The 115,974-nt window shown below is 39.7% G+C and overlaps 22 protein-coding genes across 29 annotated transcripts; 14 read left to right on the top strand and 8 right to left on the bottom strand.

Moving 5' to 3' along the window:
* Window positions 1–16,393: 16,393 nt before the first annotated feature.
* LOC132257478 (pyridoxal phosphate homeostasis protein) lies at window positions 16,394–18,686 on the top strand. The gene is made up of 3 exons (XM_059754393.1): window positions 16,394–16,636; window positions 16,741–17,343; window positions 17,402–18,686. The coding sequence occupies exons 1-3, from the start codon at window positions 16,544–16,546 to the stop codon at window positions 17,477–17,479; spliced, it is 774 nt and encodes a 257-aa protein (XP_059610376.1). The 5' UTR covers window positions 16,394–16,543; the 3' UTR covers window positions 17,480–18,686.
* A 740-nt stretch (window positions 18,687–19,426) lies between these two features.
* LOC132257479 (myosin regulatory light chain 2) lies at window positions 19,427–21,296 on the top strand. Its single transcript, XM_059754394.1, has 2 exons — window positions 19,427–19,524; window positions 20,189–21,296. The coding sequence occupies exons 1-2, from the start codon at window positions 19,522–19,524 to the stop codon at window positions 20,831–20,833; spliced, it is 648 nt and encodes a 215-aa protein (XP_059610377.1). The 5' UTR covers window positions 19,427–19,521; the 3' UTR covers window positions 20,834–21,296.
* Window positions 21,297–22,060: 764 nt separating this feature from the next.
* Window positions 22,061–26,607, top strand: LOC132258114 (uncharacterized). Its single transcript, XM_059755230.1, has 6 exons — window positions 22,061–22,265; window positions 22,896–24,586; window positions 24,646–24,902; window positions 24,964–25,135; window positions 25,198–26,359; window positions 26,426–26,607. Exons 1-6 carry the CDS (start codon window positions 22,220–22,222, stop codon window positions 26,530–26,532), a joined length of 3,435 nt encoding a protein of 1,144 aa, XP_059611213.1. The 5' UTR covers window positions 22,061–22,219; the 3' UTR covers window positions 26,533–26,607.
* A 110-nt stretch (window positions 26,608–26,717) lies between these two features.
* LOC132257496 (uncharacterized) lies at window positions 26,718–28,488 on the top strand. The gene is made up of 2 exons (XM_059754428.1): window positions 26,718–27,707; window positions 28,236–28,488. Exons 1-2 carry the CDS (start codon window positions 26,781–26,783, stop codon window positions 28,443–28,445), a joined length of 1,137 nt encoding a protein of 378 aa, XP_059610411.1. The 5' UTR covers window positions 26,718–26,780; the 3' UTR covers window positions 28,446–28,488.
* Window positions 28,489–30,616: 2,128 nt separating this feature from the next.
* LOC132257816 (uncharacterized) lies at window positions 30,617–32,675 on the top strand. Its single transcript, XM_059754854.1, has 4 exons — window positions 30,617–31,596; window positions 31,915–32,047; window positions 32,143–32,482; window positions 32,542–32,675. The coding sequence occupies exons 1-4, from the start codon at window positions 30,617–30,619 to the stop codon at window positions 32,673–32,675; spliced, it is 1,587 nt and encodes a 528-aa protein (XP_059610837.1).
* Window positions 32,666–33,362, bottom strand: LOC132257818 (uncharacterized). The gene is made up of 2 exons (XM_059754855.1): window positions 33,020–33,362; window positions 32,666–32,961 (listed from the first exon to the last, which is right to left on the bottom strand). The coding sequence occupies exons 1-2, from the start codon at window positions 33,227–33,229 to the stop codon at window positions 32,737–32,739; spliced, it is 435 nt and encodes a 144-aa protein (XP_059610838.1). The 5' UTR covers window positions 33,230–33,362; the 3' UTR covers window positions 32,666–32,736.
* Window positions 33,363–33,668: 306 nt separating this feature from the next.
* On the top strand, window positions 33,669–39,855 carry LOC132257456 (large neutral amino acids transporter small subunit 1). Of its 3 annotated transcripts, XM_059754361.1 has the most exons (8): window positions 35,870–36,138; window positions 36,714–36,989; window positions 37,547–37,793; window positions 38,265–38,390; window positions 38,457–38,995; window positions 39,053–39,305; window positions 39,398–39,459; window positions 39,674–39,855. In XM_059754361.1, the coding sequence occupies exons 2-8, from the start codon at window positions 36,744–36,746 to the stop codon at window positions 39,674–39,676; spliced, it is 1,476 nt and encodes a 491-aa protein (XP_059610344.1). In that variant the 5' UTR covers window positions 35,870–36,138; window positions 36,714–36,743; the 3' UTR covers window positions 39,677–39,855. The 3 variants fall into 3 exon arrangements, with proteins under 3 accessions (XP_059610343.1, XP_059610342.1, XP_059610344.1); XM_059754360.1 differs by lacking the exons at window positions 35,870–36,138; window positions 39,398–39,459 and adding an exon at window positions 33,669–33,788; XM_059754359.1 differs by lacking the exon at window positions 39,398–39,459 and having other exon boundaries at window positions 35,796–36,138.
* A 476-nt stretch (window positions 39,856–40,331) lies between these two features.
* Window positions 40,332–41,896, top strand: LOC132257459 (ATPase H(+)-transporting accessory protein 2). The gene is made up of 5 exons (XM_059754366.1): window positions 40,332–40,465; window positions 40,587–40,930; window positions 40,990–41,127; window positions 41,181–41,432; window positions 41,494–41,896. The coding sequence occupies exons 1-5, from the start codon at window positions 40,423–40,425 to the stop codon at window positions 41,680–41,682; spliced, it is 966 nt and encodes a 321-aa protein (XP_059610349.1). The 5' UTR covers window positions 40,332–40,422; the 3' UTR covers window positions 41,683–41,896.
* Window positions 41,897–41,975: 79 nt separating this feature from the next.
* On the top strand, window positions 41,976–45,002 carry LOC132257457 (LIM and senescent cell antigen-like-containing domain protein 1). Of its 4 annotated transcripts, XM_059754363.1 has the most exons (5): window positions 41,985–42,057; window positions 42,195–42,273; window positions 43,444–43,560; window positions 43,623–43,928; window positions 43,994–45,002. In XM_059754363.1, exons 2-5 carry the CDS (start codon window positions 42,257–42,259, stop codon window positions 44,589–44,591), a joined length of 1,038 nt encoding a protein of 345 aa, XP_059610346.1. In that variant the 5' UTR covers window positions 41,985–42,057; window positions 42,195–42,256; the 3' UTR covers window positions 44,592–45,002. The 4 variants fall into 4 exon arrangements, with proteins under 4 accessions (XP_059610348.1, XP_059610346.1, XP_059610347.1 ...); XM_059754365.1 differs by lacking the exon at window positions 42,195–42,273 and having other exon boundaries at window positions 41,976–42,057; XM_059754364.1 differs by lacking the exons at window positions 41,985–42,057; window positions 42,195–42,273 and adding an exon at window positions 42,337–42,356.
* A 569-nt stretch (window positions 45,003–45,571) lies between these two features.
* LOC132258609 (procollagen-lysine,2-oxoglutarate 5-dioxygenase) lies at window positions 45,572–51,816 on the top strand. Its single transcript, XM_059755988.1, has 6 exons — window positions 45,572–45,701; window positions 46,559–47,570; window positions 47,632–47,733; window positions 47,794–47,919; window positions 50,908–51,469; window positions 51,529–51,816. Exons 1-6 carry the CDS (start codon window positions 45,626–45,628, stop codon window positions 51,811–51,813), a joined length of 2,163 nt encoding a protein of 720 aa, XP_059611971.1. The 5' UTR covers window positions 45,572–45,625; the 3' UTR covers window positions 51,814–51,816.
* LOC132258614 (immunoglobulin domain-containing protein oig-4) lies at window positions 48,212–49,086 on the bottom strand. The gene is made up of 3 exons (XM_059755993.1): window positions 48,877–49,086; window positions 48,559–48,780; window positions 48,212–48,486 (listed from the first exon to the last, which is right to left on the bottom strand). The coding sequence occupies exons 1-3, from the start codon at window positions 48,973–48,975 to the stop codon at window positions 48,328–48,330; spliced, it is 480 nt and encodes a 159-aa protein (XP_059611976.1). The 5' UTR covers window positions 48,976–49,086; the 3' UTR covers window positions 48,212–48,327.
* Window positions 49,440–50,864, bottom strand: LOC132258613 (immunoglobulin domain-containing protein oig-4). Its single transcript, XM_059755992.1, has 3 exons — window positions 49,996–50,864; window positions 49,830–49,922; window positions 49,440–49,762 (listed from the first exon to the last, which is right to left on the bottom strand). The coding sequence occupies exons 1-3, from the start codon at window positions 50,233–50,235 to the stop codon at window positions 49,604–49,606; spliced, it is 492 nt and encodes a 163-aa protein (XP_059611975.1). The 5' UTR covers window positions 50,236–50,864; the 3' UTR covers window positions 49,440–49,603.
* An 89-nt stretch (window positions 51,817–51,905) lies between the features above and the next one.
* Window positions 51,906–52,970, bottom strand: LOC132258618 (10 kDa heat shock protein, mitochondrial). The gene is made up of 4 exons (XM_059755996.1): window positions 52,853–52,970; window positions 52,387–52,548; window positions 52,254–52,325; window positions 51,906–52,190 (listed from the first exon to the last, which is right to left on the bottom strand). The coding sequence occupies exons 1-4, from the start codon at window positions 52,853–52,855 to the stop codon at window positions 52,125–52,127; spliced, it is 303 nt and encodes a 100-aa protein (XP_059611979.1). The 5' UTR covers window positions 52,856–52,970; the 3' UTR covers window positions 51,906–52,124.
* On the top strand, window positions 52,965–53,608 carry LOC132258616 (large ribosomal subunit protein bL20m). Its single transcript, XM_059755994.1, has 2 exons — window positions 52,965–53,146; window positions 53,204–53,608. The coding sequence occupies exons 1-2, from the start codon at window positions 53,060–53,062 to the stop codon at window positions 53,561–53,563; spliced, it is 447 nt and encodes a 148-aa protein (XP_059611977.1). The 5' UTR covers window positions 52,965–53,059; the 3' UTR covers window positions 53,564–53,608.
* On the bottom strand, window positions 53,599–54,166 carry LOC132258617 (proteasome maturation protein). The gene is made up of 2 exons (XM_059755995.1): window positions 54,061–54,166; window positions 53,599–54,002 (listed from the first exon to the last, which is right to left on the bottom strand). Exon 2 carries the CDS (start codon window positions 53,995–53,997, stop codon window positions 53,599–53,601), a length of 399 nt encoding a protein of 132 aa, XP_059611978.1. The 5' UTR covers window positions 53,998–54,002; window positions 54,061–54,166.
* On the top strand, window positions 54,143–54,723 carry LOC132258619 (uncharacterized). Its single transcript, XM_059755998.1, has 3 exons — window positions 54,143–54,300; window positions 54,368–54,547; window positions 54,608–54,723. Exons 1-3 carry the CDS (start codon window positions 54,266–54,268, stop codon window positions 54,663–54,665), a joined length of 273 nt encoding a protein of 90 aa, XP_059611981.1. The 5' UTR covers window positions 54,143–54,265; the 3' UTR covers window positions 54,666–54,723.
* LOC132258610 (uncharacterized) lies at window positions 54,672–57,421 on the bottom strand. The gene is made up of 5 exons (XM_059755989.1): window positions 57,239–57,421; window positions 57,066–57,175; window positions 56,904–57,003; window positions 56,678–56,840; window positions 54,672–55,355 (listed from the first exon to the last, which is right to left on the bottom strand). Exons 1-5 carry the CDS (start codon window positions 57,262–57,264, stop codon window positions 54,672–54,674), a joined length of 1,083 nt encoding a protein of 360 aa, XP_059611972.1. The 5' UTR covers window positions 57,265–57,421.
* LOC132258611 (phosphomannomutase-like) lies at window positions 55,646–56,652 on the bottom strand. Its single transcript, XM_059755990.1, has one exon. It carries the CDS (start codon window positions 56,542–56,544, stop codon window positions 55,780–55,782), a length of 765 nt encoding a protein of 254 aa, XP_059611973.1. The 5' UTR covers window positions 56,545–56,652; the 3' UTR covers window positions 55,646–55,779.
* Window positions 57,422–57,702: 281 nt separating the features above from the next.
* Window positions 57,703–58,659, top strand: LOC132258612 (NADH-ubiquinone oxidoreductase subunit 8). The gene is made up of 2 exons (XM_059755991.1): window positions 57,703–57,870; window positions 57,974–58,659. The coding sequence occupies exons 1-2, from the start codon at window positions 57,834–57,836 to the stop codon at window positions 58,591–58,593; spliced, it is 657 nt and encodes a 218-aa protein (XP_059611974.1). The 5' UTR covers window positions 57,703–57,833; the 3' UTR covers window positions 58,594–58,659.
* Window positions 58,660–58,835: 176 nt separating this feature from the next.
* LOC132258608 (zinc finger protein 436-like) lies at window positions 58,836–61,429 on the bottom strand. The gene is made up of 6 exons (XM_059755987.1): window positions 61,100–61,429; window positions 60,484–61,018; window positions 60,168–60,422; window positions 59,936–60,104; window positions 59,328–59,875; window positions 58,836–59,256 (listed from the first exon to the last, which is right to left on the bottom strand). Exons 1-6 carry the CDS (start codon window positions 61,424–61,426, stop codon window positions 58,844–58,846), a joined length of 2,247 nt encoding a protein of 748 aa, XP_059611970.1. The 5' UTR covers window positions 61,427–61,429; the 3' UTR covers window positions 58,836–58,843.
* Window positions 61,430–61,467: 38 nt separating this feature from the next.
* On the top strand, window positions 61,468–81,390 carry LOC132257952 (RNA/RNP complex-1-interacting phosphatase). Of its 3 annotated transcripts, none has more exons than XM_059755026.1 (9): window positions 61,468–61,672; window positions 62,523–62,598; window positions 68,727–68,758; window positions 68,826–68,916; window positions 68,971–69,047; window positions 69,117–69,163; window positions 69,832–69,939; window positions 70,007–70,452; window positions 80,414–81,390. In XM_059755026.1, exons 1-8 carry the CDS (start codon window positions 61,644–61,646, stop codon window positions 70,417–70,419), a joined length of 873 nt encoding a protein of 290 aa, XP_059611009.1. In that variant the 5' UTR covers window positions 61,468–61,643; the 3' UTR covers window positions 70,420–70,452; window positions 80,414–81,390. The 3 variants fall into 3 exon arrangements, with proteins under 3 accessions (XP_059611009.1, XP_059611010.1, XP_059611008.1); XM_059755027.1 differs by having other exon boundaries at window positions 81,246–81,390; XM_059755025.1 differs by lacking the exon at window positions 80,414–81,390 and having other exon boundaries at window positions 70,007–70,825.
* Window positions 81,391–92,535: 11,145 nt separating this feature from the next.
* On the top strand, window positions 92,536–112,890 carry LOC132257951 (uncharacterized). Its single transcript, XM_059755023.1, has 5 exons — window positions 92,536–93,429; window positions 97,763–97,808; window positions 100,177–100,288; window positions 109,949–110,076; window positions 111,893–112,890. Coding segments are annotated over exons 1-5 (897 nt in total). The 5' UTR covers window positions 92,536–93,427; the 3' UTR covers window positions 112,502–112,890.
* Window positions 112,891–115,974: the final 3,084 nt, after the last annotated feature.

Raw genomic sequence — 115,974 nt, forward strand, 5'->3', positions numbered from 1 at the left:
GTACCTCTTTTATTCCCCGAAAGACCTCGTATCAATCTCAAGAATTTCTTTATTTCCTCTCAATTGTACATTCCCGGATTTTATTATCCTTCCGCCAGATTCACTTTCAGGCCACAGCTTGAGTCTGGCTGTAAAAATAAACAGTTATTATGTACAGTAAAATGAATGCGGTGGTTTTATTTTCCAACGATATACAACTTAATCCAGAAGGTGCCAGAAAGAAAAGCGCAAATTCAGGAGGAAGATGATCCTCGCTGTAAAATATAATCGACCACGAGGAGAATATTGTGTTTCTCAAATTTCAAAATTAACGACAAACTCTTAAGTACAATTATTCAATTTTTATGTTACTTCGAAAACTGTCTCATTTCATGTAAATTCAACCCCACAACTTTTCGGCTCAATCAAAGAACTTCTTCAGCACAATCTCAACAGTGTTAATTAAATTTGCACAAAGTAACCCTCAAATCTTGGGCACTATCTTAAATCAGCTGCTGCTCCTGATTCCCGATTCTATTGTAGTCTGCGTGGAGAGACCTCTTGGCGCGCCTCGCTGGATACTCGGATACAGGAGGTGCGTGTTTCATGCTCCGCGAAGAGTTTATACTTCGCGCTCAAAACTCGGCTGTCAACTATAATTTTTTCGTGGGGAGTTTTTGATTGAATTGATGCGATTTGGATGCGATCTTGATCGTGAGGGAGCACCACAACATGGTGTTTTTAATGTGCCACTGTTTGTACATCGGCAGTGTTGAGGATGTTGAGCCGGGTGAATATAATGCATTTAGTAGTGGAATATAAATTGACCGAAAAAATCTTGACGATTTATGGGCTACGCATTGAGGTGGATTTTCATGAGACGAGTTATGCGCGGGGATGAGTACAATGGGTATCGTTTTGTATTGTTTTTGCCTATCAATAAACAAATCTTTCAGATTTCACAAGGCATTATTCACCATTCAAATATTAATGACACAATCACATTCTCAGGGAGTGAAATAAGAGACTCGCCTCTCATATCTCCTATGCCTCCTATGCCATTTTTCTGCCCTTTTTTCCACACATCACGCTCGCAGACATGCCAGAAAGCATCAAAATATCTTGTAAGTTGCTCACATTTATGATAATGCCATACAGAAGAGGATAGGGTCAGAGATACGAGAAATATGTAGCAAGTTGGCCGAAAAAAGATGAGGAGCTATTCAACATTTTTGCCACTTTTAATCGGCGTTTTCAGAATGGTGCAATCTGGCCATGCCATTAAATATTGCCGTTGACTTTTTGTTGTTTGACGGACCGAATGGACTTTTCATGCGGAATTTCACGAATTGGCGGTTCATCATTGTAACATTTAGCCATTGTTGGTGTGCTTTAATAGCTTCTTTCATCACAGTTTTTATGCCATTTAAATCTGGAGTGGATGTATTTTAATAAACTGCGCACGTGCTCCCGGTATCACCCAGAATACGGCTTCCAGCCCATGGCCTGCCACATTGTCTTTAATTCCTCGAAGTGGACTCCAAGAGCTTGTCATTATGTAATTTAATTCGCACCGAGTGTCATTGCTTTTTATGTCAATCTCCCTCTTTTCATTCGTTATCTCTATTGCATCTGGACAGACACAAACATTCGCCCATAATGACCAATAAAATGTGTAACGAAAGCGTCAAAAGTGTGGAATATCAATTCGGATTCTCCATACGTGTGCGACATTTATTCTCTCTCGAAAGTCAAAGAGCCATTCAGGTAAAGTGCTAAGCCTCAAATAGCTACTGATTGGCCTTTTCCACACAAAACACTCCACGCGCTCATTCATTCACCGACCAAAATGACCACAATATTGTTGAATCTCTTTGTGGCATTATGATAATGAAAACATCTGTCCGAAAGTGTTGGACAACAATTACGTGACGGCACATGCTCGTAATTTTCCCATTCCAATGAAGAACCACAGCGATTGAACTGCTTAAACTAAAAGATTTGTGATTGTGTTGAATTCGTCATTTTCTGTCAATCAATTAAATCCTCTGCCTTCAACGAAAATCTCTCCTTCTGCGTGGATGATTTTATTCATCTCATTAAAATCCATACTTCAAAGAGAGGTGCGATCATTTGGGATTTTTTACTATCATTATTTATTGGATGTTCTGAAAAACACGTGTTAATTTGTAAAAATAATTAGCACCTCTTCCTTCGCTCTCCGTGAAATGATCTCTCTGATGTGATCTTTTTCCCAAAAACGACTCTCTAATTTGAGGTGTAAATTGCACGTTGATATAAAATTCGATCCGGAGGAAGAAACATTCGATACGCAGTATAATTATTGAGATATCCTTTACATCAAATGGTGAGAAGAAGTGGCAACAGTTGCCAATTATGCATCTGTATTCACGGTGAAAATCACTGCGAACACGCCAAAATGGGCATAAGAAGTGCCAAAGAACAATCAAATGAAAAAAAATTTACATCAATATCTGTGCTCGCCTTGCATTAAAATCCCACTTTCTATACATACATAAGGTGCTAAATAAGAGGTATCATTTATTTGGAATTCTGTTCTCGTTTGACTTTAATTCGGAGGTGAAAATTGAGATTTTGACTCCACTTGACACCATCACCGACAGTGTTTTGTGGTCGGAATGTGGCGGTAAGATTTGCGCTAAAGATTTCGTTATTCAGGATCCATCCATTTAGTTATTTATTCGCTGGGACACAATTTTGACTTCGGCCGAGGGGGGCTTTTACACAAATTTACACCAAATTCTACAGCATCATCAAGAATGTTTGATTGTCTTCGAGATTTGTTGTGGAGCATTCCTCGAAGGAGTGCATGAATGGTGGAAAAAATGCCACTTTGAGACCCTTTTTGCCGCCTCTCGATGGACACACCGATTTTGATTTTATGAAGAGAACCTCGCTGGTTGATGGATGTAAAAAAGAGGCGCGCATGCCACTGTGTATATTCAAAATACCTTGAATAATGCGCATTTGGGATTTTGTCACATATCTCCGCTTCTCACCTCAATTTACTGGAACAATGGGCAAAATTCTTAATGACCACTATGCTCCTATGCTTGGTAATTCGCCATTTCGGCGAGGCGGCCAGAAAAGGTGATGAAATTCTAAGCTTCAGGAAGGGTACTAAAGAGGAGAACGAGAGCGCGGTGACAAAAAGAGCATAACTTTTGACAACAATCCACTGCGTCCGTGGCATTTAAAAATGAATTTAATAATAAGTCATCTTAATAGAAGTTTTCCATGTCAGTGTGGAATTTTAATAAAGACTCGCCGGTGCGGACTGTGTGCTTTATTAGCCAGATGTTTGCGCAAAAATGAGTCGTTGTCAGGAATGTTATCGCACATTTGGATGGTGTAGAATCTGCCGGGCTCTCAGGCACGCCAAGAGATCACCATTTATTTGTATGCGATTTTGTCACACAAAATTCTGAACATGACCTCAGGCTGGCATAAGAAATGCTTGTCTTTATTTCATTCATCTTCATTTTCTTACCCTTTTTCCACTCGCCAGCAATAATGATATCATGCTGAGAAATTATTGTGCGCGCACACATATCTTATGTTATATGAAATTCTCAGATGTGTCCACCTCAAATTAAAGAATAACGAAATGGTGTTTAAGGCGAAATTCTAGAGAATTTTATGCGAAAAAGATTTGTCAGCATAAATTTACACCAGTATAAATCACACAAATTGACGACTAATTTATGCAGCTTACAATAGCACTAATCGCATTAGCATTTAAACTGTGTGAAAAAGATAAACCACTCCATCCTCCTTAAACGTGTCATTTGATGATCATCGCACGAATTAGGTGACAAATCACAATCAATTTGTGTTGGATTCCGGCGTGCCAAGTGATTTTTTCGCCTAATCAGTGGTGCGCCCAGTGAAATTGATAAATGGTGACAGAGTGAAAATAATAATCATAAATGGTACGATAACCAACACCAAATGAGTGAACGCCATGGGAAGCGAGAGCAACAGATAATTAGATGTGAATCGTGAAAAGAGATCACACATTCACCCAACTGGGCTGCGCGATTATTGAATGTGAGCGCGGCAATTTATGAATATTCTCATATCAAGACTGGAAGTATCGGGAGAAGCGGGATAGAAGTGAAGGCAGGACAATGATGATAATAGAGGTAAGATTAAAGGTAGAAAAAGGCGAACAAACCACCACCATCGACAATCGTTTAGTGGGACTCCCTTTGTGTTTCACGGCTACGACAAAATATATACAAAACGGCGCGCGAAATATGAAAAGGATTTGCCGAAAATATGGCACAGGGCACAAAAAACCATGGCGATCAGCGAACAAACGCGCTATCGCGAGAGAATAAAAATAAGATCAAGTCGCGAAATCACTTGCAAAGACGACGATTCGCGACCATAATGTGGCAGAAACAGCAGCTCACCTTACAATTCCCGCGCGCGCGTTAACAAATGCATTCGCCAAGAAGACGCAGAAGGAGCAAAAAGGCAAGCCCAGGCTAAAGTGCACACAGCTCGGATCCGAGAACCGAAGAATACGACGCTATTTGTAGTCGATGCGAGAAATGTCATGTTCTATGTCGATTCCTAATCGTTGATTCAATCAAGTCGCGCGCGGCGCAATTTAAATAAGGGGAATTTAAATTAGCCCCGAAGCTTCTCTCGCCAGGCTCTTCTCTCGTTTGGATACTAAACAGTCATTGGGCAACAGTGCCTAGTGGAAATATTTCGTTGCGATCGATGAAAAAGAGATTTCCGCCATTGAGAAAAAATTGAAAATTCCAAATAACTTTCATCTCATCAGTGTTTATTTGTATATTTGTCTGTTTTGCCAATTCACTTATATGTAAGAAGTAATAAAGCAAAATTTCTAAATTGAAGCAAAATTGGCTGACCTTCATCTCCTTGCCATTTTCTCAGAGATCCTCCAGTATTGCATAACTTAGCTAACGAGTCGCATTTGGCAAATTGAAATCCTTGCCAAAAGCACTTGGCTTTCATGTTTGTCATAAATTACATATGAAATGAGAGAATTTCCATAGTGATTGCAATGTTTTTGGCATGGACTGTCCCTCCCCAATGCTGGCGCGAGAAGGGAAGAAGCGTGGAAAGACAGTTGGAACTCCGCAATCTCAGCCAACATTCATAAATATGTTGGGTGTATTTGTGGTGGATTTTCGAGAACTGAATAATTGGTTTTGTTCTGATTTGATTTATGTTAAATTGATTGATTCTCTTTACGCCGATTATATTTTGTTGTGGCTGCTAAGGAAAATTAAACAGAAATTAATTTCTCAATTTAGATAAGAAAACACTCTTTAGTCTTCTTTGTGTCTCCTTCTCTTACTTTCGTGTTCTTTATTTCTTTCGGTGTTTTTATTTCTCTCCTCCTTTCTGGATTCTGCTGAGTTTATTCATTTGGAAACGTGTGAAGCTCGTTAAGCTTCTAAAATGATGGAATTTTAAGTAAGTGGAGAGGCGAAGGCAGAAGAAAAGATGTTGATATTGCCATGCTTAGCGCACAATTCATTAATTACTTCTGGTAAAATGATTCTATATATCGTCTCAACGTGTTATTGTTAGGCATTTGGACAAGTGCTCCTCAAATTGTTGACTTTATAAATTGATTCTGAATTGAGATAGACTGAGTTTGATCGTGAAAAGGGTTTCTCATCATTTTCACCGGTAATTATTTCGGTCCAGAGCGACAAAATCGTATCAATTTCAGAACTTTTTCATCACGTATGAAGAAATAAAAGGATTTTTTTTAAAGTGATGACAAAAAAAACCTTTCGATGCATTTGTGTGGCTCTGGATGTAAACCACAGAGAAAGAGAGAAAAGAAAATGTGTCAAAATGACTAAACAACATGTTTACGATAAAATACCACAAAGGCGATTGAGAACGATTTACAATATAAAGGCAATTTGGAATCAAATTTCACTCGTTTCCGTCTCGATATCACCTCAATATTTTGGGCGTTGAAAATTTACTTTTATTCCTTAGGGAAACATTTTCCTTTTTCTACTCTCATGTGTCTTCAATCCCATCCACACACTTTCATACAATCCTCGAGACAACATTCGATTTTATCCCATTTTGCCCCTCACCCCAACCCCACACACATAAATATCCAATTTCACTTCACACTACATAATGATTCCTACACTGATAGAGATACCATTTTCATAAATTAATTTTTAACAAGATTTTCTCATGAGATGCCTCTGCGATTGAAAGATATTACTTTTATGTCCCTCTACTGATAACTGTCTATTTTTCCCCTTTTTCCGTGACACTTCAAATTTAGATGTTAGACGAACAGGAGGTAAAAAGGAGAAAAAGATGAAAATCACAACAGTGTCCCAAAGACACGTGGAACCTTCCTTTTGTACATAAGACACTTCCCCGCAGTCTTCGTTGGGATACATTTTGAAGTAGATTTGGTGAAAAAGCGATAGGAAACAATTGAAAATAATTGACGAAGGGATCAATTGATCCCAAGTGAGTGATTTTCAGTGATTTCCCATTCAGTTTATGGCCCTCCGTCACAGACAAAACTTACGATTTCACCGCAATTTTCAACTATGGTGAATTTGCAATTAATTTAATTGCATCTCTTCACTGCTTGTATCGACAATCTTATTGATTTTTTCCTCACAAATGTTTTCAATTGACGAAAAAAGGCCGCAATATTGAAGTGTAATTTGAAAAGCCATTGAATTTGATCGTCACGCGTTTGACGCCATGAAAAAAAAGACGCACGGCTCAAGACGAAAGCTCCACATGTTAAGTGTGTGAAGAATGCGAGAGACCGCAAGAGAGTAGAGATGCCAATGATTTGTTCAATGAATACTGACTGGAATTGGCTTATATAAATTATCACAAATAAATGATTACCTGACTGGTCTATTCATCTTGCCATGGGCGAGCGAGACGGAGATGAAGAGGAGGAAAAAAGGCTTCAGATGTGTGTTGGAATTGTGTTTTCTCGAGAATTAGTTGCTTTTACGAGGCTCTATCAACATTAATTAGGCGACTTCTTTGGTTTCGCCTCGCAGTCCAGCGCTGACCAAGGCGAAGTCACATTCGGTAACCTGTACACCTTCAATCTTTATGCAAATCTTCACACAGACTTTTGAGCAATGATGCCGTTGAAAGAAGAGCTGATTCGAGATGTAACTCTGTAAATCCAGTTTTTTCAAGACTTTCAGCAATACAACATATTTATGCCAGTTGAAAATCTACATAAATAAGAGTAAAAAAACGCTCTCAAGTAACACTATCTATCATTACGCTCATGCTAATTTTTACTCACAATCCAGTTGTTTTGTACATTAATCCTCATAAAATATTCACCTTAGTTTCCTAGTTTTTCTGTTTTTTTCTTTCTTTTATCTAGAGACCCCTTCTCTTCACGCTTTCGCTCGCCATAAGCGTCGAATCGGACAAATTAATTAATATTAAATTAATATTCCAATGTCGTGAGTTTGCAATTAAAAGATCGTGTGTATGGGAAGATCTTCTCTTCATTATCGAAATATTTCTGTGTTCCTTTAATGAGTATAAGCACTATAAATCAATTTTATTTAGCATAAAACAAGGAAAACCGCCGTCAATGGCGTGAACTGACCAAAGTTTCTCTACCCCATCTCGTTCTCTCTCTCTCATTCTGATGGGAGATGTTCAACAAACAAGCTCAATATATCAAGACGAAGTGTGTATGTTTCTCTTTTTTACACGCCGAATATATTTTTTCTCGAATATTTTCCACTAAATACCAATATCACATTAAAATATCAAATATCAACCTGTTGGATATTGGCCTCTCAACAGGGAAGGAATGAAAGCGAGTCCATCTTTTACGATCCGAGACAATGATCAGCTCTTTTATTCCGTCTATTCCTTATGTGATGTAACAAATAATAAAAATTTTTATGACTCTATTAATAGTGTTCAGCATTGTATGTTCATCTCTTAATTGGTTCGTGTCATTCAATTTTTTCCCCTAATGCAGCGTGAAAAAAAACAACAACTCGACGGAGATAAAAAGGATTCCATTCCTTTACATACATTTCCCCTGGTCATGCCTATCGTTTTCATAGGTTGATGGCTATTGTTGTCCAAAGATCACAGAATTTTATTTTACGATATCGACCATCAGTGCATTCTTCGCTGCCTAATATAGCCATTTTATTTAATTAATTGCGTTGAAATGTAAATTAATCTGCTCTTTTATGTAGCTGATATATTATCGAACACAGGAATTAACATAACAGCTTTAACAGACAATTTTGAATCATTTTTTATTCTCACACATTTTTTTCTCTCCACTCCTCATCCTCATGCGAAAGCAAGGTGTTGAAAAAAAAAAACAAGAAAAAGAAGGCAAATTCAATGTACCAGAACGATGAAAAAAAACCGGCAGATGAAGAACTTTATACTGTCGTCAAAGGAATTCCAGAACGCGGCTTTTCGGCAAACATTTTCTTTCTTTTCAATTTTCCAGCTAATCATAATGATTCATCACACTTTAAGCACATAATTGAGTGTCTCTGTTAAAACCGACAAATGCGGCTGGATCGCCAGAAAACGAGAGAACACATTTCAATCTTCGCCCCCTTTTTGCCTTTAACTGATATGTTGAAAATTAACAAGCACCAAAGCTAATAATAAGAACAGAAAACCCAATCTTAACATCATCCACCCATAAAATTAAGCGTATCTAAATGCATCATCAACAAATAGTCCCGCACATGGTTGAGATTGACGTAGAATCGTCGACCAGAAGGAGGAGAAAAGAACAAAAGTGGAGAATTTCTATTGCACTCTGAGGCCTCTTGCCCGCACTTATCCACTTTTGGTGAAATATTAAAATTGGTGAGAGAGGAGACTATTAGTTCCGTATGTGGTGTCTGGTGATTGGGTTGTTGGTGTCTCTTTATGGGTAACTTACTAATCGTACGCTCGACTTAAGACAAATGTCAGCATTTTAATCCGCCCACCTCTTAGCTTTCTCCGCTTCTCTCCCAAGAGGACGGATATTTTACATCAACGCTCTGCAGGACCTCCAACAAATTGACTTATATTCTCACCGACAAAAAAAAGCCATGCCACCCTCGTCGTCACAAGAGCCGTGCGACAAAATCATGGGAAACTTAATCATTTTTTCCACATGGGGTGAAAGGACATTTATTTCTTTGGGAGAAAAACCAAACACCTTTTCAACTTCATTATATTCACTTCAGGCCAATAAAATAAATGTCTCTCCAGAATGTGTGATAGAATGATGCACACACGCTTTCGAGCCTCTTTTCACAGTTTTCTAATGAAGATCCACTATTTAATGTAATACACCCAAAAGAGTGAATTTGATCAACGATCATAAAAGCCAGACACGAAGTGTAGAGTGAGAGAAAAATAACACTTTGGGCAAAAGATTTATGTTTATTCTCTCTTTAGTGGCAACAACAAGAAAAAATTCTATCATAATTGGCTTAAAAGTTTATAAGACTACTTAAATGGTTAGACATCTTGACCATGTATAATATTTCAAAGTGTCATTAAATTAACTATAAAGATGTCCCTTGAATTATTCCTCTCTTATATATTATTGTGATTTAACAAATTTTTATCATTTAGCTTCAGCCCAAAAATTTCCACGTGTGATGTTACAAAGATCACCTATGAACACATTCCAAAAAAAATTCAGAAAAGACTATTTTTTTCATATAAAAAAAAATATTTCAAAATTTTCTTTGGATTTATGCGTCTAAATTACTTAAGCAGGTAAAGTAATTACTTTAGAAGATTGGCAATTCTTAGACACCGGTGAAAATGATTAAATTACAGTGTTATATAGCATTTAAACTCTATAAATTTGATAAAGTCTCACTTGATTCAGATTGTCTCTGTCTCATCATCAATTTGACTAAGTAATGCGTTTGTCCTACAGCGTTCTCCTTCTCGATCTCCTTTGAAATTTTCTGAGAAATAGCAAATCAAGAAGTTGAATCTGAGAAGTAACGAAAACTGAGATGAAACTTGTGACTGATGAACTTCTCGATAAGCCACTGTCACTGCCTGTGAGCGATATTTAAATAGTTGATCTCTCATTCCGTATCACGTAACATTGTGGGCCAGAGACGTTTTAACGTGGATGTGAGAAAAATTTCAAACAGATTAAAAGTGTTACTTAAGAAATGTGAGTGTTTCACCCCAAGAAATTTTTTTTATGGCAGTTCAATCAACGGCACAGCGTCATAATTTTCCAGTGTAAACCAAGTGATAGAGTGTTGATGGAGGCATTTAACGAGGCCGATCTGTCGAGGGAAGTGATCAATGGGTGGATTGATGGGTAAAAATAGATGAAAGGCTGGGGGATGAATTAATTTGCTGATGAAATCACTGTTGACGTGCGCTGAGACATTCGCAGCGGCAGAGTAGAGCCATTACACTTCAAAATGGCGCCTAAATTGTGTGAAAATTGAACGATTGCGCTGGTGCTGAGACGCGGTGTGGAAGTGGCTCTCGGTGGATCGCTCCGGGGAAAACAAATAGCAGTCGAGCATCTCGCTATTAAATTGTGTTGGAGTTGAGCGTCCGACAATTGGGCGGGGAAACTATAAATTTATTTTGTTAAATAGAAGTTAAATACTCCGTGGCCACGAACAGATCGCATTACACTCTTGCACTTAGAGCTGCCAGGGCCCGGATGGGACGGTCGTGGCGCTTTTTTCTCCACACGTTCGCATCCTCTGCTGGCATAGTGTATTCGAGCATTTGAGCGCAAAGGGAGTACCTCAAAATGCCTACATTATGTGCTTGCGCGCGGTTTAATTACACGTGTGTGCATCGGCGGAATAAAAATGGAATAAATTTATTGAGGCCGTCTGTATTTATTTAAAGACAAATACAATCCAGCAGAAATGCAATAAAATGGTGCTGTTAGCAACAATCCAATGAGATAGGCGGAGTTTGCTAAGTGGTGTATATTATTTTTGTGCTGGCCTCTTGCGAGTTTGGCAGCGCACATTTCGCCTCAATCCGAAAATTCTCAGCATTACAACCCACTCGCGTACGTTTGCAATCAACACTCTCGTTACGGGCTCATTTTATTTATTGCGCCGCACTCACAGGGCTGGCACCGACCATGGCGGCTCTCGTGGCTCCTCCGGCCGGCGAACGGGGCCACTTCCCACCCAGTTCCACCCTGACTCATCCGCCAGTCTCCACCGTGGAAGACATCTCAATTAAAATATGCGCCAACCCCGTCATCAAGTGGGGGGAATCTCGTCGCGCTCTTGAGATATGGGCAAAGGCGTCTAACGCTGGCTGGTATTGCTCAGCAGCTCTCGGCTGGGAGAATAAGCAACTTAGGGTGAATTTATTTAATCGACGTCATCTACATTGCTAAGCAGCAGAGAGGAGGGAACATGAGAAATTGGTGGAATGTTAAGCACAGTCACACAATTTGGTGGAAATTCTCTCCGCATTTCGCTGTGATTTATCACGGGAAAAATTGTCACAATTGCATGGAACAGAAATAGCATTTTCACCACCCAAGGATGAGTAGCATTTTTGAGAGGATTTTTCTTTACAACGTGAGAATGTAAAACATACAGAGAGAATCTCAAAATATTACAACTGTGACCTAGAAAGTTAATAACTTTGCCAGGCTTGGTTTATCAAACTGAGTTTAGGAAAAATGTAGGAAAATTAAAATATATGAGTTTAAAAATTACTTCATCGCTTAGTTTGATCTTAGGAAAACTTCAGTACAATCCTAACGGGTTGAGATCGTTTAAATTATAATATGTAAATTGTAGACATTCATTTGCGTAAGTCAAGTTCCTTTCTTCTGTAAGAATAAAATCGCCATATCAATTACCAAAGCGGTAACACTTAAGCAGCCTGAATTTATAATTGGTTCATTGAGTGAAAATGAAAGGAAAACACAACCGAAGGGGATGAAGTTCGTTTTGATGTAATCTTCGGTGAATTATACGCTCGTTGCCACAAAGTCTTTTACCGTCTAATGTGGGAAGGGGATGGTATCGTTTTAATCAAATTATATTGTTCACACACATGGATGTAACCGAATACAATAGAGAGGCGAAGTATATTTTATGAGCCGTGCATTATGGATGGAATGAGAGAAATTTGTTCTGTTTGCAAGAGCAACCCCTTAGAAAAATATTTGACGAAAAACGAGATTTCATCCCCTCACATTTTCGCCCGATATATTGACTCAAATTCACGGGTATCATCCCTAGAGGTGGCCAAATATTGCATAGGACAGCCATCTCCTTCCCTCCGAATGGCAATATTTTTTCTTGAGAGTGAGTCCGCGCATAAAATGCAACCACCCTTCCTTAGCTGCACCCCAGTCGGCATTTTGATGGCGAGGAGCGTTCACTTTTTGATTGGATTAACACCCTGTAAAGTAAACAGCGAAGGGCGACTCAAATTATAGCGAATCTGATGATGATCATCGAGTGCTGGGCTTTTGGTGAAATTTTAGGAGGGAGGCCGTTTATACCGCTTTCACCATTAATTCGAGGGGTTGTCCTCTATCGCCATTTAATTGGCAGGATGAGCATGGCACAGGAATATGAAATTAAAAGGCAATCCAAATCGGATGAGTGTGTAATTTGCTGCAGTTGACTGCTGTGGTGGATGAATTATGGCTTTCGTGTTGCCAGCAATCACGAAGGACTTTCTTCCAGATGGTCACTTCTTTTTGTCACCATTCTCGCAACAACAAAGTCACGACAAGGGCAGGCAAAAGTCTCTGCAAAGAGTGCGAAGGAACTTTAGACATTACAGGAAATTTAGATTCATTGCCAAGGAAAAGTGAAGGCTAATCATTACAATTTTCCCACAACCCCTAAATACAATTCCACGTGAGTGTGATGTAATCGATAGCTCTCGCCGACGGCATTCTGAATTTATGTAAAATCATAAGAAGGCAAATTCACGTACCTACCAATTCCCAGAAAGTCTCAACAACAATACAATATAAATTTATTTAGAGCTGATTGGCCCTTGAGAGACCACTGCAGAGTACATCAAGATGAGCCGAGGAGTTAAAATAGCAATTTGAGAAAGAGTGTCATCATAAAAGGTAACCACATTGACCTATTGTGAAGATATTGCCTCTGTTTTCTTAACAGAAGAGACGAACAAGAGCGAATTGTATTCATTTCAAGTGGTGTGTTATTTGTAACAATGACCATAAAATTGCTGAACGAATGTGCCCAATTTTTCAACAATGCGACCGAATTTCAAGACAGAAAGAGAAGTCATTTTCTTGCATTGTATCATATAAATAGGTCCAACAAAAACATATTCTCGTTTATTAATCTAATATTATATGGCTGTGCCATATTTCTCTTGCCGATCTGCACTGGATCTTGTTAATAAACAATATATGAGTGGCTCGTCCTCTATTGTTGGCCAGCACTCTCTCGCTGAGCCACACAAAATGCCAAAAGAGAAAGAAGTCATTTTTTCGTTGACAAATTTCAAGCGAAATGTTGTTTCATATCATTTATCACTCTTTCTCCTTCGCCCAAGGAGGCTGCATCAGCAGCATCACATTTTTCCTCCTTTTATATTGACGATAGCAATAATTTTGGCATTTTGCAAAGGAATCCATAAAAGTCACCAATTCCTGCCGAACAATAACTACAATACCTACAACAGAGTTATTGTCCATCCCTCGTTCGAATGACTTTATTTGATCTGACGTTGTGGCTCCTCGTCCAAATCAATTTGCCATCCGGGTGTTGGAATTGAGAGAGGAACAGAGGAGTTTTAGCATCCACCTCAAAACACGCATAACATGTCAGTGTCGAGAGAAACCGAATAGATATTTAGTCTAATTTAACTTTATACACGTTTTTATGGTCAAGTAAATGAGCTCAAAACGATGTTCAATAAAACAAGATGAAGATGTCTAAATTATAACCCACATACGCTTCCAAACATTGTCAGTTCTCAGATGGACAGACGGAAAAAGTTTAAATAAATTATCATGCCTCACCATCAAACCAATTTGGCTGGGCAAGGAATCTCCGAGAGCGAGAAATCACAGAGATCCATGTTGATTGTTTTAACGACACCCGCCAGTATTATGCATATAAGAAATGTCTCTCTTCCTTCTTATTGTCATTGTCCTCCTCTCATCAATGACAATGACCCAAAATTAGGCAGAAAAAAAAATTTCGAGAGATCCCAGAAAAAGACGCCCCGGGACGAGAAGAATGCTCACAAAACATGGAATTAAAGGTGTAAAAAAAATTTAAGAGTGAAACAAAATAATCAATCGTTTTCTGTCACTCCAAACCAATTAATTTTCTCGTTTGTCTGTTTTGTTAATTGACACATTTCCGAAAATAACAGCTAATTTAAAAATTAATTACAACAATAAATTTTTCACTCATGTGTGCACAGGATAATTTTATTGCTGGAACTCGCTTAGGTGTGCGCGAGATGACTAACACTCTAATTAATCGACTTCTTGCATGCGCAAACAGTTCTTTGCTTTTGGGCTTCACTCTCTGGTGCTCCAGAGGAATTGCAGCTTTCCGCATATACATATATTTTATGTCTGCTTTTGAAGAGTAGAATTTTACAATTAAACATTCAGAGTGATCATAGAATCATGGCTGCTTTATTCCTTACTTCCCTATTGAAAAGAAGAAAAAAACCAAATTGAGAGCAGTCAGCAAAGTCTCTCGCACACTTTCCTACACTTTTCCAACTCCAACCGAATTCCCCGGGCGATGAGACGCTGTTGGAAACATGGCTCAAGAAAGTGTGATCTTTAGCTCGCAGTAATTATCGGGGATCGTGGAAAGGTCACCAAATCATCTTCTCGAGAGAGCAGCCAATCAGCAATCTTCACGTGAAATTTCTGGTATGTGGCTGAAAATGCCCACGAAGTGTTGGGGAAAAGAAGAACAAACTCTTTTTTTTTCGTCCAATTTTTTCTGCATCATGTCAGTCGTAAATTAACACAATTAAATTAATTTTAATGTTTCCTGACATAACACTCATGTCACCTCAGCCGAGAATTACATTCGGACATAGCAATTAAAGTATATTTTCGCATAATTAAGCACGTAAGGAAGTGTGCAAAATCGCTACATCAAGGGAATAATAGCGGTTGATGAGAGACTGCCGAAAAAATTGCGAGGCGCCAAAAAATTCCTTATAAGTTCATCGGAGTGTGTAACAAAATGAACAAGCAATAAAGTCCTATATTTGCTTTTTCATTCGCCCTGGCGCGCAGAATATGAGAAAAGACTTGTAGCAATTTCTATACAAAATAGAAGCCAAACACGCACATTTTTTGCACTCAATTTAAACTCAACAATAAGGGACACCCATAAAATAATAATAATCACAAATCATAACATATTTCACGAGTGAATGTGCAGAAGCTGCAGAGTCTCTCTCTTCCCTCTGATGTCGCCTTGATCCCGCCAGATTGGCTCTCATTCAACTTTTCCCATCTCGCACACACTATCAATATCATTTTCGCCAAATTCGAACGATCCCCAGTGCCCGAGCGAGCGAAGTCACTTCCTCCTGGGAACACAATAATTTTCCAGTTAACACAGTCACTCGATAATAATGCCCGAGGATAATAGAGTCCTTATGCGGCAGACAGGAGTGAATTTGTCCTCCCTTGCTATTGAATTATCTCCCTTCCCGGCAATTTAACTGCAATCACTATCCCTCAACTCAGGGACCGCATCAATCATTCCTCGGCTGCAAATGGCGCTGAGGATCGTTCCCGCGTGAATGGCGCTGCTAATTTTGAATGCCGTAATAGGAGTTGACAATTATAGTAATTCACCAGAATATATAATGCTATTCATTACAGCATATTGCATCCAATTTAGCCGAAAGTCTGGATAGTGATTTCAAAGTTAGAGGATAAATGGAATGCATTTACTGGCAATTATTTCTTCTTTGAACTTTATAGTCAAAAAATATACAATAGACTGAAGATTTCACGTGAAGTTATTGTTTTTACAATTTTGAGGAAATTCGATTAGGCATAAAAAACTAAAACTACTATTAATTAATAGTTACTAAACAATATAATTAAAAAAAAAAACAGTAAGCAAAAAATGCCAAAATCTGAATTTTTTGCAATAATGATTATTATAAAAAAATTTATTCATTGAACGAAGTGTAATTTAACTTCTGTGTATAGATTATCAAGTCTGAAGATTGGTCAACAATGAAATTCGTCATCAATGGCGCAACTGTTACTTTTCAAAATATTTTACATCGAGGAATTCATCGAATTAGCTCAGACACATCGCCTTAGCCTAGATTCCCAACACCAATCGCCTCGTGGAATCCGTGAAATTCTCCAATGGAAACCATTGACAATCAGCTGTTTCCGTGTGTTTTTTTTTGTTAGTAACCGGGATTGTGAATCTTCCCAACAAAAGTGTGCACTTTTCCCCTCTAAGTACACTTGTTAATTTGTCGCTTCTCTTAGCATATGTATCGTAGGATCATGTCGGAAGTGGACATCAAGCAAAATCTCAAACTAGTCGTCGAGAGGATTGAGGAGGCCTTCAAGAAGCGCCCGCCAGTAAGATTTCCCATCTTATCAGATAGAAATGGCAATAAACAATAGAATAGCCAGAAGGTCAGACAGATAAGGATTGAAGATTAATCAGAATTTACTGCTTCCAGGCTCTTCAGACGGAGAAACCTTTCCTCGTGGCTGTTGCCAAGACGAAGCCCGCTGACGTGATCGCGGAAGCGTATGCTGCTGGGCAGAAACACTTCGGGGAGAACTACGTCCAGGAGCTGTCAGAGAAAGGTCTGAGTGTGCAGATTCTGGATAAGTGCAAGGAGATCAAGTGGCACTTCATCGGACATCTGCAGAGCAACAAGGTGAACAAGGTGCTGGCCGTGCCCGGACTGTATATGATTGAGACTGTGGACTCGGAGAATTTGGCGACGGTGATCAACAAAGCCTGGGAGAAGGTACAGAAGGAGGACAAAGAGAGACTCAGGGTCCTTGTGCAGGTGAACACGAGTGGGGAGGAGGCAAAAAGTGGCGTTCAGCCAAAAGACGCTGCCAGTCTGTACAAATTCATCAAGGAGAAGTGCCCCAATTTAAGCGTGGAAGGCGTCATGACGATTGGGAAGTATGTTGAAGACTACACTGGCGGTCCCAATGAAGACTTCATCGCGCTCATGCAGTGTCACGAAAATATCGTGAAAGAGTTCAATCTTAATCCCCGGGATGTGCACGTTTCAATGGGAATGTCTCATGATTTTGAAGATGCTGTAAGAATTCTACACAGATTCACTTATACCAGAGCACTAAACAATCTGTTCCTTTCAGGTAATCGCCGGAGCCTCAATTGTCCGTGTAGGAACTTCAATTTTCGGCGCTAGGACACCAAAGCCTCAGGCTAAATGAATCCACAAACTGAATGATCTCTATGTGTAAATGGGAAATTCTCAGTCTTCCAATATATAGACAGAGTTTAGCTATAAAAATCAAGTGTTGAATCTATTTTTGACACAGCGCGAAGTTATTTCAATGTAAATTTTACGATACAATTCACGGAGGAGTTCTTTACATAACTCACAGCCATTCCAATGAGCTTAATCATTCAAGTATTGAGAGATGTTCACCAGTTCTGGTGCACAAAGTGCTGCTAATATGCAAAATTTTGCTTTTCGTGTCGTTGCAGTTGAGATTCATGCATCCTCAATAAAATTCATTGATGACAGAGTGCAGAATTTATAGCTTTAATTTTGCAAAGAGATTCTTTCGATGCTTCATGACTCGGAAAATTCAATTTCTAGTGATCCTTCAATTAAAGCTCTTCTATCGCCACACTCCGATTTGCTTTTCCAACAGATTTAATATGTATGGCATGTGAGAAACTGCTTCAAAGGCTGCCTGAAGATGCCCAAGAAAAATAACACAGCACCTCAAGACCACGCAAAATACGCAAATGAATATATTGTAGGTGATCTTCTGCCGCGCAGCCAGAAAAATAGACGTCTCAAAATCTATTTTTGATTTGATTATAGAGAAATTATTAGCTTACTTTTATATTACAAGAATAACCCTCGAGATTCAACGTCAAATCCGCATTTTAAAACAATGGATCCTGAGGAGAAATTTAATATCGCGCAATCCAACTGTAGATTTTCATATGAATGGCTAGAAGTAATTAATACATCTCATTAATCTCTTACCTGAACAAGTATTGGTGTAAGAATTCCTTTGGCAACTGAAACTTTCCGTCTCTGTAAGCGAAAGCGAATTCCTGTGCCATGGTTATTGATCTAAAATTATAAAATTCATCCTTTCTGAGCGTTGTAAAGAAAAACCTGACCTAAATACGGTATATGATTATGTATAATTCAGAATATGGAGAGGATAAAGCCATGATCATCTTTCAATCATTTTTCAGTCGGTTTGGCTCAAGAAGAAAATTCTCGCATTATGATCTTTAAATTTTCTACATAAGTACAGAAACTATTTTTAATCTGACCCCTAAAATTTGAGTTTTTTTGGCGTACTCAATCAGAAACCATCGACCAAATTTTCCATCAGTCTCCCATTTCTTTTAATCTCTAAATTCTGAATTTCTAATAAGATTTTCTTTACACCATATTTAAAGCAAATTCTTCTCCATCATTATTTTCCTGAACACTCATGTCAGTAAAACATTCAATATTGCTTTCTCTGCTCCCGTCATGATCTTGTTTTAAAACAAAAATGTCTCATAACTCATAATTTTTTAACTATCGTCTCATGATGGGTAGATGAAGAGTCCTTTCTTGACTTGGTGTAATAAAATCTTCGCATACAGCTTAAATTTATGGCTGTTTCCATATCCATAGACACGCTTGCGAAAATCAGCTGAAGATTTGAATTAATTCACTAGAATTCCTGGCATTTTGGAAAACATCGCAATGGCAGCCTCAGGCGCTTTTCTCAAATAATCTGTGTCAATGGCTCTCTTTCGGTGCAAATTGGGTGAGCGATGACCTTATCAAAAGCGAAGGGAGGGGATATAAAATTCCTCGGCTTTGGCTGTAGTGGATTTTCCCTGCGCGCAAATCCGCTGATGAGGAAGAGAGATTGGATGATTGGCGGGGAGGGCGGGGGTGCGCCCCAGAGAGTGACTACATTTCCCTTTGTCGACATGCCAGCCACCGCGAAAAGCGAAGGAATACAATTCAGCGAGCAATCTTGTGTTATTTCGACTCTCGTGCCGCTGTCTTGGTTTTGTGTTGTAAGTTGAAAAGTTTAATTATAGATTTGGTCCAACGAATGAGAATACACTGCTCGGCTACTAAATAAGGAGTGTAAGTATAAGTGAATATGATAGAACTCCTCTTCGGCGGACTAAAGCACTGCTCATAGTTCGGGCGTCGCCTTTCTTTCAGTTGCTGTAGGCCTCTTGTGAATACTAGTCGTTACTCAGATCAACCAGCAAAATGGTAAGTCTCCCACAAGTGGAGAGCCTTCGACCAGATATCCTGAGTGGAATAAGAGGATTGATGAGGATTTCGGGATTGAGTTTGAGTGAAAGTGATTTGGGATTTCCTGCCAGGAATTCCTCCTCGAGTGGATTAAACTGTGATGATCGATTTTCCTCAAGGAAATGCGGATTCCAATCAGGATTACACAAACTTATCAATGGAGCCAAGTGGAATTTGCAAATCAGTGGATTTTTTTTTTCTAATTGTGTGCATCCTCATTGAAAGCAAAAAGGATCAGTGCTAAGGGGGAATATAATGTGATCTCTAATGCGACTCCTAAGGCTTTCAAATGGGGAAATTGTGTGGAAAATCCATTTGGCACATTTCTCAGGCATTCTATTTTCAACTTCGTGCACGTAACACGCTCTCGTCCGTTGAATTGTTATTGCTGTGATTCTATTTTTGGTCCCAGCCTCTGCCGTAACAAGGTCCCTGACCACCATGCCGCGATTCCCCAACCGAATCACCCAAGTGATATCTGATACTGCCCGTTTCGGCGGTGTGCGCTCTCACTGGTGGTCAGGAATTCCCGATCATGTGACTCGCAATGGAATGTGCGACTGAGACTTTAGCGCGTAAGGATGCGGCGGATGACTGAACGGTGTCCTTGTCTTTCTTGCAGGCGGACAAGGAGAAGAAGGTGAAGAAGAAGAAGAAGGAGGGAGAGGCTTCCGCGTCCGAGACGCCCACTGAGGCCCCAACCCCCGAGCCAGCCGCTACACCAGCCAAGTCCGAGTCCACCCGCCAGTCGTCGCGCGCTTCCGGCGGCTCGAAGCGCCAGGCCAAGCGCACGGGCTCCAATGTCTTCTCCATGTTCTCCCAGAAGCAGGTGGCTGAGTTCAAAGAGGCCTTCCAGCTCATGGATGCTGACAAGGACGGCACCATCGGCAAGAATGACCTGCGCGCCACCTTCGACTCTGTTGGCAAGCTGGTGTCTGAGAAGGAGCTGGACGAGATGCTGGGCGAGGCTTCCGGACCCATCAACTTCACACAGCTCCTCACGCTCTTCGCGAGCCGCATGGCCTCCGCTGGTGCCTCCGATGACGATGATGTCGTCATCAATGCATTCAAGTCATTCGATGTCGATGGCAAGATCGACGGCGACCGCTTGCGCCAAGCACTCATGACCTGGGGCGATAAGTTCACCGCCAACGAGGTGGATGACGCCTACGATCAGATGGTGATTGACGACAAAGGATTCATCGACACCGCCGCCCTCATCGCCATGCTCACCGGCAAGGACGAGGAGGAGGAGGAGGCCGCCTAACTTTCACAATAAGACATTGACAGTATCATTGTTCATCAATTCCATTTCATCTGATCAAGTCAAACAGCAATCGACAACACCATCTGTCGCGTGAACAACATCAAAATCAACCACACCAAAAAAAATCTTTGAGGATGTACATCAAGAATGAAAAATTAAGAAGGATCTAATGGCGTTAATTATTTTGAATAAAAACGGAAAAAATAAAGAGACCACGCATGTAGATTTTTACCATCAGTGAGGGCATTCTTAAACACCTGCCCCCTCCCGATCATTGATAGAACAAGAACACGAATGTAAAGACAGCAAATGAGGATTTGTAGAAGATTGACACGACAAGCTTCTTTAGGGGTAAACGTGTGTATGGGACTCGAAAATCACCATCGAAGAGTCACCACCGGATTAATGTGTAATTTGCAAAAAAAAATCTTGTGTATAATTACATAAAACCAATTACATGATACACCGAAATGCGTTATTTCTTCTTCCCACCCAATTCAATTGGAGATCGGAGTGTTGCTGAGCTGATCATTGATCGAGAATGACCTTGAGGTCACCTTGTCCTACATTTAATTGATCTACTCTAATTTTGCACATGACAAACTGCCAATGTTTGAAGTTAAATTTATAGATTCAAAACGCCAAATAATCAGCCAAAGCTAGTTGATTAATTAGATGTATAGCTTTTGAGTTTTCCTAATTCCATTTAGGACGTTTGTAACGCACTCTAAAATTTTCCTGTTTGTTCAATGGTCTATCATGAAATCTAAAAATATACTAGACATACACGTAGTTGATTTAACAGATTTGTAAAAGAATACACAAATTAAATTGTACCGTATAAGTCTTAATAACTATAGGTATGATCCGCACAAACAGTTAAACGCTTTTCCCCAATGAACTAAAGTTTGCAAGTTCCTAGAGATGCTAATAATTTCGCGGAACTCCATAAACATTAAACCAAGTTCAATCATTTGCAAAACGATGAATGGAAACCTCTAATTTCACCCACAAAAGCACCTCTTGATGTCTTTTGCACAACTCTTTCTTCCTACAGAGTGTGTCTTTCGGCGGGCTCCGTGTCTGTGTGCCCAACAAACTCATTCACTCTCCAGACACGCCGAATACCAATGAATCACATGGAGAGAGAGAGCTGAAAAGTGAGTGGGGCTCGAGCGGGGAATATTCTCAGGTGAGACTCGCTCTACCTGTTCCCACCAGTTAGTCATTTCGTGTTCACTGCCAAAGATGGTAGCAATTGTTGTGTGAATATACAGTTAAGAGGTGCAGTTCAGTGAGCCGAAGAAGAGAGACCAAATCAGTGTACATTTCAAGTGCAATCTGTAACTTTTCCACTTGATCCATATTGCGGAAAATGCACTGAGAATGTGGAGATTTATCGTAATTGCTGTGACACTCTTCATCCAACACGGTAAGAATCGATTAGTGCCAAGATACTCGAGACTTTCTCGATTTCAGTGGCGTGGTACAAGGCAACCAATTGAACCGGAATGACGTTGAAGAAATTTATGCGTGGCAATGCCGTCGTTCAGCGTTAGAAAGTCCCTCTTTCGAGACCACTTTTGATAATTGCTTCAAGAATCTCGATGGACGAGTTCTCGAGACAGTGATAAATTTCGCTAGCATTTTAATGCAAATAATCTGGATTTTCTTTTCAAAATAACTTTGTTTTTGACCCACTCCTCTTGGCTTTTCTTTTTCACTCTGTTCACTGCATCTCTATGAAAAAAAATTGTATTTTGTAGTTCAATTAAGACACAAAAAGCAGAACAGTAGTAGTAAATCGTGGGAAAGAATCAGAGATTTATCTCATTTGTATTCATAGAGAAAAAATAGCTATTGCAAGCAATTTGCCAAGTGAAGAGGTGCGAAGAAAATGCCCCACGGAAATGCGAAATGCTCTTGATTGAGAAAATATTATTTTCCATTTTATGCACCAGACTTCTGAATGTAATTAAGGTGGAATTAATAATTTTCCCCTATTGTTAGTCTCTCCATTGTTTCGCGATATTGACGGCATATTCATCTCTCTTCTCTCTAGTTCACGGGGTCAATTTGGTGGCCTACATCTCACAATTCGGTCTCCACGGTGAGATACACTTCTCCCTGTCCAGTGACTACAAGAGGATTCAAATTGAGACGCGACTGGAGACAACTCTTCAGTATCCAGACCAAATATGGAGTTGGAGTATTCATTTGCTGCCCGTGGACTACAGTGATCCCAATCCAAGGCGTCGTTGCGAAGCCAAGAAGCTCGGAACGCAGATCCTCTTCTTCGACGACGCTCTCGGATACTTGACTCTACCCGGAAATGAGACATCCAAGTGGCAGACAGAGTTCCTGCTCACGGGAGATCGAGGATTGTGGGGAAAATCCCTGCTTCTGAGCAATCCCAACACCGGCTTCCGAATCTGCGCCACGATCACAACAAGAGATCCAAGTCTTGAGCACATTGCCGAAGCCAGATTTATCTCACCAATTGCGGGATCCGTCTACTTCCGATGGTTGGCGGCCAAGGAGACAGATCACGCAGATACTCTCATCTACTCCAATCTCTATCACATCCAGGAACTGTCGAGAAAGACCGGAAACGCTCCGTTCACTCAGCATATCTGGAAGATCTATGTCACAGACATTCTAAATTCCGACAATGAGCGCCTGGAGGAAAATTGCAACATTCTTCAGTTGGTTTTTGATCCTGAAAATCGCGGAAATGGCAAAGGCATTGGAGATATTGACTCACGATTGGGCAAACTCAAGATCGCCACAAATCCTCATGTCCAGGAACTGAGAGTGCTCTTCCGGGATGACTCTTTGGTGCTTTTGCCTAGTGATATTGCTGGACCGCAAAGGCAACTCTACCTGGTTCTTTTCGACTCCAACAATCCGGAAAATTTCCTGGCTTGCGCAAAAATTCGTCACGTGAAACCAAAGAAATTAAAAACTTTCATCAATGGCGGTGGAATCAAAGGAGAAATCACGATTAGTCAGAGATCTCTATTTGATCCCACGTGGCTCAACTTCTCAATGTCATCATCTAGCAATGACTTGGAGTCGAATCTCCTGTACGCGAGAAACGTCGCCAGCTTCAAGATAACCACACTTCCGCCCACGCCAATTGGAACTAATCAATCGACCTTCTGTCCAAGCGCTGGTCCTGTCTACAATCCCCTAAATTTGGACTTGAGTATTCTGCCTCCGCCTGGCTTTGGAACCCAGGAACAGTACCCAGTCGGTGACTTGACAGGAAAACTGCAGAACCGTAGTCGCCTGGAAGAACACACATTCTACATCCCGGGCGCCAGTTCGGAACTCAGTGGAATTTATTGGGACGTGTTCCTGCCACTCGATGGGCCATACAGTATTGCTCATCGCGGAATCAGTGTGCAGAAGTTCAACCGAACACAACCCAGCAATATCACAGAAGATGTCTGGACTTGTGGCTTCCTGACTTACTACCATCCGATGATGGATAAGGTTCCTCTTCCCATGACAACGGCCCAGATTCTCTTCAACTACCCAATTGTCGGGAGGATTCTGCTGAGACAACCTCAGGACGAACCTCTCGAGGACACAATCATCATATTTGAATATCTCGTCCATGCCGATGGAGCGGCACTCAATAGTACCGTTGGTCACCGATGGGCCATTCATGAGCAAGCTCCTGGAAAGGATTTCTACAATTGGACAGGAAGATGCCTCAGCACTGGAGATGTTTACAATCCATACAAAGTAATTGACTTGTGTTACAACGTAAGAGATTTTCTACATTTCATTGGCGATTCTTGCAGGTAAACTTCAATGAAAAATCACCAGAGCTGACATGCACTGGAAGACCAGGAAGTGTATGTCGTCTTGGTGACTTGTGGAACCGCTTGGGCACACTCAATATAGCCGGAAGTATCGCGGAAGCACAAACTTTCAGTCGGAAGCTGTTCATTGATCGAAACCTTCCTCTTACGGGCCACAACAACATCATGGGAAAGAGCCTTGTTATCTACGACGATTTTGGCCCAAAAGCCAGAGGAGATAGACTTGCGTGCTCTAAGTATAGCATATATTCATATAAATGTGAAGATATTTCCAATTAACACACCTTTTCTCCCCAGAATTGGAAGTCAATTTCGACGGAAGGCTGTTGCACGCGATTGGTATTCAAATGGCGAATTATTATCTGTTGCTGGGAAATTGGAGATGATACAACAATCGGAGTACGATGTTACTGGACTCATAGTAGAGCTCAAAGGTTTGAGTGAGAATAGCGGATATCATGTTCATATGGTAATGATCTGTTGTTGTCTGTGCGGTATTTCCTAGACTAATAACACGATTGCTGTTTTCAGACTCCTGTGGAGAGTGACTTGGAGTTCCCTTGTGAGGATTCGACCCTCTATGGACATTGGAATCCTAGGCAAGTGGATCCCAAAATGTCTCCGCCACCCGCCAAAGGAAGTACAGATCAGTATGAAATGGGAGATTTCAGTGGGAAGTTTGGAACTCTTGACGATCTCTATCAGAAGAGCAGCTATTACAATGACACATTGCTTCCCTTATTTGGCTATGAAAGCGTTGTGGGACGATCCATAGTCATCCACAAGAAGGAGAAGAATCTCAGGTGGGCTTGCAGCACAATTGAGAGAGGATACAGTCCATCGGAGGCCAGAGAAATCCGCGCCATCGCATCTTTCCACCATCCAGCTGGCTATGCGTACGGATACATTCGTTTCACGCAACTCATCAGTACGGATGGAAGTCAGAGTGACACAATCATCGAGACGAATCTTCAATATCCTGGGAAAAATGATAGGAATGTTTCATACAATCACAACTGGAAAGTTTACGTTAATCCTGTGGGTGTTGATGCTGCTGTCCAGCAAGTTGCCACGAGATGTGTCGCCGGAGGATATGTTTGGAATCCTTACTACACCCAACTTGCAGATCCTTTGAATGAGGAACTCTATCAGCAAGAGTGTGGACCCAACAATCCTCTTCGGTGCTACGTTGGCGATTTATCAGCGCGTCTCGGACCGATAGACGTTGGAAACCGTCGACAAGTCTTCACAGATCCTAATCTACCCCTCGAAGGTACAGAAACGGCAGTCGGACGATCTGTTGTGATTTTCGGACCGGATCTGAGCAAAGATAGATTCGCTTGCGCGAATATTGAGGCGGATCATGACATTGTCAAGTACATAAATATTCAGAAACCACCGAGATTTGTAGTGGCACAGTTCCTAGAAGATGTTCGTCACGTGATGGGTGTCCCTAAGTGGATGCTGAGCATCGATTCTCGCAAAACAAAGGCACTCCACAGTGGTGCTTGTGTCCAAATGATCATTCACTTCAAGGGTCCTGAAGCTCATAAACTTGAACAGGATTTCTCCAGATTAATTGGCTCAGGAAGACTCGATGCACCTTCAATATACATTCCTGGCTATGTCAACACCCGACGAAAGAAGACTCTTTCGTACAAAGTGTGCGGAGTTCGAGATCCAAATGAGAGAAGTAAGGAGATTTTATAATACATCTTTGTGACTATTCATTTATCTGTGACTTTTGCTTCTTATACAGATGTTCGACCAGGAAAACTGCCTGAAAGCAGCCAGGGAAGGAATTCGGGAGCAGCTCTCCTTTTGCTATTATGTGCAATCATTACAAGTATCCACAGTATTAGTTAGAGGTCAATTAGTTGGTTTAGCAAGTTGATGTGATAGAAAGAATTTATGAATAAACGAGAGGTTTGATTTTATGAATATTTGTTTCCTCCTCAATTTGTATACAACATGTGAGTGCTCTTCCCTAAATAACATCAGACGTGATGAATGAGCGCAGGCGTTGGCTTTCGATGTGCCACACTCAACAAGAGCGATATCGATTACTTAGTTACATCTGAGGATATCGTGTGAAAAAGGCGAAGGTGTACAGAATGGATAGTTTAGCGATAAAACTCATACTTATTTGTGCCATTGGTGCTGCTCAAGCCAGTCTCGGAGGCCCCTACATTCTGTGGGGCCTCGACAGACTGAGAGACATGGATGTGTCAGCTCTGCGGGGAATCAATGACAAGACTCTCAAGGATATCTATGGTGGGGCCAACTATGTGATTATCTTCTTGCAAAATAGCACCGCCAGGCCCACTCAGGAGCTCTATCCGCGTTTCATGGAGGTGATTAACAACACCAGCTGGATTTACCTGCCGCAGAATTGGATCTTCTCCGATTCAATGGAGTACAATCCCAACACCGAGGTCAATCACTTGGTGGGACCACCCTCGCAGTGCGACTCAGAGCTGGCCACGCTCTTCCGGAATGCCGAGCTCACGTACGGCGAAGGCAAGGTTCTCGGGATTCTGGCGAGCAATGTAGAAGACAATCACGAGATAAGGAAGAGGGAAGCCACGGAATCCACATCCACTCCCATGCCCAATCCAACAGACGAGCCTATGGAGGATGGCTTTGTCTACTACCTCAAGGATAAGGCAATAATGTACACGACAATCGCTCCCGTCTTGAAGATCTACGAGAACAACTCCAATGATGAGGAGGTGGCCAAGTACGAACTGAAGTCCCACGGGCAATTGATGGTGGACGAGAGAGAGAACTACATTCGCCTCATGATCCAGTTCAAGACGGAGGAGGGCAGCAAGATCTTCCTGCGCTTCAAATTCCCCACCCGATCGGGCTACTGGTACCTTACAGAAGTCGAAGTTGAGGACTACAATCGCAGTCCGCCGCGAACCACGCTACAGGTGCAAGGAGAGCCACCATACGCACCCATGAAGTTCTCCTGGCATTGCTCTCAGGGATTAGTTTTCCGCAGCAACACTTCCACTCTCGTTCTGGACAATGTACAGGTGAGTGAAGATTAATTGGTCGATTATTGCGCAATTTCGGGGGAAAGAAGAAGAAAACGAAAGTGATGATTTCATTTTACACTGGTAAAATGGATTGGTTGAATCGGTTGAATTATCAAACAATCATGAGAGAATTAAACCCTCGTTCAGACGTAATTGTATTCCATTTAGGAAATCATTTGCATTTTCGAAAACACACAAAAAGAGTCTTCATTTGCTTTTAGTATCTCCACTCCAAAGTGTTTTTTCCCATGATAAATTTCGCTTATATTTCACATTGCTCATGAGATCTTCAATGGGCACATTCGCATTAATGTGAAAAATGGTACATTTGAGCTGCAATATGTCAGTTTAGTCTATCATGAGCGGTATAATTCCGTCAAAGAAGACACTTTTGTGTGTTTTAGGGCGTTTTTCTCGCAATAAAATTATGCACGAGACACTTTTTATTGGACGAAATAATATTAATAGCTTCCTGCTAACACTTTATATCACGATGATCACAGTTATGATAATACTCTCTTTCAGATTCAACCATCTCTCAATGGAGGAAAAGTCTTCTATGACGCCTACGACTGCGTTGGCTTCATGTCGGCGCCCATTTGGTCAGGAATCGCCGTGAGCTTCCTGGTTCTGTTCGGCGTGGCCATAGCAATAAATGCCATTCTGGAAATCAAGCCTCCAAATCGCTTCGAAAGCAACCGCAACAAGCAACTTACTTTCACTGTTCAAGAATAAAATAACAGATGACATTCATTTATAGAATATTAGAACACAACAAGTGAAAAGATCGACAGAGAAAATGTGGAATTTGTGTTGACATCGTTAAATAAAAACAAAGTGAGAGGAGAGAAATACATTAAATTTGAAATTCAATGTCTCATTCCACCACATCATTCCAACATGTCCATATACATATCACTAATCAATTTTCAATTTGTTCATCTGCGCCTCTCTTTTCTCTATAATCCCATTTTGGGTGTTGCGGAAAAAGTTGTTGTGTGTAGCTTTCTTCGCGGTATCATCAACATGAGGTTTAAATTAAAACTGCATTCACTTAATACTGTGTCGCTTCTCCTATATTCGATAGAAAGTTACCGGGCAGAGTTGAAAATTGTTAAGATAATGGTCCTTTCCTCAATTTAATCGCCGGACACTTTGTTGAGGAAAAAGCCACAAAAAATCTATTAGGCCTTCTAGATTGGTTTGCAATTATGATAAAAAGTATGTTATTGTTAGAGTTTCGAGGAAGTCAACCAATGAGAAAGAGTGAAACTGAATAAAAGAAGTAACAAGAGAACCTTCTGCATCTTTTATTTTTTCATAAACCGATCAACTCTGGATGGATGATGCGTGAGTGACAAATTATACGCATGAATTCGCTCGATCAGTATTCTTAAGGCGGCGTGGAAACCGATCATCTCTTTGAGTGAGAATATACTACAGAGACTGCTCTTGTAGGAGCAGCCTAAGTCCATCAAGAGTGTATGCAAAAGTGGGTGGCCTAGACCCTGAGGCTTTCGAATTTCATGTGTATATCGAGAGGGCAATTCTGCCGCCTTGTCGCAGTTCAGCATTCTCCACATACCGCATGAATGGCATGAATGCTGCATGCATACGATTAAGTCGAAGGTGCGTCTCCAATATGGACCACAAATATAAAGAACTCTCACCACAAATTCTTCTCACCAGCGAAATTTATATAACGGCACGAGGCATCAATGTCCGATTTTTAGGCAAAAGAAAGAGAAATAGTTGCTGTATTTTCGGAAAAAAACATGTTCTGATGTGAAATTCAACAAGATTTACTATCAGATGCGAAGTAAATCGGATTTACATAAACAGCGAGCGGTAAAGTGTGTGTGCCCGAGTAAACTTGAAAGTTGCGAATGAAAGCTTGTTGATGCCGACAATGTTGTCATCTAAAATTCATTTCCCATTTACCATATGTGATATATTGGCCAACCTCTTTCGATAACACCAAAAAATCTGCCATGTGAAATGGACATCAATCAGATATTTTGATGGCAAGTTGAATTCTACTTTTCGCATTTCTTCGTGTGGGCAAAAAGCACGAGCCACGCATGAAACTCTTACGTTTGGCGAGTAATCAACTGTTGCAGGTTGTTGTCTTTCCACTTAATCACGCATTTGCGCGCCACAGCATTTATGAGACGCACAACATAAAGAAATTGACCATCATCGAGACGCGCAATGTGATGGACAATGACCCACTAACCTTCATTCTCCTCTTTCAACTTCATCACACACGGCAAATATGAGATGTAAAACAAGGAGGAAAAGAACTGAATTACATTCGTCTACAAGAAATATGCAGGCATACACAAAATGCGAAACATATTTTAATTTTCCCTCCATGCCTGAGATTCTTCTCAACGCTCAAGCTCTCTTCCCTCGCGTCTCGTTCGCCTCATCATTTGAATATGATGGTTCTTAATTAGAAAAAGTCCCAGGACGGTACATATAAATTGTGGAGGCTAATCCATCTGCTCTTTAATTACCTCTCGTGGGATCATGTCACGATTCTCTGGGATAGCGCAATGCCGTTCGCCAAGGCAGTGTTGCTCTCCCGAGAATAAAGACGCATAATTGCTATGGAAGGTATGCTCAAATTGTTCTTTAACTGTTGATATTGCTGTTTGCCGTGAAAACATCTCTGCCGTACAAGTTGATGTGAAAGTAAAATCTTCACGCGATAGAGAGAGAGAAATGAAGTCGCTCTTGCTGGCACGGAAGTTTACGCCCTCCCCAGAAGAGATGCAGCACGGGCACATACCTCAGAGTCTTCACGGCGATCGTCTCGTCAGTCGCGTCTTACTTCCTCAGCCGTTCGGACGGATGCTCTCGGAGTGCCGGTAGAAAGTGATCAAGAGTGAACAGTGGCACTGATGGTGGATAATCGTGAAAGAATAAGAGGCCCGTCTAGAGATGGTCGCGAAGGCCTCACCAGTCCTCGACACGTCCTCAGACGCCTTATGCTCCTGTCTGAAGGGAGACAGTATCGGGAGGCTGCAGGAGTTGTGGGACGCCTTGGGCCGTCCCTCCTTCGCTCCGTTGTGTCAGAGCTCCCGATGGATTTACTAATCGAAGCACTTCCGCACAGTGCTTATCTCCTAGAGTCATTCTACAGTCGGCTCAATGTCGTTCTCTCCACCCCCAAGCCAGATATATCCGTGGACTCAGTCGTGTGGCACTTAGTGAAGCTCTTTGGCAATCCACACGAGTCTGGTCTCCGCCAGCGCTGTTCAAAACTCATAGAAGCCATCGCAGCCTGGAATCCCTCGGTCAGAGATACACTCAGAGATCGTCGACGGGCCCTAGATCAGGCCATCCAGGGTCTCGGGATGCACGGCCTGACAGCTGACCAAACCGGCAATTTAACCGCCCTTCACACTGCCCTCAAAACAGAACTTCAGCGCCATGTGGACACATATAAAGCCGCCATACACAAGCTCGACGAACTGAGTCCAGTGACCATTCATCAGGATCCTGCCCAGTCGTCGCATCAGCGTCTCCTTGCCATCAACCATGACGACTTGCAACAAAGACTGATCGACAACAAGACCGTTCTCACCCTCCTGGATAAACCAGCCCTGAAGCAATTGGGGCAACTCGTGGACGTTCTCTCGCAGAGGGTGCAGTGCGATAAGGAAGCACTCTTTTGCATAGGAGAAATTCGGCGATCAGACCCGCTCCTCAACTGTGACTTCCGTCCTGTGGCGGGAATTATGATGAACTTCGCGAGAGGGTGTGACTCTGTGCTCAAGCTCATGGGTCCTGTGGTAGTGCCTTCTAGTCCGGGAGGATACAGTTGCTGCAGCGATGGATACCATTCCGACTCTGCAGACTCGCTTCCAGACGAATCCAAGTATTTATAATTATCATATAAATCTTCTGCGCTAAGATGGAGATTAAGTGTTGCTGAATTTTAACCGATTGATTAAAGATGTTGGCTTTTCATTCACTAATGAGTTTCAGAGCACACTTTATACTATTGAAATATAACCACAGCACACAAAAGAAACTAACAAAAGATCTTTTCTCAATCGTGATCATCCATCGCATAATCAATCAATCAATGAATCAATTTAGAAATATTTTTTGAAATCTCTCGAATGCCATTACAGAACATTATCAATACTTTCTCCTTTTTTCCCTAATCTTACATTTAAATTCTCTTTCATAGTTGCGAGCTCATTCGTGCCTTTTCACTGCTCTACTCGAAGAATCGCGTGGAAATTGTAGATTATCTGGACAGTATCCCTCAGCTGAAGAGTGCTTTCTATCTCAAGACGAAGATTCTCTTCTCTATCATTGTGGTGAGGAAATATTCTGATCGAAAATTGTGACTCGCACTGCGTGTGATCACGGAATGTCCGGAAGTCTCACCATTGAATATATCATTATGTTTCAGCTGGCATTCAGATCTTGCCAGGGACTCCGTGAGAGAAAAGTGGCCGAGGTGCGCCGTGTTCTGGGTCCAACTGGTTGCGATGGGGAAAGTAGTGGCAACAAGGTGTCTGTACTGAATTTGGAGAAAGCTGTTCGGCAGTATCTGCAAGACACCGCCGATTCACTGCCTCTGGGTGACATCGAGAAGCAAATATCCAATCAAATACTATCGACACTCTATGAGTACCCCTGCCTCGAGAGCTGCCCCCAATTGCAGCGCTACACTTCCAATTGCGTTCGCCTGGCATGGAAGATGGTCAACCAGCCAAACCCCTACTACCTGGACAATGACTTCACCCACGGTGAGTAAGTGACACAAGTCTCGCAATTGTTATCTCACGGATATCAACATCTCTTGCAGGTCTTCTTCAGCCGGAGAAGCAGGAGCGCCACTCATCTTATTCAGATCGAAACTCTAACATAATTCGTGCATTCGTATGGCCAGCCCTCATTCAGGAGTACAGATGCATTCTCAAAGCCGTTGTAATCACATAATTATATTTATTATCCCACTAACACAATGGAATTGCCTATCTGTAAATAAATGCATCGCCTTTCATTCAGATATGGGTTTCAATGTTACCACAACATTGCCCGAACTGTTGATGCAGCGCAGATTGTGGTGTCTATAGTAATCCACACAGTGGATGGGTGATGGGAACTCCTTCTCTATGGCCTTCTCTAGACCCACCACGAATCCGCCGTCCGGCGTCTGGCGGAGGTGCAGATGGAAGAACTTCTCCTGTGCATACACGGAGAGCACGTACTTAATGGACTCGTCCTGCGAGTGCAACACAATGTTTAATCAATGCTCGATGCTGAGGAAAAATTCTCCTAACCTTCTCCTTGAAGGGGCGCACCAGACAGGCTCCATCGGGGCCCCCTTTCAGCAAATCCTCAGCACTCTCTCGGTCCACGAGGCGGAAGTAGGGTTTCGCCTCCACCACGGGCATCAATTCAAAGACCACCGATTCCGCTGATGATCTCTCGCGGCGTGTAATTAAATTAATGATGAGTGTCCACGCAATTTTGGTGTAGAAGCAACACATCTCACTTCACAGTGCACAGGCTTATTAACTGGATGTCACTGACTCGGCAGATGATCATTCCGCCACAGATGTCTTTCCTGCCAGCTCGCGTTTTTTGTCCACCGTTTTCTGCACATCCATTTCTTGTGCACTGGTGCATCGATGACGTCGCACACTGACGTCATACGCATTTTCGACCGAAGCGAAAAATCGCTATCAGATGCCGAGGTGATGCGCTGCTTCTGCGAACACGAGGCGCCCAATTAGACACGCGAATTGGGTATCATTGGTACATCGTGGTAATTTATTCAAGATGCTGCCTTTGCCGAGTGATATGATTAATTCCATATCGTCTGCTGTTGCGGGATGGAATGCAAAAATCAATGTGATCGGCGCGGCGGAGGGATGCTGCTTGGGGGTGTCGTGGACTTCGCAGATTATGCGCACTCTGGCTCTGAATCCATGTTTTACCCTAAAACGTGCCTTTTGCGTTTCACCACGGAATGTCACCCTAGCAGTCGAGTTCCATCCTTCAGGCGTGGTGCCACTGTTCTTCCATTCACACCCACGAGTGATAAGAGTAAGTGATGAGATGTGAGATATCTGTTCATTGAGACTATCCACACCGATAGCATTGTCTGCCAATTTGCCATCTTGCGCGAGATAATGGCATTTCACTCTCCAGTAAGATGCCGCCATAAAATCGTTTAGTGTCAGGATGTAATCAATTGGTGACGATTATTAGATGATTCCCAAGTGGAGTATAATTCGTTAATCGCTGCCTTAATAACCCAGTCTTATGTTGTGGCACTTTAACTTAATACGCTCACGCGACACGCGCAACTCTCTCGCGTGAAAATCCATAACTTTCGCACTAATGATGAAGAGACCACCTCATCGCCACGAGCTTCTGTGAAGTTCAAGCACCTACGGTCAGTGACGTCACGTGGGGTAAAATCAAGGATATCCTCTATCAATCACAGGCCCCATTACTTGTCCACAATCGCCACTAATCACTCCCCCGAGCGCGCTCCTTCGCAGACACGCCAACAATGGGAAAGCACAAGGACGGAAAATTTCCCTTGATTTCGCACTCACCACTCATTATAATGGAATTTGCGATGACAAGGACAGGACAGAGGGAATCTACTTACGCCAACGTCCCAAGCAATAATGTGAAGCTGACAAATCCTAGTCTATGGCAAAAGAACCCCTGATTTGCCCTCCGCCGAGTTCACGACAATAAAAACTGCTCAATCAACGAAAGCTTTCAGAGGGATTCCAATAAAATGCAAATTCCAGCCGTCCGCATGACTCCCAACGGCCACTTCCTCACACGTCACGCGGGCTATTTTTAAAGAAACAATAAACATTACATTAGTCGCAATGTTTTTATTACGATCTCCTCCATGCCATTCGATCTCGTGGGGAGTCAATGCAACACACAACTGATGACGACTGGGACCTTTAACCCTAGCCGTAACAACATCATTCCCCAAAAGATATACCCGGTTCCATCCAAAGAAAGTCCGATCATTTCAACACGCACACACTTTGTCTCTTATCAGCCGGACGAATATTTAATGTTGAGTGTGTGTGATTTTTTATGGAAAATACCCCTGCACTCGCATCATTAATTACCACAATGTGTCCAGAGTTGGGCCGAATTTTCTACGCAACACTTTTATGATGTTCTATGTTTAGGGTGATAGTAATGTTAGATAGAAGGTTAGGTGGCACGAGCAACAGTGTACACTGTCTAAATAAGAATTTCGAGATTAGACTCTTATCAGAAGCTATAAATATCATTGTTAAAAATTTCAGTAACAAAATATATATGTTTATTGCTTTCTGTTTACTGGAAATGTGATGGAAAAATCTTAACATCTGAATCATAACGAAAGCTACACATGATGACCTCTTAATCATGCAAAAGCTCCCATTTTTTGTTTTTTATCATTCACAATTTGCTGAGAATTTTTGGAAATCATTCTTTCTTCAGCAAGTAAAATAAATCGTACAATTTCTGGCTTTCAGCTTCTCCATTCCAATTGTTGACCATGTAAAGAATCCAATTGATGTCTATTGAGTGAGTAATTATGTAATCATTATGTAAACAATTATGCGATCTATGCGAAATTAGATTGTTTTTCTATTTTGATTCTCTAAATTAGAGATTTTTCCTACGGAAAACCAATTAAAGCCAATCGCCTTGGAATCAATTGGGCCCAATTGATTTGCTTAGCAACTTGCCAAATGTTCAAATTTCTCTCAACGAGGTTTATAGTTAATATTTTTGCGAAAAATTACATGTACTCAGTGCTGCACATCCCTTATGTTCACAAGTAGATGCACTTCTCAACGCACAGTCAAGTGAAAGACTTCTGTTTGAATTGGTGTCGCAGAGTGGAAAATGTGTCTAGGTGTGCATAAAAAGGGTGCTCTTAACAGAAAACCACTTCAGTACACGAGAAATTTGAGAAATTTCCCATATTTTCATCTCATATGACCGAAAAACACTTTTCACAGTTGAAATTTCAACTTGCTGCCTCTCGAATTGTTGTTGAATCCAAAATTGCAAATGTGTGAGAGCAAATTGTTTGGGATGCCGGCATAGAATACTTGTGTGATTCTATGGATTATATTAGGGAGACACAATATTGTGTGAACTTGAATGGAGTCGTACGAGTTTAATGCGAAATAAAATTTAGACTCACCAGTTTTGTGCGGACAACCGTTAAGGAAGGATACCAGAGGCGGGTTGTTGGAACTCTACGGCAAATCGCCTCTCACATTTCAGTGAAGCCACACAAGACGATGATAGTGACGTGTTATTAATATTCTGTGCAGTAGATTTTAATTGTGTTTATGTGGATTTTTCTGTAGCTCTTAGTGGATATTTTTATTGATTTTCTGACCTCAGTCTCGTGGTAAGTGCTGATGCAAAGATTGCACTGTATTGAGTCATCTTTTGCGTTCTCCCGAACGCATTTTCCAACCCCTCAGCATCATTGGGTGAAGTTCAGTGACGCACAAGAGAGGCGCGCAAAAGACCCTTATACTTTGCACATCACTTGTGAGGCACGTGCAAAAAATTCAAGGACGCGCATTCACGACCCAGACATTTGTAGTGTGTCCCGTGAGTAGTGCGTGAGATTTGAAGAATCGACTATTTGCTCCAAAATGTGTGTACACAATTGATAAACGCATCGTGTCTCCGGCTGTTTACATTCTTGTCGACCGATTGATTACATTGACGACTGTTTTGCGGTCTTGCTGATGTGAATTGGTCGGTAAAGAGTGTGTGGATCAATTTCTCATTACTTTGCGGAAAGTTATCACGAGTAACCTTGCTGCGATGCATCGAAGTTTAATGTCACGAGTTTTTCCACTCCTGATGTGTATTATTGTTAAAATAGCCAAGTGAAAACTCACGAGATTACACCCAGCAATTGATGCTCTTTTCTAATTGCGGGACGAATTAATCTTGCGCTTCTGTACGTAGGTGTCCAATTAGGTCAACTCCAGCCAACTGATGGATAGCAAAGCATCACGGAAGGCATCCACTCACAGCAATGAGGACACGGAGAATGCGAAGAGCGTCTCTGGGGGCGAGGAGGTGGCCCTCAAGGCCAAGATGAGCCTCCTGAACGGCGTCACTGTGATTGTGGGCTCGATCATCGGCTCGGGCATTTTTGTGTCTCCCACAGGAGTCCTCAAGTACACAGGCAGTGTCAACATGGCTCTCATCGTCTGGACTATCTCCGGTGTATTTTCCATGGTAAGATATGAGTAATCACCTAATCCCACACTGACTCGACAGTCAGAGGTCTCCGTGATGCTCTCTGCCAACTCCTCAGAGATAGTGTGTAGTAATTTGTAAAAAGCTCCATTATCAACTTTAAGCTGAAAGATTTAACTGACAAAATATATGGAGCGGTGAATCTTAGGGGAGAGCTGAGCAATTTCGGGCAAAAAATCTTCTGTGCTCTTGCAAATTGAATTAGTTTTTCATCTGACCAAAAAATTAATTTTCACATTAATATTTCTTTTTCACTATTTTTTGCCTAAACTTACAAATTAATTTTTTGATGTGAATTCAAAACTACCCCACTCCTCCTCTATAAATTATCTGCGATCTCGTAGCTGTTTAAATATCATCACCAAGGCATTTTTTCAGTTTCTAAAATAAGCTTCTTTTACACGTGTTTGTATGTTTTCTTAATTGCATAACTAGTGGTAATAAAATTATTATGATAAGCTTAATGTGCTAAATGGTTATCAGATGAAAAATTCTTTTTCACCACTATCTCTCTTCAACTTTTCTTTGCACACAAGGTTGGTGCGTACTGCTATGCAGAGTTGGGAACAATGATAACAAAGTCTGGCGCGGACTATGCGTACATCATGGAGACTTTTGGGCCCTTCATGGCCTTCATCAGGCTCTGGATAGAGTGCATGATTGTGCGACCCTGCTCGCAAGCCATCGTGGCGCTCACTTTCAGTGTCTACGTCATGAAGCCCTTCTTCCCGGACTGCCAGCCTCCGGAGGAGTCAGCCCGGATGCTGGCCGTGTGCTGCATTGGTGAGTACCGTGGCGCGTGTCTCACGAGATAATCCGCATCAACTCTCGGCGACAAGATGCAGTAGCATTGAATAAACCATCCAGAGCACATGACCATGATTTATTGTATCCTGACACGCCTGACACGGAGTCATCTGGCTAATGGGGATCATTGATATTAAGACACTTTTTAAATGTAAATGTTTATCAGAGCTGAACTCCTATTATTCTATCACTTGTCACAATTACGAAGTTACATAACATAAAGTGATATTTTAGTAAATCATTCAAGCTCATTTATGAAGATCCATATGTAAATAAATAACAAGTCATGTTTGGGTTTTCTCATGTGCTTTTAGAGAGAAATTATCACGAGAGGAAGTCAATGCGGAGATATTCTGGGACAGAGTGCGCTAAACTCCTTCAGTGAATTCAAATTTAAACTGATTAGATTAATAATAATAATACATACACCTTTATATTTTCTTTCAGTTGTATTGACTTTCGTAAACTGCTGGGATGTTAAATGGGCTACAAAAGTTCAGGATGTCTTCACATTTGCCAAATTATTGGCTCTGTTTGTCATCATATTTGTGGGTGCCTACTTGCTGTTTACAGGTACAGTATAAATAACATCTGACAGGAATTCTTAATATATGAGAAGTCATTCTGAATTCCTTGCAGGACATGTTGAATATTTTACCTTCGAGAACACACAAGGCGACGTGGCTTCTATAGCCCTATCTTTTTACTCGGGCCTATTCGCCTACAATGGATGGAACTATCTGAATTTTATCATTGAAGAACTCAAGGATCCCATCAAGAATCTCCCGCGTGCCATTGCAATCTCATGCACTCTCGTGACCGTGGTCTATGTCCTGGCCAATGCTTCCTTCTACACCATCCTCTCACCTGAAGAGGTGTTGGGATCTGAAGCCGTGGCTGTGACTTTTGCCGACAGAATCTTCGGAAGCATGGCCTGGACGATCCCTGTATTTGTCGCCCTGTCCACCTTTGGAGCTGTCAACGGTATCCTTCTGACGTCCTCGCGACTGTTTTACGCAGGGGCTTGTGAAGGACAGATGCCCGAAATACTCACAATGATCCAGATTCACCGAATGACGCCCACGCCGGCAGTCCTCATCATGGCTCTTCTCTCAATGCTCTACCTGATGTCTTCGGACATCTTTGCTCTTATCAACTACGTCGGCTTCGCCACATGGGTAAAGATCCGCGAAAGGAGAGACATGAGATCCAGTCTAACGCTCTGTTTCTTACAGTTGAGCATAGGAGTGTCTGTCCTCTGCTTGCCATGGCTCCGATGGGCACAGCCTAATCTTCCGAGACCAATTAAAGTGAACCTCATCTTCCCCGTTGTCTACCTATTGGCCACGATCTTCGTCACCGTTGTTCCTATGTACGCCAGTCCAGTTGAGACCGGCTACGGCGTCCTTATGATCTCATCAGGTATTCCAGTCTATTTAGTCTTCGTGTCATGGAAGAACAAGCCAAAGTGGTTCCGAAAGCTAATGGGTGAGTGTTCTTATCATTGGAAAAAATGTATCAAATTTAAACACAAGAAACACTTGTTGCTATTGTTAATCACACGAATGTATACATTTTAGGAGGATTCACAATAGCTCTTCAGAAAACAATGATTGTTACAAGGCCAAAGTCGAGTTTAAAGGTTTTCTTTTATTATTATGATTGTTTTCATGCATTTCTTGCTCATAAACATATTTTTAATTTCGAAAATATTACGCATTTATGTTCCTTAACTATTTTTCAAAAGCACACTGCACACTAAAAAATAGAATGGCTGCACCATTGCACAGATTTTTCATCTCTTCACAATTATATGTCATAATGAACTAAAATCATGATTCTTTTATCTATTTCAGTGAGTATTACTGGATTCCTACAGAAAATCTTGCTGGTCGTGGGTAAAAGGAGGCCAACTAAAATTTAATTGCCAAACGAAACTCAGATGGTAGATTTTAGTTTTTTCAATTGACCATTTTAAATGATTTTAAGTGATATTACAACTTGTTTTCTACAATAAACATTCCCATGAAAATAACCAGAGTGAAGCTGTTTTAGTTTTTAAAATGCTCAACGAGACTTTGAGAGTTTACATATCAGAAAAAAGATCACTGAAAACATGTTAAATCAATTTATCAAATTGTGAAATGATTTATCTTCAGAACTATACAAATTATTAGAAACCCGTACATTTGGAGTGGAAAAAAACACTGCTTATTGTAAGAATAAAAGACTCCTCGTAGTGCTTGTTATCATGTTCTATGTATATTTTATATGTGCATTTCATGTTGAATCGTATACAGAGGACAATAATATTGCAGAAAAATTTTGAGATTTCATTGTTTAATAAACATTGTAGATGATTGGAAGTGTTGGTTTTTAGTATTTTCTTGATTTCCTTGTTTCTTTGCAGAAATGCAGGGAAATCTGAAAAATATGTATTATATTTGCCGTTATAATTTGAATTCTTCGAAGCACCCTGTGGCGCCAAAACTGAGCAACTGTGTTGTGGCGAACTTCGCACTTGTCCAATCGGCCATTCACGTGATCACTCGGGAGGCTGTCATATGATTTGGTGTGAAAAGAAGTGTGCAGAAGGTCGTGAAAAATGTTGAAATTCGCACTTATCTCCCTTTTCTCCATTGTGGCTGGTAAGTAAATCCTTTGCAAATAGACCTGAACATGTCCTTTTTGCTGTCTGCTGATGGGAGAAGTTGTGGAAAATGCCTTTTCCAATCATCTATTTGACTATCGATTTTCGTCCATTTGCAGTCAATGCCTCAGGATTCTTATCAGTGCATCACTATCCGGACTCGATAGAATTCAAGGGGAACGATGAGCTGAGCACTGATCTCATTCCCGACGTTTTCCTCGCCTCCTTGGGCTACACAATCGACGGCCAGGGCGACTTCGATGGCCTTCGCATCCGGAATCCCTTCAGCATGCCCAAGTCTGCCCTCATCGTGCAGGTGGATGGCATTGAGAAGCTCAACTTCGTGTCCAGCAAGGTTCAGCAATTCCCCTTGTTCGGTGCTTCCGCGGCCAATGGTCTGGATTTGCTCAATTCCAGAGTGTCGAATCACGTGAATGTCGACTTGGAGGATCACAGTGAATCGGTAAGCGGCAATCTGTTTATCTGTGGAATTTTCCTATGCAACTCCGTCTTGTGTTGCAGCTCTCATCGATTGCGGAAGCTTATGGTAGCATCAAACCTGTACCTGGAAAGACTACCTCTTCTCTGAAGCCTTCGGTCTATTCGGAGGACAAGGATTTCCTGTACAATGTGGCTATCATCAATGAATTGACCGAGAAGGTGAGTAATCTTGGAGATGTGAAGAATCTCCTCTGATATTTGATGTTTTCCAGATCAAGGCTAAATCTTCTGCCGTACCACACTTGGTCACTGTTCGCATTTCCCTCAGCGAATTGGCATCTGCTCACGATGGACAGTCTTCTGCCGCCTTCACAGACGCCAAGAAACTCGTGACGAGGGCCATTGAGGACCTGATCGAAGCTGCTGAGAATTGCAACGATGGAAACATACTCGTGGCCACAATCACCAGCAAGGATGATTTGTCCCGTGCCAAGCGAGCAACTCCTGAACTCAGACAGGAAATTGTAAGACTCTCACTGAACCTGCTCATGACATTGTCTAATGATTTGCTTTCCTCCTTTGCAGCCTACTGACCTCAATCTCGCCAAGTCATACTCGTCAAACTACCCCGTGATTTTCAACATCATCCTCTGGTTCGGAGTCGTGCTGTTCTTCACACTGCTCGCCATTTGCTACGCCATCGCCGACATGGATCCTGGCCGAGACTCCATCATCTACCGAATGACCTCCACGCGCATGAAGAAGGACAACTAAGCAGTCTGTGGAGCAGACCAGACACGAGGGGGATTCGGGAGAATGTGTAAAAAGTATTACAATTTGTTCCAGAAATGTAGTCACGCCAGCGAGAAGACGGATTAGCTAAATCATCTTGGAGTTAATTTAAGCGTAGATTTTTCTTGGCTGTATATTTGTGAGAAATTGTCATCAGGATGCGTGTACAGTGAAATAAAATTAAATTTTAGTTGAAGATTGAGCGGATTTCTCTGAGCAAGTGGATTCGTGGGCTTCTCGCGATGACGTCATGTGGGGCGTGAGTGGTGGTGTGCGTCTCGGGTAGTGTGAATTGGGTATAAAATTATATTCAGTGGGAGCTGTCACTTCTTATCAATTTTCCCCTTTTTTGATAAGGTATGTACCACATAGCGTGTAAATAGTACAACCACCGGACTCCACAAGGCACAGAGGAGGCCCACGTTGTGCATGATACGTCGGAGAAGTGGTGGAAATGTGGTTAAAATGTGATTTTCTCTTGCTTGTCCTTGCAGCTGCCAAGCTGTGAAGAAATTTCACACATTTTCACTCTTTTGAGAAGTTTCTGACCACTGAAATGCCCCCAATTACAGGGTAAGCATGCAAGGGGTGTCTCTGAGTGTGTCCGACCCCCGAAATAGCGCCAGATGTCCAGCTAAACGCTTCCCACTAACAATGTAGGTTGACTGCCCGCCGAAGGCCATATATGGTAGCTGAAATGTTGCCCCAGATGAGTTCCCGGAAAAAGAGATTTTGCCCTAACACGGGCTCCTGCATCCAATCCGCCTTCTCATTGGCTCGTGGGAAAGACCTCTTTTTGTGTCATGCATCTGGGCAATGTTCTTGAGTCGCTCCGTGTGTGATAAGATTGCCCCGGGCTTTGTCCGTGCGTCGCATTTTATCCCTCGTCTATTCGCTGTCCAGCAGTCGCGCAGTGATCACAGGCACTCCGCGAAGAACAGGCCTGATTGAGGAGAAATGCGGTGCGCTTCGAAGCCCAAAACATTCCTCTTGCAGCCCGTGGAGAGGTCTAAGTTGTACAAACGGCGCACGTTATCAGGCGATAGATTACTCAAGAGTGACGTGTTATCAGCGCCGGAAAAGCCCACAAAGTCAGTTCAATCCGAGTTACATGTGAAAAAGTTGGTGTGCCATCGAAATCCCTGCGGAATTGAGCTCAATCCCAAAAATCCTGCCGCCACAGCCATGCAATCTGACCAGAGTGAGCCAAAGGGACAAGGCGTGATGACCATTGTTCGGTCAGTTAATCCCAATTCGCGTGAATGTCACGAATTCAGGCACTTAGTAGGCAATGAGAATCCGCTGACTCTGTGTAAAGATTCCGTACGCCGCGGAATTTGTGGCGACTTATTGAGCAATCGCGTTCAGTGAAGACGAACATCGCGCAATACCTGAATTTTAAAACATTACTAAATTGCTAAGGCGGAGTTTTGTAGCTAAACACACCGTCTATTTAACAAGCTTAACATCTTCCGGGGATTACTAGAGGATTATCCAGGGAATTCTTTACAATATGGATGAGTCACTGTGAAGATCGCACTAATCCAGATCTAAATTCGCCAATATTAATAATTATTCTGCGAATTAACTTCATGTTTTGAGCCTGTTTATCAATTTCACGGTTTTATGAAATTTTCTTAATGTTGCGCTTCTTGATTAATCCATTCTAATGCACTAAAAAACGTGACTAAAACTAACTTCCTAAGTCAATCAACATACTCAATGATTTCTCCGATCTTTTAGGATTCCCGTTGACATGTCCCTCGGCAGCATGTACTGCTCCCGATGCGAGGAGGGATTTGAGCCGCACGAGAAGATCGTGAACTCCAACGGCGAACTCTGGCACACTCAATGTTTTGTGTAAGTGCATCAACAGGTATATGAGCGCAGTGCATGAAATGACATTCAACTCTCAATCTCAGCTGCGCCCAGTGCTTCAGGACGTTCCAGGATGGCATCTTTTACGAGTTCGAGGGCAGGAAGTACTGCGAGCGTGACTTCCACGTCCTCTTCGCGCCGTGCTGCAACAAGTGCGGTGAATTCGTGATCGGACGCGTGATCAAGGCAATGGCAGCTAATTGGCATCCGCAGTGCTTCCGATGCGAGATGTGCGCCAAGGAGTTGGCCGATTGTGGCTTCATCCGCAATCAGAATCGTGCTCTCTGTCACGAGTGCAATGCCAAAGTGAAGGCAGTGGGACTCGGAAAGTACATGTGCAACAAGTGCCAGTAAGTTTATCACGTCTTTATCAGGTTTTGTGGAATTTAATTTGGGTTTTTCTGGTTTCTTTCAGTGGTGTCATTGACGATCAGCCGCTACGCTTCCGTGGTGAAGTCTATCACGGCTATCACTTCAACTGCACGGCGTGCAATGTGGAATTGGACTCAACTGCGCGTGAGGTGAAGAGTCGCCCGGGCTTTGCGGCCAACGACATGAATGAGCTCTACTGCTTGCGTTGCCACGACAAGATGGGTATTCCCATCTGTGGCGCCTGTCGTCGCCCCATTGAGGAGCGCGTGGTCACGGCTCTGGGGAAGCACTGGCACGTGGAGCACTTCGTCTGCGCCAAGTGCGAGAAGCCCTTCTTAGGCCACCGTCACTACGAGAAGCGCGGTCTGGCGTACTGCGAGATGCACTACCATCAGCTCTTCGGGAATCTGTGCTTCGTGTGCAATCAAGTGATTGCCGGAGACGTCTTCACGGCACTCAATAAGGCGTGGTGCGTCCATCACTTCTCCTGTTCCGTCTGTGACGTGAAGATGACGCAGAAGTCAAAGTTCTACGAGTACGACGAGAAGCCCGTGTGCAAGAAGTGCTATGAGAAGTTCCCCACTGAGTTGAGACGTCGTCTCAGAATCTCCCATGAGAATACCATGAAGAAGGGTGACTAAGTGGGAAAATTTGTGGTAATAATGCGTGGTAAAGTGTCCTTAATCATATTAACATTGCGCCTTTTTAGACGGTAAACAACGATTTTTAACAACTAGTCTCGCGATTAAGAGAGAAAATAAACGAATAAAGCCAAAATTTGACCATTGCTTTGTGCCACAGAAAAACAAAATACATATTTTATAAACATATTCAATGATATTTTCTCACATTTTTAACACAACGGTATTTTTAAAATGTTTAACAAGATTTTGTCAAGATTTATTTTTTAATTTATTAAGAAGAGAAATAATTTTGTAGTGTAGGATTAATTTTTAATCAATTTCACTGTCCAAACAGAACATCTAAAATGAGAGTTTTGTAAATTCTAATAATTTTTATTGTACCTAAATAAAGCATAAAGTAACTGACAAGGTCTATTGAAATCCTAGAAATAAAACTAGAGAAAAATCACTTCTGGAAGTGAATAGATTTCTCATTACCATTAATTCGGTGAAAGTGTGACTTTTCACGCACAATTGATCAATGTTTTTGTATCAATCTTATTGATTTCGCTTCCTCTTACTCTTTATCATGTCATGTCCAATCCAACTTGTGGCTCTCATATTCAAGTGGATCGATTCGATGCTGTACTCAGAAAGTCAGTATCAATCTAGTTTTCACTCGAATCACATCTAACTCTGCAAATGATTGCCGCTGGTGTGAAAATATTGCTTTTAGGCATTTTCCTAAGTGTTTCTCGCTCTCAACTGGAAAGTGGATCCTGCACAAAGGATGATAAGACGGTTAAATGTGACAAAACTACCAAATCCATTTACTTGAAGGACTGTCCTCTTGCAGGTAATTAGATAATTAACACTGTACTGTTAAGAGTTTTCCCAGCCATGCTTTGGCGTCTGTTATTCAGTTTGAAACTGAGCAAATCCATATTCCACGACATTTGCTCAACACAGGCGCGTCATTCATGTTGACATTTCCATTCTTGCGCGAGAGTAAAAGTCCGGAGATGTGTTCTTAGTGCCATAAAGTAATAATAATGCATTTTAAAATGTTAATTTTCGCATTAGTCTTATCGTTTCTCAGTGTAAATTGCGCCACTGATAAAGGCAAAGGTGAGTAATTATCGGAAAATGTGGTATTCATCGCCAAAAGGCTCATGCAGCGGCTTCAGTGCTAGAAAGAAGTTTCTGGAGAGATCACTTCCTCGAACTCTCTCAGGCGGAACGATAAGTGTATCAAGCCAAATGCTTAATTAATGAATAAATAGAAAAGGCAGTCCTTGAAAATCTCTGATGATCTACCAAAAAATCTGCAAGTCTAAACTTTTTGTGTTGACCGAATTAGAGAAATGATTAAAATTTCTCATGGACCAATTATCTTCAGACTTTATCTCATGTTCCAGGCTTGGACAAAAAGCGTGAGTTCACAGAGTCAAATTAATCTTAATCACGAATTGTTTCCACACAGAGAAAGATTCTAACGAATTGCAGGAACAAATAAATTGTGTGAGAAGAATACCAGATATTCAGGGTAAATTTTAACAGCGGCTTTTGAGTTTGTCTGCTTCTCACATTATTTCGTGAAGCGAAATCACTTCTCCAGATGATTCAGTGTTTATTCTACTTCCTCAGCTAAAAATAACGCTGAAACTATAATCATTTGATCGTCACGCGCGCGAAATGAGAGCAAAGAGCGTGTAATTTGAAATTAGATATTACACGTCGTCTGTATTTCAATTTAAATTAAAATCTTAATTATCCAATAGAATGTTATGAGGATAGAAGAAAGCTGGGAAATGAGCGCATTTATCGTTAGACCCACGCGATAAGCACAAGACACATTTATTCCAATCTTTTCCAAAAGGAAATACAACAGATAGAATGTCGTGTGAATGGACAAAACGCACTCAACATGCAGAGTGGGTTTATTCAGTTCAAATACTAATTGTAATTTTGGTTTTGTTTCACAGAAAATGTCCTTGTCTTCACGGTTGCATCCGATCCTGTTGAGGGCTATTTGCGCTACATCCGCTCTGCCAGTTTCTACGGAATTGACGTCCAGACTCTGGGCATGGGAGAGAAGTGGCGAGGCGGCGACATGAGCTCCGTTGGCGGTGGCTACAAAGTCAACCTCCTGCGGAAGGCATTGGAGCCCTACAAGAACGAAAAGGACAAGGTTGTCCTCTTCACGGACAGTTACGATGTGATTTTCTCCGCACCGACGAAAGTCATCGTGGACAAATTCAAGAAGATGGACGCAAGAATTGTCTTTGGCGCCGAACACTCAGTCTGGCCAGATGTCTCGCTCAGAGAATCATACCCGAAAGTGGCTCACGGTGCGAGATTCCTCAACTCTGGCCTCTTTATGGGCTACGCAGCGGATCTATATGAGATGCTGCGCACTCCACTGGACGACAAGGACGATGATCAGCTGTACTACACAAAGATATATCTCACGGAGGAATTCAGGGAGAAGCATAAGATGAAATTGGACCACAAGGCCGAGATTTTTCAGAATCTCTACGGCGCTGAAAAGGACGTGGAATTGCACTTTGACGACGACTCCGGCGAGGCCTTTGTCGTGAATGTGGACACCGCCACAGTGCCGTCTGTGATTCATGGAAATGGCCTAAGCAAGGCGCGCATCAACAGTCTGGGTAATTACTTGGCGGGCGCCTTTATAAAGGGCGAATGTCAAGACTGCTCGGAGAACTTGATGGAGCTCAAGGAGGGAGATCTGCCTGTGGTCTCAATGGCGGTGTTCATTGAGAAGGCGATGCCCTTCTTCAAGGAGTTTCTTGAGCATCTAGAAGCAATAGACTATCCAAAGAGTAATATTAATTTGTTCCTGCACAGCAATGTAAAGTACCATGAGGATGCGATTGCCGAGTTTCTCACAAAACACACCAGTGATTTTAAAAGCATTAAGAAAGTTCTAGTCGAAGATAGCATTAACGAGGGAACAGCAAGAGATTTGGCAGTGTAAGTGCACAATATTTTATGTCCTCCAAGATCCAATTCATTTCTATTACTCCTCGTCCAGGCAACAAGCTATCTCAAAGGGAAGTGACTACCTATTCGTCGTGGACTCTGAAGCACACCTAGACAATCCCAAAGTCCTGAAGACTTTAATGATTCAGAATCGGTTTGTATGATTGCCTTGAATTTCTCCCTTCAATTGGCTAATGGGACTTTCATGCTTCAGAGACGTGATCGCCCCACTGCTGCCGAGACCAAACGATGCTTGGAGTAATTTTTGGGGAGCTCTCAGCGATCAAGGCTATTACGCAAGATCCCACGACTATTTAGACATCGTGAACAACAACAAAAGGTAAGAAGTTTTTTCATATTCTCAATCACTTTCACTGCGAAAGCATGCGAAATTTATCTATATCACTTTGATATAAATGGAACGAATTGGAATTGATCAAAAACTCTATTTTTCTTGTACAAAAAGGTACCTGAAAACTGCCCAATGGCGAACTTTCATCGAGTAGGAAATTTATCTCTAAATAACCGACATTTTAACTAATTTTTCGCTCCTCATTCTCTGATTTCTTAGATTTGCCGATGAATAGTTGAAAAATAGTCAATGTGACCAATCAATTCTTAGAGACTATGAATTTGGTTTAAATCCAACATTTTATTGATCTCCTTTTTAAGTGTTGATACAAAACGGATTCAAGTGGTTCTAAACTTTGAGGATTATACTGCATAGCACGATCTCTCCTGCAGATCTTCAATCGAAAGCGATGGAGAAGTCAGTCTTGAAACTTCTCCGGTCAATCGCGTACATATTATCAGCTGTGCACTCGTAAACGCCCGCGTCCATTTGCGTCGCAGGATCAATTTCAATCTTGGACTTTACTTTGTCTTTCCCAATGCGCCACTCGTGTACCTTCGAACGGATGAAATGGTTACTTTCATTAGATTCTGTTGTTGCCATGCGATCATCATTTCCTTAACTCACGTGCATGTAAATGTGACTGAAGATCTCCACGCCGTCCTTGAACCACGTTATGTGCGGACGAGGATTTCCTTTGGCCACGCAAAGGAAGGCTATTTTGTGCCCCAGAACGTATTCATAGTCAAAGTGTGAGGCGAGAGTGATCTTGGCTCCGTTGTTATTGTTGTAGTACTGATCGGACTCAGGATCGCGATATTTGCCTGTGATCGGCAGTCCAATTTGCACCTTGAGAATTGAAGATCGGTTGCAATGATTGAGACAAGCTCTGGAGCTAGGAGCGCCAGAGAGCGATCTCTCGCGCAGATAATTGATCTACATTACCCTTGATTTTGTTCTTCCTCTTGCACGACCACGACGCGCTTCTGAATACTGGGCCAAGAGGCAGACGCAGATGAGGACAGCAAGCAGTGCTACCTTCATATTTGGAGGAAATGTGCGCACTTTGTCGGAAAAAGACTACTTCTTTCACTTTGGCGATGCCTTGCTGGTGAAATTGCGTAAAAAAGTCACAATGATGTTGCAAATCACAGAGGCTGAAAGTGATTCAGTCGATGATTTCGAAACGACTGCATCCCAAATGCTCCCTTCAGTTTATTTGTAATAATAATTCCGGTCGGTTGCCAACACGTACATATATTGTTATAATTGTACAGAGTCGAATTTGCCTCACCGCGAGCGTTGGCGGAGAGAAAGATGATCACGGGCGCAGACCAGTGAAAATTTGCAATGGTGCTTTTATATATTTTAATCCAGCTCTCATGCTGGAACATGAAGCTTGGGGAACAGAAATTGCGCTATTTCATTTGTCCAAATTAAAAGTATTTGTCGGCATCAAACAAAATATTTCGTGGCTATTGAGTGGGAATAATTCCAAACGGCGATCATTATTGTAAAAATTTCCACCATTTATTCAATGAGTGCATAAATTAGTATCAATCTTTGGGGAAATACACTAGATTTTTTTTTACTTCTTCATAAATAGCATTTAAATTTGATGTTGTGCAAAAGGGGGAATAATTTAGTTGTGCGTTTCCTCGAGTCCAGTCGATCAGTAGTTGATCATCACGTAGTCCGTGCGGAAGCCCCTCCGATCGATGGCATACTGATTGTCCGCCTGACACTCATAATAACCGGCATCTTTTTGCGTCGTTGGGTCAATCTCCATTTTAGACTTCACCGTATCATTGCCAATTGTCCACTCGTGTACCTATTAAGCGAGCAAAACGATCATGGAGAGATCAAAGAGTCCGTGCAATTTCGTGCTTTTCCTGTACCTGAAAGAATCTGTGCTGATACAGCTCAGCCCCATCCTTGAACCAAGTGATTTCTGGCCGCGGGATTCCAATGGCCATGCAGAAGAATGTGATCTGTTTGGGAAGTGCAACAGTTTCTTTTAAATGCGTGAACATCACTTCCTCATGTTGAGATAACCAAGTGTACCTTTCTGCCCAGCATGTAGTCAAATTCAAAGTGCGACGACTTGACGATCTTCGCACCGTCCTTGTTGTCATAATATGTGACTGCCGATGGTGATCGATGCTGAATATTTGTGGGAATTCTTCCGCTGTTCCAATTAAGTCTTCCACGCCCACGACCGCCCCTCAATCCTCCCATTCTCTGGCCATGAATCACCGCTCCTGCCACCAGCAGGAATATCACAATAATGAGTAAACACTTCATGATCGCCACTCCACACAAAGAACACTTTTTTTCACGGGGAAAACGATGCGTGATCCTCTCGAAAATTCAATAAGCAAATAAAAATATTCACATCAACGCCACGCCGAAGACTGATTTAGTTGTAAATCAACTAAAGTGATCCTCTGGCAGAGCAAGCTCATTAATCTCACTCCGCTCTGCTAACTGACACTGACGGATCAGTTTATTCTATTAAGAGGGTTTCACCCAGTGAGATCTCCACACCACGAGACTGTTCCTCAATGTCTGTCTCCTCGGAGCGCTTCGTGGAGCAAGAACACCGCCATTCAGAGAGTGGCTCGAATTTTCCCCATGACACTCACTTTATCAATTTGTTTTGGTGACATCTCTCCCTCTAACATGTGACTTCCTTACGAGCACACCAAATGAGGAGCACTCCAAGGAGTTCCATTGACAAACATTGTGGAAAGAGAGTAATTTCCTTAACATGAAAATTGCAGGCGTCATTGAAAAGTTGTGCCAATGGTGCGATATAATCCAATCTTAGCTGTCTAATGCAATTTTCCGCAATGTGATTGATCATCTGAATCTAGAACACGTGGAGTCAAGTGTCGATTTAGGATTGTTGATTAGCCACGCGCCGCTCTTGAGTTTGAATCTATTTTCTCATTTTTTCCTTGAGTCTCTTTCCAGAGGAATTTGGAATGTGCCTTACATCTCATCCTGCTACTTGATGAAGAAGAGCGTGCTGAGCAAAATCTCCCATGTGCACGAGGCTTTCGATCCTGACATGGCAATGTGCCACCATCTGAGATCCCACAATATCTTCATGCACGTGGACAACATGGAAGACTTTGGTCATCTCATCAACGGCGATCAGTTCAATACGCGCCTCACGAGGCCCGATTTTTACATGCTTCTCACAAATCAGCAAGACTGGGAACGCCGATACATCCATCCTGAGTATGCTAAGCAACTGGAAGCCAATGCCACTCGCATTCAACCCTGTCCGGACGTTTACTGGTTCGCAATCGGCACTGAAGCCTTCTGTGAGGACATGATTGCGATCATGGAGAACTTTGGCAGGTGGTCCGATGGAAGCAATTCGGACAAGAGACTCGAGGGTGGCTATGAGGCGGTTCCAACGCGTGATATTCACATGAATCAAGTGGGACTGGAGAAACTGTGGCTCAAATTCCTCCAACTCTACGTGCGGCCTCTTCAGGAAGCTGTCTTTGTTGGCTACTTCCATGACGTGAGTGTATTGCTGTGTAAGTTTTTCTGTTTATATAAAATATTCTATTTCTGCTGCAGCCTCCAAAGTCCCTAATGAACTTTGTGGTACGCTACCGACCTGACGAACAGCCCTACCTTCGTCCTCATCACGACTCCTCGACGTACACCATCAACATTGCCCTGAATCGCGTTGGGATTGATTACACTGGCGGAGGATGTCGCTTCCTGCGCTACAACTGCTCCGTGGAAGCCACCAAGATGGGCTGGATGTTGATGCATCCCGGAAGATTAACTCACTTCCACGAAGGACTCCACACGACTTCAGGCACGCGCTACATCATGGTTTCCTTTGTGGATCCGTGAAATGCCTGGCTCTCTTTGTTTTTAATTTTAGTCAATCTGAGACGTGCTCGAAACACTTTTTTCTACCTTAAATACTTAAAGATGCTTAAGTATCCCCTTTTTGTAATTAGTTTTATTATAAACGACTTCTACGTACAAATACGATGGTTTCTCATTCATGTTCACTATGGGCTGGCTAAGAGAGTAACAATTTGCCACCCAAAGCGCCGATGCCAGGGAAAACATAAATGCAGCTTCTATCCCTACTTTTAAACTTAGTGATTCCGGATGAAAACGCAAGAGATTGGAAAGAGAATTCAGCAATGTGGCAATTATTCCATTTTGGCCAGGATGTCCGACTCCCGGAACAAGTGATACTCCTTGTTCTCCAGTTCGACCTATTGAGATTGAGATAAGTGAGTTCTGGCCCCTGATAAGTCCCTGACCTATTTCACACTGACCTTTGTGCCACCGTACTCCGGCAGCAAGACGTTGTCTCCAACCTTCACGGCTAGTGGAATGTGATCGCCGTTCTAGGGAATCATAAGCCATGAGATTGAGGACTAATGGGACATGAAATCATGAAAATTCTACCTTGTTCCTGGCACCTGGACCAACTGCAACAACTGTGGCTTGGAGCACCTTGACTTGCGCCTTCTCAGGAATCACAATTCCTCCTTTGGTCTTCGTGATGGCTTCGGCGCGCTGCACAAGGACGCGGTCCAGCAGAGGGAGGAGTCTTTTCGCCGCCAGAGACTGCAAATCCAATAAGAAATCCATTAGAATCACATTGCCACACATAACCTCAGACTTTCATCATCTAATGCACACAATCTGCGACAGGAAATAAGAGTACTCTTCCCAAATACCAGAAAGCTCTAACCAAGACAGTTTGAAGGGAATATTTCGGTCAATCAGATTACATAACAGCCTGCCGGAAGAAAGTCCCGGCATGGAAAGTTCTGGAAGGGCTTCTCAAGGAAATGCAAGAAAACCAAATGTATCCTGCATGTCTGCCTTGAGATCGGAATTGACAAGCATTTCTGTAGCTACAACTCACCATTTTGTTCAAGAATATTCGCTAATTTGCCGGGAAATCACAATAACTTTCGGCTTTTCACGCGAGAACGTGCACTCTGAACCGCCTGATAAAAACTCTCGAAGATGACAATTACTGGTCTAAAAAGCGCTCAGATTTGCTCAGTTTAGTACTGCCGGCCATTCGCTTAGCAAAGAAGCCTGAAACTCGTGAAAATCTGTTTTCCTCATGGTTTTCACTTCAATTGTAAACTTTGTTCGCAGCCGAGGGCCAGATGAGTTTTGGCGGAAGCGGAAGATCTTCAAACTCGCGGCTGTAAGTTGAAGTAAAAGCTGCCATGAATTATAACCTAAACGATTGTTTTTCTTGTAGCATTTCCGAGGTCGTAGGAGGAATTGCTACTCCATAGCCATCCGTAATGTTCACCGAGCGCTGCAGTATGCCACAAAGGGGCGCGATCTGAAGAAACGTGACATGATTGACCTGTGGTCAGCCAGAGTATCTGCCGGAACAGAGCAGCATGGAATTTGCTTGTACACATTCATGGAATGCCTGCAGAGGAGCAATATTCTTCTGAACAAGAAGGTTCTGTCTGAGTTGGCCACTTGGGAGCCTCGGACCTTTGAGGCTATCGCTCGTGTTGCAAGAGAAAAAGCCCAGATTGACGGCCTGCCGAATGTAAAGAATCAGCACGTTCCCACGGGAGTCTTCACGAGAGGCATGCTCAAATGATTGTTTCTCGAATTTATTATGTAGTAATATAGAAATTACAAAATACCCAGAGATTTCTCGGTGACCGCGTGAGGCTGACGGATGTGTTCACAGAACTCTGGTGCACTGAGGAAGTCAGAGAAGTCGATGTTCAGATCTCGCCCGGTTAGGGAATCCAGAGAGGCGTTGCTAGACTGCAAGAAAGGCAGTCGTCCTGTTTTCTTCACCGCCTGCACTTCCATAGTCATCTTCAGGGGCGCATGGAGTCCCTCGCGATTCCTCAGCATGTTCATATTCAGCGTGTTGCGATGGGCCTCGAAGTTCTCTTCGGAGAGTTTCAGTGGATGCACAAAACTGATCTGCCCGGAACAAGTCTTGTCCAGCGGCGCCAAATGGCCCTTCGTCACGTCGAAGGCCTCAGACATACCCGGCATCACTTTCACTGATGGCTCCATGATTTCTGGAAGATATATTTCTGAGTAAATCAGTGAATTTTCACGGGAAATGCACAAAATTACAAATTATTTTTCTTGATGACCAGCAAAATCGCAACAAACTTTGACAATGAACTACAGAGCCACTCGCTATGGGTGACGGGGATTGGAACTTTGCCATCTTTGCAATGGCAGCGCCTCTACTGGGAAACGAGAAAGAGTGGAGTCTTTGTGAAAAATGTAAACATTTGGTATTTTTGCTGAAAATCATAGAAATATAGGCTTTTCAATGGATTCCAACTTAGATACGCTTTGCAAGGAGATGTGAGTATATCGAGGAAGTTGAGATTTCAGAGAAATGCCCTGACAATGACGCGTCATTGGTTTGCAGTTTGGAAACTCCCAACACTGAGGGCTGTCTGCTGGCGAATGGTCAGGGATTGTGCATCCAGGCTGGAGGAAAGGTGGCATCTCCGGAGTCTTCAGGGATTCTAGTGGCTCTGTCGGAGCAGGCAGCGAAGCTGGAGCCGAACAGCAACCCTCCCACAGTCATTCTGCACTACAGCGACATGTAAGATCTTGAGCGATAATTGTCCGGGAATTCCATAGTTTTAACTTGTTGCCACTTTAGGTCGTGCTTTATTCAAAAACATGGCATCACCACTGCAGTCTATCGGAAGAACAAGTGAAGGACGTCACACTTTTGTATAAGTAATTCTGAGCCGCTGCAATTTCTTCGTGGCAAAGATGGAGCATGTAAAAATGAGCTTCATGGTGAGGAGAATAAAACACACGAGGAGGTATATGAGGTATAGGAAAAGCTGCGAAAAGCGGTCCACAGACCAGAGCACCGTGTACAGGAGATCGTCGCCATCCACCACGGCGTACCCGAACCCAATGTTTCGCTCGCCCATGCGGTAACTGCACGTTGGCACCATGATCTCCAGGAAGGTGTCGTGTACTTCCCGGAGATCGAACGAGTTCACGATGCGGCGCTCCGCGTTGGCGTTGAGCGGGTGCGCGCGCGTGAACTCGCTGAACTTGAGGGACTTCCGGATGAAGAGTGACCTGTGCAGGTGGCCCGTGAAGATCACGTGGGGCTGCACGTAGCGCAGGACACGCTCCTGGAAGGCGTCGTTGTAGAACAGCAGCGACATGTGGCTCACCACGAATCTCTTCTGGGCACTGTACGGGGGCGCCGGCGACGTGGCCGGCCGCGGGATCTCTCGCGTAATCCGGTTGGCCTCGAAGAAGACCAGGTTGTGCCGAGAGTAGGTGTGCTGCGTGTGAAAGGTGCTCCGGAAGCGGTTCAGCTTCGTTGGGGTCACGATTTCGCCGTTTTCACCGCCAATATCATTGTCTCCAGGTACGTAGATTTTCTGCAATCGCAAAGAGACCAATATTTAGGCTATCTATTCTCATGGATTCCTTGACTACTTTTCAATTCAAGAGTATAAATTTCATTTACCCCTTTCCCTTGTTTCTTTACATTTATTCTCTGATCTACAAGACTCAAGAGCATCTCTTGGTAAAGTTGTGTGTTCAGCTTTTTTTTTTTCAAACAGAAAAGTCAATAATAGTTTTCATTCACTGATGATAGCACAATTTTGGGTTTCTGGCAAGTTTCTGGAGCACTAGAAAAAAATTCAATAGACTCAGCGCTGAAAAAAATCTGGTACATTTCCAAAGACCTTTGTGCAGCAGTAAAATGCATTTCAGACTCATTTTTACATATTGAGGTAATCGTCAAATCAAGAATTGCCACTTAACCCTTTGGAATGTAGATAAAGCACAGAAAAGGAATCACTGGTCCTGGTGAAGTCTCTCTTCCAGGGCTTCCAGGAGGAGTCTCGTTTCGTCCGGTGACTGCACTTTGTGTCCAATCACGCGAGAATCCGAGTAGATCTCATGATCATTGCCGCCTGGGTCGGTTTTGTCTCCAAAGAAGTGGATCTCCTTGAAATCTCCGTCCGCGGAGACAAAGTCCAGGCAGTACGTCTTGTCCCATCCACGTGGAAAGACGTCGAAGCTTATTTGCCCACCAATGCTGTACGTTAAGTCAACGTCCGCAAACTCTCTGCGCAGGTCTTGGATCATTTTCTCACGGACGCCGTGCTTCCGGTCGTACTCGGCAAAAAGCTGTCTCTCACTCCAGCTGCACTGTCGGCCAACGGGGCAGACATTCATCATGCCGTTGCGAAACTCGAGGAATGTGCCACGCTTGATGGGAACTTGCAGGTCGGCGAGGTAGCGCAGCACGAAGTTGATGAACCTCTGGATCGTGGCCTCGCCCAGGTGATTCAGAAGTGACTGCTTGCCCACTTCCACACCCTGCTTTATCTGCACGAGTCCGTTCTCGGGGAAAATGTAGTCGAACTCCTTCAGGATCTTCTCGCCGTTGAGCTGCTCGAACATCTTCTCCAGATCGGCGCCGCCGACAATTCCAATTGTCGCCTTGGGTTTCAGGCGGTCGTAGAGGAATGCCTCGAAGGAGGGCTCTATCACAGATCGCGGGAGGGTCAGAGTTCCATCGACGTCGAAAAGCAGCAGAATCTCCTCACGCTTCATAGCCCGGGCAGTTAATTTTGAGGGAATTATTCAACGCACACCCGCACTTCACTTCGGCCAATTGTCAAGTCAATTGACATCTAAATTACTAACGCTTTCCCGCCCAATTGCCTGGAAGTGTGTGAATGCTCACCATAATACTGCGGTCTGTGTGAAAAATGTGATGGAATCGCCTTAAGTAGGTTGAGTATTCGTCATTCGTGGCCACACTGCCCTCATCGAAGAGGTCACCCAGGAACAGGATGATGTTGGGCTCGGTGTGCTCCAGGACTTCCCTGAATGTCTTTTTTAAGTACCTGCAATCACACATTTCCTTAGAAATCCGCTCTGCACCTGCCTTCCCAGGCTGTCTTTCTCACCTGTCGGAGTCGTAAATTGCAATAGGATTGTAGAAGGACGTGTCGAAGGTCTCGCCAATGAGCTGCGGATCGGCCACGAGCAGAATCCTCGTGCAATTGCCTGAAAGTAGAGGAAAAGCATGAGCAAGAGAAGCCTCAATAGTGCATACAAAAAACAATTACCGCTTTGGCACGGGATGGATTTCCATGTGAAAGATTGAAATTTGTACACGAGCAATTCGTTGTAAAAGACAATGGCCAATGCGAGAATGCCCAAAAATTTTCTGCCAGACCTACGAAGAGGGTTGGGTTTAATTGCGAAAGGTTTGCTTGGGCGAAAGTTTTTATTGACTCACCTGGAGGAGATACCTCTAAACGCCATTGCGTTGGATATACTGATTATTTTTGCTTGATTTCTACATCATCGAATCTCCTTATCTCTCCACACAGGACGGAATTTGGGGAAAAACTCACGGACCTATCAATGTTTATCGAGCTCCATAAATAGTAAACAAAAAGAGAATGACGAATGCAAACACGTTTCTTCTACTCGGGATTCCAAAAGATGCCAATCGACAAAGTCCATTTTTTTACAAAATTCTTTTATAAAACTCAACGTACTAATGGATATATGACATATATACATTTCCTTTTTTTACATTTAACTATATCCGATATCCTTTATGATGAATACTTAAACTTTTTCTCCCATTTAATGCAATCATTACAATATTTGTGATTTCCTGAACTCCCCAAAATCCAATCACACTTTTCCACCTCCTTACTGGTTTGTGGCGCCCTCTTGCGGATTTTCTAGACACTAATGCGGTCGCCGTCAAAAATTGTCAAAACAAAGTGGAGATTTTTGTTGCTGGCCAATTTTTGCAATTTACAGTGAAATCTCTTGATTTGGTTCTGTAAGCTGTGCTGAAACCACTAGTGATAATCCCAATGTCTGCGATGAAGCTGTACAATCTGGCAAGAAGTGGTAAGTAATCCAGTGATTCTCAAGAAAAACATATTACAGGTTATGTGTTGTTATGTCATCACAGAGAGATCAAAATATTTCACTTTTTCGGAAATGTTCTCAGGCCAGCGCTTCTTGGGAGTAGCGAATCAATTGCGCTATTGCTCCTCATCATCTGTGCCGGCTCCGTCGGCAAATGGCAAGGGCGGCGGAAACTACACGTACGTAAACGATAAGCCCGTAAGCATGTCCTGGGAAGACCTCACGGAAAGGGGAGCTGCCGTAATGTTCTGGACAGAGCTGACGCGCGGATTTGGTGTCACGCTGGCGCACATATTCAAGGAACCGGCCACAATTAATTATCCGTTCGAGAAGGGCCCCCTGAGTCCCAGATTTCGTGGCGAGCACGCCCTGAGGCGCTACCCAAGTGGCGAGGAGCGCTGCATTGCGTGCAAACTGTGCGAGGCCATCTGTCCTGCGCAGGCCATCACCATCGAGGCGGAGGAGCGAGCTGATGGGAGCAGACGAACCACGCGATACGACATTGACATGACGAAGTGCATCTACTGCGGCTTCTGCCAGGAGGCTTGTCCGGTGGATGCGATCGTGGAGGGGCCCAACTTCGAGTTCTCCACAGAGACCCACGAGGAGTTGCTGTACAACAAGGAGAAGCTGCTGCTCAACGGAGACAAGTGGGAGTCAGAGATCGCCGTGAACATTCAAGCTGACCACTTGTATCGCTAAAGACAGCCCAAAGGACTCGCGGTATGTAGTTTGGAGTGTTATTTAAATAAATATGTAAAAATTTAACTACCATTTTCAATTTATTTAATGTAGAAAAATACTTTACGTTGAAATTCATTAAATTTTGCGTAGACGAAATATCTACATGAAAAGAAACTGAAAGATTTCATCTTATTAGACTATACTGGTGAATTATTAAATACTAATTGTGTACTTCGTGATGGGATTTCCTTCCCTGATTTGCTGAAAACTACATAATTTCATCTATAGTTTCCACGTTACTGCACTCGGAAGCACTGATGAAGATTGGTACCTGAATTACATTACTCACAATGTACTTTGACGTGTCAGAACTGGCTGAGAGCTGACTGTTGGACAGTTGATTGTCTGCAATATCTTGCAAATTGAATCCTTCAATATTTCCTCCATCGCTATTCTCTGGATTTTCTTCACGCTCCAGATGAATCTGCTGCACAATTAGAGGATTTATGTCGTCCTTTGTGTAGAGAATTACATCCTCTGTTTCCTTTATCACTTCGGTCGTCAGTGGATCACAGAATGTTGTTGTGACGCTCTCGTTGTCATGAGATTTCATGTGGTTCTTCAGATTTCCCACAGAATAGCAACGTTTCTGGCAGACTTGGCAAATCAGCGGTTTCTCCTCTGCGGAAAACAAGAGAACAGACATTCAGGAATACTACTCAATTGGCGCGCAATTCCTTTACACTATATACCTCTGTGGACTCTCATGTGCTGGTTCAATTGGCCTTTCGTTGTGAATTTCTTGAGGCAAGAATTGCACTTGAAGGGCTTCTCGCCGGTGTGCGTCCGGATGTGTGCTGAGAGATCAATCCTGGCAAAAGCCTTTCCGCATATTCCGCACTTGTACGGCTTCTCTCCTGTATGAACCCTATTGTGAGTAATGAGAGTGGACGAACTGGCGAAGGAGCGACCGCAGGTCTCGCACTTGTATGGCTTGGCGCCGCTGTGAGTTCGCATGTGGAGCGACAAGTTGGACGATTGAATGAAGGCCTTTCCGCACACAGAACAAACGTAGGGCTTTTCGCCAGTGTGGGTCCTTCGGTGGGACGTTAGTGTACTTTGGTGGGTAAAACTTCGATGGCAAATGCCACACTTGTACGGTTTCTCACTGCTGTGGCTCTTCAGGTGGGAATTCAGAAGGCGCGAATCTATGAAGGTCTTCCCGCAGACGCTACAAATGCAAGGGCGCTCTCCCGTGTGGGTCCTCGTGTGGACGGAGAGGGAGTAAAAGTCGTAGTACCTAAAAATTGATAGAAATAGTTTAGAAAATGCAAGGAAAAGTATTTGCATTGATGCTCACCCTTTCCCACAGACTGTGCACAAATGCTTCTTCACTCTCTGTTCGCCACTGTGAGTGCGGATATGTCTGGTCAAGCTTCCCATTTCCGGGAATCCTTTCTTGCATATTTTGCACTTGTGCGGTTTATCCGTGAAATGGATCTTGATATGTCTCTTCAGCTGGGCGATCGCTGCAAAGTAAAATATGTAAATCAATAAGAAAGCAAAGGATACATTATGCGAAATTGTCTTACTGGTGAATTCCTTCTTGCAGAATGAACACTGATTCTTGCCATCCTTCACGTGAATGGACTTGTGAATGTACAAATCACTTTCCATCTTAAATGAAACACTGCAACCATTTTCCGGGCACTTGAACTGAAGTTCCTCCTCGTCATTTTCACCGTCACTCTTTTCCTCTTCCGAAGAATCCTTCTCTTCACTTTTCACTTGGTTCTCGATACATGAAACTTGGTGGTCATTCAAGTGCATTTGCAATTGCTTTTCATCTGAAATTGGCAATATTGTATAAATAAATAAAGAAACGGTTAATCATGTTTGCAAACTCACTCGTGTACTCCTTATTGCACAGTGGACACGTGCACTCTTCTCTGCTTTCTATCACTTCCTCTTCCATGTCTTCCTCAGTCATTTCAGTCTTATCAACTGGGTAGTCTTGAAATATGACCTCGTTCTCTGTCACATCCCGTGAAGGCTTGGGCTGATTCTCCTCATCTTTCAGATCTTGCTTGATTCTTTTGGAAATCTTAATGACCTCCACTTCCTGGCGCAGTTGTATTTCTTGTATGGGACACCGCAGAACAGTCTCTCCCGGACTTATTGGACAATCACTTCCACAGTTCGACTCCTCACTCGACTGACCGTCCACGGTCTGCAGGATTTCCTGTGTCTTCTCGCTGAACGGAATTTCAGTCAAACTGTCCTCAGAATGGGTCAGTTTTACTGCCTGGTGAGAATTTACACTCACGAAGTGCCTCAAAGTGGCTTCAGCCATTTCAATCTGGTCCTTGAACTCAAAAATCCGACCTATTTGCATGGTGCAGTTCAAGCAAATTAATGTCGGGAGAACATCGTCAAGGCGGATCTGAAATACAGAGAATAAATAGTCAAAACCACATCAACGCTCACTGAGTTCTCTCTCTCTCTCTTTCTGAGAAACTCGTACATCAATATGAGCAAAATTCATCAGCATTTCCACGATATTTTCCCCTTCTTCGAAGATATCCCGTAGCTTATCATCCTCAAGCAAGCAGCATCGACAAATCCTCTGCAGCTTCCTCGACATTTCCTCAGCCTCCAGGTTCACACCTTCGCCTTCGCTTAGCACCGCTTCTGCACTTTGTATCACATTGTTTCCACTGGCTATCGCGGAAGACTTAATTTCTTCCATCGAGTATGCTTTTTGTGCCACATTTTCATTGGTATTGGCGATGATATGGATAAAATTATTGCAATTGTTTACGAGATCCATTGCACTGTGACTGCTCGCCATCCATGACGTCACCAAACTGAGCAACTGTCAGAAATCTGCCATGTGGGATTTTTGGTTGTTGTGAAAATGAAGTGCAAACCATCAGTGAAGACTTTCGTTGAAAATACACCAAATTTACTATTGTATCGTCATTTTTACGAATAAGCAATAAGCGGAAAGGACTAAAGTACCTATATAGTGTGTAAACCGTGCATGAAAAGGAATATTACGTGGAAAAATGGGAAAAGGTAGCAAAATACCAGACAGGTAAATATGATCGAAATCACTGCATTTAGTGTATAAAGGAGGTTTTTTAGAATATCGTCATATCCTACAAGAACAGCTTCTTATCTTTAGTTATCTTTTTGTTACCTTAATAGAGGAAATAGAAGCAATTTGGTGGTTCCCAAGATTGTCAAGAATCAAACACAAATATTTTCCCCATCCCAATAAAAGTCTAGAGATTTCGGTAGACATACTAGGACAAGTCGCACAATAATCTGCTTACTATAATAAATGTTAATAATACTTATGATGAAATCTTGCGAAAGTCTGTTCTGTACATTCTGTATTACTGAGAATCTTTGTTTTGATCAATGAAAATTAAAAGAAAGTAAAGGAATTATCTATATGGAATTTTTTTTATATTTAAGCAATGATTCTATTAACAATATGAACTGATAGTTCATTTTTCGCAAGACACCCAGACTCGTGACAAAATGAAATTTAAATTTATTCATATTGGGAATTTTCGTATGGACACCTCTAGAACAATCCACACCATTGTCTTGGGAACAGAAGAGATCTCAATTGGTGCTTAAGCCTTTGTAGATGGCGCTAGACTTCACAAAGAATCCAGAATTTAAATTCAACAATTTGAAGAATTTAATTTTCAGTAGAAAAAAAAACAATTATTTAGAATTGGGATTGTTCTGTTGCCTTTTCATGAAACTCTCTTTTCTGGAGATTTCCTTTCAATGCCAATGTTTATTTTGTACAATTCAACTGAAATGCATTGTCAGAGTTCAGCGACCGCACTTTGTTTTACATAAGAAAATATAGTATGGCAGGCGAAACTTGTGTATAGTGTTGGAGATTTATTTTTTTGTCTTTTCAGGTGGTTGGATTATTCCAACGTGGGTCGCCCAATTGAAGGAACACAGTTGATAGCTTTCAAAACACCTCTGATGCAGGTGAGTTCTTAAAACAGAAATTACTCGAGTTTGCATTGTGGATTGAAGGTCTGACACGTGAGAGAGAATATACCTTGTAAATACCAATGGCGAGACGTAACTGAAATGGGGGAACTCCCTTCGCTTCTCCCATATATATGAGAATTTTATAATCTAAGAGAGTAACGTGTGATTGTTACAGGAATTAATTACTGACACTGAACCTTGTAAACATAAATTTTGTTAGAGCCTTATCTAAATTGATGTCGTAAGTGGAGGAATAAATTGTCCACACAGTGCTCTATATGGTTGTGGGTGAGGTAGGCGCTCTGTTGAGAAAAGCACAAAATTTGTATTCTTCCGAAATAATAACATAAGACGAAATTAGGATTTTTTTTTTATCTTTTGCGTCATTTTCCGAGAATTGTATCTCATACGATTATGGTTCTTGAGGAGACAACATCAACTAAATGGCATAAATGTCTCTTTTCTCAAACCGAGAGAGAGATGAACAATTTTAGTAAATGAAATGCACGAGTTTTTCATGGTTGTTCTTGCTCTTGTTAGTGCGCACTGTCCTTCCTCGCATATCAATTTGTGGGATCTTAATTAATCAGTAGATTATAATGATCCAATAAAGTCTAGTCTATTTGTCTGAGCCGCCAGAATGGCTTCAACATTCCCAAATCGTCCAAATCATAAGGATTTCTGTAGCTGCTTAGAATTCATAATGCAATAGACAGAGAGAGAGAGAGAGAAAATGACGGAATAGAAATATGTTTCTGTCCTCGAAATTAAATAAATCATTGGCGCAGAGAAATGTGTCAAATATTCGTGTTGATTTGACAAGTACAGCATTATTTGAGGAAGAGATTTTGCACTCTATCATCTCTTGCGAAATCTCAAAAGAATTTTGCGAGTTATCGCATTGAGATGGTGAGGAATTGCAGCAAAAGTCGTCGAGTAAAATGGTGTTTATTTCACAGTTCAATTGTTATATCTTCATTATGTACGCATAGAAATAACAAACACTCTATTGAGACGTGCCTCAGCATTAATGGGCAGTCTTCAAAAGGGATGCATGCGAGCTGACTCAGGCATCATTGCAGTTTGAAGAGACAAAAATGCAAAATGATAATCATAAATTTCTTTAATAACAATAGCGAGTATTAGGTTTTAACTGACAAAAGCATAAATTAAGGCACATTTGAGCATTTATCTTCACGATTTCGATACACATAGTTTATTTTCTTTAATTTAAAGAATATTAATTTTTATTATTATTCGCCGCTGTGTGATGGAGAAAATGTCGAAATTATGACTCTCAATGGACCGCATCGTCGGTGATTTCTGAAAGGCTTCCTCAGCTGATTGAAATGCAAGAGTTGCCCATTATCGCTGTCATCATTGGGATTTTAGAGTAATGCGTTGTGTTTTTAGTCCGAACGTATGTGGAAGCGAAATTTAGAAAAACGTAGAAATTACAGTTAGGTGCTAGCTATTAACGGAAATATCTTACAAATATTTATTTTGCCCATTAAATGTCTCCAATGGCTGCAGTTCTTTCTCTCTCAAACAACATCTCACTGGGAGAGAATCTTTCGATGGGTAAAAACTATTGAATTCATCACATTCTTTTCATCCCACTCGTGGCTCTTTCTTCTCCCCATCTTACTCTCTTTCTCTTCCCGATTGTGATGATTGTGAAAATTAGAAGCAACAGAGCTGATGACCGCACGGCGTTTAGCTTTTCGTATAGATGAAGATGTACTTGAGAGTTCTTTGAGTGCATTTGGAAGGTGACTTAGAGTTTGACTGTGAAATGTTTTCAATAGAATCTCTCCATTGATTCTACATCTACAAATGTAGCAACTCTACGTGGGAATGTTCGATAAATTCATGCATTTATTGAGAGAGTAGGTAAAAGATGTTTTGTATTGGAATTCGTACAAGATATTTACATATTTTAAACTTTCTCACATTGAGTGATGCTTATGATTAATTATAAAATGAGAATTATGCATTTTTCTGGAGTGCACATATCTTTTTCACCTGAAATATTCGTGTGGGCTCCCAAAGTGTGCTTTCGGGGTATAACAGAAATTTATTATATAATTATTTAAATATTTACAGAAATATCGGTAAATTGGGAGATATTTTTTGAGCTCATACGTCCAGAGTCTATGAAATATGAACAATATTTTCTTTTCTAATATTGCAAATGACCTGGAATTTAACTGGAATTTTATTCCGTGACTAATAAATATATATATTTTTTCTAATATTGCGAAAAGAGGAAATTTTGTGGGAGAAATCCACAGTGTGGCCTCAGATCGTCATATTTCTTCCCTTGGCTGGCCACCAGAAAGATATTCACTTAGTCAAATAGTGTTGGGAAAAAAGACACCATAAATTTCATCTAGTTTTTTAATGATTTATTATCCGGGCTTACTTCAAAGTTGATTTAACGAAAATGCCGAAATTTGTCATAGAATGTAGAGAGAATGGGAGAAATGGAGAAAAGGGAAAGTATATTTTGTGGGTAAATAAAGTGGAGAAATTCCATCATGAAGGTCTCAAAATTCTCTCTTAGACAATAACATAAATAACAATTAAAAATATGTCTTTACCAAATATATATACATATAAATTTATGTTGAAAGTTTCACATCTCAGCGCTTTATTGCCATCAATGTCTGTGGAGAAGAAATGTGGTTCCCGCATGTACATTTTTCAGATATTAGGCTTTATCTGGTGTTCAGTTCGTAGTAAGTCAGCAGAAAAAATCAGCATGGTGTGTTTTGGGGGCGTAAAAACTATAATTAAAATAGAATGCCTATATAAATAAATAAATCACTCCCATCCCCGATACACTTTGTCCAATATCCAATTTGGCACCATAAAGAAAATTCACAATGAAGTGGAAATAAATGAATGGCCATGTGAGAGAATATATGGGGAAGGAATTCAGCGAAATGAAGAGCAGCAACATAAATTGGGAGGCCTTTTGCCGGTTCCTTTGGCGTGAGACAAAGCTTTGATGGAGCGTGTGTGAAATGCGTATCACTTCGTCTTTCATAATAATCACTCTACAGATATTGTTATTTGTTTTTCCCATTGAGCTTCAAATACAAATAACACGGCAAATATGCAATTAAAATTTAGATATTTTTGACTGATAAAAAACCGAGCTGAAGAACATGTGCGAGAATCATCACGAGCCCGAGCAGACTGTGTGCAGAAAAGGCGTTAACCGCGTATCATTTCTATCAAGATTTCAGATGAAGAAGGAACATTTTTACACTTTTGCTCACAAGTGCCGATGCTAAGAATTATGGATGTGGTTTCCTCCTTGTACCCGCGATTTCTTTTATGTCTACACACAAAAATGTATAAATGGCAACGGAATGCGCGCCTTCTCATGCGGATGCCTTCTTTTCCATGCATTTGAAGGATAGTTTTATTGATATTTTGTGGGCAAAGTAAATTAATTTGAGGGTTAGTTTTGAGAGATACACTAGATATTTTTTCTTATTGTTTACAACATTGTTTGTATGGCGCCTTAGTATTTTAATTCAAAGCTAAGACGTTTGATTTTCTGTTCTTTGTGGTAATAATTTCCCTGGTAATTGAAAATTAAAGTGATAAATTGAATTGTCATAGTGTATTTGATCAATTTTACTCTCGGATTTGCCATGTAATGAATATATTGACTTCTAACGTACAACTCTTATTATTTAATGATTTATGCTGTATTGATACTCCCATGATTAAGTATAAATTTTCTGAATGACGTCCATAACAATGAATCACATTAATCATTGTGTATTTCTGTGGGTCAGGATTAAGGGCTAGACAGAAATAAATCTCGATTGACTTATCGCGCATAAGATGTCTGAGAGATAGTGAGAGTCCTTTTCTATGCCTTTCGCAATATATTTTTAATATTGATTGTATTGCTGATCAAGATTGAAATAGATGATGTAGATTTTGAGATCCGTGTATTTGCGCATCATCAAAGGCTCTATTTGTATTGTTAGACTTCCTTTTCTTGATAAATTCGACAAATTGGATGATTGGGAAAACGTTACCGCCACAGTTGGATAGGGTAGACAGATAGTCATCGATATTATTCATCAGGATAAACGATATGATGGAAATATTTGCCATCAACTCGGCAGACACAGAGAATTTCTCTCATTTTTTCCATCAATAAATGAAGAAAAGATATGAGAAGGAGTGAAATATGACTTTATGCGCGACGGGAAATCATCCCTGCAGGCAACATCTTTGTGGGCCACATTTATTATTATCCATTCGATCAATAATAACAATGATAATGGGCATTTATGTGAGTGAGAGTCACACCATTGTGGTCCTTTGATGCGACAAATTTAAGATCCTTTGCGTCCATAATGCACCGATACAATGTGTATGTGTCGAATATGGAGTGAAAGGAGAAAGAGATGCGAGTGGGAATAAAGGGCACGTGAAAGGTGAAATGATTCAAGATTGTTGGTGCGGGAAAGAAAAGGAAACGTGAACGTTGCGGGCTGTAGATTCCTGTTGAGTGAATTGAGCCTCCAAAAGGAGGGAAGCAATCTTCTTTTATTGTATATATCATTTATATTCTCCCCGAGAGGAAGCACATTTGCAAGCTGCCTCAGGACACTATGGGTTTTATTGATATAATGTACGGGCATGTCTGTGGCAGAGAGTCATTTAATGTGTCGCTCAAGGAGAAAGAGTGAAAGATTTCTCCTCACATCCAGGAGAAATGTGTGCATTGGAGAAGAGAAAGAGTGTCATTCACAAAGTGTCCTCTTTGTGGCTTTTGCTCTTTGGTGAGTGCATGATCGAAATTATCGCATATGGCTAGAGAAGAAGCCACAACATAGTGAGTTATGAATGTAAAGTCTTGGAACCTGGTGGCTATTTGTTCTGGCTAAATTGCCTCTGTGATGACTGCTGTGCATAAATTTTCATTGATTTTCACCAAATGGTATATTTATTATTTTAATTTTTCTAATATTGATTCTCACAGATTCTGTATTAGATGTTCTTTTTCACGTGTAAATTCGAAACTATTCTAAAATTAACTTTTAAAAGAATTTCATAAAAATAATAGTGAATAAATGCTAAATATGCCAAGTGCGATGTTTGCACTCGTGGCTGTTATTTTCAGTCTTGTGTCCTTTTGCAAATAAAATGTGGTTATTCTTTGTCTTAAGCTTATGATTCATTGCATTCTTTTGCGCGCTATCACATCCAATTGTTACAGTAATTTCTCACATATGATCATTTATCCTGTTGGCACTGATTCTTTTCTGCAATTCTTCACTGAATAATGGGGTATTTGTGTTAAGAAGTGAACTCTTGATTTAGCCACATATGACTCTATTCCGCCTTAAGGATTAATTTATCAACACCATCGCCCGTTTCAATTTGTTCATTCTCGCATTTATTTAATATTAACACTGACTGGCTGATGGGGCTCTAGGCTGGGCGATGATGAAATTAATTTCCTCTCAATGTGCTGCTAAATCACACTGAATTGAATTCTTGGTGAGAAAAGTACATAGACACAAAGTGCTAAAATTGAATAAAATTTGAAATGAAAATGGAGAAGGAGACGAATTTTCGTCACAGTATTTTCCATGCTTGTATAAAGAATAAACTGCGAAGAAATATGGTGGTAGCGAGAGTTATTATGATGTATTGCTAAAAGAGTGCCTCTAATTGTACGTAAATTATATTACAGTACAAACATCATAGACATACATCCATATTTTGTATAATATAGATAAGAAAATTATACATTTTAACGAATCCATTACTCAGGCACCCATCCATCTATCTCTCTCAAATGTGATGAGTTTCCCGGTAAATCTGGGATGAGGAGCGATTCTTAAGCGTTCTTCGTTTCGCTTTCTGATGATGTGCAACGCTTTTAGTGTATTCGTCAAGACAGGTTGCAATATAGCAATTAAAAATGATTAATAAAGAGAGTTGTATGCTCAAAAGTAGACCACCAACAAAGTCTCTCGTATTGCCAAAGATGTTCTCTCTTATTTTTCATCCAATTTGCCATTATTACTAATTTGCTTTTATCTCATATGTTGTTCTTTTCTCTCTTTTCTCCTATATAGACCTATAACGCCAAATTAACAGAATCAACCATGTAATTATTTGAATATCTATTTGCTTGCAATGCAAAAAAAAGTCATGATTTTGCTTATTTTATACAGATTTACTCCCGATAATCTTGTGGAATTGATCCCAAATCTTGGTTTAATCATTGATCTGACTGCCAGTTATAGATACTACGATCCAAAAAAGGTGAGACAATTGTAGACTTTGCTAGTATTTTCTGAAAAATTGTGCGCTTTTTAGGACCTCACTGCAGATGTTGAACATGTTAAGCTGATAACTCAGGGACATGTTGTTCCAGAAGAGCGCAACGTGAGCAAGTAATAAATAACATTTGACATTAATTAATGTAGCAATAATTGATAAATTTACTCTCCCCAAAATTGTAGGTTCAAGAAAATTATATCAGATTTTGTGGCGGACGATAAAAATGCATGTGAGTAATTGAATACGTACCAATACGCACAATACACATTTCTCAATATAAATTGACGAATTGGGGTTGAGTGTGGCGAAGAATATGAACACATTTGTCGGGTGGAATTTTTAATTTAAATTTTTATGCAACTGCTCGTATTGCTCCTTTCCTGGCAGTAATTATGTGAATTCCCATGGTCAAACTTGAATGTTAAACGCCCAGCAACATTTTTTCTGATTTTCTTTTTCCATCACACAGTACGGTAACACAATGCATGACTCGTGGATACAGATACATATGCCAAATTGCAAATGCGTAAATCAAAAGAAGCACCTTTTTCTTCAGCTTGTGCTGTAAATTTTGGCGAAATTGTTTTATAGGGTGCATCATCACTGAGGGTGGCATTTTGAAAGCTTATTTTCCCTTTTCTGGTGTCTCAACTTGTGATTTTGACGATGTGCAGTGTGTTCCACCCTGTTCTTGAATCATATGATAAAAGGAATTTACTCTGAATTGTATGTTGCTGCTCGTGTGTTACAATTTTGACGGAGCGTATTTACCTCTTATCTGAAAGAAGCAAAGAGATTTTGAGCGAAAAAGTGGGACAGTCGCCAGATATTGTAAACAATAAGAATGGACATGGTTTTTAGTGCAAGACTAACAAAAGCCGTGATTGAAAATTTTAGCTCTGTTGGTGGGCGTTCATTGTACGCACGGAGTTAATCGGACGGGGTATATGATATGCAGATACCTAATGGATTGCCTGAACTTGCAAGCAGAAGATGCCATAAAGAGTTAGTATGAGGCAAACTAATGATTTTTGTGTGATTGTAATTATTATTTTCCCTGTCGTTTCAACAGGAGTTGAAGAGGCTCGTGGTCATTCAATTGAAAGGAAAAATTATACGGCGCGATTGCGTTCTTTGAATTCTCAGGATGCACAGGAAATTGACTATGCAAGGAATTCATGGAGGAATCGCGATTCTTCGCTCTCGACGAGATATTCCGACTGGAGAACTCCATCAAGCGGTGCTGTGTCTAGATCCTATCGTGAACGTGAGTACATCACGCGCAGAGATTACGATAGAATCAGTGTCATCAGGAGCACTTCATGGAATCAACCAAACATGTCTTGGAGAAATCCTAATGTCTATGGTTTCAGAGATCAAAGCTCACGGTATTCAACTGAGAGGCCGTCTTATAGCAGTAGTTCAAGGTACAATGATTATTTGCTGCGCAATGATCATCCTGACTATTCGAGGAATAGAAGATAGTGACTACTAGATAATGCTTATAGTGCAAATGAGGTAATTATTTAAAATCTTTGATACTCTGAAATTGAAATTTTAGCAATGAATGGTCGATATGAAGTGATTTCGGAGGCAATGCGGAGTGTATAATCAAGAGATGTGCAAAAAAAATGGGTAAATGCGCAGATATAAAAAGTAATGGTGCACTGACGTGTTGCTCTCGAGGGGTGAAGTGGATAAAAAGTTAATATTGTTTACTCGAAGTCTGGGTTATATTTTCATTCGTAACATATATTTAAAGGGACTAATAAACGGTATTACATGATGAAGGCAATTGCCCACCACGTTGAAGTGCCTTAATGGTGGTCTCAAACAATTTATTTAAAAAGCGAAAAATAATAAAAAATTAAGTGTATGCGTGTGTATCCAATTCAGCAGACTCAATTTATTTATCTTTCCCTCGTCTTCCAGTGAGAAATGGTCATTATTAGTGTTTTCTTTGACGCCTTTTAATGTTTTTAGTATAAACATTTATTCTATAATATTGTTATTAGCAAAGTATAACTCTTCTCTGGGAAGATGTGAAATGCCATCACGGTGTTTGTAAAGAAGTCATCTCGGCGGTGGGGCTCGCAGAAAAAACACGTCTGCAGTGAAAAATTGCATTTCTTGCGGATTTTAAGGACTCTGGCTTCCTTCTTTATTGACCTGTCAGTCATTCGGCTCGTCTCGCTTTTTTGCATCCACTTTGGCCAAATTTATCTCAGCGGTAAATTACTCAATTTATCACGATTCTCAAGTAAGTGGTAAGATTTTATATCTTTCTTCCAATACTCAAGAAATATCATTGGGTAAACAATAAAAAAAATACCATATTTTAATTGATGACGCAAAATCACGATGTTTAAGGCTTTACCAAGTGGCGCCAGGGAAAATCAATCACGCTCTCGAGTATTAATTTTCAATTGAATGACTCGGTGTTGAGTTAATTATTTCACATCACTCATTTATTTTATTACAAACTCAGATTGCACGCAATGGAAGTTTCGTGAATCGATATGATGATATATGCTTCGTTATATTTCGAGAATTTTATCTCCCATGCTGACAGCCTGAGTTTTGTTGACTCTGTAGTTGCAATCAATTAATATTGGATATCGTTGTGACTTCACAAGAAGCGCATTTCCTCCGATGACCGTAAAATGAGGTCGCTGGAAATGTGAACATTGATTGATAAAGAAGAAATTGAAGTTTCAATGCATTTCTCGAGGGTCCTAAGAGACCCGAAAATGGCGCTATGAAGGAAGAAAGAATTCACTGTAAATAGATTTCTTGTGGTGATAAAGTATACCGATATTTTGTCGTCAAAGTCATTATTTGGGGTGAGGAATTCTTCAGGTAGCATTTAATATAGACTTCATTGTGTTGAACTTAATAATTTTTTTTCTGTAGAAGAGCTATACCAAAAAAACTGAGAGAATTGTCTGAAAATATTTGATCCTTGCTGTGGATGTACATAAATGTCCACTGACTCTCGAGATAATAGGGAGGAAAATTTATGGCTACAATTATGCTAGGACATTCCAAGAAAGTTTGTCTCCCAAGCTATTGGCATCAGATTTTGTGTTGTAAATATTTTTCTTATATCTCGCCAAGGATCAATAACATTTAGGAAGTGTTCTTGTATTGTCACATCAATGGATGCGTGGAATTTTTATGTGCCTCTCTTCATCTCATCCAAGGAGCAGAGCAGGACTGTGATTTCTGCTTTCAGTCTCAAAGTTATCTGTCTGCTTGTCTGAATGGCGCTGGAATGAGGGGGGAAAAACGATGGTAACCTCACGCTATTTTCCCTCCTTACTACCAATATCGCCATAATACTCGAGTCATCGTCATTCTGTAGAAACCGCAAATTTAAAATGCAGGATTAGCCCTGCCTTTTCCATGCCGAGGGCATAAAAACATTCTCAATCTGTACCTTCGTCGACGAGATTCCCTATTTTGGGAACTATGGCAGTCATATTGAAATGTAATCCATCATCGTACGAAAAGACTTTGATTGAATATACATATACATTGGTATATATTTAAGTGTACTTTAGGGCATATTTAAGAGTGAATGGAAAGGCGGTCATGAGCTTTAATGCTTCCTTTCTAAACTTTTGGTTATGAAATCGATTTCAGGGAAGCCAGAAATATTCTGACTGATCAGTCTACTTGAGTGTACATTGTACGTTATCCCAATTTGCTCAGTCGTCACCCCATCTTTAGTGAATGTTAAAATTCACAAGCGTTTTGTGGGAGTGAAATGCGAGATGGAAACATCATATTATTTCATTTATCCTGTAATCATCCATCATGTTCTTTATTACGGCCGTCGAGCATTTCGTTGCTCTTTTTCGCCCCTTTTTCTGGTTCCTTCGTTGCCATTCATTCAGGCCCCAAAAATTGAATAAGATCAAACAGAACATCACATTTACCACATCCATCGACGCATCAATTTGATTCAAGACGAATTTAATTATTATACTGCTGGTGGCAAAAAATGGAGAGTGGAAGCCACGAGAGTGGATACAATAATAAACAGTGAGCTCACTCGAAGAAAGAAAGGAGGAGAGACCTCAGCTTCCACATCTTTGTCTCGCTTGTGAGGTCCTGATCTAGATATTATGCAAATTGAAACTAATAAATTTATTGATGAGTGCATAATCTGCTTATTCATCGATGAATAATTGATTTAGAAGACGGTCCCGTGTGCCTCATGAGGCACAATTTATGTAATAACGTCTCATAAGTATGATAACAAATTGACCAATTATTTAAATTAGACACTAAAAAAATCCCAGTCTTAATTAAAATTTGAATACACTTCTCGGAAATTCGCGTGGAAATAAAAATAGTCAGCCGTATGACTCTCTCGTGTTGGAGATTAGTTTTGTGATCTTTTGTCTCTACGGCTTTTGCAAAATCGCACATGATTGTCAGAAAGGTTGTGGGCGAGGTAGGAATTTCTGGCAAGGAAAGATTTACAAGAAACAATGATGATATTAAGGGAAAACCTCAAACCACAGACGACATGGTCTTGGACAAAGCGTGGCACGTCATACAGAAAAAAAGTAATCGCTTTTTGAAGTGATGCATGCTTGCGGATTTGGCGAGTGATTCTAGGAAAAAAAAATGGAGAAAATAACTATGTATTTTTGATGAATTTGTATTACCGCAAGAGGTATTAATTACAAAGAGAGGTCACATTTAATTGAAATACCGAATAGCGTGCAATTTGTGTCTTATTTCACTAAATTTCCATTTAATTTTAATTAACCCACGAGGAAAAGTAGCTACAACTGAAAATTTAGGAAACTTCAGCAAAATCAATTGGAAAACAAGACAATTCCTAGGAATAACAATTATAATGCAAAAGAGGGAAAATTCCATGAAATTGTCGCTAAGCAAATTTTACGAATGATTAGCTTCTTTGACGATAAACTGCGAAATATGTTCACATTCAATTATCAATGCTTAATTGAAATTGAAATGAAGTCTTGTCTTCGTAATTCTGAGAAAATGTAAGTATAATGTAATTAACACTACATAAAGTGAAAAAGGAGGGAAAACATCGACTTTATCTGGTAATTATCTCTCATAGATCCAGTTCTCATTAAGCAATTAATTATCGTTATTTTAGTACATATGCTTTAGAAAGTGATCTGCAGTTTTTTTGCGCGTGGCATTGCATAAACCCTCGCCTCCGGTATATTTATGGGAAGAATGTGCGAGAAGAGAACAGAAATCAATGAGCAGAGCAACTTTCTGGGGTACTTAGAAGCCTCAATTGAGCTTTTGACTTCTGACTTGGGGCTAATTCACACGGTTTGTTGTGTCGCTATTAGCATAAGTATTCAGTTTAAGCGAAATTTCTCTGAATTCCCTCTGGTGGATGCATTTATTTGAACACCAATTTGATGATTTATCTCGCCGTACGTTCATTGAAGCGGAGAAATGTTAATTGTAGTGTCGTTAAGATGTATGAATGCTACTTGGAAAATTAGGCCACATTCTTAGTAAATAATCTTTGTTTGCTATTAATTGACAAATTTGTCGGAAAAATTAGCCTCATACTTCGGAACAACTCAGTAGAATTAATATTTAAAATTAGAATATGAGTCTCTATTTAAACGATTTCTGTAGCTTCTCATTTTCGGATTTTAATTTTTTTTTTTTTAATTAATTTTTGCGGATCATCAAGACATTCGCGATCTCCTTGATCTGCATTGTTATCCAAGACCCTTTATTGGTGTTGAACTGACTAACAAGATATATTTTTGGAAGTGTTGGCGAGGCGTACACAATAAGACAGAATGAAGGCATGCAGATTATTGCATTTTGAATAATTCCTTGAGCAACTCACTTTTTTGGCGTGTCAATTCCACTTAATGATATTATGTATGTTTGAAGTGGTTTGTCCTCGGGGCGTTATGTAGCAATGCTGGAAATTGTATCCAATCTCTTTATAAGCTCTTTTACGAGTCCTCCCTGCCGTATTGTTCGCTTCACGACAAAGGAGCACGACGAAATGGATGGAGATGATCATATTGTTTACAAAATGATTCCTCACATCTCCGTACGGTAGTTGTAAAAATAATTTGGCGCGAATTTCACAAATGAAATATAATTTAAAGAAATTGTCTACTCTTGATGTTTTACCGCGCTTTTTTCTGATGTGCTTTTATTACTTATTTTGGATGCCAAGCACGGAATTTACCGAGTGATATGTTTATAATCATGCTGTTGGGTTCCGTTGTGGAGATATAATGCTGGCGGTTTCTTTTTCTTGGTCATTTTCTTCTCCATCCATTAAGATTTTATTTTACTTTATTTCTTACTTTTGTCGTTTACTCTTTTAACTTTTCAGTCATGCCTGAAATATTTTCATCATCTAAAAATAATCTGCTAAATGCAGGCCTCCACTGGCTAAAGCATCTTTCGCAATTTTGTTAGCATATGTCATATCACCTGACCGAGATGCAATGGGGAGGATGAATTGGCTTCCCCATCGCATCAAAATATTTAATTACACGTACCTTAAGTGTTAGTCAATTTGATGTATATTTTTTCTTGTTTGCTCTTCTGCCACTTTTTTTCTTAACCATTTTCACCCCATGCAGTTTCACACATTTATGATAAACGCTTGTCAAAGTGCATTTATCGCCCTTTTGCTTTCTTATGATGCGATGAAGAGTGCTTATGAGCAGCAGTCACTCATATTGAATCGTGACTTGAACCTCGACAATTGAACAGGTAAAATGATTTGGCGCCCAACACCCGTTGTCCAATAATGAAAAGTTGTGCATTCTTAGTCGTTCGAGACTTTGCTTTTATCATGGGGCATGCCAGGGGAATGCTCTTTGATTAAGGTTAAATTAAAATTTTTGAGATTACTGCTCAAAACAGTTTTCTGGACATGTTCACATACAAGTCTCAGCACGCTTTCGCCTCAATAAATTCGCCAAACTTGGCCTGTTGTGCGTAGTGACGCCAAAGAACAAACTGATATTTATAAATAGGATGGCGCTTAGGTAAAATTTGCTGTTTGGTGTCATGTTTGAAGTGAATTATTCTTACGCAATTACAAGTTTTTTCCAGCATCACTCTTTAAGGCAAAGTCTAGGAAAAATATGTATGAGATATTTAGTGAATTTACCTGAGAAATTCAACACATTGAGTGCCATCAAATAGCATGGCGATGAATGTATTTGTTCAATCCCAGTGAAGTGGGATGGTTGGAAGAGCGCGTGGAGATGGACAAGAATTGAGAAGGTGCGCGCGCGATGGGAAAAAATGGCACGGGCTAAATTGGTAAGAATTAATGAGAGGAGTCCTCGCCAAGGTGAGCAAAAAGTATTTTATCTCATAGAATAGGAGACAAGCAAAAATATTTGCAATTAATTAAGTCCGTAAATATTTAAGTGTGTGGCCAAACAATGACGAGGAACACTGTCGGACTGAGTTAGAGCTGATGAAGTGTCGCTAGAGATTACAAATTACACCATGTCAGATTATGTTGCCGCTGACCGGACATGGCGGTGACAAATTGGCGGCAAGACAGACGACTTGTGGCGCGAAAATTTATTGAGTGAGACACCAAGAATCGCTCTTGTGCAGTGTTTTCTCCTCCGATTTCGCTTGCAGTACCATCTGAGCCTCAACGGCATTTAGGGGAGTGCAATAAAAAGCGTGAAGAGTCATGTCAATCGCCTCCAATTAATGTGAAAGGAGATGAGACCTGAAAACGGGCGGCAAATTTGACCATTGCGTCATGTTGCGCTGACCCCATCCAATTTAACAAATGCGATATTCACAACCCATAAAATTAATCATAAAACAAAACCTAATTTGTTGCTGGCTGCGGCCGTTTTCATGCTTCTCAACTGCCCCTCGCGCCCCTGAGTTGCTCCTGAAAAATTCTCACAATTTGCAAGTGTGCGAAAATGGTGCCACTCTCCGGCGAACCCAATGGCCACAGAAGGTTGTTTGTTGAATTTGCCATAGCATTCACAGTCTCATCATCCATTCATTAATATGCTGAGCAGCATCGCTGTTCGGACGGCCAGCAAATTCACTGATTAACCGTGTGTGCCGTTTGAGCAATGCAATTCTCTTGTGCTCTTCTCTTCTGCAACACATTTATACATTTTGAACGCTTCATTCGCTGTGATGGCTTGTGTCGTCGCCACACAGCAAAATGCATATTGGAGTATATGCAAGAAAATCCCAGTCATAAATTGTCAATTTGTTAAGCGTATTAATAATAAAATTGCCTACAAACTTATTAGCCTCACTATGGTCCATTAACCAGCTGCATTCTTCACACGGTGTCGAAACCTTTAGCATACAAAATGCACAATATAATGCATTACTCTGTATTTTTGGTTAATTTATCATAGGTAAATTATACTCTGGCAAAGGCACATCTTTTGACTCTATTTGCACTCTTGCAGAGACAATTTATAATCACTGTTCGCCAACATCAAGTGCCAAGTGGACAACAATGAAAGATAATTAAAATCAAGAGACACCTTATTGGATAATTTATACATATTTATAAGGTGAAGTGGTAAAGATTTCAATTTTAACCTTATGAAGCTATTTTCTTCTTGTTTCTCCTTTCAACCTGCCTTTTGATGTGTCTGCGACTGGTGTGAAGGTATAACTGGCAAAATATTAATATTTCTGCACATACTGTGCATTTCGCTTAACCCATCGAATCACTACTATCGAGTTAGAGCGAAAATGAATTCGATGCTCTTGTGTTCTCTGAACTTGCCACACAAATATTTTCTTGACTTCTCTCAGAAACGGGAACTTATACACGAATATTTGTCTACTTTATTCCTAATAGAATGCAAGGGTTAAGCCACATAACCTACAAATGCAAGACACCGAATGTGCGTGTATGAGGCAGGGTAATTATATTGTATTTTGAGTGGATAAATAATTGGAGGTCATATAGCACAGTCAGAAAGGAGCGAAAGAGATGAATTGGTGGGTGAGAAAGGGAGATGTAAGTGGTTATATTTTATTTTATGGATGTTGGAATGCATAAATGATAAGTGTAATATGTGCACGTTAATTAAGAATATTGTTAAGCACGCGTGTATGACGCTCTACAAGGAGCTCACATGGTGGGTTTTAAATTAATAAGGGTACCAAACTTCAAGTCCTACACATCATTATTGTTATTATTTATGTATAACAATGTCTCACATACAATTTGTGTATGCCCATTGCAATAGGAGCGTTGAAAAAGACGGAATTTCTCGTGATAAATGAAAGTTTATCCGGCTGCTCGTGTGGCGGGTGAGCATCATGAGTGCAAGTGCATTCCTTAGATGTTAATCGCCGTTCTTAATTTTACTGGCATCTCTGCGTATTAGGTATCGCCTGGCGAGTGAAAAGGAGGGGTAGAAGTGGTGGAAATAGGAAAAAGACATATAGCGTGATGGTGTAAGACGAAAAGGAAAACAGTAAGCATTACATTATTAAATATTACTTATTGGCCGTAGATAAATAATGTTTGCAAATAGGAATTGACACCGCCCAGTCTGTTGAGTTTTTAACGCTATACGATAATTAGAAATAAACGGACAACGCCAGTGCGAGTTCCATAATTGTAGATATTAAAGTGTATCGAGTCCTCGTCGAGTGCATGTAGAAGGTAAATTACATTTGAGCCAAGATAGAAGTCGATCGCTTCTGACCAATTTATAATATTTTATAAAATAATAAATATATAAAGCTAGGAGTTATGATGGTTCAACTCTGTTCAGACACACAACAAATAAGATATAGGCAATATTAACTGGTCACGGCATTGATTATCACCAACAAATCGTAAAACATGTATTTAATATCTAATTGCAACATTATCTCCCGTCGCAATCACAATTACTTTTAAAGTATTTAGGTGAGCGTTTTGACTGATTTCGCTTCACATCGGAATTTCCTTAGATGAATATCCTAATAATGATAATTTACGCGAGCGGCTCGCATAATGCAAAATATTACTCCTAGTCTTCGCACAACAGTAAACTCACGAGGAAACCATCATTAAAGGTGAGAATGGCTGCTCCGTGCAATTTTTTCCTCGGTTGCGACCAAATTACATACAATTACACTATAGCCGAAAAATTGCGATATAGTTATTATTTAATGGCCGGCTCGCTGATGGTGGAAGTTGCAGAGATAAAATAACACGCGCTCCGGTCTGTGTTAAAAAAGCACACCGCGAGTGCCTCCCAAAATTGCATGGTGAGTTGTGTTTAAACTTAATGCGCTCTACATAATTTCTAACATAACCTCTGAGAGATGATGGTTTTGATTTTGTGATATAAGATCCTCTTTTCTATTGTCTGTAAATGCAAAACAAAGATTTAAAAATATTTTATTAGATCAATTCATAGCATTTTCAGTTGATTTTCGATTTCGTGGTTCAAGCTGAAAATCTACTTTAAAATCTTGATTTTATGGCTTCATCACACTAGCTGTGATTTCTCGATGGTGAATCTGAGTTAAACGGTCAACGCTGAAGTGCGGCAAGAATGGATTTCCATGCAGCGAATACGCCGCTATTTTCTGGTTGGGCGGTAAGAAAAAATCGACATTTTATAGATGAGAATACCCTCAACACTTTCAAAAGTGTAATGAAGATATTTCGGTACACCTTTAACGCCGCGCAACATGCCAATTTTTCAGACAATTTTAAATAATGATCTTATTAAAGTGCTAAGAATACGTGTGAAAAGGCAATTTGTATAATTTCTTACCTATACGGATAAAATCAGAAGTCATCTTTTTATTTTAGAGGACAGCGAAATCGCATTCACGATGGCTTTGATCAAATAAATCATATCTTCGGTTCCTTAACAAGTTTCTAATTTATTCAATTACAACGGACGCCAAAAATAAAATTCAATTTCTTGTTATAAACTGTTGCTGGCTGTGGCTAAAAAGTGAGATGAATCGATAAGGACTGCAGATGTGTATTTTCATATTTTTCGCCCACACTTTCGTATGAAAACTCTTTCACACACTTTTTTGATACACAGAGACCACCAGCATTTTATTGAAATTTATGACTCAACATGATTGTAGATAAAGCAATAGAGAGAAAGAAGAATTTGGCAATTTATAATCATATTTCAGTTGTTAATATTTGCCTTATCAATTTTAAATCTTCAAACCACATTCACATATGGCTGTCATATAAACGACAAACTATGAAAATATGTATTTCTGCGGGCAGTTTTAATGTGTGATTGATTTCGAGCGCGCTCACTCCGGCCTGGGAGGATTAATTTCACATGAATTACCAACAATTTACCAATTAATAATCCAATCTACCAAATTTGGAACGGTATGTTTGCGCCTGGAATTTCTAAGAGGCATCGAGCTCTAGTCTTATCTCTTTTGATTGAGATCTTCTTTTCTTCCACTTAATTATAGGTATTATCCTTTATAGATGGTGTCTCGTATAATGCGAGTGAAATAGGGCAGCGCAGCAGAAGAAAGCCCTGTCTCGATATCGCCCATGTCTAAGTATCAAAACACGAGAAAACAAAAAGGCATTAGATCGGAACTTTGTGATAAAGATCATGAGATTTTCAATAAATTAGATGGGCATATGCCCAAGTTGTTGAATACATGAGACTCGAGCCACCTGTTTCCCACGAAAATATTTTAAGGATCCCCAAAGCCATTTGTGCTGATTTATGATCAAATTATTTCATATTTGGAGCTCTCGCCGGGCCTTCGTTTCACGACGAAGTGGAATGTTTTTAAATAAAGTGGACAGCAATTATAGTTGAGTAATTCATCAAAAGATATTTAAGTAGACATTTTTTTATAATACATATTTATTTCGAGCCATGAGCTGTGATGTTTTCTACAGAAAGGTTTATTCATTGCTAATGATCTGTTTCTAATTAGGTATTGCTAATACTGTATTGATAAGCTAAGAGATGACAAACTAATCACTAATTTCACACACTTTCTAAGAAACTCTAATTAGCCAACAATCTGATGATTTACCCTCTCATTAAGTGATATGAGTAATACCGAAATCACACAGAAATTTTCTTTATCAATATAGATCAATATATATTGGCCTGATTTGTGACGTATTGCAAATATTTTCTATATCATAATTTATCGCGAAAAATTGCGTTCTTGACATCGGAAGTTCATTGAACTTTGTTGATAGAAGTTTAACATTCTAAATATGCTAAGCAGTTTGCCTTTAATAGTGTTATCTTCCCGCATGCCATTGAGCGACATTTACCTTATGTTTCCAGTTGCATGAATTCTCAGAATTGCCTCTGGTATTCGCCGACGTGATAAATAGCGACCCTATATGTTATGTTTTAATTTAATAAGGCAGAAGACTTCACAAAGGGATGTTTCACCAAATTCACGCCAAGCATAAAATAAGTGAAGGAATGCAGCAATAAAAGTGTATGCTTACAATTGAGACATCGTTTTATTTTAAAAGAAGATGTTTAACTTTTGTTATGCTAGAAGAAATCCACGTATAAGCTGAAAAATTTTTGTTGTTTGCCAATCTTGGCCTCATTTTCACAGGTATTTTCACGTAATTGTTATCAAAAGTATTTATATTAGCAGATCATTCGTATCGATAATTTCACAGATTGTATAACTTTGTGTCATATTCGGAGGAACTGAGGAAATGTTCAAGTGGAATAGTTCACGTGATTTAGTAGTACGCATGGCAAAAATATGTTTTGATTTGATTGGTATCAGTGATTGAAGAATCAGGCGGACATTGGTGTGTCTCAAAAGCTGAAAGTCATGTGAATGGAATTATTTCCGCTAATGTATCGCGAATGGAATTGGAAAAATGCGAATTTTCGATAATCAACACAGCGTAATAGCAGGAAATATACAAATCCCTTGGATGATAAACTTGGAAAATCATTCGTGAGATTTCATGTGGGTTTTCAGGAATCTCCAGATAAAGCTATTGACTGTCCATTACGATAAAGGCCGTGCATTCACGGGGTATAAGTCATAATTTTATTTCGAAACTTTCATTATCGCTCGGAAGGTGAGTTTGATGAGAAAATGTTGAAGAATGTAGCACAAAAAGTGATATCTTTTGTATTCATCTGGGCGGAGGAAATATTACGTCTCGTGCTTCCAGCCGCGGCCTGGAATTCCTCATTGTATGTTATGATTGAAATGACTATTTACACACAACTCAAATGTGTGGCGCTTAGAAATCAATTGAAGGGATTAATTTAACTATCACTACTGTTATCACCACGAGTAATCGGTCTTCGATATCTGACAACGAAATTGATGCGCAGATTATTTGAACAGGCTGCCGCCACCAAAACTCTGCTTGTGTTTTCCTATCCTCTCCTCGCGGGGTCTCGAGACATGAAAAGCGGTGTCTTTCACCTTCACACTCCATGCAAAAGAAAGTCAAATATTTAGGTTGAATGACATGTCAGCTAAATGTAAAGTGCATCAATAAAACATAAGTAATTGTATAACTTTACACTCCCTCTGGCCCGCAATGCGTCTCGCGCTGCTTTTTTGGGGAGAAACAAAAAAAAATTTGAGACATTTATCTTATCAGTAGGAGAGAGAATAAAGAAGGAGGGGACATGCGAAGGTGGAAGAGTGAGAATTTGGGAAACTTTCGGCATCGGCAACAAGTTATTTCTTCCTTCGTTTCGGAGAAAAATTCATGTGTGCAAATAGAAAAGAGTGAACAAATACATGTGATTTGAAAATTATTAATTCAAACATTACTAATAGCATAATGAAACAAAGCCCTCATTTGACGTATGGGATCTCAATTGTTTGCAATGGGCGCAAATTCATGAGAGTGTTGGTGCCGCGGCAACACCACGAAAATAGTGGGGAAGGAAGATCAAGAGACTTTCCAGAATATCATAGAATGTAAATTCAGCATTTAAATCTAGTTGACGTGCAAGAGAAAAATAATGGAATAAAAAGGGGAATTGTTCATATGAATTTTAAAGTAATTTTGTATGTATTCTAAATTGTCACCTTAGGGTCCGAAATTAAGGAGAAATAAAATCCTAATAGAACAGCCAAAGCGCACGCTTAGACTTTAAGTTGCAGAGTTGAGATCGAGCGACAATACACGGAGGGTTTTGTGGCGGGAGAAGGAATTAAATAAAAGTTGTGTATGCAAAACAACTCCGCCTTATTTTATGGGTACTCACTCACACTCGCGTGCATTTTTATTAATAATCCAGCAAATAAAAAGCCCGCCTGACGAGGTGAAAGTCTCGGCCGTGATTTCAATTCTTATTGTATCTGATTGGTGGCCGCTGCAAATGGCCACATTGGTGCAATTAGCGAATTAAAATCACGCACATATGGACGGGGCGAAACACCCGGGTATTAATTTCCACTTTGGAAAAACAACAGGAGGAATAATATCGCGCTTTATTAGATTTATCCGTCTTGTGTGTGAATTACTCATGACATAAACAATCATTTAGAGGCGGGGAATAAAACGAGAGAGACACGGACTTTAATTAAAAATGATTGGGTTTAGAGAGTGAGAATGTGGTGGATGTTATAGATAGCAATGAATTCTCTTTGTTCAGTCACACTGGCTCACGTGAGATGAAAAGAGGGGTCCATGAAAATTTCACGAAGGATGTCTTGCTCCTTTGATGATGAGCTGTACCAACAGTAAATCCCCAAATTGGTTCAATTGAATAGAAAAATAATGCGCGCAGAGAAACAAAACCCGGCGCCATTCTCTTTGTCTCGTAATTGACGAATATTTCCATTTGTACGCCCTCTCAGTCCACAGAAAGGAAATAATATTTAACGACAATAAAAGTGCACCAAACACCCTCTGAGAGATTAGTGAAATTCATTTATTTGACTGGCATTATAAAGTGTAAATGCAAGTCAAACAAAGATCCACACCGCGCCCTGACTAGCCCTATTGTGTTTGCGCACATCTGACTCTATAGTGTTAATTAATTTTGCGTAATTAAAATCAGTGTGTTTTCATCAAATTGAATATTTTCCACATGACCTATCTCTGACGCAAGTTCATGTATCGACGACGGAGAAATGCGGCGGATGGAATTTGTGGACACGGAAAAAAGTGCCGAAATTTCCCACAATATCCATCTCCCTAATGATCATCATTCGGCACAAGGATAAAAGTGATGATTAGACGTTGCTGGTGGAGTTGTGATAATTTAATTAAACTTGCACGCGTAACTGATATGAAGTAGTGAATCAATCATTTGCTAAGAATTCAATGAAAATCACCATGTCTGTTCATTAATCTTTAGGTGCCGCGTTTCTGTTTAGGGTGAAAACTGATGCTAATTTGCAGTGACGATTTGCGAGATTAAGAGAGGAATTGTAAGTGGGGTACATCTGTTCTTAACTTTTGACGTGGTGTTTTTAATAAATTTCAATGTGTGCTCCGGCACAGCTTGAAAATGTGCACTCGAAATCCCAAGCATGACCTTTCTCGTCAAGCAAATATAGTGGCATGTCAGGCTGTAAAAATGCAGCAATATGAAATGAATGATCATGAAACTTCGTGACTTTAGTAGCACGTGATTAAGGATATCCCGAGTTCTCATGTGAATTGAATTTTTTGCAATGTTTTCTCTGTTGTTTTCCCAAAGATTAATGATCCACTGAACTACCTCTACATTAACTTTGTTATTTCAAATGTTCCTTGAATTTCTACCGTCTCTTGTGTTTTCCGGAGGACGCCCTGGCTGACCATAAATCTCAAAAGCATAGAATTCAAGTTTGGAATCTTGTGTGTTAACTCTCAATGTCTAAATGAAAGTGATCGTAAAATAGCGTAGCAGGTTGCAAAGAGAAGTAATTAAGTTCAGATAATCTCTTGAGAATGACTCGTCTCGTGATTTAAAACAACAATGAAATTTTGAGAAAAACTCTGTCAACAGTGTTAGGGCAGAAATTCTTGCGAGTGTCACAATAAACAAATTTCACGTGAGTTCCCGAATTACCCATACAATTTACGTCGTTCTGTTACCCGAATTCTCAAGTTTTTCCACCAAATCTGCTGTCAACAATTCCTCCATGGGTTATTTTTATCGTCCAGAGTCATCCAAAATCAATAAGAAAATCGCTGAGCTGAGCGTCTGGTCAGCTAGTCAATGTATAATTCTTATTATTAGAAAATTCTGTCAACAGTGAGATATGCGTCTAGTTAGATCGCTGGGGACCGGCTTTGGGAGATTGTGTACACTATCGTCGCGGGGACATGCGAAAATTCCTCAAGCCGTGCCTCTAGGATTACTTTGCATGGCTCTAGAGTCGTCTCCCGGCGCGGTGTATGGTCGCAATTAAGATTACAAAAATGAAAACAAGAATGCAGGTGAATTCGTCATTAGCTCGGGATAATGTGGGAACGAAAAGTGACCAGGCTAGATTGAATTGGAACAGTTTCAATTAAAAGAGCTGATTACATGGGAGGTTCTCCCAGTGCAAATTGCTCTCATATCTTGTAATCTGATCAGAGATCACTTCTGGCAGCGGCAGCAGCCGCATTAAAGCAACATCCTCTGCTTCTTCGGTGCATATGTTACCTGACGGCTAATATCCTGGAATATATACGTATGTGAAATGAAGAGAGAAGACATCAAAGACCGACCTGCGGAGCCACACAAAACGCACCGTCCACTGTTGAATATGTGTGTCAAGCAATCAATATGCATATTTAGCATGGAGCGCATATTCACCAGCGCTGCACAGTAGTTTCTTCACAATTTGAGAGACACCTAATCACTTGCCCATAAGAATTCGCGCCTGAGAGCAGCATTTCTGCACCTCCTTCGATATTGCACAGCAGAGCGTGCAGATTTGACCAATTAGACGGATGGAACAATTCAGAGAAATTCATCTTTTACACATTAACATTCTGTGGAAGTTGGGTGAAGACGATCAGAACCGGAGTGAAAATACAATATAATCACCCGTGAAATATTCCTCTCGATGGAGGAGAATTTACGATGCGTTCGTGTATATCATTACTAATGCGCCGATAATTGAATTCGAATTGTGAAGTGTGTGCTTCATCACACCTGTTATTGAATTTCATTGGGGCCCCAAATGGAAAATCATGGAATCATAAATACCTGGCCTCAAGTGGTTCACTGGCTGATGAGAAAATCCATGCTCGCGCTGCAGAAGACAATCGCAATTCGCACTCCCGCCAATTGCATTCCCGAAGCTACTCATGAGTCGGGAGAATCTCTCGCATAGCGCAGTGGCTCCGAAAGACTAAATCCGTCAGAATAATTGATAACAATACGTGATGTGCAAATTGGTATTTTGCGCAAAAAAGCGTGCAATTTTGCAATTGAGAGTCAAATTTATTTCATCTTTTATGAGAAACGCCGATTGCTGAGAAATATCCTTTTATTTTTGATTTGTGCGAAATTACAGGGATAGTTTTATTGGTGAAACCTATTAATTATAAATCCGAAAGACGCGCCAAAGAGCTTTCAGAGAGCATAATCTCTTAGCGAGTGATTAATGTCATGATAATTAATATCATTTTCACTACAAATTATATACCGCCAAGAGTTGTAAAAAAATCCCCGAAATTTACGCAAAATTAATTGAATTAACACAACTGGAGGCTTTCACGGATTGAACGTGGAGTCAAGAGGAAGGTTGTTGATACGGATGAAAACAATGTAATTAAATTTGGTGGAAGATGTGCTTTTATGCCAATAGTCTTAAAATAGAAATATTATTTCGTCATTTAGCATGATTTCATCTGAATCAATTAATCATGACGGTAATGAATTTTTACTTACCTACTGAGTGATGAAGGCAAAAGAAATTCTACTTTTGTATACATTTATCAAAAATTGATTGAATAAGTTTTAACTTAGCACTGCTGAATAGCCTTATTGTCACATTGTGAGTGGATAAATAGGCATCATGGATTTGTACTTCAATTGGTATTGTGTTAGATTTTTGAATGTCAAACGCGGTATCAACAGAACACTGTAGAATCAGAGTCAAAATACATCACTTATTGAGTTTCCATGAATTGTTTATTCACACTTTACCCAGCTCTAGAGGTTCCAATTTCAGTAACCTCCTCCTTTGTTGTGTTAAAGCTGAACAACCCTCTTAAATTTGCATAAATCACACACAACAAATGGCATCGATAGTCACCGCGATTATGTCTCTTCCTACATGTCAGTGTTGAGCCTTCACTGCCAAGTGCAGAGAGTATGTCGCGCGAGGTGAGAGAAATTTCCTGAGGTGGTGACAGGAAAGTGGTATAGAAAGCAATTTTACTTCCAATTTCAGTGATTGATTTTTCCTCATACGCGCCATGGCAAGTATCATTTTGACGAGAGACTTGAGAGAGAAAAGGAGGTGAAAAAGAGGTAAAGACACTATGAGAAAAGTATGGAAAAGCAATAGAAATTTTTTGTATTTAATATTCGTTGCGCTGCGTCAAACAAATATTGACCACCGACCATCGCAACAAGCTGATCCAAAGCAAATAGTACAAAAACGAAATCAAAATACAAAACGGGGCCCTGATGGTGGTAAAAATATTGTCAATATTTATTGAGAAAAAATTATGTACATAAAAAGTAAACTTGCATTCAATATGCAGACGTCTTTGAATTCCTTTTTAGTTTTAACTGAAGTTCAACGATTTTTCCTCAAAGTCTTTCGTAGAATTTCTCTCTGTCGCCACTTGAGATTGAAGGGAGTTTGACAAATTTCACTTGGTGGCCGAGATTTCCAGAGACATCAAAAGGCAACACACTCTTTGAGCTTATTGAAGTTTGAGAGATAATGAGTGGCAATAAAGATACTACAGCGTAAGAACAAATGTTGTGCAAAACATGTGCGTATCGCTTGGAAACTTTGTTTGTCAATCATGATCCATCAATACGTGTGAAATGTCGATAAATTAAATAAAATACCATAAATTAATTAATATGGAGTCATAAATTAATTAAATATAATAAATCTCACGACTTGTCGGTCCCAAACACCGCATTCTGTTCACACTTCAAATTGTCTGCGTCTGAACAGCCAAAGGCGCCTTGCTTTATTTATTCTTATTAATCCCAAAGGTTATTTAAATACTCAACGAACCACTGCATGAGATATTCAACGCTCTGAGCTGTTGGGAAATTTCAATAATTTCGCTACTATTCATCTCAACTAAATGGCCTTTTAATAGTTACACGACGATTTATGTATTGCTCACTTTTCAACAGGTAGAATGAAGTAATTAATAAAATATCTGAGAGGCTACTTAAAAATCTCTTTCACCGGCAAAAAGTATAGACGTCATAGGCGATGAGTGTTTATATTTCTACTAAATGGTGAAAAAAAAAAAAATGCGAAGTATGGTAATTAAACAATTTTCTAATCTTTCAGCAAATTTATAGAAAAGATTAAGATCAGAATGTCATCAAACTTTGATGCAAATATTTACACACACACTCCATGCGACTATTACTTGTATTACGCGAGAAATCACAAAAAGTGTACATCATATGGAAAATCCACACTTTATTATATTAGTTCTAATGTGACATCAATGGTGTGTAATGCACAGTATTTGATCAGTTATTTTGGAAGATGAGAAATTCGAACCAATATAAGTTTGGTGGCTATGGCTTTATTTTTTCTCGTGTTAATTGAATATTCTGCGTTCTTCAGGAATTTCCACATTCTTGAACTTTGTGTTTTGATTGTGTTCACATATGTAGAAGCGGATCTGTGTGCTTGATTGAGAATGGAATATCTTTGACATTTTTTCAGCTGCTCAGCTGACGTATTTCGGTATAATGAGATTTACCATTGAGCAACCCTAATTATATTTTAAGAGGTTAATTGCCTCTTTGCTGATAGATACAGAGCCGGTGGGAAATTTGCGTAGAGTGTTCATAAAGATAAAATTGTTAAGAATAGATTTTTAGGTGAAACCTAAAGTACTAAATCCGGAAGTCGCGATGCTTTTGTTACAGATTTTTAGGCCTTTTACAATATCATCAAGGTTGCGGCAACTCTATTCCGACATACACATCAAAGAAGCGTGTGTTGGAGCAGGAATTCCGTGAAGGGATTACAGATCTCGTGTAATGGATTTCTTTTTCTATCTCAGATCCTCTGTCACAGCTGATAACATCTCGATAGAAATCCAAACACCGATAATTGAAGGTCAATACGCGAAGCCTACTTAAGCCAGTGAAAAGTATCTATCGTTATGTTTTTCTCTTCACACTGAAGATTAATATCTTAAAGATTCCACTAATCTCTAGTTATTGTACTTAACCATGGCATAATTCTTCAGTTAAAGGAGTTACAGTTGCTCTAATTTGATCAGGGAATCCCCAATAATAAATTATAACAATAAAAGAAAGTCTCATAAGCCCAAGCTTAGATTTCAGTAACGATTGACCTTCTTGCGTTTCAGGGACCTTCGGAGCCATCGATAATGCATTACAGTGCATTTTCCTCCTTTTGTACACATTATTACATAGATAAATGTTGAATGTGATGCTGGAATGTGATCACTCAATATACCTGTTGTGTACATTACATAATAATAGTGATCAATTGATTCTAAAATTATTAGTGTCCACAAAGGTATTGAAAATACTCAAGTCATACACGTCAATGCTTCTGGCATCTTAAATCAAATAAATATGTCTATGGTTTTTTGCTCCTATCGCTACACAATTAACATTACAATGATTTGATGACGCTTCTCTTTCAATCACCTATCAAAATAAATTCTACCATGGCTCTTTTATACATTGAATTCCATTTTATGTACTCAAATACTTGGGCTTTTCTTCCTCTTCTCGCGCAAAGCCGAAAAAGCACGGCAGAGAGCCTTTAGGTATGTAAATTACTATTTGGCTTTACTCTATTATCTACATTAGAAAATAATTTAACGCGGATTTAGATAATGTTGCTGTGAGTGATTGCATCACAATCACGAAATTCTTGACGACATTTCTGGCCGCATTTATTAGTATCATTTTAGACGCTTTTCGTAAAGCATACATGGAAATTTTCCTCCTATACCTACAATTTACACGCAGACAGCGAATATATATTTAAAAAATGCCATAAAAAAATACGAAGAACGTTTGCGAAGAGAGGAAAGTGGTGTGAAATGTGCCTCTTTTTGTGGTGTGTTTTGTTTTTATTGATTCTGTAACTATATTGAACAATAAAACACGCGATAACACATGGTTTTTCAGTGTGCTTGTACCTCATTATCTCGCCTTTTTTCCAGGCTTTCTTGGGAATGATAAGGAATATTTTGTACACACACAGCTTAGCGCGACTTCGTATATCGGACCACGTGTAAATGAGTACATAAAATAACACCATGCGTGTTTCTTTGCGCGAAGTGCCACAATAAATTGATCTTGTGCATAAAAATGTAAATGAAAGAGGTACGACGAGATTTACTCGTATTTCATAAGCAATAAAAGAGAATTTGTGTAATTTTTGGGAAGGGTATTGACGCAAGATTTGATATAATATTTCGTGAAAATATATACACATTGCCTCATAGCAAGGAAAATAATTATTTATCTATCTTGAATTATATTTTGGGAGCAAATAATGGCGATATCGTAAAGACTGGAGAGCTAAGAAAAATCGCATGATATCTTTTTTCTTTGCTTCCATACTTAGAAGTGATTCATGAGACATTATACCGTTCTCAAGAGATTATTGACGGAATTTGGAGCAAATAGAAGAGTATGACTAATACTTGAACAAGAGCGATGAATTTTAAGTGCTGCTTGATTATTGTGACATTGCATCGTCTATGAGACATTATGGTTTTATTTTCTTTGTTGGTCTATCTCGAGCCTAAGATTTATTTCAAAATTTGACATCGTGGCTTACGATTAATTTTATTACGGAGCTCAATATGGGTGTATTCAACGTAAATTGACTTTTTCGTCTTTTGAAATTACTTGGCGCCTTTCAGAAGACTGTCCCTTTCGATCAATTGTTTATCAGAACACTCCATATGACTAATGCCGCTGACCTCGTCTGTGTCTGAATGAGTTCCTCACCTCTTTTGTGATAAACTAAATAGTACAGAAGAGTCATTTTTTAGTATTAGAGAGAGAGAGAGAGAGTGGCAATTTGTTTAGGTTTTCCATGAGAACAAAATGCTTCAACCCGTATCTTATGGCTCAATTTCAAATAAACATCCCCTTCATACTTTCTCACAGCATCCCATTGTGGGGTGATGCTGTGCAAAGGGGTGAAATTTTGTTACAGTTTCTCGGTGAGCAATTTGTAACATTGAAAAAAAAGAGACGCTGCGAAGAAAGGTGAGGGAAGAGGAGAAACAGGTTGTAATGTGTGAATTCTTGGGAAGTCCTGCCAACGGACAATTGACGTGCAGAAGAAAAGCAAATTGTGTATGGTGTGCGTACGCAGAAAAAACCTTTGCAAATTCCACGAATTTGAAGAATTTCACATTCGCCGTATATTTATCTAATTGAGCAAATGCTGTTGATGTGTGATTCCGCAAAAAAGAGGCTGCGCTGAAGGAGATGATGCGATTTGCTCAAGTATGAATCGCGTCAGAGTGACTCCCGAGACAGTTAAGTGCATTCCATCCATGATTTGGTAAAGTGGCTGAAGTGTTGATTGTTTGTGTGGTAAAGTTCATGGGGGTAAGTCGTCGCCTTTTTTCTCCCGAATGAGATGGCCTCCCAGATAGAATAGTGACCATTGTCACCATGAATCCTCCGCTGCCACCCAATGGCACTTAGTTGGTGAAGTATTGGAGAAATGGGCCGCCAGAGATGGAGAGAAATATAGGAGGCAAAGTGAGCGCGAATACAATACACAAGGCACCAACGTAAAGTAGCTATCGGTATGTGTTAAAGCACAATTTTTCATAATCTTCCCTTCCCTCTAATGTTCATTCCCCAATATATAAAATATCTACACACAGTACGTTCGCATTCGCTGCACTTGGGACTAGCTCTGAGAGTCTCTCAGCACTGGCACGCTCATGGACAGGCAGAAATCGGAGATATGTTTAGTATCACATCACTGTTCGTAGTGTTCACATCGTGTCTAGAAAACGTGGGACTCTTGTACTACATGGTTGGTGGTAGAGATTTACCGAAAGAGAAAGGATTGCACTGTGGAAATGTGCCCGTGATGACAGTCTCTTTTCTCCGGATTTTCACACCGATTTTCATATCCGTGAGCGGGAGAGGCCGTGAAGGGGTGATGAAATAAAAGGATCACGCTTCGGCGAGTGGTTATGCAAGAAGACTGTCTTGCTTCACATCATAAAGACTCTTTCCATGGAATTTCCTCCAGACGCCGTTTATCCCAGAGACAATTAAGTGAAAGGTGGCTGGAAAAGGCGGTCGAGAACATTGGTGAATTTCAATTAAGTGGCAGAATTAGTGGAAGACAAGGAATGTGATTGGGGCTTCCTATGCAGTTGCCCAACAGCGCGCCGTGGAGCTGAGAATATCCAATTCCTTGTTTTAAACAGAAATAATTCCAGACATCGTCAGTTAGTGGTTTTAGATGAAACTTAACACTCGGAACGTGTGATTTCCTCACTCAAGTGTTGTAACTTGGCAAATAGACATTATTTCGTTTCTTCTCTCCTGTTCTACACTGTGGTCCCCTTTGCATTTTCTTTTCACGTGCTGCAAAAAGAGACAATTTGTCTTTAAGTATTTTTAGTGTTACGTACAAAATTTTGCCTCTCTGTGCGCCCTTTAGCCAATATTTGCGCCCCGAAGTGCATGAGAATTTTCACGTTTTAGTGAAAAGTGTCTCACGAAATGTGTGCGGAGTTGTTGCACAGTTGAATTTGGAGCAAAGCAGCAATTAAGAGATTCTCCAAGAACCCACATCTGAATAGTTCTGTGGAATGTGTTGGATTTTCTCGGCAAAGTGAAAAAAAAATCGGAACAAGTGGTAATGCTGATAAATGGATTTGTACGTGGTGGTGAAACACAGAGTCTGGTGTTGTTGAACTTTATTCAAGTGATTTAATGAAAAATTAATTTTCCGACAATACCGTCTATCGTATCACTGAGTATTGATTAAATTTCCACCACTTGTGCTACTTTTGAAGAATTTTCTGCTATCTAATACCAACAGTGGGAAAAAGGCAGAAGAGAGAAAGAGGATTTTCCACTGAGAATTTGCACAAAACTAGGGATTTAAAGTGTTACCGGGTGGTGAACTGTGAAAGCGTAGGAAAGGACACGAGCTCAGTGAAGCGTCTCTAGTGGCATATTAAGGAGTATAAATTCAACTATTTAATCAAATATAATATATGGTGTGTTATTTTATGTTGTTGGAAAAAATTGTTCCCGCAAACTGGATTGGTTTACACTGCATCGTAACCGAATGTGACATTATAAAAAATAAATGGGTACAATGAGGCCAAATAAATACGATGTAAGTTTTCCATACTCAATCACTCCTCCATAGAGTGCGGCATATCAAGTGCTAAAATACAGCCTTTATCAATTGCAAGTGCTAAGAGAATTTGAAGTGAAACTATGCTGTAGAAATATTTGGAAATGGCACACTTTATATGGCGCAGTCTGTGGTTATCAATTTTTTACTAACTTTTCTGTGTTTTGTGTTGATATTTTACTAGCGCAAAAAAAAAAGATATTTGTGACTGTGTTTTTGCCTCACAAGCGAGATCTCTCGCTCTATCGCATATTATTCAATATTAATTCAGCAATTACCCGCCAATCAAATCAATGTGATTCGCATGGGGAGCAAAAAAGAAGTGCTCTGGCGAAGAGATATCAGTGTGGGACAAAAAGTAGTGTAAAGAGTGCATATTATGCCAATTATAGCAAGTAAATTGTAACAATTAACTAGATTACTCGTTAACACGCGACACAACATTAATTAATTATGACATCACGAAATTACCTTGTAAATAATTAGTCTCGGAGTGGCTTTAAGTGCTGGCTGGGGTGAAGCACCCCCTGTCACTGAAATTTAATTGCATTAGCACCTCCATCAGTTGTATTGAGTGGCCGAAAAGTAAGTTGATCACTGCGAGGAACGCGTTCCGGTTTGTTCGCGCGCCCCCAATATGAGAGGGCACGATAGCGGCGGCATTTCTCAAATGGTTTCGATGATGACGATAAAAGTAACATTCTCGCGGATTATTCAACTCATGATGTCCAATGGCGAAATACTAAGCTCGTTCTATATGGCACCCTATTAGGTGGCCAGTGAGGAACCATCGAACACTTATGATCACTTTTATGGCGATCACCATCTTTTTCTCAGAATTGTCGTCAATGGAATGTTTTACGTGTAATTAATCAAAGATATCGCACACAGTGAATACACTGTCTGCTATCTGTGCCCAGTGAAATAATAAGAAATCGAATCTCTCCACCGAGTTCCTTCCCACTTGCCTTGCAGGCAGTCTAATCAGTCAAAATACTGTTAACATGAACAGAGGTGGGGAAAATTGGAGGCAGAAACTGAACATTGCGAGACATTGCGAAGAAGAATCGCATTGCTATCTCAATATCACGAAATTTTTGCGACGGAGTTCAATTTGACGCGATAATTTACAGATTCTCTCAATATGCTTAGCATTTGTATTGGATGTCTATGCGATCCTATTTCTACACAGGTACACACTAATTTCGCATATAGTACGCGAAACGAGACTGATAATAAGTAAATAATTCACTTCTATCGCAATGTGCCCAGTGTATAAATACAATGTACAATACTTTTTTATTGCTGTGTCTGTCTTGTTTATTTGCCGAGCACTTTTCCTATATAAAATGTCAATAGGGTACTTTTCGTCTCGCGTGTGTGCAAATATTTTTAAGACTCATTTTAATGCATTACATGGTGGTTCAACGCTGCGAAATCACTTCAAATTCTTCAATATTTGCAAAATGTTTGTAAACTACGAAGGGGACCAAGATAGTTTAATCCGCCTATTAGATTTGAATTATAACCACTATAGTTGTTAGTCATCAATTGAGCGCATATATGATCAACACCTAAAATTGAAATGAAAATATTATTATGTCTGCTGACTTTAAAATTAACTCGTCGACTCTGAATTCGTGATGGAATTATGTAACAGTCGCTAGAATTATCAGAAATTCTCTAATGATACCAACTCGTTTCTATTGGAATGCAGTATCTGAGAGATTATGAAAGTCTGGTCTGTGTTTGAGGAAAGTTAAAAGTGAGGGTTGGGAATCTAGGTCATTGTGAGTCAATCAGTGCCGGCATTGCAAAACTCCTTGAAGATCTACCAACGATATCCCTATCTGCGGTTAAATTCTTGATATGGCCCGACAGACGCTGTTAAGCATTGAGGAGTGAAAGATGATTTCAAGGCTGGCGAAATGTATTCTTGTGTTCAATCAATTGGCCAAAAGTGACGAATCTAAACAATTACACGATGCTCTTGACACATTGCCTGCCGAAAGATAGTTGAAACATGCTAAATATTTTACCATGGTATCGCATGTTGACTTTAATTTCTCTTGGGTGGAATATTGTTTGAAATATTTGCAAGTTTTGCTTTATCGATGTGTGCTGGACGGTGACTTGATAAGCCGCAGAGAACAAGGGATAAAATTCGCAGCGGGAATTGCAAATAAGCAATTATACCTTACTAGTACATTGACTATTCTGCTGTATTACACGCGATGAATAGCTCTAGATTAGGCAGTATACACAATAATAGTCCCGCTGGAATGTTGAACAAGAAGCATTTAAGTAGCTAATCCCTGGTATTCATTAAGTGAATTTGATATTCTGAAGGGGTAGTATTACTTTTGATTTTCTTCAAGCACCTCCATTCAGACTTAGATGTTCTTAAGCCACGAAGAATGTTTACATTGAAAAATGTCAGATACGGAAACTAATTTCAACAGCCACTATACAGAGTTGTTTTATAACAATGTTGTAGAGAGTGAAACATTTACCAACAGTTGCTGGAAAGGGAAAATATTTGCTTGGAGGTTTGCGGAAAAAATCACTTCAATATTGTCATTTCACACTAGCACAATGCATTGCAAATAATAACTTACATTTTCTGCACTACTTGCTGGCAACAACTACAAAAAAATCCTCACTTCTCATAAGGATAGGGTTATCAATTTTCTCAAGAAACGGCCGAGTAATAAAACTAAAGCATCTCGTCGTTATAAGAGAGATGTGCCTACGACAAAAACCAGTTATTTGATCTGAATGCTAAATGCTCTTAAAGTCAAGAACTGCGAAATTCCAGTATTTATTTAATTTGCATAAGAGCTAGGCTTTTATGTCTTTTTAAATGATTACCCAGATTTACAAATTCCCCGTCAATTCATCTTCTCCTACGAATATAAAATGTTTCATTTGGAGACATTTTGCGCTGAAAAAAACGTGGATTTGGGAAAAACTACACTTGAAATTCCCAGGTGAGCCTCGAATTGATTGGAATTATATTGAATCTCCGAGGCACGCGTGCTATTTGAGAGATTTCCGGTCAAATGAGGTGACGCCTCTTAAAAAATTTGAATAGACGTGATATGCGGTGAGAATATAACGAAATGCTGTGAGGTCGAATGTCGGGACACACTCTGAGTCGATGTGAGACCTTCGGAGTTATTGAAATTCGTGGATTTGTCATTTTATATTGAAGCCTTTCCAGTTGAGCCGGGAAATGTTATCAATAATGACTATTGATGACTTACTCATATCATAAAATCACGAAGCTCTCTCGCATATGAAGTGGCACAGAAGGACTCTATCTCTCGAGGAGAGGAGTTAAGGGTGGAATAAGTCATAGCTTATCTCTGGGCGTTAATCGCTGACGAAGAGATTCTTATCCGTCACAGTGAGTGTATTCTCCAGTGTGAGATGAAACACACCCAGAGAGTATGGTTGCTGTAAATAAATAAATACTATTTCTAAGCGGACAATTGTCAATAAAACACAAGGCAAAATATGTATATATTTATTCATATTTTACTTAGTGTGAGATGCATGAACAAGAGATTTAATATGGTGGTATATCGATTTCCTAGATTTTAATCATCATTCATTCACAGTGTGAGTTCGTCTCTCCTGGAACAGTCTGTTGTCGAGATCGTATTAAGATAAGGCTGGAAGCCCCCGGAGAATTACAAAGGCAAATAGTTCGGATGGTGGTGGACGAAATAAAAGACCAAACCGAAAAAAAGTAACTCCGTGTTTAATCGCAATTACAGCTGCCTCTGGTGCCTTACACCGAGCTTATCGCCTCTTCGTATCATCACAGATCTTGAATAAAAGAGTCAATTGCACCTTTAATTCCTCCCAGACGCACATGATTTATGCTCGATGATAGGAGATGTACAACATATTTATGGGCATGTGAGCAAATCTCACTGTAATCTGCTCTAAGTAATGCTTTTTATTGCTCATACCTAGTAGGCGATGCCCCGTGATGAATATGCAAAAACAATGGATCAAGTTATAAAAGCTCCGTGGCGCTTTTCAAGAGTAAACCCGAGAGTAAGATGGGCGAATGAGACAAGGAGGAATTTGCTCCTGCTTCTGTTCCCTATTCGATAATTTGTACGTCTGTCATGATCAACACCGTGCACATTGGTGTGCCTCAAATACAATATTCGTGATCAACTTGTTATGCTACTTAGATAACGATAGTATACAGTGTAGATGTGGCGGTTTAATAGATGTTAGGGCGATCAGCAGTCACCAGGATGAATAGTAAAATGTCTTGTCTTCTCTTCCTCAGGTTACCACAGTTTACCGTCTATGCGAAGATTTTGTGCCTCCTGATGGTAAGTTGAAAATCAGACGAAACATATAAACAACAATTTAGCATCTCCTCTGACCAAGATCTTCATTCATCATTCAAGATGAAATAATTAACATAAATTATCTGCAATAGCACTTGGACGTGCACCAAGACTTTTAATACATTTTATAGCTGACTTGATGAACTTTATGACACATATAATGTGGAATGTCAATTAATTTAACACTTCACTCAATCATTGCCTCTATTTCTTTATTATGCATTTTACCTCTGTTTATCGACTTTGACGATACGCAATGTCTCTGGAATTTATATTGTTTATTATATCAATAACATTATCATTAAAAAGTCTTTAGAGCCATTTGATTTCACCCAAATGCTAGCGTGTGCGTGTGTGATAATCATATTAACGAGAAAGAGGGACTATCAATTAATTGATAATGTGGAACATTAAATTACAAAATGTGTACACATCTTGATTCTTTATGTTGATTCTCAGTAAATACGAAAACAGTGGAAACTTACGCATGGAATTTCGTTCAAGGCTAGAATGTGCGCATTCGTGTGGTCTTCACCCTCAATTATCATTCGAGGATCGAAACGGATTTCCACAGAACACTTTTATTCCAAATTGCTCTGGATTTAACCAAACACTGGCATAGATTCTTTAGAAATATCTCGTATTTTCTTGTGATATTATCAGTGGAATATACGAAGACACTCTCATATGCCTGGCTAATTCAGTGATTTCTGTTGCTGGTAATTGTGAAGACAAACAACAAGAGCCTGAAAAATTGATTGTCATTGTACAAGAGTCTCCAGTTTGATGAAATATAATTACCATATTTAAAATATTAATTTGATTATGTGAAATGACAAATACTTTGAAAGTAAAGGTTAAACACTGGAGATTTACGCAATAACAGTGGCGCCATTTGATGTCATATGAATATACGGAATCCATACAGTTTAATTTATTACTTAACATCCAAACATTAATATGGACGTGTGTACAGGTTAAACCTTTTCCTCCACGAAATGTGTCTTGTGAAAACATGTGCGTTTTTTTGTTATTACACGCGATATTAAAATAAAATCCTTATTACATTTTATTGGTGTAACGTAAAATGAACATAAAATTACTATAATATAAATTGATTGAATTCTTGTATTACTTTTGTTTATCAGGTTGAACTTTATTGCAGATATTAGCGGCAATATAATAATCCAAAACGTGTGCAATTGGATTTTCAGTGATAAAACTGATATAACCTATTAAAAACATTGAAAGAAATTTTTACTGCTCCACAACGTCTCGTGAAAATGCAAATTATACGTATATATTTCATCGATTTCAATTGCATGCTATTGAGCACCTTGACTATGGATGGAGTAATTATATTTTCGCGCCATTATATCAGTTTTTGCAAGAATGATTTTTATTATCGGTTCAATTAGCACACCACTAATGTTTATTGCTCTATTTTTTATCGCTTTTTCACAAAGATGAGAATTTCGCCTTGCTACATCAATAAAACGACAACGCGTTGTTTCCTAACGCCGGGTTCTCTGCTCTCCGTAGTAAACGTAAACCCGTGGGAGATTGGCGAGTCTTGATAAAGCCTATTTCTGTTCACGGTTACGGTTATTAAAGATAAAGAGAGCAGAGTAAGAACTTCGATAAGATGTCAAAATATGCTCAAATCGCGCATACAAAAAAAACAAACTCTTTTCCCTCCCCAGAAATGGTAGAATCGTGCAAGTTTGTTTGACCTTTATTTGTGAAATGTTGAAGTAATTTTATTTAGACTTTATTGCCATGTTTTTTGCGGTTATAAGTCGAATGTATAACTTAAGAATGATATGGACTTCCCACTGTGATTTCTATTCATATTTTCACACCTTGTCGTATTTTTTTCTTAATTCAAAAGTGGTGGTTTTGCAATGAACATAAATCAAATTCAATATTTGCTGAAAAGAGGATTTTTAGCGAAAGAAATTATTTAAGTATTCTGACAGTTATTCCAATATTCACTGTGCTTACGTTATCTTCAATACTGGGTCAACCTAATAAATAAATTCAATGGAGACCTCAAGAAATGCAGTTTAATTTTATAGGCTTTGTAAGAATATAAAATAAAAATGCAGTTTCTTTTTATTGAAACACTATAAAGAGTATTATGTATAAATTAAATAAAAACAAATTACGCAATGATGTCCAATTAATAAAATTTCTGTGAATCTCACAATTTTCCACACAGGGAGAGAGAGAGAGAAAAATTAATTGTAAATTGTTGCGATTGGCATTTGCCAATTCGCAGAAACGACACAAAATAATGTTGCAATAAAAAGCATTGGGAGTTCTTTTTCACGCAAAATCTCTTTTGCAGGTGGTGATGGGAGCATTAAGTACAACTTTAGACACAACCTTGATATCGGGATGCTCAGGCAAAGCCGTACAAATGGACAGTGCCGGACGTGTTTTTGCTTCCGACCAGCATCGTAAGTGTATTAATTGCCAATCAATTTGCCATTTGTACCCATAATAATGTTTATTCGCGAAGCTCAAGGCGACCGCTTAACACTGTCATTAATCCTTCCACAATGTAAAGATATCTCTCTTTGCCATGGCGATGGACAAGGAGAAGCGCCCAATGGAATATTTTCAAGGAGGAATTTCACCTTTTTTCTCACATGAGAGCCTTTCCTAAATAATTGTGTTTAAAAATCATTATTTTGTGTAGTTCGGAGTGTAGTTTGATTTTGAGCAAACACAACTAGTTCGTTGGTCAGAACTACATAGACTGGCATGTTTGAACAGTGAGACAAACCGTGACAGATTTGTGTACTTAGTACCAAAAATAATATTGGAGATATGTAAAATTCCAATGGGTGTTAGAAAAATTTGTAATTCCATACGCTATAGACTTTTTCATCCAATCAACTTCGGCTCTTTCGGTCCTTTTGATAGAGTTTACTTTCTCGGAATTTCCCAAATTTTCACTAATTTCCTCTATCCATTTTCGTGCTGCCATCATTTGCTGAGCAATTAAATTTGTTCACTCTCAATTAAAAACACTTGCGCATTCACACTTGTTAGCTTTTAGCGAATTCGGAGAGAATAATGCATCAGGAGCATTTAACATCAAAGAGCTCAGATTCACATGATTGCTATTTTTCCATACCAAAAACAATAGTTTGAAATTTCACGTTTGAAGAAATTTATCCTCAAAAATTCTACCTGTCGATACTAGTTTGGTGCTGAATATCACCATTCCGATGGGTTATAGCCACTTGACGTGACTCCGGGCGTAGTTTAGGGTCATCTAGATTCAATTTTATCTATTGGGGATTGAATAGATTTCAGCACTACTGGAGTATCTCCGGTGTTGAGGGTCTGTCATTCTCGAGTTGCATTCCATTTCAGTATTTGTAAACATTAAGTGGAACATAAGATTAAAAGTATTTTCGTATCATTTAATGTAATTCTTTCCACGAACTGCAATATTTCATTCTCACAAGACTCCATCAATTCGAGGAAGAGGAGGATGAAGAGGATTTATAATCAATTATAGGGTTAAATGAGGGTGGTCCTTTTTGTGCGCTATAACAACGGCAAATTGGAAAAGAAATTTTGACGAGATATGATTATTTCGATGGCGGGCAAATCCTCCAGAAAATTGGCAAAGCATCACTTTTTGCCGTTCCTTTTGCAAATTCTTTTGGCCAAATGTTGTCACGTTTGATTCTTTCTTGTCTATTTGGGGCCAAATTGACTTGTTGCACTTTCCATGTGAGGCCTCCCGGATTTTTCAGAGCGAAGATTTCGTGCGAAGCGAGAGAATGGGTGAAAAAAGACAATCTCGATGATTCTTGCTAATATTTGTGCCGCCTTCTAATTAAAATGTTCATAAAGACGTTAACAGACATCCCAAGGAGAAAAAAAATCGCCAAATAAGATTTTTCTTCACAAAATCAGACAAATTAGAACATTTTAAAGTATTTTTTTCCTCCGCCAGAAGTCTCCACAAAATGCCTTAATGCCGATCATCAAGCGTAATCTGTGAGAAATACACACAAAAGCAATCAAAGAACAACGTGGAGGCTCTCCTGCGATTTCATTCAATATTTAAAAATGGGGATACGATAAAAAAGAGAAGAATGAATTACTCTTAAACAAGTTCAATGTAGTGTAGAGATAAGGGAAATGTGTTCAATCGCTCCTCATTTGCGTCACCCTTTAAAACGTTGAATTGATTTTATTTTGTGTTGAAGGGGAGACAGGAAATATCGCTTCTCTTCATCCATGACTGCATGTAATAAATGTCTTTTAGTCGTACTAAAAATCCAGATTGAAGGGCTGACAACTTGGCTGAGTGGTCGATGCAAGAAGAGGGGATTTTATGATGGAAAAATTACACGTCTAGCTTCAAAATATAATTGAAATGTTCGATTAAAAAATCATATTACACTAAAGGCATAGGCAAGACCATACACGCACCAGCTCTGCCTCCATTCGCTGAGAGATATTGAATAAACCAATAAAATTTTCGCACCTGTACCCCATTTGGTCTAAATTGCTTGCAAGTTTATGGATTTAGTGCAGTGTGAGTTTGTGCTAATGGCAATAAAAACCTAAAAGCAAAAGGTTGAATGAAGAAAAAATGCTTTCGATTTTTTTCTCAGCACGCGAGAGAGGATAAAGATAGTGAAATAGTTTGATCAGTAACGTGTAAAAGGAGCAAATAAAGTGACGAAGAAAAAAAAGGTGAATGAAAAGGTGTGAATCTCCATAAGTGTGAAAATATGACTTTTCAGAAAGTCTTCATTCAAACACACATTTGCTACAAAGCTGCAACATTATGGAGTTCAACACTTATGCACACGCTTTGTGGAAAAAACATGTATGTAAATGGATATTATTGAGACGGAAAGTTGAAGTGATAAACGAAATGCACACTCTAGCAGAAAAGACGATCTCATATCAAATTATAAAATTCATTCGTGAGTTAATGCACTACCAAAGTTGGGACTTCGACGCAGTATCAGTTGATTGAATTTCTTAGTAATTCAAGGTGTTGGATTCGGTTCCACGTGGACGGAAAGGGAGTGAAACTTCCCACCATAGTCACTCTATATGGCATCTTATCTTACTTTTGAACTCTGCAAAATTATCTGCCTCGGGCGCATTTCCTCAAAAAATAAAACATGGAGTGTGCGGAGGGTCAAAAAATATTTCAGCTTTCACAAAAATGGACAGAGAACTAACATTAGTGGAGGTGAAGGTAGAAAAATGGCGACACGTAAATCAAATAACAATTCAGAACGAAAAGAAAACAATTCAAAATCGCCATGGGATATCATAAAGCGTTGTTCATTTTAGGTACAGACTAAATTGAATTGTAGGTAGGTATATTATATGGAGTCTGCTTGTCACTCTCTCACAAAAATCGCATGTATCCAACACACGGCATAATTTATGTACATGTGTGGAGACATTAACGTGCGTTTAAATGTGTAAAAAGGCAATCTTTCATGCGAAATCGCATTTTTTGTCACCATATCTTTATTCTTCAAATCATGTGTAACTAAGTGAATGCAACTCTCAGACATTTGCCAAATGGAGATGAATTGATGTGGAAGAGAAAAATGGGAAGCGGAAAAAATAACTCTTATTCGTGCAATAAATTTGAATTTGCAATTGATGAAGGGCTGCGAAATTCAATGAATGCCAATGTGAAAAGGATTATAGCGCATTATGTTTCGGCTGGGAAAAAAGGTGGATTAAGGGAATACCTTCACTTCCTGAGTTTCACAAGGGCACGAAACATTCTCTGAATCTAAACACTGCAGTTTATTATTAAATCTGACAGTGTGTCCCATTAGTTCAGCAAGCATTTTATGCACACGGAATCCTTTACTTTGTGCTATAAATTATTTAATAAAATCTTAATTGAAATCGTCAGGCTATTTATCTCTCTCATAAATTTTCAACAAATTCACCATAAAATTGAGGAGCGAATAAATATTTTCTGCCCGCGCTCGGTTTAATCTTCAAATTTATGTATGATCGGACATTGTTAATAGTTGACAGTAAACTTAGCGCCACTGTTATTCAGATCTTACATATTCATACTGAAAACTGAATGATTGTAAAGAAATTCCCACTAATTCTCCATTCATTCTGGTTGGGTGGATTAACAAAAAGTATAACATAAATTATCTCATGACATGTTACTGGAGTTCTTGGAAGTATTGGAGATATTTCTCTCTTTGTGAAATTATTTTTTCCGATATTGTTTTTAAAAACTCCTCTCGTTCAAAGAATTCCTCAAGTTCGACACTTCCGAAGTTGATGGAGGGAAAAGTGAACAAAATTGGGAGTCTTATGGTGAATATGGAAAATTTATAATACTTCTCCGACTAACATCTTGTTATAAATTTAAGTGATGATCCTCTTTGAGTATCTCCAACTTAATACCATATTGACGCCTATATATCTTGTCGAGGTGTGGCAGGTTGTATGATTCTTCAACACACTTTCGAGCATATGCTAAGGCTGAGGGAAAGAGGTGTATTTTATATTTTTATAGTTGCTATAATTTTTATTAATGCCGAATAGTAATTCTCTGTTCACACTGCTTCAGTGGAACATGAAAAAATTTGTAATTAAGATGTTAAGGGGAAAAAGGGTCGAAAAAGAGATGTTCGGCTGGCAACCGAATCGGTGGTGATCACTTACAAAACAGCGTACAATATTTCCCCCCGAGTAAATATGTGCATGGGTGAGATATTGAGAAAGATACACGAATCATCTTCCGTCAATAGTCCATAAATGACTCGACAATATAAAATCCATTAGAAATTGCATTGGCCAGTGAACATTTATACCTGGGGCTCGTTGTAGGTGTAGCAAACGCATCATTTTACTCATGGCTCTCGCAACCACTTAAACCATATTCATATGATATTGGCCAGGAGGTGTAGCGGAGATAATTTACAGTATTATCTTTTGGGGGAGAAAAAATCGCATAATCTCTCTATTATGGACGGACCAAGAACGTGTTGAATATCTATTACGGCATCAAATGTGTGCGGTTGTGAGAGAAAGCCGCCTAATTCATGATCATATTGCCCAATAATGTCTCTATTTAATTAAATTTCTATTTTTAAGTGCTATGTATATATATTTATGTGTGACACTCGCGCTGTATTTCTGTACAATCCGGTGGTTTTCCCGCATGTGACAAAGAGGTGACGAAGTTGCAATAGATGCTCGAGCGGAATATCTTCGTTGCATGTGAATATAAACGCATTAAATACAATAATGAGCCCGGCGACCTTTTGGCACATAAATGATACCTCTCCCACCTTGCTCAGGCGGCAAGAAACTGGTTTGATCGTATCTCGCAAAAAACTCCGATGTATCTTGTATAAATTTCGCTATGCTCAACTCAAAATTGGACCAATGATTATGAAAGATAGAATTGGCATTGGAATCGAATGGACGGATTAAGATGAAATTTATTAGTGTGATGTTGTGTAAAATATTTTGAATTTCAGAACTTTCAATCATTGTCAACGGACTCTCTTTTAAAATTTGAAAAACTGTGGATGAGCGGAGGTTTTTTTTTTTTTTAAATAAGCTTTGATCACAAATTCCACATCATGAGATCAAATTGATTCTGATGCGGTATATAGAATGTGGTGTTCCTCCTTTCACTCAGAGTATTTCATCCGAAGTTGACCAATAAGGCATAAAAAGGTAGGGAAAATCAATAAAACGACCAAAGAACAGAGATGACATCTTCAAAGTCATCAACAGATGCCCAGTGGCAAAGACTGAAATGAAAGGGTTTTGCCCGGCTGCTGTGTTTCTCTTTAAGAGTATTTGCATATTTGAAAGGTAAAGTGTTGCCAAAAGGATTTTCCCGCATTAAGCAATTTAGCTTTCCCCACCCATTGGCTTCACCTCAGAGCACTGCGTGGCGGTTCACGGAGTTCAATTGGTGCAATTGTTGAAATTTATCCTGTGGTAAAATTGTTTATACACCCACGAGGTGGAAAAACAAAAGATCTCTATCGCTGAATATGACAGGTTGTCTCATGTCACTTCAAAGCACGCTGTGTTCACTTAAAATTACTAAGATGATCGGTATCTACAAAAGAAGGTGCATATCTATGAGTACATAATATAAAACAATGTTTTCTCAGCATATCTGCCTCAATGGCAGTGGAAGAATATTATAGTGCGATGCACAATAAGTGATTGACTTCCCTTCTTCGGTACACACCGAAGAAAGAGTCGATTAAACGGATTGAATTTTTAGTGCTTCGCTCTTTATTTACATTATAATATTTCTTCTCAAAGATTTTGTTTAGTCTCCACCGTGGCATAATGGAAAAAGCAGAACGAAAACAAAAAGTGGAATGTCGTCTGGCCTAGTTTAAAGTTTATTGACACCCGGCATAATATATAGGAATAGCTTCGAAAATTTTAATCCCAGATATCTTTATAACAATATATGTATATATAGAATAAAAATATAGTGTCGGGCGATTGCTTCTCTCTCACACTATAAAGGTATTCCATCATCAATTTGAAACAGAAATTTCCGCGTTTAATACATTCTATCATTCCTTTTGTTGCTTCTACAATTGTTCAAGGTTTACTCCTACCCTTCACTGGATTTTTTGAAACGATGGAAAAAAGAGTCATGTGCCTATCAATTATCATTTTCCATCCTCGACTCGTATGGTGATGATGAGTATATAATGCTAGTGAGTCCTTTCACAATACCCAAGTGAGAACAGTTTTTCTTTCTCTCTCTTTCGAAAAAATTTCTCAGACGATATATCAAAATGTTGTTGTAATCCTGTCAGTAAATCTGTCTTAGCTGTCGGTTCGACTCACTTTTTCTAGCGCCTTTCTTCGGGTCACAGTCAACAAAAGTGAAGCAAACAATTAATCACTTTTAATCCGTCGTAAGCTATAAGTTAAAGTGTCATAAGTTGGGGTACCATTTCATTAATTGTTAATTCCATCGTATATATTCCCTCGAATATTTTATGTCACAAAATGTTTATTAATTTTAATCTACTTTAATTCAGCCCTGATATCTCACCATTGCATTCATTTATATTTGATCTGCATTCATTAAACCATTCAATGATCATATGTACGTCTAAGTGCTCTGACTAGGTTAGGTCAAGGCTCTCTGTGTTTGGCAAGTTTGGATATTTTCAAAATGCTCTTTCCAAGCGATTGTTGAGAGGCAAAATTTTTCAACCGTTTTAAGGAAACAAATGTCGAGTATACCCGTAATTCCATCAAACTGATCCCACAATGGAAAATCGGATTTACTTCCTAAGACCCCACAATTTGACAAATATCGCAACAACGCGCGCTGAAAGGGTCCTCAACGGCCCATGAAAAGGTCCATTCGGGAATGAATGCACTTCTGGTAAATAGCCCCTAACAGATGGTTAGAGGAATATAATAATGTACGGCAGTTTTTTGCTCATACCTCTCAGTCCAGCGTGAGTCAATTCCCCGTACCTCAAAAGGTTTAACACCGAAAAAGAGATGTCACAGAGATAGTGTGAATAGCATACACATAGTGTGAGGATTTAGCCTGGAGGTGTGATTTTTTGTGGCCCTTAAAAACCACATTCAGCCGAAAATTGCATATAATTTTTCGCTGGCAAATTGAAATTTAATTTACGTGGTGGATCACGCAATGTTTGGCTGGGTGAACGCCACGGTTGGAGCCTTTCGTGGCGCTCCAAGAATGTGTTCCTTGGCTGCAAATGTGAAATTACTGACTTCAATAAAGTGCCCTGATGTTGCCGTGCACAAGGATTCAGCATTCAACAATCACATCTTGCATGGGTGAAAGAAGGTGTGCAAAGAGAAGAAATAACATAGAGATTTCTCTTTTATTTCGGCACAGCACGTTGAAATGGTATTCTTCAGCATCTCTCGCTCTCTGCTGGTGTTCTGTCACAATGAAATCTTCCGTTTATGTCTGCATCTCACATTGCTCTGTATGCTTTCCTTGGAACTCACAGGTATTGGTAGCAAATTTGGATTTTGAAGTCGAGCGGTGTCATCTCTAAAGTTGAACTATTTAGGAGAATTAGAATATGTTTTTAGTGAAACGAAAAAAAATGTTATTCCTTTGGATTATTCACAATACAGTTTACTACTGAACCAAAAGCACCTAATTTGAGTAATGTAAAATTTTAGTGTATATCTTAAAAGATATTTTAGTATTTGCCCAAAGGGACTCACTTTCTTTAGATATGACTTCATTTTCTCCTCGAAACTTGAGTTATCAATAAACATTCTGTCCTAAGAAGCTTCAGATTTACTCAATCTTCTATAAATATAAATAGCTCTCAATGAGAAGGACAGGAAATACAACAATCATAACTTTCAAAAGCCTGCTCAGCTCAGGACTTATCAGCGGCCTTTTCACTTTGTTCTTCACTCTTTTCGAGTGGAATTGTGGCGAAACGTGTAAAATTGAAAATAGTGAAGAGAGTGAAATGATTAAATGGATTTTCTTCCCAATTTCCTGCGCCATCGCTGTTTATACGTAATGCACAAACTTCCTCAATTTCCGTGTCACAATTGCTTGTCGCAAAAATATTTCCACTTGAAATACCTGTGTGTATATAACATTGGACCATTTGACAAATACCGACGTGAAAGGAAGTTATTTCTGGTGAATCACTGAGAATTTTTCCACCCAGGTACATATATGACTTCCACCCTTTCGTCTTTTTCCTGGGCCGCTCTCTGTCACTCGTGCAGGAATTCTTGACTGTGTGGCATCCTCCAGTATTACTGGACCGGAGTATTTACATAAACCTTTTCAGTATCATATTACAGTAGGTGGTCAAAATCTCACGGTTTTCAAAACCTTTTTCTCCTCACCAGTTATTTAAACCTTTTTTCGTCTGTCTATCTATTAACTCACTACTTATTCATACATACCACAATAAATATATTCATATACATAAGATGCTCATGTAGGTAACAAAATTCCAGTTGTGGTTGCATATACAAGGTGCTATATATCTTACCTACATAGATGAAAACTAGGAAAAGGTCCATTCGCTGGCACTCTCCTCACATGAATTACCATTCCGAAAGATATACCTGTCCAACGTGAACTGTGTCTCTGCAATAATAAAATTTTCATGTTACGCATGTTTCTTCATTTGAAATCATTAAGTCTTTAACGTTTTCTTCAGCTACCCGAAAATAATTCAACATCTCTCACCGCGGACACCTATTAAAAGTCTAATGGGACCTACTGGAATTTCTCGAAAATATAAATCTGCTGTCGCTGCCATAAAGTGTCCCTTTTTTCCTACCAAGAAGTGCTTTGAGTTTGAGTCTGGGTGTCACGCAATGTCTCACTGTACCCAATGGGCCACCGCGTGAACGTGTCAGTGAGGAAATTTGTCAAATGAAGCCGCATATATAGTTTCTAATTACTGGAATAGTCAAACATTATGTGGTTAATTAGCTAATCAATTATTGAGACTGTAAAGAGGAAGGCAAAGTAAAAAAGAATATGGAGAAAAATCGTGTTACATTGTTTGAGTATCGTGTATCTTCTTATACCGTTTTCATAAAGAGTTGAACTTAATATATCCGAATTCCTCCACTTGTCCCCCTCTCACGAGCACGGCCGTAGGTGAATATTTATGAGTGTTCTTAGAAGACGCCTAAAGACAACACTGTTGAGATTGTTTGGTCAAACACTTAGCAAAATATCGTATCTCTTTTCGTCAGGAACTTCATGTGAGTTCTCCTATTTATTGTTGTTATTATTTATTACATAAAATCTCACACCACACATTTCGTTAATCTCAACGTCAAAACACTAATTAACACGCTTCACGTTATATATCACAAATTTTAGTCAGATAATAAGAAAAATAAACCAATTATCTCCCTGTAAATTGTACCAGGATTCTTTACAATTATTACCTAATTATTATTATTTTTTTTAACTTGCTTCACTTCACGGTTCCACCTTCTTCATCTCATGCTTCATGGGAAAATACAATGCAATGACTCTATAGAATTGTAACTATATGACTGACTTTATTGATAGCGTTTTTGTTTTGTCTGTGTATTTTCAGAAAAAATAACCCTCTCATCACATATAGTCACCTCAAAACATGGAAATATTACAACACACATAACTCTGTACTTCAAAGAGCAGCAAAGGTTCATTTGCTTCAGCAAAAGGTGGAAAATTATATCTTCGGTAAGGATTACATTCAATTTTCATTATTGCATTTGTCCAGCAAAGTGCCTCTGAGATTGAGCACTGGGAGAACTTTGATTCGCTGTGTTATGCATGAAAAGATACACTCCCAATCGATATTTTCTCTCAGTGTTGTTTGAATAGGAATCGGAGTGACTCTGATAGAATTTTCCGCTATTGTATGAATGGTGATAATAGAGAGAGACAGTGATACCGTGTGACTGTTCATTCATAGACATAATTTATATCAACTTTTGAGATATAAATTGTCCAAGACGTAGAATTAAATATCAGTTACATTTGATATTTCCGGTTTCTCAACACGGGGAATGTTTCTTCTAAGATAATCTCAAATTATTATCATTTCACGGTACTACAAGTTTTATCTGCCTATTGATAAGATTTGAAGTTTTTCTCGCGCACAGAAGTGCAAATAGCTTTCAATTATTCCAAACTGATTTCCTATAGGAATGATTGACTTTCTTCTGCATATCTCTAGTGTTGTATTTTTAATAATTAATTATCGCTCCACTTCTGCCCATGCCTGTATACTTATCGCACGTTTGTTGGTGATACATTAGGTGAAAATACTCATTCCAATTTTATGGATTCCATGAAAAGCATTTAAAAAAAATGAGTGAAAACGCATAAATCCAAGCGTGACATTGCTAATTCATTCATGCCATTTCTTACCTCCTTATCAGAGGATTTCGCATGTACACAATGTACAGGTAGGGAGAATGGTGTCAACTGGAGGTAAATTCCTCAGCGATTGTCTCATCAATAGATTTACAATCACTCAATTCAATTTAGTATCAAAGTTGTGTTGAACAAAAAAGTGTGGCAGGAGGAAACAATACGAAAGATTTATTGCATATGATGAACATTCTTGTGGTGTTAAGAGGCACCTTATATTCAGCTTCTGACACTAATAATCATCGCGATTCGCGTGGAGGTGACATTCCATTGATTTTTTTTTGTTGTTGCTGACCAACGGCGTCTGATAGAGGTCTGGCACGCATTAAAGGGGGCCTGATGGTGAAATGGTGATTTTTTTTCCATCATTATCACTTTCCTATAAAATTTTGTTATCTGCCTCGAACTGGATTCAGAATATCGCGAAAGGTTTTGCAATCGCCAACAATAAAAAGTTTATTCTCGACTGTTTCATGTTTGTAATTTTCATGGGAAATTTTTGAGGGCAATTTAGAGTCGCAAGATACGTAATTGATCTCTAAGTAGAGATTAGAAGCATAATTTGAGATGATCCAAGTGTCTGTGTGAGATAAATTTATCGCCTTATTTGACACATCATTGCGGTAGCTTTTATAAGCAACACACCAGCCCGAAACGTGGAAGAAAAATCAATATTTGCGTTTAAATTTAAATGCTGTCTATATGCAAAATATGTATTTCACATGTTTTCAGCCAGACTTAATTAGGAAGAAACCTTGATTATTGAATTAACAATGTGCCATAGTTAAATCTACAATTCCAATTACTTCAAGTGGCTTTGCGAGATTTCGTCCCACTGCAAGTCTAATTGGATTTCTCATAGGTCTGGTATCATTCTTACACAAATTAGAGTATGAGTGATTACGTTGCAAATTTCTTATCTTGCCGACTATGCAAATTTGCTCATATCTCTTCGAGTTCTTCATTTCCCATGCCATGCGCCAAGAACTCTTGGAATTACAGTTGGGAAAGCAGTTAAACTGTACCTTTTGCGCGAGAGAGAGAAACCCAAATGCATGAATTTTCAGTGTTTGTATCCAATAACTTACCGCTAATGTGATTTTTGTCTGATTCTTTGCAGAAGAAGAAGCGCGACAAAAGATGCTTCTTCCAGGAGACCCTGAAGAATGGCAATTTTCAATACCAGTCGATCATCGATGGAAACAAGTTTATAGGCTTTCGCAAAAACGGTAAGCCTATCCACTACGATGTGGAGCCCAAGAATTTGGACGCCAATTGCCTGTCATTCCTGAAGCTCGATCATACGAGCGTCGCCCACATGAGCGCACTGGTGCCCTTTGAGGTGCCGGACGAGGCAAGGAGAGATCATTCCAAGGGCGCCAACAAGCGGAAGCACAGGCCACGAGTGAACCAGATCAAGCACAGTCAGAAGGAGAACGCGGGCAGGTTCGAGAAGAAGGCGCCCAGGTACTCAACGCAGGAGCCAACGTCAAGCATTCCACCAGATCACATACCCAATGTCCGGTCGCTGGAGTTCCGCGGACGGGAGGCGATGGAGAAGAGGCACAGGCACCGGAAGGGGCTGGCACATCGCCACCCCAAGCACCATCAGCACCAGGAGCCGGAGAAGACTCACTTCAGCCTCGAACAATACTCAAGTGATGTCATCAGGTCACTGCACAATGACGCCCATCGACACGGCGGCTCCAAGCATCATCGGAAGGTATAACCTATGCCCCTGAGCCCCACTCTATCTCTCTCTTCCCGCCCAACTCCTATCTCTCTTTAAACGTACTTAATAAACTTGTTAGTCATTGGTTACAAAAGCACATTGCTAGGCTACAAACCTCTACTTATTGCAACAATACATTTTAATATGTAATATTTGTATTTAGTGATTTTGCATTGATAGGCGTATAAAGAAGCAGTAGGGCATCAATTGTAATCGATTAAGGTGTGAAGGGTGTAGTCTCGAAATGCTGAACAATAAGTCAAATCAAAGTAAGGACAATTATATTCGATTACATTGTAGATGATAAGATGAGGTAAATTCACGTGAGAAACACCAAGAAATTCTTTTCACTCTTTGACGTTGTTTATCGTATGACGTTTATTATGAATAATTATGAATAATGCAATAAAAGCGTAAAATTGCTGAGATGATAAACGATTGGTGGATTCCATGCGAAAGAGTTTATCTTGAAAGTCCATAAATTAAAAATCTTTTGAGATGTTAATCGATTTCAGAAAAAGGTCATCATTTCTTTTGATGTTTCCTCAAAGTATTGATAAAATATAATTACGCTAAAATTTACTGAGAAATGGAGAATCATTCACACAGGTTCGATATGTGAACGTTGAATGTTGTGGATGACAATGTCCTCTATGAATGGTTTTATTTTAAAAATCGATATTCAGAGTACGATGCATATGTATAGAATGTCATTTCAACTCGAATTGTGGAAGTGTTTGATAATGTTAGCAAATTCACCAATCGGTCTTTCGCGGAATTTTTGAATACAAAATAAAAAAGAAAAATTTGACACAGAAAGGAAGTTTTGAGTGAATTTGGTAATTTTATTCAAAAGCAATTAAACAGTATTATAATGCTTAAATAGATTGATGCTGATCATTAAAGGAAATGGAAGATATTTAATGTCCCAAACTACAAAAATATCTCTTTCACTTTCGTAAACGCTGTAACATAAAAAGTTATAGAGATTGAATGGAAGAAAAGATGATCAAGAAATCTTACTTAGAGCTTTCATATGTATTTAGGGAAACTTTCGCTCGATATTTTCACATTTTCGAGAAGTTATGTAAATTTTGAAAGTTATAGAAATTGGTTTATTTTTACAAGAGCAAATTTCAATCTTATGTGTACCTTGAAATTTGTGAAGATGAAAATTAATAACCGATAAGCGCACTTTGTGGAGTAATTGCCATGAATTAGGATGAGACAATGCTAAAAAGTTTTAAATAAATAGAAAGTGAGATGCATAAATATTATCTGTAAGTGTGCCATGTATTTAAATAAGTTCTTGTATATTTTTTTTTATTAGGAAAAAAAGGAAGAAATGTTGATTGAAAGTGTAAAAGCAATTCCTTTTAATTTATAATGTATGTAAATAATGTATATTGAATTTTATACAGTCTAATTTATTCGAAATATTTTTTTAAATGTATTTTAAAGTGAAAACATGAAAATTGGCAAAATTATAATTTTGCATGAGAAATGAGCACAATAAAGTCTTTATTATTTCATACTTACCATATTTTATCTTTTTTTTATTTTGGAGCGATCGAGAAGATAAACGCAATATATTGTAAAGCGACGTAGGACTTCTGTCCTTGTAAGGAAAATAATGAAGTAAAATTCCAGTAAAAAATTGAAACGAATTGGACCATAAACTCCACACACACGCAAAAGGCCTCAATTTATTTTAATGTACATACTAATTAAAATAATAACTGAAAATGCCTCAAATGAAGCCCTCTTTTCAAATTTAGTCTTACTTAAGCACATTAAATTCATATTCAAATTTCAATGTGAGACACTCTCTACATTAATCAATAAAAATTGTATCGTTACTAAAACAAAAAAAAAATAACTATTGACTTTTCATTTGTATGCACTCCGTGCAATGAACATGTTTACTACCAGTGACAGGGCAAAATTTGATGGAAAAAAATAATTATGTAATTTTGTAATCTCTTCATATACACGACTGAAGGTAAAAAATGTACAATTAAAAAGCGCTTGAAATAAATCTGCATTTTCAAACATGATCAATTCGCAATTCAAACATAAATTTGTATAAAATGTAACTAAACTACAATTTAATAAAAATGCCAAAAAATTTATTGAACATGTAAGTTGAAATTGAAACATTTATTACCACTCTCGTTCATCGTTCAGCCTTGTTCGTGCTCGATAATCTTTTTGAAACCTGTCAAAATCTCAAAGTGCTCAGTGTGCATATTAACTGATGAGAAATAATAATTGGTAAGTCTAGTGACATTGGCTAAATGCTTCTTAGTATCCTCAAGCTCTTATCTGATGATAGAATTGATGAAGTTAGGATTAAAAGTCCATCTTACAAGATCGTATCTTAAGACACAGGCCCTAGATTAAAACGTTTTCGCATCGCGATCAAGTTACAAATTAGCACTTGTGACCTCTCTTGCTCTTTCTCCTCAGTCAGCGCAATTTTAATTATCCGTTTCAGCATCTCCTCTTCCTGAAGCATCAACACACTACACACTGCCACTGCATACAATTACCATATTCATGTCTGCCGTCCGTAATCCACCAATTACTCCTGCCCCAGTGCATAATCTCGGAGTTTATTGAGAAATCAGCAATGCATTCCGATTGAGTTTTTCGACAGATGGAGGGCACAGAAGAGGCGAAAAAGTGTTGAAATTTGCATAACAAATTACAAATATTTTCGCACTTTGTGCGTGATGATATCTATTGGCTTATGTCTTCAAGTTGTTAGCAGTTGAAGATATTGTTTTGCTAAGAGCCTCTTCGTGGAATTTCCTTTCGCATCATACCTAGGCAGCCTCTCGCCGCGATGGCAATCTCGTGGAGCTAACTAAATAACATGGCTTGTGTTTTCATTTGCTCAAGAGTGCGACAACATTCGCTCAAAGGCAACGCGGTAGCGAAGTGTAAGGCCATTACCTACTTTATTTTATTGGATTTGATCATTTACACCAGCATTTATTGCCGATGGATGCAAAGTGATTTTTGAAATGTAGGAGAGACGACAAGATGGAAGTGCCACAGTGAAAAGGATTGAGGGAGAGATGCTCAGCGAGGAAACCAGTTCAATGTGCTATTTCTCTATTTGGTGTGACTCTCTTCCATGGTCTTTTGAAATAATTACAAATCCGGATTCGTCACAAACTTTCTGATCATGATGGCGCGCTTCTTGACAATTTTTAATGGTTGGACCACACAGCGAATGCTCAGCGTTTTATTTACATTTTTTCCGTCCCTATAATGTAATATTTTGGAGGCGCTCACAAACTAATGTCACTTTATCAAAGTTTAAAGAGGAATAACAGAAAATAGAGAAGAAATCAATAAAAGTAGAATTCCTCTGAGTCATCCCAGAGACTGATCCATTTAGTCTTCGTCACAGTTTATGTCGCGCGTGTTTAGTTGAAATGTACTCTGTTGAGTTTCCCAGA

Source organism: Phlebotomus argentipes, unplaced genomic scaffold (genome assembly GCF_947086385.1).
Source record: "Phlebotomus argentipes unplaced genomic scaffold, Phlebotomus argentipes genome assembly scaffold_4, whole genome shotgun sequence".
Taxonomy (NCBI): domain Eukaryota; kingdom Metazoa; phylum Arthropoda; class Insecta; order Diptera; family Psychodidae; genus Phlebotomus; species Phlebotomus argentipes.

Coding starts and splice junctions, on each gene's coding strand:
- LOC132257478 (XM_059754393.1), top strand. CDS start 16,544: ATGTATCGTAGGATCATGTCGGAAGTGGACATCAAGCAAAATCTCAAA. Junction 16,637..16,740: donor CCTTCAAGAAGCGCCCGCCA/GTAAGATTTCCC, acceptor TACTGCTTCCAG/GCTCTTCAGACGGAGAAACC. Junction 17,344..17,401: donor CTCATGATTTTGAAGATGCT/GTAAGAATTCTA, acceptor TGTTCCTTTCAG/GTAATCGCCGGAGCCTCAAT.
- LOC132258114 (XM_059755230.1), top strand. CDS start 22,220: ATGTGGAGATTTATCGTAATTGCTGTGACACTCTTCATCCAACACG. Junction 25,136..25,197: donor GCGGATATCATGTTCATATG/GTAATGATCTGT, acceptor TGCTGTTTTCAG/ACTCCTGTGGAGAGTGACTT. Junction 26,360..26,425: donor TCGAGATCCAAATGAGAGAA/GTAAGGAGATTT, acceptor CTTCTTATACAG/ATGTTCGACCAGGAAAACTG.
- LOC132257496 (XM_059754428.1), top strand. CDS start 26,781: ATGGATAGTTTAGCGATAAAACTCATACTTATTTGTGCCATTGGTGCT. Junction 27,708..28,235: donor TCGTTCTGGACAATGTACAG/GTGAGTGAAGAT, acceptor ACTCTCTTTCAG/ATTCAACCATCTCTCAATGG.
- LOC132257816 (XM_059754854.1), top strand. CDS start 30,617: ATGGTGGATAATCGTGAAAGAATAAGAGGCCCGTCTAGAGATGGTCGC. Junction 32,048..32,142: donor TTCTCTTCTCTATCATTGTG/GTGAGGAAATAT, acceptor ATTATGTTTCAG/CTGGCATTCAGATCTTGCCA. Junction 32,483..32,541: donor GGACAATGACTTCACCCACG/GTGAGTAAGTGA, acceptor CATCTCTTGCAG/GTCTTCTTCAGCCGGAGAAG.
- LOC132257818 (XM_059754855.1), bottom strand. CDS start 33,229: ATGTGTTGCTTCTACACCAAAATTGCGTGGACACTCATCATTAATTTA. Junction 32,962..33,019: donor TGCGCCCCTTCAAGGAGAAG/GTTAGGAGAATT, acceptor TTGCACTCGCAG/GACGAGTCCATTAAGTACGT.
- LOC132257456 (XM_059754360.1), top strand. CDS start 36,744: ATGGATAGCAAAGCATCACGGAAGGCATCCACTCACAGCAATGAGGAC. Junction 37,794..38,264: donor GCTGGCCGTGTGCTGCATTG/GTGAGTACCGTG, acceptor ATTTTCTTTCAG/TTGTATTGACTTTCGTAAAC. Junction 39,306..39,673: donor GTGGTTCCGAAAGCTAATGG/GTGAGTGTTCTT, acceptor TATCTATTTCAG/TGAGTATTACTGGATTCCTA.
- LOC132257459 (XM_059754366.1), top strand. CDS start 40,423: ATGTTGAAATTCGCACTTATCTCCCTTTTCTCCATTGTGGCTG. Junction 40,931..40,989: donor TGGAGGATCACAGTGAATCG/GTAAGCGGCAAT, acceptor CTTGTGTTGCAG/CTCTCATCGATTGCGGAAGC. Junction 41,128..41,180: donor TCAATGAATTGACCGAGAAG/GTGAGTAATCTT, acceptor GATGTTTTCCAG/ATCAAGGCTAAATCTTCTGC.
- LOC132257457 (XM_059754362.1), top strand. CDS start 42,658: ATGCGGTGCGCTTCGAAGCCCAAAACATTCCTCTTGCAGCCCGTGGAG. Junction 42,939..43,443: donor GGCGTGATGACCATTGTTCG/GTCAGTTAATCC, acceptor CCGATCTTTTAG/GATTCCCGTTGACATGTCCC. Junction 43,561..43,622: donor TGGCACACTCAATGTTTTGT/GTAAGTGCATCA, acceptor TCTCAATCTCAG/CTGCGCCCAGTGCTTCAGGA.
- LOC132258609 (XM_059755988.1), top strand. CDS start 45,626: ATGCATTTTAAAATGTTAATTTTCGCATTAGTCTTATCGTTTCTCAGT. Junction 47,571..47,631: donor ACAGCAAGAGATTTGGCAGT/GTAAGTGCACAA, acceptor CTCCTCGTCCAG/GCAACAAGCTATCTCAAAGG. Junction 47,734..47,793: donor ACTTTAATGATTCAGAATCG/GTTTGTATGATT, acceptor TTCATGCTTCAG/AGACGTGATCGCCCCACTGC.
- LOC132258614 (XM_059755993.1), bottom strand. CDS start 48,975: ATGAAGGTAGCACTGCTTGCTGTCCTCATCTGCGTCTGCCTCTTGGCC. Junction 48,781..48,876: donor GAGGAAGAACAAAATCAAGG/GTAATGTAGATC, acceptor TCAATTCTCAAG/GTGCAAATTGGACTGCCGAT. Junction 48,487..48,558: donor TCAGTCACATTTACATGCAC/GTGAGTTAAGGA, acceptor ATCCGTTCGAAG/GTACACGAGTGGCGCATTGG.
- LOC132258613 (XM_059755992.1), bottom strand. CDS start 50,235: ATGAAGTGTTTACTCATTATTGTGATATTCCTGCTGGTGGCAGGAGCG. Junction 49,923..49,995: donor ACTACATGCTGGGCAGAAAG/GTACACTTGGTT, acceptor CTTCCCAAACAG/ATCACATTCTTCTGCATGGC. Junction 49,763..49,829: donor ATCAGCACAGATTCTTTCAG/GTACAGGAAAAG, acceptor CTCGCTTAATAG/GTACACGAGTGGACAATTGG.
- LOC132258618 (XM_059755996.1), bottom strand. Junction 52,326..52,386: donor GTCCAGGTGCCAGGAACAAG/GTAGAATTTTCA, acceptor ATGATTCCCTAG/AACGGCGATCACATTCCACT. Junction 52,191..52,253: donor CGGAGTACGGTGGCACAAAG/GTCAGTGTGAAA, acceptor CAATCTCAATAG/GTCGAACTGGAGAACAAGGA.
- LOC132258616 (XM_059755994.1), top strand. CDS start 53,060: ATGGTTTTCACTTCAATTGTAAACTTTGTTCGCAGCCGAGGGCCAGAT. Junction 53,147..53,203: donor AGATCTTCAAACTCGCGGCT/GTAAGTTGAAGT, acceptor TTTTTCTTGTAG/CATTTCCGAGGTCGTAGGAG.
- LOC132258617 (XM_059755995.1), bottom strand. CDS start 53,997: ATGGAGCCATCAGTGAAAGTGATGCCGGGTATGTCTGAGGCCTTCGAC.
- LOC132258619 (XM_059755998.1), top strand. CDS start 54,266: ATGGATTCCAACTTAGATACGCTTTGCAAGGAGAT. Junction 54,301..54,367: donor GATACGCTTTGCAAGGAGAT/GTGAGTATATCG, acceptor ATTGGTTTGCAG/TTTGGAAACTCCCAACACTG. Junction 54,548..54,607: donor ATTCTGCACTACAGCGACAT/GTAAGATCTTGA, acceptor TTGCCACTTTAG/GTCGTGCTTTATTCAAAAAC.
- LOC132258611 (XM_059755990.1), bottom strand. CDS start 56,544: ATGAAGCGTGAGGAGATTCTGCTGCTTTTCGACGTCGATGGAACTCTG.
- LOC132258610 (XM_059755989.1), bottom strand. CDS start 57,264: ATGGCGTTTAGAGGTATCTCCTCCAG. Junction 57,004..57,065: donor ATCCATCCCGTGCCAAAGCG/GTAATTGTTTTT, acceptor CTCTACTTTCAG/GCAATTGCACGAGGATTCTG. Junction 55,356..56,677: donor ACACAGACCGCAGTATTATG/GTGAGCATTCAC, acceptor TTGCGATTGCAG/AAAATCTACGTACCTGGAGA.
- LOC132258612 (XM_059755991.1), top strand. CDS start 57,834: ATGTCTGCGATGAAGCTGTACAATCTGGCAAGAAGTG. Junction 57,871..57,973: donor GTACAATCTGGCAAGAAGTG/GTAAGTAATCCA, acceptor AAATGTTCTCAG/GCCAGCGCTTCTTGGGAGTA.
- LOC132258608 (XM_059755987.1), bottom strand. CDS start 61,426: ATGGCGAGCAGTCACAGTGCAATGGATCTCGTAAACAATTGCAATAAT. Junction 60,105..60,167: donor CTGCAAGAAGGAATTCACCA/GTAAGACAATTT, acceptor TTTACTTTGCAG/CGATCGCCCAGCTGAAGAGA. Junction 59,876..59,935: donor TGCACAGTCTGTGGGAAAGG/GTGAGCATCAAT, acceptor ATCAATTTTTAG/GTACTACGACTTTTACTCCC.
- LOC132257952 (XM_059755026.1), top strand. CDS start 61,644: ATGGGAAAAGGTAGCAAAATACCAGACAG. Junction 68,759..68,825: donor AAATTAACAGAATCAACCAT/GTAATTATTTGA, acceptor TATTTTATACAG/ATTTACTCCCGATAATCTTG. Junction 68,917..68,970: donor GATACTACGATCCAAAAAAG/GTGAGACAATTG, acceptor TGCGCTTTTTAG/GACCTCACTGCAGATGTTGA.
- LOC132257951 (XM_059755023.1), top strand. Junction 97,809..100,176: donor AGATTTTGTGCCTCCTGATG/GTAAGTTGAAAA, acceptor TCTCTTTTGCAG/GTGGTGATGGGAGCATTAAG. Junction 100,289..109,948: donor TTTTGCTTCCGACCAGCATC/GTAAGTGTATTA, acceptor GTGTATTTTCAG/AAAAAATAACCCTCTCATCA.